This window comes from Prionailurus viverrinus, chromosome B3, assembly GCF_022837055.1.
Source record: "Prionailurus viverrinus isolate Anna chromosome B3, UM_Priviv_1.0, whole genome shotgun sequence".
Taxonomy (NCBI): Eukaryota; Metazoa; Chordata; class Mammalia; order Carnivora; family Felidae; genus Prionailurus; species Prionailurus viverrinus.
The window spans coordinates 97,479,425-97,594,487 of NC_062566.1; the positions used below are offsets into that span (position 1 = coordinate 97,479,425).

The 115,063-nt window shown below is 40.2% G+C and overlaps 3 protein-coding genes across 11 annotated transcripts; 1 reads left to right on the forward strand and 2 right to left on the reverse strand.

The window, feature by feature from the left end:
- Window positions 1-41,543: 41,543 nt before the first annotated feature.
- CDKN3 (cyclin dependent kinase inhibitor 3) lies at window positions 41,544-60,016 on the forward strand. 7 transcript variants are annotated; one of them, XM_047864245.1, is made up of 8 exons: window positions 41,544-41,700; window positions 43,869-43,951; window positions 46,628-46,683; window positions 47,200-47,244; window positions 50,170-50,392; window positions 54,596-54,627; window positions 56,901-57,001; window positions 59,423-60,016. In XM_047864245.1, exons 1-8 carry the CDS (start codon window positions 41,692-41,694, stop codon window positions 59,531-59,533), a joined length of 660 nt encoding a protein of 219 aa, XP_047720201.1. In that variant the 5' UTR covers window positions 41,544-41,691; the 3' UTR covers window positions 59,534-60,016. The 7 variants fall into 7 exon arrangements, with proteins under 7 accessions (XP_047720201.1, XP_047720204.1, XP_047720200.1 ...); XM_047864244.1 differs by having other exon boundaries at window positions 41,552-41,700; window positions 56,898-57,001; XM_047864247.1 differs by lacking the exon at window positions 59,423-60,016 and adding an exon at window positions 58,889-59,415 and having other exon boundaries at window positions 41,554-41,700.
- A 4,833-nt stretch (window positions 60,017-64,849) lies between these two features.
- CNIH1 (cornichon family AMPA receptor auxiliary protein 1) lies at window positions 64,850-78,933 on the reverse strand. Of its 2 annotated transcripts, XM_047864324.1 has the most exons (6): window positions 78,733-78,877; window positions 78,023-78,147; window positions 73,449-73,517; window positions 69,412-69,524; window positions 67,855-67,998; window positions 64,850-65,762 (listed from the first exon to the last, which is right to left on the reverse strand). In XM_047864324.1, the coding sequence occupies exons 2-6, from the start codon at window positions 78,122-78,124 to the stop codon at window positions 65,735-65,737; spliced, it is 456 nt and encodes a 151-aa protein (XP_047720280.1). In that variant the 5' UTR covers window positions 78,125-78,147; window positions 78,733-78,877; the 3' UTR covers window positions 64,850-65,734. The 2 variants fall into 2 exon arrangements, with proteins under 2 accessions (XP_047720280.1, XP_047720281.1); XM_047864325.1 differs by lacking the exon at window positions 78,023-78,147 and having other exon boundaries at window positions 78,733-78,933.
- A 14,331-nt stretch (window positions 78,934-93,264) lies between these two features.
- GMFB (glia maturation factor beta) lies at window positions 93,265-107,720 on the reverse strand. 2 transcript variants are annotated; one of them, XM_047861902.1, is made up of 7 exons: window positions 107,617-107,720; window positions 102,883-102,979; window positions 101,194-101,243; window positions 100,461-100,510; window positions 99,658-99,743; window positions 98,656-98,729; window positions 93,265-96,968 (listed from the first exon to the last, which is right to left on the reverse strand). In XM_047861902.1, the coding sequence occupies exons 1-7, from the start codon at window positions 107,617-107,619 to the stop codon at window positions 96,897-96,899; spliced, it is 432 nt and encodes a 143-aa protein (XP_047717858.1). In that variant the 5' UTR covers window positions 107,620-107,720; the 3' UTR covers window positions 93,265-96,896. The 2 variants fall into 2 exon arrangements, with proteins under 2 accessions (XP_047717858.1, XP_047717859.1); XM_047861903.1 differs by having other exon boundaries at window positions 99,658-99,740; window positions 107,617-107,717.
- Window positions 107,721-115,063: the final 7,343 nt, after the last annotated feature.

The following is a 115,063-nucleotide window of genomic DNA, read 5'->3' on the forward strand; positions in this document are numbered from 1 at the left end:
ATTAACTATATGATATATATATTTTATACAGTTGTGTTATATGTATTATATACCATATTCTCATAATAAACTTAGAGAAAAGAAATGTTATTAAGAAAATCATAAGGAAGAGAAAACACATTTACAGTACTGTACTGTAAAAAATACTGTATAAGTGGACCTGCGTAGTTCAAACCTGTGTCATTCAACTGCACTGTCAATGGAGCCATTCCCTTCATTAGAGTCATCAACTCAGTTCTTAATATTGCACCACAGCTGTCCTCCTGTTCCCTTGTCACTTGGGGTCCTTGTGTGGGCTTGACTTGTAGCCCACCTGCCTCCTTCTGTTCTCTGGGGTCTGGCCCACCCTGGTCCCTGTCTGATCCGCCCAACTCATGAGCCCCCAACTCTTCCCTGTGACATGCTCAAGCCTTGATAAACGCCGTGTCCCCCAAACTTGCCTTCCGTCATAGATCCTCACCCTGAATTCACAATCCACTGCTGCCCACGTCCTGATGGGATGATTTGTTTTCTAACCTGGGGTCAACATGAGGGGAAATGGGCCCATGCCTCAGCCAGAAGGGTTTGACTTCAAGCCTTGAACAATATATTTCCTTACTATAAAAGTTGTAAAACATTGGGATAATGTTACCGTTTACTACCCCCTCCTTTGTGCTCCCATAGCACACTGTCCGTTTCTTGTGACAGAATTTATCAGGCTATGTTATAGTTGGTTATGTCACTGCCTCCCCTGCTGAGCCACGGGCTCCTCCAGGGCAGGGACCAAACCTTATTCATCTTTGTTTCCCCAGGCCTACCATAGGTGTTCAATAAATATGGAAAGAGAGTTAACAACAGCATACATCTGTATAGGTCCTTATGTTTTGCAAAGGCCACTGAGGGAGATGGTGGAATCTGGCTCTAGAATGCTCAGCTATAATTTTTCTCTTGTTCAATGCACCTTGAGTAAGTATAGCCATCAAAATGGGAAGGAATAACAGGACCACATGCCAGTTTTAAAAAGCAGCAGTTCTAAGACTTTCAGATTTTACTGTTTGGCTTTTAAAAGAAACTTTTAATTGGGGGTAGAAACATGGTATTCCCAATGACTTATTTTGCCAAGTAGGTGCACTAAAGAATAACAATCGTTACCAACTGCTAACTCTTTTCATTTGGCAAGAGGAAGATTTTTAAGCATCCCTTCCTCAAAAAAAGGAGTGGCATAAACATAAGCCTAGAATAAATGAAAACCTTTTAAATTAATACAATTGGCTTCATGAAACTGTGGTACATTAGCCTGTCTTCTCTATCGTTCACCAAAGATGGCGGACGCGCTCCAGTGCCCCAACTCATGTTGGGCACTACATACCAGAGACTGTGGTGTTCCTGGCTGACCGAACTTGCTGCATTCAAGTTTCTTATTGTGGAAAAAATATATGTAACATAAAATTTACCACTTTAACCGCGTTTAAGTGCACAGCTGAGTGGCATTAAGTACATGCCTATTGTTGTGCAACCATCGCCGCCATCCATCTCCTAGGAACTTTTTCATCTTCCCAAGCTGAAACTGCAAACCCGTTAAATAAGAATTCCCCAGTCTGCTGCCCCTGGCAGCCATCTTTCTGCTTTGCGTCTGTATGAATCTGACCACTCTACGTACTTCCTATAGTGGAATCATATAACATTTGTCTTTTTGTCACTAGCTGATGTCACCGAGCATAATGTCTCCAAGGACTGTCCATGCTGCAGCAGTGCCAGAACTTCCTTCTTCTTTAAGGCTGAATAATATTCTGTAGTATGAACATACCACATTTTTTCTAGCCATTCATCTCTTCGACTTGTGGGCTGTTGCCATCTTTTGGTTGGAATTTTTTATTTTTATCACCTGTTAATAATCTCAAATAGGTAATATAAGCAAATTCAGAATCACCTTGCTGGTGCCGCACACGTGAGTCCTTCTCTGGGATGACCAAGCCTGCTTCTGCCTTTCCACAGTATGTGATCCACATGGGACAGTCTCATAGTACTTCACATTTAAGAACATTGTGGCGAAACTGAGTCATCACAAGGCACATATGGGCATACAGTGCTCAAAAGAACCATTGTCCTAACAGTTTGTATTCCATTTACAATGTGTGCTAATGCATTGGGTGGCCCCTGTCTTTGTATATCATTCTCTGCACCAGTTACTTGCAGTTTTACCTGCATAAAATAGCAAATAATCCAAAAAGAATATTTCTAATCCCAATCCCAACCATCTTTGAACCGTACACCCATTTGATGCAGATTTCAATGCATTGCGATGCTAATCTCACCTTCTATTTCAGAAGATACCTTCACACAATTAACTGATGCCTCATTCAAACTGGCATTTGAAAATTTTATTTTCAGCAAATCTTAGGTTAATATGAGATCTGACTTTCCTAAACTCACAAACAATGCCTTGGACTGACTAATCTTTTTCCTACAATTTCATTTGCATGTACAGAAAATCTCTGAACTAGCATCACCGAAGTTAAAAATACAAATTAAACACAGGACTGGATCTCAGGTTTGTGCTTCTGCTATGAATCAGGGATTTGGATTGAGCAAAATGACATCATCTACTCTATTTGATGGATGTTGTTATTTTGAATAGCATTTGTTTTGTAAGCATTAGGAATATATGTCCAACTTGACACATAGATACAGTACAATAATAAAAAGGATGTAAGCTAACACCAGGAATACATGAAGACAATGTTGTCCCTTTAAAAGAGGTCTGTACATTTCTCAAGTTTGAGAGGCAGGAGTCTCGGGCTCTATTCCTGGAATGCTCCCCTTCATGTAAGAAGCAGTGGGGCAGGTCAAACCAATTAAGTGTTCCTAAAAACAGAGCTCACCAAATACCATGGCTGCAGAATAACACCACCAAGAGCCAGCCAGCAGCTTAGAGTGGGGCACGGAGAGGAATGACCCCAGGGGATACCAAGTTAAAAGCTCATATTTCACTTCCCTTACTTAGCACTTTCCTTTCAAGCTGCACCCTCTATCGGAGCCCTTGAGAACAACATCTCTTCACTCCTCCCAGGGGTGAGCACGCTCTTTTCCAGCTCCTGGGCCAGATTGCAGCCAAATGATCCGTCAGGCACTCCCCGGGGATAGGCAGACATTTGCCCTGAGATCTATAATACAATTTGACCTTCTTTATGCTGAAGTAAACACACCACCTGTCACCTCCGAAACTTCAGCCTTAGAGTCAAGCACATCTGGAATCAGCCTATAAACGTAGTCCTGAGATTAATGTTGAACAAGAAGAAAGGCTAAGGTATTCTGCCACTGATTTCCACTTACTGACAATTCCCACTCAGCAGCGATGTTAGGCTTCCACATATGGACACCTGAACACTTCCCTGTCAGCAACACTGTGCTTAGAGTGTCCGAAAACAAGCTTCGGAACACCTTAAAATACATTTTAGCTTCGTTTGAATCCCCAGCAGGTGGTTTTTCATTTCTCTGCCCTCAGTGGGCAGCATCAGAAATGCCAAAGCAAGTTCCAAACGTCCAACCACACAGTGTGATGAGGTCTGCTCACACAAGACTGCCTCAGGCACATCTGGGGACTCTCCAGTTTTCACCCCTTGTCATTGTGGGGCCATAAGCTGAGATCCTAGATACTCAGAAATGCACAGGAAATGTTCAAAGCTGCCACCTTCCCCAGAAAGATTACCTTCCCAAGAAACCAAAAGGAGAAAGAGAAGCATGAAAATGTCTTATCTTGAAGCTAACTGAAGTACACCTACGTTGGATGAAAGGGTAAGTAAGGCCCCAGAAAGTCCCCATTTCACAAAAAAAGATCTCACCATGAACACCTGGAAATGAGCCTCGTGGGTCTTGACTCTTGAGATCAAGATATGGATCGTCCATAACCCTAGTTCTAACTCTAACTGACTAGAGAACGGAGGCACCCTGTTGACAGTGAGGATGACTACTTCACAGTAAACGAGATGTATCTCATTTCACAGCTCAGCACAACTCGGTAGGCTCCAGAGTTACACGTGCTGGGTTACTGAAATGGTGCCTCTTAGTCACAGCTCCTATGGTGTGTGCCAGGATTTAGCGGCACAATGTGATCGTATCACAAACATCCTGGCCCTCCTCCCTTTACCTCTGAAACCAATTTTGGTGACTGACGCTGCTTTCTTTGCAGCCTTATCAGCCTCTTCTCCCCTTCCGATTGTGGATCTGATCTCCTGCCCAGCATTCCTGTGTTTAGACTGTCTGGCTGAGGGCATTTCCCCTCGCCGCTTAACAAACAGGTTTCCGCAGCCTTCAGATTTGTTTTCTGTTTGTTTCCAACACAAGGCTGAGGGCACCGCTTTCTGGGAAGTTTCTAGTTGTTTCAGGGAGTTCCTAGTTTTTTCAGGGAGCTCAGCTTCCCGTTTTTCGAAGTGAGTTCCCTGAAGTCAATAGGTGATCGGTTGAATCATAAAAACAATTCTGCCCCCTGGAGAAACTGGTTTTCAAAGCAAAGTTTATGGCTTGCCTGTGTATTTGATAAGAGCGAACAGAAAAGAAAACAGAAGTCCTCCAAATCTTCTTCATGCCATTTTTCACGCTCTCACCCCAACTTCAATCCATCAAAAGTAATGCCACTTAGTCTTCTGTTAGATAGCTCTTACTAATGTACACTTCTCACTAACAACTATTAGAACTTCACTCTTACCTTGGTAACTGTAACTGAATATAAGATGGTAATCAACAGTCCTCTTATTCTTCCCTTGGGGCTTTGCTCTCACACATGGAATTTAAACACAAGAACACGTACTCCTGCACACCTCCCAAAGCCAGCTTGGCTTTATCATCTTCCTCCAAGACGTGGAACACTGTATCCCATAAACAGGGCTGGTAAGGGCATATCTGAGCCAACCTTTTCTTTGGCTGCCTTTCAAAAAGTTGTTTAAAACAAGATATGTTCTTGAACTGGAAAAAGGAATTACACATGATAACCTTGGAAAGCAGCTACTGGCTTTGCCCAACTAATATTATTGCACAACACCGTGACTTACCGTGGAATGGGACATACTCGTATTGAAATGTTATTCTGAGTATGACCATATAGTTGGTGTAATTAAACACTTACCAAATCAAATATGGGATAATTATGAAAAGGGTAATGAAAAACTCTATGTTCTAATGAAGTAACAAGTGATTCCAGTTATTGGTCTGCAACCTCACCAACGGAATTCTAACAGTAGCACCTGCTCTGAGAATCACCTTTCTGGTCTTAATGAATGAATTGTCCTGAGTCACTCACACCGTTCCTCCACTCCCCAGGACAATGACCACATTTGTCAGAGGGTAGCCTGTGCAATCGAAACATGTCTTTTTCCCTAGACAGAGCTAACTAGAACCATTAACCCCTGATACCATAACACCAGAGTTACTTAGCTAAACCAATCCAAATAGACCCCACCCCACTCCCCTCAACAAGCAGATGAAACATAGTTTTCTTTCACAACCTGTTAAAACAGACACATAAGCAAGCCCGCATTCAAGCCAGTGGACAAAAATAGTCTGGGCCTCAATGGAGTGGGTCCACAGATACACTGTCTAATAAAAATTAACAACATGACCCAAAGAACACATACTTCTTTTGTTTACTTTGCCGTTTGCTCCTTCAGTGAGAAGAAAGCTTGCTAAGAATTTCTGAACTGAGGTGGGGTTTTTTTGTTGTTGTTGTTGTTTTAAGTTAACTGCAAGGCTTCCAAATGCTGTTATTGCAGAATTCTTCTGCGAGTGTGGTGTCAGTGTTACCGTGGAATCTAGAAGGGATGGATTCTGTTAACTGCCCCCTCAAGTACTCCCACCATCAACCAGATGTTAAGATAATGATCAGCACATCTTGTTCTCCAAGGCATGAGCCCCACCAAAATCAGCAAGGGATTTCTCCCTGTTTCAAACATACTCAAATAGCATGGTCAGAAGGGGCTCCCTGATTTTCTGGGCCATTATAGACTCATGTTTCCTCACGGTAAGAAGTAACTGTGGTCTTAGGGCACCTGGCTGGCTCAGTCAGTTAAACATCTGACTTTGGCTCAGGTCATGATCTCACAGTTCGTGGGTTTGAGCCCCACGTCGGGCTCTGTGCTGACAGCTTGGAGCCTGGAGCCTGCTTTGGCTTCTGGGTCTCCCTCTCCCTCTGCCCTTCCCCTACTCATACTCTCTATCTCTCAAAAATAAATAATTTAAAAAATTAAAAAAAAGAAGTAACTGTGGTAAGAATCTGCAGTGAACACTGAACTCAGAGGGACCTCCTGGCATAACAGTGACCTTCTTGCCCCAAGCCCCAGGTGCTTGCAGCATCTTTTCTGATTCAGCCATCACCACGGACTCACCCTCTAACTAAAGCAAAACTCTTGATTGCCTTACACCCAAGTTCCCCACCTGCAATGTGGAACAATGGTAACCGCTCCCAACTCAGGAATAAAGAACTGCAGGCTGCCCTGTGACAGTCATTATTTCAGTGGTAAGGATTCCTCTATTACTCTCATGGTTTTAACTCATGAAACTCAGAATGCATCATATGACTTGGGATTAGTAAATTCCCCCCAACATCTTTGGGAGACACAGTACAATTGTTCCATATAACTGTTCCTTTATACAGAAAAGAAGTTACTTACTCCCTAACATACAATGAATCTATGGGGGAAAAAATTTTTAATAAAAATATCTTTAGCATTTTCTTCTGTCCTCCTTTCTTCTGTCCTCCTTCAGAGGGATACCCACTGAATTGAATGGGCAAGCAATTACTCTGGTATTAGTCCTCTCTCCTAAGTCTTCTTTAAGTTTTATCATAAGGAAAGAAATTCCCAAAGCATGATTTGTACACAGAAAGAACCAAATCTCAACTCCAAAACTGAAAATCTAATAGCCAAAAATTAAATTCATAAGTTTCATTTAAAAAAAAAAAAAAGACCTGCAAAATTGCTCTTCCCCTCCCCTCAACAAATTCAGTACCCAACGCTTCCCTATAAATAGTTGTCAATAAACACAACTGCTGCAAATGTATTCAGTAAATGTTAAGGTCAAAGGCCTTCACTGTTTATTGCCTTGTAAACTCAAAGACAAGTGAATTTATTGCTTGAATGAGTTTCAGGGTATTGGCCTTCATAAAAGTTCTGAATCCCAGGTACAAAATGCTCCATCAACTCACACCAAAGCTATTCTGCACAGAACTTAGAGACCGCCCACCTTTGGATTCATAATTCAAACACGTCTTGGAAAGTGTATTGTTTGCCATGTTGCGTAGATCCCCATGGATTAGTGCTGAACCGTGCCTGTCATTATTACAAGAACTTGCTTCAACCAAACTATAAATTGCTGCTACTTCTAAAACAATATTACATATTAGCCTGCTACTAAACTCTCCAAAATATAATAAGGAAAATGTCAAGAATGACAGAGTTTATCTTTTTTCTCTAATTTTCACACAAGAAGATCTATAATCTCCTTGATATAAACTTTGTCAAATTTAATAGAAAACATTTCATATCAGATCATGTAGATCTGTATGGACTATTTCAGATAATTAAATTTTTATACTATTTGAAAACTAATTTTTATTTATTTTTTTTTATTTTTTATTTATTTATTTTTTTTTTTTTTGAGAGAGAGAGAGAGACAGACCGTGAGCAGGGGAGGGGCAGAGAGAAAGGGAGATACAGAATCTGAAGCAGGCTCCAGGCTCTGAGCTGTCAGCACAGAGCCCAACAGGGGGCTCAAACCCACAAACCGTGAGATCATGAGCTGAGCCGAAGTTGGACACTTAACCGCCTAAGCCACCCAGGTGCCCCTACTTTTTCTTTTTTTAAGTAATCCAAACACCCAACGTGGTGCTCAAACTCATGACCTCAAGACCAAGAGTCGCACACTCTTCTGCCTGAGCCAGCCAGGCACCCCAAAACCTCATTTTTCTAATCATTCTGTCATTTGGCAAGCTTTACAAATAAGTATGTATGCCTAGTAGCAGTAGCAAAAGGAGAGATCATAAGACAGTTATTAACTGTTGTTGCTTTTAGACATCCCCATAAGATAGGTGCCTGGGTGGCTCAGTCTGTTGAGCATCCGACTCTTGCTTTCAGCTCAGGTTATGATCCCAGGGTCATGGGATCGAGCCCTGCATTGGGCTCTGGGCTGAGCACGGAGCCTACTTAAGATTCTCTTTCTTTCCCTCTGCCCCTCTCCCCCGTTCACACTCTCTCCCAAATTAAAAAAAAAAAATTATTTTAATTTGGAAAAAAAGGAATCCCCATAAGAGTTATGAGAAAATTCATATTTATTGTTTTAATATAATTGAATAATTATTTGTACATTTCACTGATCTGTGTTAATATTTTTCTTATGATATAGATATTTTAATATTAAATTTATTTCTATAAATAAATCTAGACTCTGGGCTCTAGGACCATTGGGCATTACCATCTTGAGTGAGGACCAAAGCAATGTAATATACAAAGGCTATGGTGTTAATATCAGAAATGCAATATTTATCATGAAGTTTAAAAGAAAATATCAAACTCAAATGGCAAAATAAAATTATCCTAGACTTCTGATACTTTTTCTGCCATGATGGCTATAGTCTCAGTCTCCAAAGAGCGTTGCTGAAATCATACCTCATATAAAACTGAATTAAAATAACATTAAATATCTTCCAACTGTCAAAATGTAGAGTGTTTTAAAATGTCACACACACACTAATCCCACTACAAAATTCAAGTCTGGGCTTAATGTTGGATTATGTCATTTTTTGACATTACCCAGGGAAGAGTTGTATTCTTAATCTATTTGCTCATTCATGTGAAATACTGGATTATATCACTTTTGTCCTTGATAAATTCCTTTTATCCTAACAAACATTAAACCACTCTCCAATATTCTCCAAAGCATGGTCATAATCAGGAGTTTCTTCACTGTAGAAGATCATAAGATATTAAGGTACATTCTTTTTATCAAATTGGCTGTATGAAACTTAAACATATTATGATGACTTATAAACTGTCCTATGCAAAAAAGATATGCACTCTTTAAGAAATATTGATTAAACATCTACCTTGAGAATATCTGTTACTGAGATGATTAAGACAGGAGCCCAGCTCTCAAGGAATTGAGAGACCACCAGGGTGGGGAGTCTGGTGTGTAAACACATGATTACATGGCAACAACAGATACTTAAATGACTGGAGAGTTTAGAGGTGGGAAGGCAAAGCAGGAAGTGATAACTGCCTCTACACCTTTTTTCAAAAGATTTAAGCCCCATCTCCCCATATAATGAATTGAAATTCAAATTATTTTCATGCATAAAAACTCTATTCACCTGGGACAAGACAAAAATAATATACATATCTACAAGACCTGTTTACAGTTCTAGAGTCACTATACAAGCTGAAATGGATCATCTTTTAGAAGAATATACCTCCTAGAAGGCAGCATGAAAATTCTACTCCAGTTACTCTTAAAAATGGTTTATGTGTTGGGCATTTATTCCAGAGATATGAAAAACAATGTTTACACAAAATCCATATACAAATGTTCACAGATGCTTTCTTTATTCATAACAATCCAAAACTGGAAATAGCACAGATGTCCTTCAACAAGTGAACTGTTAAACAAATTGTGGCTCATCAATACCATGGAATATGATTGGCAATAGAAAGGAAGAAACTATTGATACAAACAACTTGGATGAATCTCCAAGGAAATTCTTCTCTCCGGGGAATAACACTGAGGGGCAGGGGGAGGGACAGCAGTGATAAAAGGTTACACACTATATGATGCCATGTACATAACATTTTTGAAATGATAGAATTTTAAAAATAGGGGACCGATTAATGGTTGCCAGGAGCTAAGGAATTGGGAGGGGAGTGGTTAATAATAAAGAGCAAGACAAGAGATCCTGGTGGTGATGGAAGCATTCAGTGTCTTGATTGTGGTGGTGGATATGTCAACCTATATAAGTGAGAAAACTGTACAGGACTAAGCTGTATACACACACGTGCGTGGGAACACGTACAAAGTAAAACTTAAGAAATCTGAACAAGATCAGTGGATTGTATCAATGTCAATATTCTGACTATGACATATACTAGGGTTTTACAAAATGTTACCCCTGGGGGAAACTGGGTTAAGTGTAGGCTGGCTCTTTCTGCTATTTCTTATGACCGCATGTGAATCTACAATTATTTCAGTAATGTTCAAAAATTTTAAAAAATTTGTATTTTTTAAAATTAAAAAAAATATTTTTTTTAATGTTTTTATTTTTGAGACAGAGAGAGACAGAGCATGAGCACGGGAGGGGCAGAGAGAGAGGGAGACACAGAATCTGAAGCAGGCTCCAGGCTCCGAGCTGTCAACACAGAGCCCGATGCGGGGCTCGAACTCATGAACTGCGAGATCATGACCTGAGCCAAAGTCAGACGCTTCACCGACTGAGCCACCAAGGTGCCTCCAAAAATTTATATTTTAAATTAAGAGTTATATGTTTGCAATATATTATTAAATGGTATGGACACAATGTGGGAGACTCCACTATCATGCACAACGTTAACATAAAAGGAAGAGCACCAACTATGATCTCTCTAGACTCCTCAAAAACACACCTTACACAGAACTGAATTATTCAGGAATACAAGGATCCTACCTTATGGTACTTCTAGACTGTGTCTGAATACCACTGGTAAATCTGACCTGGATTTTTCCAATCAGCCTCTAAAGGACTATTCCTCATTGATGAATTTTGCTGCAGGGAAGTGAGGCAGGCGAATTTAATTCTCAATCCATTTTGATAGCCACTATAATAAAAGAATCCTCATTAACTAATTTACTGCCTAGTACATTCTAGCTTTCAATTTTCAAAATGAGACTAAACCTAAGATATTGCAGAACATAAAGGCTTCAGTAGAACTAAAGTGGCCTGCATCTAGAAATATGTTAATTATCTGATGCTGAAACCATGGAAAGGATTAGAGGGATTCAGGGGCAGTTTGCTAAAAACTTCCTTTTTGCCTGGTCCATGAGGGGGGCTCAGATACTAGTAAGGCACTTCTCTCTCTCCCTCCCTCTCTCTCTCTCTCTCTCTCTCTCTCTCTCTCTCTCTGTGCGTGCGTGTGTGTGTGTGTGTGTGTGTGTGTGTGTGTGTGTCTCATCCCCTCAGGCTCTTCAGGATCTAAGGCACTTTTGATAAAGATTGTCCATATGATCAAGGCATTGATTATACCTGTGTCTTTCAGCACAGGTAGGAATGTATTTCAGATAAGACAATTCCGTGTTTGAAAAGTGATCCATAGTCTTTCAAGTAAAAAATGTTTCTACAGAAACACTCTTTAGAATAAAGCCTCCTAAGAAGCAAAAAGGCCTTTAATGTATAGAGGCTCTTATTCACCCTAAGTCCATGAAAAATCATGCTGTGCTGACCATTTATTGACATAACCAAAAAGAGGTATGTTTCTCTATGAACCAAGGGAGGAAAGATAGGACAAAAAACACCGTGGATAAAAGGCTCCAATTCCAGCCTTACTGTCATGGCCTGTAAGATGAAGGGGCCTTTGTTTATAGGCAGCATGTATAAGGAAGGCAAAAGCACAATTCAGAACCAGAAGGTGCTTAGGTGACTCTGGGAGCATGACTCAATCTGACTTTATTTCCTAAACATCAAAACGGGAATCATGATTTCTCCTTTACCAAGTTTACCAAACTGTTTTGAGAATCCAAGGAGAAAGCATATACAAAGACTTTACATTTTTAAAGCACTGCACAAAGATAAGGGATCATTATTAATAGTCTAAAGAGATGTCTACAATTAGAAAGTCAACAGAATATTCCCTAACTTAAATCCTGAAGAGTGCTCCTAAATCAAAACATTACCTGAATATCTGTTGATAAGAAGAAAAAAAAATACAGAAAGAGTATTTCATTGTTGAACCAATCTCCTTTGAGAACTCATGGTTGACCTAGAATTTTACTAGGTGCATTAAGTGATAGAAAAAAAATTATCTAGGATAATCATGAAATAATTTGGTCTAATGAAAGTTAATAGTCAAAGCAAGATTTCTCAAAGGCTACCTGTTTAAGTCATTGATTAGGTTGCTCTTATCCGATTGTAGGGAAATCCCACCATTTGCTATGAGATTGCAAGGGCTGATGGTCCTGCTGTACATTTGAGACCAAAGGGAATCAAGTCTCATCACTTTAATACATACAGGCGGATCTCACATAATTAATGCCAGCACACCTGATGCCAGGAAACGTCCAACAGGGATGACACATCTATGGGCAGCCCAGGATCTCGGCCAGATTCAGAAAAGAGGCAAAGATAAAAGCACTTCTTTGGGCTCATTTGGATTCCCTGCAAATTCGCACCAAGTCTTCAGATCTGCCCATTGGCTTGGCTGAACACAGTGACTAGGCAACACTGCCTTCCAGTGGCAGCAATATGTTTTAAAAATCAAAAACCACACAGTGTATATAGTATTTTGACTACGTAGTACCTGTGTGCCCTGGGGCTCAAGGAAACACCAAAAGATTATTTTCAAAGCTTTGGTATAGGCACTAATTAAAATTCCACTATTAGTAATACTCTTTCTTAGTACTTGTTGAAAAAATTCAAAGCACCTACCTCCCTTTTGTGGATGGGAATCCCACTCAAAGCAATTATGTTGTTCAAATAACGTCACAGAAGAACTCTGAACTGACTCAAGTGTGGCAATCCTGTATCCCATCATCAAAAGTATGCTCAGTAGCCAGTGATTCCACACATAGCAAAATCAAACCAATGTTTTGCAAAGTGGTTGTTCAAAGCTGCTTGTGAACTTACAAAAATTCTAATTTTTCCCTGATTAAAACCAGTCCACCCATTCCTTTCTTACATTTAAGTTCTCCAAAACACCTAACACAGTATTAATGATATTCTTATCCTTGAGAAATAATTTTGGTGTTTCACTTTTTAAAAGCCTATGCTAACAAGGAAACACCACTCTTACTCTGTCTTAGCCCAAAAATATCTTCTCTAATTACCCTCCTTTCTGTGTCCTCCAGTCCTGCTGGCCTGTCTGAAATCTCTCAGGGAGTTGATGGGATTTATCCCCTTTATTTTTATCTATGGCCTAATTTTCACCTTCCCTGTCTGTCTCATGGCAGGGCTTCTGTCTCTTGGAATCCACAACTCTAGTGCCCACATTCTTTCTTCCTGAGCTGCTGTTACCACGTAAACATCTCCAGAATTTATGTTTCTAAGGAATCTGAGTAATTATACCAAAAGAAACCGGGACATTTCCCAAAAGGCCTGCCTGGCTGCAGATAATTAGAATAGTGATGCCAACACTGTAAAGGCCTCATATATCTGAAAGCACTTCTTGAAAGTTTTCTCCCTGATAATCCCAACATCCTTGAGAGCTGAGCAGCCTAATATCATACCAGCTGGAGCTAGCAACGAAGACAAACAGAAGTTTTACAAATGTCTCAGAACCAGGGATTAGTCAAATGCAGTAAATCATTCTGTGGCATACTATGCAACCATTAAAATAATGATTTGGATAAATGTTTACTGAGATCGAAAGATGGCAATAATATCCCATTAAGGAGACAAAAAAAAAAGGTCACCAGTTTAAATATACAACATGTTTTAGAAAGTGTGTGTGTGTGTGTGTGTGTGTGTGTGTGTGTGTGTACAGAGGCACCATAATCTAAAGCTACCCACATACACTTCCTATGAGCCCTCCTTCACATCAGATACTCCCAAATTAAAAAAAAAAAATCCAAGTAAAATCATTTCTTGGATTTTTTTAAAGGCTAGAAAGCCTAGAGACAAGGTCTCTAGTGGTGTACTGGTAAATGTTAAACAACTTGTTCTTCGGGGGGAAAGATCTGATTTTTGGCAGTTGAAATTGTCCATTTCCATGGTATAAATACTCTCAACATGATCAGTTTTGTTTTCTTTTATTTTTTTTCAACGTTTATTTTTTTATTTTTGGGACAGAGAGAGACAGAGCATGAACGGGGGAGGGGCAGAGAGAGAGGGAGACACAGAATCGGAAACAGGCTCCAGGCTCTGAGCCATCAGCCCAGAGCCTGACGCGGGGCTCGAACTCACGGACCGCGAGATCGTGACCTGGCTGAAGTCGGACGCTTAACCGACTGCGCCACCCAGGCGCCCCTATTTTCTTTTAAGAGAGAGTGTGAGTTGGGGAGGGCCTAAGGAGGCTCTGCCATGAGCATCCAACACAGGGGCTCCATCTCACCACCATAAGATCATGACCTGAGCCAAAATGAGGAGTCAGGTGCTTAACCAACTGAGCCATCTAGGCACTCCTCAACGTGATCAGTTTAAAACTACCAACTTGATGGGGCTCATGATCTCTCGGTTGTGGTATCAAGCCCCTGGTCGGGCTTAAGAACTGACAGCATGGAGACTGCTTGGGATTCTCTCTCTCTCTCTCTCTCTCTCTCTCTCTCTCTCTCTTTCTCTGCCCACCACACCCCCCCCCCCACAGTCATGTTTTCTCTCTCTCTCTCTCTCTCTCTCTCTCTCTCTCAATAAACGGGTGAACTTGAAAAAAAATAAAAATAGAAAAAAATATAAAACTACCAACTTGATGTTACTAAATGCAGTATTGGATAGAGACGCTCACAATAGGCTCAACCTCCCTCAGAAACCCATGCCAACCAGCTCCAGCACCACCGCCCAGCCCCTACCTGCAAACACTGTAATCTGTAGGCCACCCTTGCAGAGAATAAACAATAGAATGTAGGTTTTAAGTGACTTCTATTTTTCTCTTATTGATCTTTATGGTCCACTTTTTTGACAAATACCAAGTAGTGGCCTGTGTTGTTTTTTACTTATTCAAATTTAAGAAGAAATTATGTTTCTTTCATAACCTTGAAGTGGAGAAGATCTTTGTAACCATGTCATAAGACCTAGAAGCCATAAAGAAATTTGATAAATTTACATAAAAATAATAGCTTTTGCATGGCATGGCAAGAAGCTTTCATAAGCAAAGTTGAAATACAAATGACCAACTGGTAAGAAAAAATTTGCAATTTGCTTCTCAGAAACACCATCTACTCTAGTAGAAACATTTCCCAACTGACAACCTGGTAAGTAATGGTTTGGACAGTTCAAAAAGAAAAGAAGAAATGGCTCTTAGATAGCTTCCCCCCACCCACCCACCCACTCATAATAAGAAAAAGGCAATTTAAAATGTATTTAACCTACCAGACTGATAAAGTTTCAAAAATTTTGAATGCACGTTGTGAGTGAGGCTGTGGTGGACATTTAAACTGGTACAAATTCTGTAAGTACAGTAGTCTGAATCATGACCCCACAAAGATGCCCACATGCTAACCCAGAACCTGTGACTATGTCACCTTACATGGAAAAAGGGACTTTGTAGGTATGATTAAGGTTATGGATCTTGAAATGGACAGATTATCCTAAGTTATCCAGGTGGGCCCAATATAAACACAAGAATCCTTATAAAAGAGGGGCTGGAGAGTCAGAGTCAGAAAAATGATGTGATGATGAAAGCAAGGGTCAGAGAAAAGGAGATTTGAAGATACCACACTTCTGGCCTTAAACATGGAGGAGGGAAGGGGCGCCTTGGTTGCTTAGTCAGTGAAGTGACTTTGGCTCAGGATATGATCTCAACGTTCACTGGTTCCAGCCCCTCATCGAGCTCCACACTGACAATATAGAGCCTGCTATGGATTCTCTCTCTCTCCCTCTCTCTCTGCCCCTCCCCTGCTCTCTCTCTCTCTCTCAAAAATAAATGAGTAAAAACTTAAAAAAAAAAAAAAAAAGATGGAGGAGGAGGCCACGAGCCAAGGAATGCAAGCAGTCTCTAGAAGCCAGAAAGGTCAAGGAGATAGATTCTGCTATCGTGCCTCCAGAAGGAATACATCCCCCATCAGCACCATGATCTTAAGACTTCTGGCCTCCAAAACTATAAAATAATAATTTTGTGTTGTTTTAAGCCACCACATTTGTGGTAATTTGTTACAGCAGCAATAGGAAGCTAACAGAGCAATTTGGAAAATTATAAATGCATGTACTCTTTGGCCCAATGACTCCACATCTAGAAATTTAGCTAAAGATATATTCACATACACACAAAATGATGCATGTCCCACATTGTTTTTCACAACAAACATTTGGAACCCATGTACGTATCCATCAAAGAGAGGCTGATTAAATAATATAATACACTTATGCAATGTAATATTATGCAGCCATAAAAAATGAATGAGAGTTCTTTATATTGTGATATGACTAGATCTCTAGAGCTAGTAAAGGAAAAAAGATGCTTTTAGTATAATAAGTATAGTGGGTACAGTATGCTAACAATTATATAGAAAAGAGGAGGAGGGAAATATATGCCTACTTATATATATGTACATAAATATGACTGGAAGAATAAAAAAGAAATCAATAGTAGTCATTGCTCATGGGGAAGGGCACTGGATGGCTGGACATTGGAAGGGAAAGGGAAACTTCTTCCTATATACCTTTTATATTTTGTTGAAATCTGTACATGTAAAATAAATAGATTACCTATTCAAGAATTCAAATAAAAACAAAAATACTATAAATTAAACAGAAAAAATTTTATGTAGCTTAACCAGAGTCACCAACCAAGTCAGTAAAGATAAGATGCCTTTACCATCAGTGGGTCTCTGTAGAAACTTTCAATATCTTTGAGGTGGGCAATGCCATGAATTTCATGAATTCATTCTAGAACCTTGGCATTCTGTGTGATGTAAGGAGCAGGATGAGAGAATGAGGTCACAATTCAGATGGGATGTGAAGAGAAGTCTTTGGGGAGCTACAGCAAAGCTAACTTTACATTGTCTCCAAATGAGGATTTATATTTCCTTTACATCATAGGTGAGGATTCTTTAGAAGTCCTTGCAGAAACCTTGTCCAGTCTCAGAAACCCTATAAGTAGGATTACCAAATTCACAAATAAAACTATAGAACACCCAGCTAAAATTTGAATTTCAGATAAACAATGAATAATTAAAAATTAAGAATATTTTTAAGACTTTTAAATTTTTAATTATTTACTATTTACCTGAAATTCAAATTTAACTGGGTGTCCCATATTTTATTTGAAAACCCTACCTCTAAGTAACTCCCTTAGAGGCCACGTGGCAGCCATGGGCTAGCAGGTGAGGACAGATGTGCCTACACAGATGTGGATATGGCCACCATCACTCTCCCTTTCATAGACACTGAATACGCCCTTCTGACTGAAAAGAACAGAGGGCTGAACAGGTTTGTATGGTAAGGTATTGCTTTGCCATGGCAGCATCAGTGGCCAAAGACAAAGGTACAGGGCTCTAGGTTAAGGTAATTCTCTAAGGTCACTTGTGGCCCCAGAATTTCCTGAACATGATGTGTGGAATGCTCCAGAAGAAGTTTGCAATGGGGGTGGGGAGTGTCGGGCAATGCAGAGAAATGTTCTCCCAGCCCAGGTAATAAACGTATTCTTTCCCCCCAAATACCGTTAAAGATGTTTTCAAAAAAAAAAAAAAAATCTTAGGAAAAAAAAAAAAACCTTTAAGCTGACCTCCTGCCAAAGTATACATCAATTATACAGCTTCAGTCAGGCGGATGCTCGAGGAAAGGGGGATAATGTTACACCCAGCTGGGCACTTTGTAGTTAGCACAAATGTAATATAAAGCACAGCAGAGTTCGTCAAGTGTCTGTCTGGATTTTCAGTTTTCATTAGTGCTATAATTAAAACCACATTTTCAGCTCTATTACCTGTAACAAGAAAGGAATGAGAAATGAGGTTGTCAAGGTCAGGCTTTTCCAGCTATTTATACTGAGTATCTGCAGGCCACAAGTTGTTGAATTTGGTGTAAACCAGAGAGACGGCTGAATGTCGCACAAGGACCCATCCTGTGTGGCTTGAAAGGCACGCTTATGAGGTCACTTCCTTTGAATGGCCACAGGGCCACGCATGTCTACTGAGCAGCAGGACCAGGAAGATGGGCAGTCGGGCAATCCACTCTCAGCCATGGAGACTGGCCACAGAAGGGGTACTCTCCCATTAAACCAAACTGGTCACACATCTTGAAACAGCCCCGAAGGCAGTCCTCAGACACTCTTGCTGAGGACAAGAATCCTAAAAATCTAAAGGTCATCTTCTTCCTACCTTGAGTGTGAATGTGCAAAAGAGCGCTGGATGGGAATGTAAATGGTGGACCTCTATTATGGCACTCTCCCGCCCGCATACATTTCCCAGAGGCCTCGCTACGGGCAGCAAATCCCGTTGGCCTGGCTTTCAAAACACATCTAGAACCCAGCCTCTTCTCACTGCCATCTGGTCCACAGCGCCATCATCTCCCCTCTGAGTCCTGGCCAGGCCTCCCTGCGTCAGCCTCACACTCCCTGCTACAATCTGAATGTTCATGTCCCTCCAAATTCATTTGTTGGAATGCTAACCCCCAAGGTGATGGTCTTAGGAGGTGGGGCCCTCTGGAAGGTAGTTAGGTCATGAAAGCAGAGCCCTCAGGAAGGGATTAATGCCTTTATAAAAAAGACTCCAGAGAGTTCCTTCACCCCTTCTACTATGTGAAAACACAGCAAGAAGTCAGCCATCTATGAACCAGAAAGCACTCCTCACCAGACACCAAATCTGCCAGCGCCTTGATCTTGGATTTCCCAGCCTCCAAAACTCAGAAATTTCTCAGCCAACCCAGTCTATGGTATTTTGTTCTGTTAGCCCAAATGGACTAAGACAGTCCCCCACACCCAGGCACACACACACCCTATAGTCTTTTCTCAAGAGAGCAGCCAGATCATGTCACTCCTTTACACAAACCCTATGGTGGCTTCCAGCCCTCTCAGAGTAGAACCTGCAGCCCTCACAGTGGTCTTCAAGGCCCCCATCCCTCTGGCCTACTGTTACTTCTCTAATTGCACCTCCCATCACTCTCCCTCTCTCGCTTCATTCCAGGCACACTCCTTCCTCTGGGCCTTTGCACTTGCTGTCCCCTGTGCCCAGAATTCCTTCCTCCTGTGATCTATATATATAATCTATGTCTTTACTCAAAAAGCACTGTTTCTTCCAGTGAGGCATTCCTTTGCCACTCCAGTTCATAATGTAAACCACCAGCAACCCCCCCCCCCCTGCTCTGCCAACCACAGCATTCCCTATTTCCCTTCTTGCCTTTATTTTTCTCCATGGCACTTACACCATCTGATATTTTTTACTTATTTTCTTTATCAGTCTCTCTTCACTTCCCAGAATGCAAATTTCTTGAGAAAAGTGATTTTTGTCTGTGTTTATTCACCACTGTATCCTCAGTTGTTGAAAAGAGCTTAGCACATAATAGACATTCAACAAATGTTTGTTAAATGAATGAATGGATCCAGAAGTCACATAGATCAATGGAAAAGAATAGAGAGTCCAGAAATAAACTCATGCTTATATGGTCAATTAATCTACAACAAAGGAGGGGCACCTGGGTGGCTCAGTTAGTTAAGCGTGTTACTTCAGCTCAGGTCCTCATCTCACAGTTCGTGGGTTTGAGGCCTGCATCAGGCTCTGTGCAGACACTCAGAACCTGGAGCCTGCTTCATATTCTATATCTCCCTCTCTCTCCACCCTCTCTCTCTCTCTCTCAAAAATAAATAAACATTTGGGGCGCCTGGGTGCACTGACTTCAGCTCAGGTCATGATATCACGGTTAGTGAGTTCGAGTCCCACATTAGGCGCTGTGCTGACAGTGCCTGGAACCTGCTTCAAATTCTGTGTCTCCCTCTCTCTCTGCCCCTCCCCTGCTCATGCTCTGTCTCTGTCTCTCTCTCTCAAAAACAAACACTTTTTAAAAATTTAATAAACATTTAATTTTTTTTTTTAATCTACAACAAAGGAGGCAAGAATACACAATAAGGAAATGACAGTTTCTTCAAGAAATGGTGCTGGGAAAACTGGACAGCTACATGCAAAAAGAATGAAACTGAACCACTTTCTCACACCATACACAAAAATAAATTCCAAATGGTTTAAAGACCTAAATGTAATGGGAATGCAAGCTGGTGCAGCCACTCTGGAAAACAGTCTGGAGGTTCCTCAAAAAACTAAAAATAGAACTGCCCTACGACACAGCAATTGCACTACTAAGGCATTTATCCAAGGGATACAGGTATGCTGTTTTGAAGGGACACATGCACCCCCATGTTTATAGCAACACTATCAACAATAGCCAAAGTATAGAAAGAGCCCAAATGCCCATCGATGGATGAATGGATAAAGAAGATGTGGTATATATATATATATATATATATATATATATATACACACACACACACACACACACACACACACACACAATGGAGTATTACTCTGCAATCAAAAAGAATGAAATCTTGCCATTTGCAACTATGTGGATGGAACTGGAGGGTATTATGCTAAGTGAAATTAGCCAGTCAGAGAAGGGCAAAAATCATATGACTTCACTCATATGAGGACTTTAAGAGACAAAACAGATGAACATAATGGAAGAGAAACAAAAATAATATAAAAACAGGGAGGGAGACAAAACAGAAGAGACCCATAAATATGGAGAACAAACTGAGGGTTGCTGGAGGGATTGTGGGAGGGGGGATAGGCTAAATGGGTAAGGGGCACTAAGGAATCTACTCCTGAAATCATTGCTTCACTATGTGCTAACTAATTTGGATGTAAATTTTTAAAAATAAAAAATAAAACAAGAAATTTTAAAAATCATAAAAAAAAAAGATAACACATTTGTGTACCTCAAATCCAAAAAAAAAAAAGACCTAAATGTGAGATGTGAAACCATCAAACCCCTGGAAGAGAACATAGGTAGTAATTCCTCTGACATCAGCCATAGAAACATTTTTTCCTAGGGATGTCTCCTGAGGCAAGGGAAACAAAAGCACAATTAAACTATTGGGACTACATCAAGATAAAATTCCTTTGACAGTGAAGGAAACCATCAACAAAATGAGAAGGCAACCTACTGAAATGGGAGAAGATACTTGCAAATGATATATCCAACAAAGGGTTAATATCCAAACTTATACAACTGAACACCAAAAAACCCAAACAACTTAACTAAAAAATAGGCAGAGGACCTGAATAGACATTTCTCCAAAGAAGACACACAGTTGGCAAACAGACACATGAAAAGATACTCATCAGTAATCATCAGGGAAATGCAAATCAAAACCACAATGAGATATCACCTTACATCTATCAGAATGGCTGGAATCAAAAAGACAAGAAATAACAAGTGTTGATGAGGATGTGGAGAAAAAGGAACCCTCATGCATTTTTGGTGGGAATGCAAACTGGTACAGCCACTGTGGAAAACAGTATGGAGGTTCTTCAGAAACTTAAAAATAGAGGGGTGCCTGGGTGGCTCAGTTGGTTAAACGTCTGACTTCGGCTCAGGCCATGGTCTCGCGGTTCGTGAATTCAAGGCCCACAATGGGCTCTGTGCTGACAGCTCAGAGCCTGGACCCTGCTTCGGATTCTGTGTCTCCCTCTCTCTCTGCCCCCTCCACCACTCGCCCTCTGTCTCTCTCTCAAAAATAAATAAACATTAAAAAAAAATTTCTTAATAGAATTACCATATGATCCAGTAATTCCACTACTGGGCATTTACCCAAAGAAAATGAGAACACTAATTTGATAAGGTACATGCACCCCTATGTTTATTGCAGCATTATTTACAACAACCAAGATATGGAAGCAACCCAAATATCCACTGACAGATGAGTGAATTAAGATGTGGTCACAAAAAAAAAAAAAAAAAAAAAAAAAAAAAAAAAAAAGATGTGCGATATCCATCTATCACATCTTTTTATATATTTCTATTTATATATTTTTTATTTATATATACTATATTACATATCATTTTTATTTATTTTTTAATTTTTTAAATGTTTATTCATTTTTGAGAGACAGAGAGAGACAGAGAACAAGCAGGGGAGGGGCAGTGAGAGAGGGAGACACAGAAGCTGAAGCAGGCTCCAAGCTCTGAGCTGTCAGCACAAAGCCCGACTCAGGGCTTGAACCCACTAACCGGGAGATCATGACCTGAGCTGAAGTCAGACACTTAACCAACTAAGCCACTCAGGTGTCACTTATTTTTATTTATATATATATATACATATACACAATGCATATATGTATATATACATTTACGGGTATATATATAAATAAATATATTTATATATTTAAATATATAAATGTATATATATAATATATATAAAGATGTATATATTTACACACATGTACACACACGATGGAATATTATTCAGCCATAAAAAAGAATGAGATATTGCCATTTGCGACCACAGTGGATGAACCTAGAGGGTATAAAGTTAAGTAAGTCAGACAAAGACAAATACCGGATAATCTCACTTATATGTGGAACACTGGAAACAAAATAAATGAACAAAGAAAAAAAGAAACAAAACAATAGACTCTTAAATATAGAGAACAAACTAGTGGTTGCCAGACAAAAGGTGTGTGGGAGGATGGGTGAAATAGAAGAGGGGAATTAAGAGTACATTTATTGTGATTGGCATTCACTGAGTAATGTATAGAATTGTTGAACCATTAACATAACACTGTATGTTAATTCTACTTCAATTTAAAAAAAAAAGATCCAGAGGTGGCTCAAGTCAATACCAAGTAGGCTCTCTCTGGGTGAGTGATCAGTAGGTCCCAGAGGCCCACCCGGTAGAAAGTGTAGGAACCACCTGCTCATGGACCCTCTAAACCAAAGATGGGTCTCAAGCAAGTACTTGTTCTCTGGGTAAATCTCACAATGCTGAGACACATCCTTACCCATCACGACCACCCATGGTAATACCTTACCACGTAGGAGCTATATTCCCCTCACTATGTGGGAGATGGAATGTTCACAAATACTGCCCCTGCCCCCTGCATTCCAGCCCAGGCCCTGAGCAGGTTGAACCCAAGCACCAAATACCCAGTTTTGATGGTTAATCTTATAAGCCCAACTTGGCTGGACTCAAACATTATTCTGGATTTTCTATGAGGGTGTTTTGGGATGGGATTAACATTTAAACTGGTGGACTTTGAGCCAAGCAGATTTCCCTCCCTAATGTGGGTGGGCCTTATCCAATCAGTCAAAGGCCTGACTGGACCAAAGACCTACCTCCCCTGAGCAAGAGGGAACTTTTCAACAGATAGCTTTCAAACTTGAACTGCAGAATTGGCTCATGCCTGCATCTCCAGCCTTCCAACCCACCCTGCAGATTCTATTAAAAAAAAAAAAAAAAAAAAAAAAAAAAAAAAAAAACTTGTCATATATATATATATATATATATATATATATATATATGGGGTGTGTGTGTGTGTGTGTGTGTGTGTGTGTGTGTCCTATTGGTCCTGTTTCTCTGGAGAACCCTAATACACCACCTAAGCTGTTAGAGGCATTTCTCCTGGGGATCAGCCTTCCTGCAGTAAAACACTCTCTTCCAAGTGCCAGCTGCTGTGGAAGCACAAGCTGCTGTCACTGACAAGAATTCTTCCCTCCTTCCATGTACCAATGCTTACATAGCCCCTAGGGGTGCCAAAGGACACTAGCTGGTCACTTCCCTAGCCCAAAGGACGGACAGCGGAGAATCCCATAAGAAAGACTGCTGCTCTAGTGCTCTGCTAAGAACCACAGAAATCTTTATTTATGATGTCATCGTTGTGAAGAATCTTAACAGTGCAACAATATGAATTCATGTATCACATGCCAACATGACACCAGTACCTTGAACAAACACATGGCTGACACCTAAGAAGCTGAATAGAATTGGTTAAGAAAGTGAGCCCTAAAGGCTGACTGCCAGGATTTGAGTCTCTGCTCCGTCATAAACCAGCTGAGTAATATGTGTCCATTCCCTAAGCCTCACTGTTCCCGTCTTCAAAATGGGATGATAATAGTAGTGCCTATCTCACAAGGTTGTAAGAAGACCATTGTAATAAGTGAAAAAGATGTAAGTAGCACACACATCCCCATGCTTGGCACATGTTCCCTGGATGTTACTATTATTATTGCCATGGTATGATCCTAGCCCTTGAAGAGTTTTCTAGAAGCCCAACATAGCACTTGGTTGAATGGGATTAAATCAGTCACAACTGTGGGTTGCAAGTAAGGGACGGAAAATACTTGGGGAAGATCTGGAGACCAAAGAACTGTTACTGGAAATATAATGGATGGGAAGATGTTGCACAGAAACTTGGAAGCTTTGAATTGGAACAGCTCTTAGAGGTCATCCTGCCCAGCAACGCAGAACCCTCGTTGATTCACTCCCACCATACGAGGCTGAGCCCACTTCAGGGCCAGTCCGACTGAATTGGAAAGAAACTCTACAAGTTAGTCATGGACTATGAGAATAAACAATAAGCAAGTAAACAAACAAATGCACATGTGCCAGGAAGAAAACAAACAGGGTGCTTTAATGGTTCAAAAGAGGAGGGTATGAATTATTCAGAATAGACAAATCCCCAGAGACAGGAGGTAGATTAGTGAATGCCAGGCACTGTGAGGAATGGGAGTGGGGAGAGACTTCATAATGGTGGGGGTTCTTTTAAGGGTAATGGAAATGCTCTGAGGTTACATCGTGGTGATAATTAATTGTACAATCTTCTGAATATACTAAAACCTACTGAATTGTGCACTTTAAAATGGTGACTTCTATGCTATGTAAAACATTGTCATGTGAATCATAACACAACTTAAATTTTTCTAATTAAAAAAACTAGATGTGCAGAGGCCTATTTTACCTAGGGCTCACAAAGAAGAAAGCCTCTCTGAGGAATTGATATGAAGCAAGGGACTGAGAAATGGGAAGGGGCTGGCCACAGAAAGACGTGTGGACAGGCTCACTGAGCAGACGCAGGAGAAGATGCAGAGGGCACTGAGTGTGGACCAGTTAGGCATAAACTGTTTCAGATTTAGCCTGGAAGGCAGGGAGGGAGGTGAGGGAGAGACAGAATGTTGATGGTGGGGAGAGGCTCTATACAAAAGGCATTGGTGGGCACAGTAAAAAGTGGGGTTCATTGTAAATGAGATCAGAAACCACTGAAGGCTTTTATGCAGAGGGGTGCCCTGTTCCAACTGCCATTTTCGAAAGACCAGTTACATCTCCCTGCACACACAGCACCAGTTACCGAGGGGCAGGACCACCGCAAGGTATAAAACATTAAAAAGGCTCATTCTCACTGGGTAGGGCTTGCACACTTCTTACAAAACCATCATCAAAAGATGCAAACTAGAAGATAAGTTTATTCACAAGAAATAGACAATTTAGTGTCTATTCCAAAATGCACCTTATTTCCTCCCCCATAAAATATCTAGCAATAAAAGGATATTCTCTCCCTACAACCTGGCTTCTTTTTCTACTGCTGATGGCAGTGCTATTATTAAGACACGCGCGCCCTCTACAGCTATGAGCCTAGATTGCTCCTTACTGCTAAACAACTAATCCCGGAAAAAGGCATTTTTTTTACTCGTGTGACTGAAAGATTACCATCCCCCAAGCCCATGTCACCCATGGCAAGCTAGATCCTCCAACACTGTCCTGAAAACTAGAGACGAATATAAAAAAAGAAGTGAAATCGGCAATTTTCTTGGGCAATTATAACGTAAACACAGATTCATCTGTCTGCTCTTTTGGGTAATGTGTTCTCCCTCCATAGACCAAAAGGAAGGAGTGTGTGTGTGTGTGTGTGTGTGTGTGTCTAAATGATCTTCCTTTGTTCATCAAAATACTTGGTTTCAAGTCAGTGAAAACTATTTGCCATAAAACAATAGAGCAACAAGGTTAAGGGGCTGGCTTTCCCTGGCCAGGGACAGGAGGCCAGGGGAAGAACTGTAATCAAGCAGCTGAACAATGGTACGGACGTGTTCGAAAATGCAATGGACACCCAGAAGGGAGGCCCTGAGTGAAAAAGCAGAAAAATACATGCAAATATGAAAATCTGGTGTGAGATGATTAAAAAAAAAACAAAACAAAAACAAAAACAAAAAAAAAGAAGAATATCCGTATAGAGGTACCCAGTGTAGCAGCGGGAAAGGGGATAAGGAAAAGCTGTATGCCTGGGGGTTGATGCTCTTCAACCAGAGCTGAGCAGCTCGGAAAATGGGAAAGCACAATTTGTGAAGTGCTCTTGTTGCTCCCTGCATGGTCGACTCTTCGTGCCCAGTATTCTTAGGCAAGGCTATTGGGGAAGGGGAGATGTACGGGGCATCTGGGCACGGCATGTGAGTTCAGACCTGGTCTCCCTCTAAAACTTCCAGGCCACCTTAAGTACCAAGAATAGGGAAATGTCCCTGAGAGCCACAAGAGGCACAGGGGAGGGGGTAGAAAAACAGATTCCATTCTGCAACTCTGCTTTGCACTGACTAACACAGCCATTAAAAAATGAAATCTGTTCACTAGACAAAATATAGTCAAACATTCCTGCGTGCTCCATCCTTTAAACAGATTTAAATATTGGCCTGTCTTCTCGGTGTTTGTTTTGGTTCCCTCAGCCCACATTGAAGTCCACGGGCTCTTTCACTCACTCATCATCTCGCCTCCCGCTGCTTCGGCAGAGAATGAAGTAATAATTCAGCAAGCTGTTCGGGGCTTCCCATCAGCCGGACAGCACAGCGCCGTGTGTTCACAGCTCAGGCATTCGTGGCCTTGAACTCCACAGCCCGGCAAGCCACGGGAGGGACCTTGCTCACACTGACTCTCCCGCCTCGGTGAAGGCAATTTGGGAAGCCAAGAGAGAAAAAGCACTAAAAAAGCACATTAATTTCTCCTCACTGGGTCACACACACACTTTCTTATGAGGCTGGATTGTTTGCAGCCCACACTTCAAGTGCACAGTGGTGAGGGGTTCAGAAATAGCTTCGAAGAGGAAGTACAAATATATCTCAGTAAAGTTGGGGAGGGGGAAGAAAAGACGGCTATCCAATAGAGGATGGTTAATAGATTGCTTAAAAATAAATCACTGATTCTCCTTTCCAGAGAGCAACCTGCTGTGGTCTTTGGAAGTCTCCTTTTGTGTCCTTGTTTTGGCTTCTGCCTGAGCTGAAAGAGCCTGCCAGAGTCCCACTGTTTGGGTCATTACCCAGCTCATCCTTCTCCCTTGGAGCCTGGTATTAATGCATGCTATAGGATGTGCTGGTACCCAGAACTCTCCAGAGTCAAAAGGTTTCCAAGTGCTTCACAGTAACAATTTAGTCATGAATGAATTTTCAAATGTTAGAAAAACATAAGTGTTTGGAAGAAAAGGCAATCCTTCCCCCCATCTTAAAACAGAAAGAAGCGGCCTCTGAACTCTTGAAGGTACTACCCAAATCCATGAAATACTATCTTAATTATTGAACACGAGCTCTGTAGGACCCTCAGGCCTAGTGATTTTCTGGAGAAGACTTGATGTCAAAGAAAAAGCTTTCCCCCAATGTAATGTTTTGTTTTGTTTTGTTTTGTTTTGTTTTGTTTTGTTTTGTTTTAAATGGACTTTCTGTGTTAATTGCTGACTTAGTTTTGGTGCTGGAAAATCAGACGAGGCACTCCACTCTTTTCACGGGACTAAGTGTTGAACTTTCACATAATGAGCACAAAATAAGGGGACAGAGGCTGCCTGGAAATCGTTCGAAGCTGTTTCTGAACGATCACGACAGAACTGTGAGGGATGAAAGCAATAATATGGTTAACAATCCTAAAAATGTTAGGATGGGCAAAGTGAGAATGAGCAGGAGAGCCACGAGGAAAACTACATCAGATATTATATTTTGGCTGCTGATTCCTAGCAATAACACTAATAATAATAATAATAGTATTCTATTATAATATGACCAATGTACCTTTTAAACAGAAAATATTTTTACATGTAATATATAGAGAGAAACAGGGAGGAAGCATCATGGAAAACTACACACTGTGGGTAAATGGCATAAACTTGGGAGCAAGATCCAAGAGACTCCCCAGATGCAAAGGCCCTGAAAGTCATGCCTGAAACAACCATTGTTGTCATCTTAATTCACTTAGCACGCAGTCAACATGTACGGATAATTCAGCTCCAGCCACTACAGTAGGGACTGACGGAAGTTTCAGGATGCCTTAAATCGAAAGCTTCAAAGGGCAGAAACTCTGACTCCCTGGCCTGCTCACTCGCTCATACAACAGCACAGAACTATAAGAGGTATGGTTTTCATGCCATGTCTTTATTTTCTTATCACTCTCTGCTTCTCGATTTGTTTCCTTGTGGTAGTATGTATATATGTATTTCGCAGATAACGAGAACAAACATTTATTGTTTGCCGGGTGCCAGACACCATCCTAAATGCTGCACACACCCTCAAATTAGGCCCCATGAAGGAGGTGGCATGGTTGCCCCTCTCTTTGCCAGAGGGAAAGGCGCAGAGAGACTCACATTCTCTATCTCGATCCCCCATTCCAGGTGCTGGCAGAAATTACACTTCTGGCCATTTCAAGTTTAAAATCAGTTCTGGAGTTCCTCCTCCCCCTCCTTTCACCCTGAGTGGTCTCCAAGCTCCTGGGGCCCGTGCAGCATCATGACACCTGGAGAAGGCCTCTCGCCACTCATTGCCATCATCTGTCCTGCACCGGCTTCTGCTGAGATGCTCGGCCCTGTTCTGCCCTTGGCTCTGATGGATGACCCTCCAGGCCCGCATTTGCTGAGGGGGCTGAATTCCCATCTGGTCTCCAGCCACACAATACGTATATTCTCACCACGGCTGGTCTCCCTACCAAGAGACCCCTTCAGGCCCACCTGCTCTTGGCTAGCTTCCAAGTCCTTTTCAATGTGAAACTATGCCTGCTCTCCCATAGCTCATTCCGCCAGGAAACATGGCGGGCCATTGAGGCCCTGTCTGTGTTGACACATTCCGTTGCCTTATCTACACTTCTTCGGGGACATCTCACCAGTGCAGTAGGGAAGCTCCGGAGTCTGCCTTGCTTTCCCAGAGCCCACTCTGAACATAATCACAGTCCCTCTGTTCTCCTATCCCCTTACACAGCTGAGTGGCCTGCTATGCTGCCCCTCCCCCAACACATGCTCTCCAAGGAGGGGGTGGGGGACAGCAGAGTTCCTTTCCCCAGGAACACAGCAGCATCCAATACCTTCATTTCTGCCTCTATCTCCCCCTCCAGGCCATAGTTTTTCACATCTGTGGCTTGTGGGAAAAAAACTAGCTCTTTAAGTACTCTTCACAAATCCTACTTATACCCATAAAATGGTTTTTTAATTTACAGTGAAGGTCAGACACTTGTGTTCTCTACTTTCACACCAACAACCTTTCTCTAAAGTGATGGTGAATAATGTTGCATGCCCCTGGCTCTGGGCAGGGCCTCCCTATAAAAATGAGGAAGTTCAATGAAGCATAGGGGAGGAAGGTGCACACAAGTTATGACCCCAACATACCATGCCCCCATAGAACCACTGGGAGAAAAGCTTAACAAGTGATAGAGACTTTGGAAGGCATCCATGCGCTCTAAAACAAAGATCAAAACATCTCATTGAACTAGAAAGGCTACAGATTATATGATTTTATTTATATGACATCCTTGCAAAAGCAAAACTAGAAAGACAAAGAAACGATCATAACCATACAACGGAATATTATTTGGCCACAAAAAGGAAGTATTGATATGTGCTACGAACAGCATGAACAGCCAAAATGTTATGCTAATTGAAAGAAGCCAGACACAAAAGGTCATATGTTGTATGATTCCATTTATATTAAGTATCCAGAATAGATGAATCCATAGAAACATAATGTAGAGTGGTGGGTGCCAGGGGCTGGGGGTGGAAGAGAATGGGAGAGAAAACTGTAAGGAGTCTTGCTTTGGAGTAATGGAAATGTTTTGGAACTAGACAGAGGTAGTGGCTGCACTATGTTATGAATAGTAAAGTGCCAGTAAATTAAAATAGTTAATACCACTTTATGTGTATCTCACCTCAATAAATGGTTTAAAAACAAACAAACAATAAAAGATCAGTGGTCAAGGGGGAGGCCTGACTACAAAGGGGCACAGGGATATTTCACGAGGCAACCAAACTGTTCTTGCACCTTGAGCATGTGGTGGTCACACAGCTGTCTACATTTGTCAAGGCGTGCAGAGCTGTGTACTGAAAGGGTGTGCATCACTGTATGTAAATTACCTTAATTTTAAAATGGGGAAAGAGAGTTCTCCAACATCTAGAAAATAAATAAATGTGTTGACTAAAATCTGTCACAGATAATTTTGCTAGAGAATGCTCCATAGAAAGGACCATAGGAAATACTTTCTACAATTCCATGCTCATGAAACAAAAAATACACTTGGTACTAGAGGATGGAATTTATACTGGCAACTTCTCATCATCACGTCAGTCACTGTGGGAGAATTTGGTGGATACGAACCTGTTAGAAAACTTAACTAAGATTTTTTGATGAATATATAAATGTATCAGTAGTACATAATTTAGTGAAGGAAACTGCACATTTAAAAGCTCTTACCAAGGGGCACCTGGGTGGATCAGTCGGTTTAGCGTCCGACTCTTGATCTCAGCTCAGATCATGATCTCACAGTTCATGAATTCAAGCCCTGGATTGGGCTCTGTGCTGACAGTGCAGAGCCTGCTTGGGATTCTCTCTCCCCTCTCTCTCTGCCCCTACCCTGACTCTATCTCTCTTGAAATACATAAACTTCAGAAAAAAAATTTTTTTTAAAAACCTCACTGAAGCATGAAGTCAAGTAGGTTATTTGTGAAATAATGTAGCACAGAACTCCAAGGTCAATTGTAACACAACGGGTTAAACTATTCTTTTTTTTTTTTTAATTTTTTTTAATGTTTATTTATTTTTGAGACAGAGAAAGACAGAGCATGAACGGGGGAGGGTCAGAGAGAGAGGGAGAAACAGAATCTGAAGCAGGCTGCAGGCTGCAGGCTCCAGGCTCCAAGCTGTCAGCACAGAGCCTGATGTGGCGCTCGAACTCACGGACAGTGAGATCATGACCTGAGCCGAAATCGGATGCTTAACCGACTGAGCCACCCAGGTGCCCCTAAACTATTCTTGACATAGTAATTTCAAGCACATTTTATTTGCTTCTAAGGTGTTCTGGCTATCCATCCCTGTATTAACAAACCACTCCAAAACTTAATTGGCTTCAAATGTAATTTTATCATTATCACATAGTTTTGTGGGTTGAATGGGCTCAGCTGGGCAGATCCCACTTGCAGAGGGGCATCAGGTAGTTAACAGTGCAAAGTTGGCTATGGCTTCAATATGAAGGCTCAGTTGGGCTAGATGACCAATATGCCCCACTTCCATGCTGGCAGTGGATGCCAGCTATTGGCTTGAGGCTTCAAAGGAGTCTATATCTGGCCTACATGTGTCCTCTTCATGCCTCTCCACACAGCAGAGCAGCTGGGTTACCAGAGAGACTGAAAAATAGTAAGCATTCTAAAAAACTCAGATGGAAGCAGTAAGACCTCTTCTGACCCAGGCTTGGAAGTCATACAGGGTCTCTTCCACCTTACTCTATTGGTCAAAAAGCAAGTCACAGAGCCAGCCCAGATACAAGGGGAGGGAACTACACAAGGGCATGAATACTGGGAGGCATGTTCACGGGTGGCCATCTTTGGCACTGGCTTCCCAAAGAGGCACCAATATCATAGTATCAGTTATGAAGATTTTGGAATGATATTAGGTTTTCAACTATAAAATAACATTTTTGGTGTTTCTTTATTATTATTATTATTTCTTAAAGTCTATTTATTTATTTTGAGAGAGAGAGAGAGAGCGCGCACACGTGTGTGCACAAGCAGAGGAAGGGCAGAGAGTAGGAGAGACAGACTCCCAAGCGGGCTCTGCACCATCAGCACAGAGCAGGGCTCAAAACTCACAAACCGTGAGATCATGACCTGAGCCGAGATCAAGAGTTGGACGCTTAACCGACTGAGCCACCAGGCACCCCTAACATTTTGGCATTTCTTGATAAAAAGTAAAGTGAGTGTCAGTTTTAGAAAGTGCACATCTAGTTTATTCATTCAACAGATATTTATTAAGTGCCTACTATGTGCTAACCACAGTGCTAGGCCTTACGGATATGTGGATAAACTTGTCATGGAAACTGTCCCCTTGCAACTTATAGTCTAGAGACCGCATTATGGAAACAAAGAACAGAAACAAAAGAAGTTCCACAGAAACTGTTGGGGGACAAAGGAAAATGACTTGGTTCTCCATAAAGTGGAGTGAAGGAATGTCAAGAAATGCTTCAGAGAGAAGGGACTCAGGAGGAGGGACTTGACAAATTAGGATAAACTCCAAATTCCTTAGCATTTATGTGGGAGAAGGGTGGGTGGGGTGGGAGGAGTGTGAGAAGGAAGGAAGGCATTCCAAACAGAGCAAGCCAGCAAAAACAAAGGTGAGGAGGCACACCACATGCTTAGGGCACTGGAAGCAGTTCCATGTGGCTACGATGCAGAATTCAGGGGGAGTTCTAGACACAGGCATCAATCTTGCACAATCTTGCACAGATGTGTTTCATTTAGTCCACAGATCATGTGTTTTCCTTTTTCACTTTCATAATGAACTACCGCATAATGTTTTTTAATTTTTAAAATTAGTTTCCAACATTTAACAAATAGAAAGTGTAACATAAAAATCCAGCTTCTTATGGAAAAAAAAAAAATCTTTAATTTGGCTGTACTGGGCCCAAATTCCCACCAAGCAACAACAGGCTGGAGCCACAGAATGTCCCATTTAGACGGGGTCATAAACTCTCCAATTCACAACACCCCCATCTGGTCCCCACGGTTCCCTCCACTGTAGGCGTTTGAATCTGAGCCCCCCAACCAGAAAGCTAACATGCATAGTTTATGTGGGGGGTGGGGGAGCAATTAACAAACAATATTTTATGTGATGCTCAAGGTTTGAACTTCATCCTCATTTACTAGTGGAGAACTAGTAAATGGTATTCAATAGGGAAGTGACATGATCAGATTTGCCTCTTAAAATGATCCTTCTGACATCATCAAAAGATTTATGTGGAAAATGCCCTGAAGAAATATAGGAGCAGAAGGAAGCAGGCAGGTGGGAAACCCTTCCAATAGTCCAGGTGAGAACTGATAAGGTCTGATCTGTGGCAGTGGGGATCTGTGGGGTCTGGTCTGTGGGGAAGGAATAGAGAGAAGGAGGCCCAAACAAAAGATGATATTTATTGTGCAATTAAGAGGTTGGGTTTATAATTATCTATTCACTCATTATTCTCTCAACCAATATTTACTGAGTGGCTATTATGAGCCAGGTGTGGATCAAGAAAGCATTGACAGTCATTAACAAAAAAGACAAAAATTCCTGACTCGTAGAACACATATCCCAGTCCTCTCCATACATGCCAGGATAGTCCTTGCTCACATCCCTGAAAAGCGTTTGGTTTCTTCCACCAATTTCCACTACTATACAGAAATGCCAAGCAACAGCCTTTCTACTAAAGGGCTGAAGCACAAAGAACAACTGTTAATCGGGTACAGTTGAGGACAGGTGGGTTAATACTCATTCAAATAAAACCGGAAGGACATTTCAAAAAAGAATTGCCATTACTTAGTTTGGAATTCGGCCAGGCCTCCAGATTTAACAGTCTCTGAAAGAATTAGTGTTTTCTAATAACCCATCTGACACATTATGTTCTGAATGTGATATTCTGATTCAGGCACGAGGCATGAAACTACTTCTGGATAAGCAGCAGACAGACGCTGTAAAGCTCATGCAGGCTCCCCCAGGTGTTTGCTGCGGAAGCTGAAAGGGGCGAGGGATGTGGCCATATCCTTTCTGGTCAAGTTTCAGGATAAATAGATTTAAAGGACAGAACTTAACCAGGATTTGGCCACCTTGGGAAGGAACGTGGTGTTTGAACAACATCCTTCCCAGACTGAAAGCCGCTCAGACATGGATCATCATTCCAGGCATTTGGCATGCTGCTTTATACTAGCAGCCAAGTGCATAATTGCCAGGAACTGGCCAAATCCACGGAGACATCAGTCACTTCTGAATGCTGAAAAATGTTTGTAATATACCGTAATAAATGTAAGCCTGACTCATTTAATCAGATCTCAGTCCTACACTGGGGATTTCTGCACAGGAGAGAGATGTTTACTGAAACTACTTTTCTCCACTGCCATCTCCCATTCCAGGAAGAACAGAACTATTATCTGGTTGGCCTTGCCAATCTCTGTTTTATATTTTAGGTCATTAATATGGATGCTTATAACATACATGTTTCCAACTCATTCCGAATTCACTTCAGCATAAAGGGATGAAAAGAATGCTTTCTCCTTATTTTAGATTGTATTGAAAATGAACCTAAGTGTGACTGAAAGGCAGAGATTTGAGAGTCTCAGACTCTTCTCCATTTCTGACAAATTTCACAAAGTAGTTTCTCCAAAACCAATGACATGAGATGGGGGAAAAGGTTCTAGTTGCACTGGCCTGTGAGAAGCCATCTCATTCAAGGCCTTTCTGGATTCGAAGCAATTTTGGGATAGGTGAATAGCTCAGCTGGCTAACCTTTCTCCTAATGTGAAGATGGAATCTCAAGTTGGCTGTACCAGGTTCTCTTCCCCAGCTTCTTTTTATGTAAAGCCTTGATTCCTCAAGTTCAGAAATCTGATTTTTCCAAACATTGACCCAACCCCATAACTGATTTACACAAAAAAACAAATTCTCTGGGAAATTCTCTGAGCCCAGAGGTACACTTTTCAAGTAGCAATTTCATTTCATATGCTACACATGAGGAGATGGTAAATCAGGTTAGGTGACTGGGTAATCAGTTTGCCAAGGTCACACAGCTAATGACAGAACTAAGACTTGCATCCAGGTCTTTGGACTTCAGCAGCCTTGCCCTTTCTTCTAGAGCACCTTGCCTTCCTGGTGGGAACCTAGCATGCAAGTGTGATAAGAGGTTACAAAACTTCCCGAAGAGCAGAGTGCACTGACTGAGGGATCAGGGCTGGCACAGAGTAGGACAGGCTGTGTGGGAAAACCTGGCAGTGGACCGCAGAACCATATGGCTGAGGGTCAGGAGCCAGAGTCCAGTTCCAGGGCATGCCACAGGATGGGGTAAATGGCGAGAGATCATTAGGGCCCCATTCAGAACTAAAGTACAAAAAAAGGAGGAACTCTTGGGAACACAGCAGAAGCCAGATTAGGAAATCTGGGCACAAGGGCGTGCTAGGTGGGCCCACTACTCCAAGTATTAACCTCCAACTGAGTTTCAAGCACTCCACTCCAGCTCTGTGAAAGAAGTCGTCTGGGATCAGAACAGAGAGGAGCCTGTAGGTGGAGCCAAGCGGCTACCAGCTGGAGTCCCAACAGGAAGAACAGAGGCAAAGCAGGAGGCAGGTCAGTGCACCGTCAACACCAGCCTTCAGAGTTCAAAATCCTCTTCTACATATTCTATTTCATGACTGCTCTAAAAGGTACTGCTGATTCTGCTTTACCTCTGAAAGACTTCCCTAAAGATGTTTAGAGAGGATGACTAACTTACACCCAAACGCAGAAACTTTTGAAAGTAAAAGAGAGAGCTGTTAATAACTATGCCAGTGCAATAGTCATAAACCAGGACTAACCCAGGCCGACCCAGACGTGCAGTCACCCCAGCTTGAGACCAAGCACTCAGGACTCAGACATGCCTGGGCACAGCCGGCAGAGGGTGACATAATCTTGCCAGGACTGTTTACAGGAGAGGCCAGAGAACTCCTGGAAGTAACTCATCCGAACGGAAGAGAAGATCAAAGCACACAAGTTAGGCTCCATGACATCAAGACAGGGCCAGAGGGGAGGGATGATTCCCAGTTGTGCTCAGTGTTGGCCACACCCAACGTCCTGTGACCAGAGCTTTAAAAAGCCAGTGAAGTTAAAAAGAGCTGTTTCATTAAAATTTCCATAGGGCATGAAGGTGCATGGGTTAGCGAAATCCCGTGCCAGGAATTTCATCAGTGACAGAGAAGGTACAATTGGCACTACAAATGGGTGGGACGGCAGTGGATAGTCACAGCACCTTTGGTGGATGTCAGCATGGCTGCTGCTCCAGGCTTGGGCAGTGACCAGACACATTACCCCAGCGAGCGAGAGCAGGACAGCCAAAGGCTGTGCCTTGCTCTTGTATCCCAGACCATATGGAAGGCCATTCATGAGGACTCACTGAACTACCATGAGGAATACAGAGAGGCTGCAGTTTCACATAGTGGATAAAGGAAGACCCAGAGGAATATTATTTCATAAAAGATGATTCCTGGGACTTTCATTTTAGCCCCAAGCTGGTGATGCCTTGGGAACTTAATTATTATTTCTTCCATCATAGAGTGAGGTGCTCATCGATGTTATCTCAATTTGAGAACCTTCTTAATTTGGAGCCACTCAGTTCATATCAGTAGCTCCACGACCTAAAGCAGGCATAAACCCTCAAAATATATATGTTGCAATGATACATACATTTCTAAAATAATACAGAAAAGTACATGTACATAGTAATTAACATATAATACAGAAAAAAATTTCTTAAAAGTCCTAAAAATTATTAACTTTTGCTACCTCTTAAAGAACGGCATCTACTGATTCTGTTATCCAACTGATCAGTGTTAGTCTTTCAACAATTTGAAATTAGATGCTGCTTTAAAATAAAATTACTCACACAGTGGCTAAAATGAAAAAGACAGACAATACCAAATGCTGACAAAGATATTGAGCTAGAATTCTGACCCAGCATCAATGGGAGTGGGAATAGGTATAACCTCTTTGGAAAACTGTTTGGCAATAGACTAGGAATGAACAAGTGCACTTCCACTGCTAGTATATGCCCAACAACAATGTATACATATGTTTACCAAAAGACATGGACAAGAATGTTTATAGCAGCATTTTTTTAACAGTCCAACCCTGGAAACTACCCAATGTCTATCAACAGTGGATGGATAAATAAATTGTCTTTACCATCCAGATGGCCAAACGACACATGAAAAAAATGTTCAATATCGCTCATCATCAGGGAAATACAAATCAAAAGCACAATGAGATACCACCTCACACCTGTCAGAATGGCTCACATTAACAACTCAGGCAACAACAGATGTTGGCGAGGATGCAGAGAAAGAGGATCTCTTTTGCACTGCTGGTGGGAATGCAAACTGGTGCAGCCACTCTGGAAAATAGTATGGAGGTTCCTCAAAAAACTAAAACTAGAACTACCCTACAACCCAGCAATTGCACTACTAGGCATTTATCCAAGGGATACAGGTGTGCTGTTTCGAAGGGACACATAGACCCCCATGTTTATAGCAGCACTATCTGCAATAGACAAAGTATGGAAAGAGCCCAAATATCCATCGATGGATGAATGGATAGAGAAGATATTGTATATATATATATATATATATATATATATATATATATATACAATGGAGTATTACTCGGCAATCAAAAAGAATGAAATATTGCCATTTGCAACTATGTGGATGGAACTAGAGGGTATTATGCTAAGCAAAATTAGTGTCAGAGCAAGACAAGTATCTTATGACTTCACTTATACAAGGACTTTAAGACACAGAACAGATGAACACAAGGGAAGGGAAGCAAAAACAATATAAAAACAGGGAGGGGGACAAAACATCTCTTAAATATGGGAACAAACAGGGGCGCCTGGGTGGCGCAGTCGGTTAAGCGTCCGACTTCAGCCAGGTCACGATCTCGCGGTCCCTGAGTTCGAGCCCCGCGTCAGGCTCTGGGCTGATGGCTCAGAGCCTGGAGCCTGTTTCCAATTCTGTGTCTCCTTCTCTCTCTGTGCCTCCCCTATTCATGCTCTGTCTCTCTCTGTCCCAAAAATAAATAAATGTTGAAAAAAAAATTTTTTTTAAATATGGGAACAAACAGAGGGTTACTGGAGGGTTTGTGGGAGGGGGTATGGGCTAAATGGGTAAGAGGCATTAAGGAATCTGCCCCTGAAATCATTGTTGCACTATATGCTAACTAACTTGGATATAAATCGTCTCTCCTCCTCTCTGAATGCCCCTCCCGCACCTGCACTCTCTCTCAAAAATAAATAAACATTAAAAAAGAAAGAAAGAAAAGAAGAGCACCAGCAACCAAAGCACACAAAACAAGAAAGGATGCTCCAGTTTGTGTTACTTGTCTTCCCTGGACCAATAACTGTGACCAAAAGAACAGGGAACACTTATGAGTCAGTCCCATCACATGCTTAACAAGATCACATGAAATGAAAAAGGGGCAACTCTCCAAAGGGAAAAGCAATGGGGAAACAACATATGCTTACTGTCGTGTCATATGCTGTATCTGACGGTCACCACTATAAGAGAAATTCTTAAATTTGGTATGTCAAGAATAAGGAAGTATGTTCCCTCAAGTTGCATTCAACTCTAAGTTTCCAGTGTTCTTTCCCTAACACACAGGTCATATCCATTAGTATTAATATTAAAATATTTTTAAAATATGGATCTAGTTGTAGAACATACATCCAAGTGCAACTACTGATAGCAACCATGTTTCGTTTCTCTTTGAGCATCTCTCAAAATACTCATCTGTCTGTGAACATGTGTTAACACTTTTCCCACTGCTAGTTTGGATAAATATTCCACATTGTTTTGACCACATACATTTCTGTTACCAACAAATTAACTGAAGACTACAGGTGTGGCAGACTGAACTTAAGCCCCTGAGAGAAACCAGGTTACTACTATGCCAGGTTAACCAGACGGCTCAGCCAAAGGCCTTGTCAGTTTATGCAGGACCCTCCATAATAAAGGGACCACATCAAGCAGAGAATATTTCTTTAGCATAATAAGGCCAGGACTCTTACTTTGCAAGAAGTAGACTTAAAATCATGTTGTTAGAAGACATATACATTTCTTTCATAGACTATATACCAGGGGTGGGCAAACATTTTTTGTAAAGGGCCAGATAGTAAATATTTTAGGCTCTGCAGGCCATACGGCCCCTGTTGCAGCTACTCAGCTCTGTACTGCAAAAGCACCATAGACAATACTTATACAATTGAGTATGGCTCTGTTCCAATAAAACTTTACAAAAACAGGCCTGCAGGACTTGGTCCATTGGCCATCATTTGCCAACCCTGGGACTAGACAGAAACATACAAACAAAAACAAACTACATCCTAGAGGTGAGATGTGTTTGTCTAGGTAAAGACAAAGCCTGAACACAGCCCTGCTAATGGAGAGAACAAACCAGAAGTTTACTCCCAGTTTACCCCCAGCCCTTCCTACCCCCTTCCTACCATGAGACTAAAGTTCATCTTCCCCAACTCTGCAGAATCAGCAGGAGCTACAACAGATTGATTCTGTGTTCACATGCAGCTGAGGCCGAGGTGGCAGAATTTACACACTACTCGATGGAGCTGGGACTTCATTAATTCCGAGGAGGAAGGTATATTCTGAGGAACTGAAAGATGCTGAAGATTAAAGAGATCTGTGAAGACAACATTGGGAGAAGTGGAAAGAAGAGAATTAGAGAATGAGGGAGTACTGAATATCCACCAGAGAGGACTTCCCTGGAGTCCAGGTCCCAATCTTTCTTTGGACCCTTTCCTGAATCTTTTAGAAAAAAAGCCCTTAAGCCTCCCACAAGGCCCTGATTTATTTCCTACTACTCGCTGCCTCATTCACCTACTCATTCTTCTACCACTGGCCTCCTTGCTGTTCCTTGAACATACCTAACACATTCCTACCTCAGGGCTTTTGTGCCTCCTTACTTTTTATTTTTTATTTTTTTTAAACATTTATTTATTTTTGAGACAGAGAGAGACAGAGCATGAACGGGGGAGGGTCAGAGAGAGAGGGAGACACAGAATCTGAAACAGGCTCCAGGCACTGAGCTGTCAGCACAGAGCCCGACGCGGGGCTCGAACTCACGGACCGCGAGATCGTGACCTGGCTGAAGTCAGACGCTTAACCGACTGCGCCACCCAGGTGCCCCACCTCCTTATTTTTTAAACAGACTGAAAACTCTTCTTCTAAATATTCAAATGGTTCACTCTCTTTTCATTTGGATGTCTCAGATGATGTCTCCTCAAAGATGCCTTCCTTTACTTTTCTACCTAGAAAAGCATCTTTATCAGGCTCTGCTTAATTTTTCTTCACACCACATCACTACCTAAATCTCTTCCCCAATAGCATGTGAGCCCCATAAAGGCAAAGACTTGGGTTCATTCATTCCAGTTTATTCCCAGCATTCTGAATAATACCTAGGACACAGATGGTGCTCAATAAATATTTTCTGAATGAATCAATCAAGTCCAACACATCTATGATGGCTAATTTTATGTGCCAACTTGGCTGAGCTATGGCACCCAAATATTTAGTCAAACATTATTTTGGATGTTTCTGTGGAGATGTTCTTAGATGGGATTAATAATAAAATGAGTGGATACTGAGTGAAGCAGGCTGCTCTGTATAATGTGGGTGGGTCCCATCCAATCAGTTGAAGGTCTGAATAGAACAAAAGGCAAGAGAGTCTGCTTGTCCTGGTTCTAGTCCTGGTTCTAAAGCAGACTGCCTTTGAATTCCAACCACAACTCCCTCCTGAGTTCCCATCCCCTTAGACTCCCCTATCAGACTTTGTGGACTTGCCAAACCTTCACAATTGGGAGAGCCACATCCTTAAAATAATTCTCTGTTCTGTTTCTCTGTAGAACCCTAATACACACTCCTAGTCAAACTGTGCTATCTTCTTTACTAAAGAATTTCTCCTAATGGCTGTATACCCACTGGTTTTCACAACATGAGTAAGGGAGCCAAAATATCCACATATTCCGCAGATTTGCAGGTAATATTGCTACCAGTGACTTTCTCCCCATGGTCAGCTAAATAAGGACTGGAGAATGGGGGAGAAAATAATCAAACACAGCTCTTAAATATTATAGCCGATTAGGTAAAAACACTGGCACTTAAAATCATCTGGAGACTTCTCTTCCCTTCATACAAAACTATTTCATTCATATTTAGCGAACAGGAAAGTGGATCTACAACCTGTCTAGATCCTAGAATGTTAAAGAACATAAAATATCAAACATACAAGGTATGTTTATATTCTGTATTTTTAGCCCTGTGACCATAAGTATAAAGTCTACGAGGTGTGGTGTGTTTTCATAAGGTGCTCCAGGACAGCGCTCCCCCTCTGCCCTTAAAATTTTTTTAAATAAAAGAATTAAAAATTTTAAAAAATTTAAAAAATCAAGAAAAGAGACAAAATTCCCTACCCTGGTACCACTCTGGAATCCTGCCATGAGAAAGGCTTTCCAGCATCCTCAAAAGTGTTAGGGGCCGTTCAGAGGCTTTCTCCGGGCCCCGCGCTCCGCCCCCTCCCTCTAGGGTGCCCTCCCAGCCAATCAACGTTCTACAGGGCCCTCCTCCCGCGCGTCTTTCAAAAGCCCCCTAGAAACCAATGAGCAGTTAAAGGTACTCGGGGGCGGAGGAAGAAATAGGGAGAGGGTCTGATTGGTTCCTAGAAGTCGCCGCGCCCCGCCTCACAGAAGGATGTACCAATGAGCTGAGCGGAGGGGCGGCCTCCGCGCGGGGCGGTCGCTGAGGCGCGGGTGCTGCTAGACCGAGGCGGCAGCCGGTCACGACGTGGGGCGGCCAGCGATGAAGCCGGTGAGTCGGGCCGAGGCTCGGAGAAGCGAAGCCACAGGGAGAGAAGCGGTCCCCGAAGCCAGTTTGTGGGCCCAGGGACAGCCCAGGCCTGGTCCCGGGCCTGACTCGCGCTGTAACCGTCCGAGGTCGGGGAGGTGGCGCTTTCCTAAATTGGGGAGAGCGATGATTGAAAAGGAACAGGGTCGGTGGCGGACGAGGGGAAGGCGGACATTCGTTGTGAACCTGTCGTGCACAGGCTGGGAACTGTCTCCTGCAGAGTCTCCTAAGCCTCAGGAGAGCCCTGCCAGAGAGGGCTGAATCCCGTTTTATGGAGGAAACTGAGGCATGGAGAGCTTAGGTGTCTCCGTGTATCAGTTTGCCTGATGCCCAGCCCCAAGGGATGTCCGGGGCTGCCCCGCGCCCGCTGGAGAGTGGTCCTCACCGCAGACGGGGAAAACCTCACTATAAAAGATTGCCAATCCCCATTTGTGGGTGCTTCACCATCCCCCAGGGCCAACTGGCACTGCGTCCTATTCTGGGGTTCAGAATCCCTGGGCCAGGGGAAGCAGAAACGTCCAACTCTGTTAGGATTTGTAAGCCTGGCTGGGAAAGCCTGAGTGAATGGGCCACACTCTCTTTCTTTCTCTCTCTGAAAATCTGGAATCATCAAAACTGCTTTAAAGAGAAAGGAAAAACAGGTGCAAGGTGCTGTGGCCCCACCTGACTCACATCACCCACCACCAGGGTTTGCAGCCTATTGAATATTTAAAAACCTTTGAGTTGATAATAATAATACAAAGAGATCCAAAGCAACTCAAATCCGTAGCCTAAATGGCTCTGTATTGTGATCTTGTAGTAACAAACAAGACCATTATAGAATATAGCTTCAGAGCTGGAAAGGACATTAGCTGCTTACACTTGCTAATCCCCATGGTTCCATGTGGAGAGGCATCAGCTGTCCTTCACTCTTGGCCTCTTTCTCCACTTGTCCCCAGAAGGGACAGAGTGAGGGATCTGATCCCCCAGTTTGAGAGGAGCTGAACACAAGCAGCTGAACCCTTTCATCCCTTCTCTCAGCAGAGATTACTTTCTAGGGCGCTCTTGGCCACTGGGGAGCCCTGGGTTGTCCATAGCTGCCTATGACTGGGGGAATGAGTCCAATTCTGGAGTGAAGAATTGACAAGCCCACTTAACCACAGCTTTAAAGCCACGTCCTCCCTTTAGCACTCAGTAATAAAACTAACCTCTTGATTTCTATTTGCCTCTCCACTGTGTTATCTCTCAGTTGGTTCCAAGTAGGAAGTAAGAAGAAAGGTGCGTTTTTCACTGGTTGTATGAAACAGCTGTCTCTCCTTTAGAAAACAGGCCTACAGGATTGAGTTCCAACTCTTTAGATCATTGTGCAAAGTCCATCTCAGTGTGTCTAGTCCACGGGTTCACAAAGTAGCAGGTTATCCTACCTGTACACCCCCATCCACCAAACTAGTAGGCTGTTAGGGGGGTTATTGTTTGAGAAATGGAGGAGGCAAACTACCCCAGCTTCATCTTCTCTGCCCTGATGTTTCAGTTCCTGAAAACAAGCTCTTTCCCCTTTTGCCTTTACTGCCTTAACTTCTTCCCTATCTGCCTAAAAACCTCCTGCCCATCCTTTAAGACCCAGCTAATGTATGTCCTCTGAAGCTCTCTCCAGCTCCCTGAGCAGTCACTCCCTTCCCTGCCCTAAAGTTCATAGTTTATGCTTCCAGGTTAGCACTTACAACTTTCTTCTGTAATCTATGCACATATCTCTCCCTCCAACTATACTGAAGCTATTTATTTCATGGCTCTTTGCATCTCCAGAGCTTGGCAAATAAAGGTGTTCAAGAAATGTTTGTGAATGAGTGAATATATCTCCTCACTTTCTAGTTGTGGAAAACTGAGACCCAGAATAAATTGGAGTTGCTTGTCCAAGATTATATGGTAAATGGCAGAGCCAAGACCAGAATCCTGGTTTGTTACCAATCCAACTCTCTTTCCATCAGAATGCTGTAATTATCAATAGGATGGTAAAATCTATTTATTTTTGCTGACCATTCTCATAGTCCAAATTGAATAAATTGCAAATATGCATTCATTGTGTTAAGCAAGGGTCAGTTTATATGTAAATATTTTTCTTTACAGTTATTTAACATAACTGATTTCTTTTGAAGCCTAGTTCATTGCAAACAAGTGAGTTTGACTCATCAGATGAAGAGCCTATTGAAGATCAACAGACTCCAATTCAGATATCATGGTATGTTAAACTTCTGATCAATGATGAGCTAAATTATTTGATCTGTACATCACAATCCATGTAGATACATAGTCCGCATATTAAAAATATTTAGTGGGGTCCCTGGATGGCTCAGTCATTGAAGTGTCTGACTCTTGATTTCAGCTCAGGTCATGATCTCACAGTTCGTGAGATCAGGCCCTGTGTCGGGCTCTGCGCTGACAGCCCAGAGCCTGCTTGGGATTGTCTCTCTCTTTGCCCTTCCCCTGCTCACTCATATGCACATGCTCGTGCGCGCGCTCTCTCTCTCTCTCTCTCTCTCTCTCTCAAAATAAATTAAATAAATAAATAAATAATAAATAATATTTATAAATAAAATAAATAAATAATATTTATTTTATATAAATAAATAAAATAAATATTTAGTGATTTTTTTTCTGCTGGTTGTATAATTCTAATCTTTAAGGGATTTTCTAATTCTGCTTTATTTACTATCTATGATATAATAATAAATAAAATAAAAAATAAAATAAAATATATTTATAAATAAAATTAAAAAATAAATAAATAAAATAATATTTATTTCATATAAATGAACAAAATAAAAAATATTTAGTGATTTTTTTTTTCTGCTGGTTGTATAATTCTAATCTTTAAGGGATTTTCCAATTCTGCTTTATTTACTATCCATGATAGAATAAGGCTTTCCTTTTTGGGGGGCTTAGGGGGAAATTGTTCTTCTGCATTCAGAAAACCATAGTAGAAACAAGTAACTAGGGAGTGGAGATAAAATCAGAATGTCTCCCATTTGGTACCAAAACTTACTTATTCTTTTAGGACAAAAGAATAGTATACCAAACATAGGATGAGATATTTAATTGTTTGTCATTTAGTCAAATCCTAGAACTACTTACAACAGTCATGCATCTACTAACAGACCCTGCTTAAGATAAAAGCCATATTACCACAGATACTAGAGCAAAAAACAAATGTTTCTATATAGAATCAACTTAAAAATCTTGGCAGTGACTTCTGGTTACACCAGATTCTCTACAACAATCAATGCTTTTTCTCATCCCTGTAAATGTAATAATCTCTCTTTAAGAAAACACCATTCCCACTCTGAAAAACAGTATGGTTTTCCTCAAAAAATTAAAAACAGAACTACCCTATGACCCAGAAACTGCACCACTAGGTATTTATCCAAAGGATACAGGAGTACTGATTCTAAGGGGCACGTGCACCCCCATATTTATAGCAGCATTATTGACTGATAAATGGATAAAGAAAATGTGGTGTATATATACAATGGAATATTACTCGGCGATCAAAAAGAATGAAATCTTGCCATTTGCAACAACGTAGATGGACCTAGAGTATATTATGCTAAGCGAAATAAGTCAGGGAGAGACAAACATCATATGATTTTACTCCTATGTGGAATTTAAGAAACAAAAGAGATGAACATAGGGAAAGGGAAGCAAAAATAAGGTAAAAACAGAGGGAGACAAACCATATGAGACTCTTAAATACAAAGAACAACCTGAGGGTTGATAGTGGAGTGTCGGGTGGAGGGATGGGCTAAACAGGTGAGGGAGCATTAAGGAGGGCACTTGTTGGGATGAGCACTGGGTGTTATATGCAAGTAATGAATCACTAAATTCTACTCCTGAAACCATTATTACACTATATGTTAACTAACTTGGAGTTTAATTTTTTTTTAAGTTTCTAAAAAATTTTTAAAAAGAAAATACCATTCCCAACTATAGGAAGAGAAAAGAGGGTGTTTTCCCTAAAGTTCCTTTTATTCCACCATCAAATAGCAATTATCTTTCATTTCCCTCCTTACCCCCCTTTCAAACTCAAAACCTCATCTAATTTTCAGAGTCACATGGTATTTATATGATGACCTCTGTTTTCCTCTAAACTCATCTTCTGTCTTGTAGACAAGGTTAGCCTCTACCCACTTTGTCCCTGAGTACTGTAAACTGGGAATATGGATTTCTTGAAATTGTTTTATTTTAACCAAAATCTATTACAACATGGGGTGCCTGGGTGGCTCAGTCAGTTAAGCATCTGACTCTTGATTTTGGCTCAGGTCATGATCTCACAGTTCCTGAGTTCAAGCCCTGCATCTGCCCTGTCAGCACAGAGCCTGCTTGGGATTCTCCCTCTCTACCTCTCTCTCTGCTCCTCCTCTGCTTGTACTCTCTTTCCCTCTCAAAATAAATAAACTTTAAAAATATTTTTTTTAAAGAGGAAGGCTACAAAGAAATCTTAAAATAGTAATATAGAATGAATGCTGGGGATGAAATCATCAGGTCATTTTCTAGCTTATTCCCCAAGGTTACTAATACAAAGTATCTCAGATATCATACCACAGGGTAACTTAAAACCTTAATGCTTTATACTACCTGTAGGCAATCTAGGCATTATTATCTTTAAGGTAAGTTTAAGTTAACTTGCCACTTTTAAGACTTAAATTGTGACAAAGTAAATGGTAAGTCCCTGTTTTAAAACTTCCAGCCTCTTTGGGCCTTTTTGTGAACAACACATTGATGTTTGCATATGCATTTTTGTTTTATGACTATGGTCAAACTTTAAAACACCCTTGTTCAGTGCCAAGCACACATGTGTTAAACTGAATTTCCATTTACAACTTTTTAAAAAACTGAATTAAAGTTTTATTCTTTTCAGGCTACCCCTGTCACGAGTGAATTGTTCTCAGTTTCTTGGTTTGTGTGCTCTTCCAGGTAGGTTTACAGTTGGCTTCCTATTGAGATACTTCAGATAATTTTTTTGTCAGCTAACACATCATACTCTGTACTGAGCAGTAAGAGAACTTCATAGATCAGCAGCCTGGGGAAGTCACTTTTGGAAGCCCTCCTGTGGGCTGTAGCTAAAAGAACACAGATCACTCTTCAACCCTTCCAGACCCACATTCATGGTTCTATATTTCTGACTCACCTACCTTAATAAAACATAAACACTGGGGTACAGGTGAGGCTGAGGGCAACAAGCAGGTACTTGTTATAGAAAGGACACAGAGCAAAGAATCTTTGGAGGAGGAGTTCCTTCAGCTGGGATCTCTGAATCCCTGCAATTATATCACTAAGAATATAAGAAATCGAAATCCATATTCAAAATGAAATAGCAACATATAAATGATCATATGGTATGACTTCTAAAGTAGCTGTGTTTGTGTTTAAGTATATTTCTTATATATGATTAAAAACTGACTTTTTCACTTGCCTTATTACTGCTTATAGGTTGTAAATTTAAAAATGTTAGAAGAAATATCCAAAAAGATACAGGTAGGTGTAACATGAAACAACCATATTAATAGTTTTTTTCTGAATAACACTGAAAATAATCTCTTTGTCAAAAAGAACAAACATTAGTCTCTGTTTGGTATACCAAATAAATGTTTGATATTTCATAGTTTTAAACTATAGATTTATTCTAACATGAGAAGATGTATTTGCAAAGGGCACAGAGAACTAACTCATTTACTAAACATAGCATTGCTTTTCACCGATTGTTGTAGTTACACATAGAAATTGCATTTGAGTTTAAAATGTATACATTAGAGGGAGGAAGGTATGTAAACAGAAAACTGACATTTCACTGCCAAGATCTTTGAACACACTATCCTTTGCAGACTTGATTGTTGTGATAGCAGAAATTAAGCCTGAACTGGGAACCCAGAGGTAGTAGTGAAATTGTCCATCCTGGTTAGAATTGAGAGATCCAGCATCTAGGTGAGAAAGATGGAGTAGGGCCAATCTTCACAGGCCCAAAGATGTTCATACCACTGTAGCCTCAAGTCTAATAATCCCACAAATATTCTGACAATCCACCCCAATTTGGAGTTTACATATTCCATGGTACTAAAAAACTTGGATTTTCAAAATATTTTATCCTGCTTGGGCTGGAATAGCTCAAGGCTAATAGTCCTACCAATGTCCTTATAATACAACAAAATAAATATAGAGATAAATATAATATATAAATGATATATATAAATATATAAGATAAATATGTCATATATCTTGATTCTGACCAGTAAAAATTTGTTGAATCTTACATTTTTTTCCCAGTTGTTTTGGAGTATCAATTTATTAATGTACCTTCTCTAATTTATTCCTTACCTACCAAAAAGGACTGGAGGCTAGTAGATTAGTTGACTCTTGCAGTATTTGTAAAGATTCTCTGATTTAGAGGTATCTGCCATGGTAGGAACTTTTCATTTGGAGACCATTTAAGTCATAAGCAAAATATAATGAAAATCACTAGTTCAAGAACCAGTCTTGCACATTTTGGAAAGCCCTGTTCCCTTCCAATATTTTGGAATTTGGGGTTTCCAATAGCTTACCAAACCTTTTGTCTTCCATTGAGATCTTGAATGCAGTCCAATCCAATGTATAAGAGATGACAATCTGATGATAGGAGAGACCTAGACTCTCCCTGCACCAGCTCTTGTGGCTCCTCCTCAGAGTCCTTTCTAGGAAAGCTTGAAAACCACTGTATAATAGCAATTATGTGTGCGAGAGGCAGATAGAAAGCTACCTACTCTTGAAAATGGTGAAGTATGGGGCGCCTGGGTGGCTCAGTCGGTTAAGCGTCCGACTTCTGCTCAGGTCATGATCTCGCGGTATGTGAGTTCGAGAGCCGCGTCGGGCTCTGTGCTGACTGCTCAGAGCCTGGAGCCTGTTTCAGATTCTGTGTCTCCCTCTCTCTCTGACCCTCCCCCGTTCATGCTCTGTCTCTTTCTGTCTCAAAAATAAATAAACGTTAAAAAAAAAAATTAAAAAAAAAAAAAAAGAAAATGGTGAAGTATGCTAACTACAGGTTTAATCCTTTTAGAAGTACAAAAAAAATAATAGTATTACCTAAAGCAGCACTGTCCACTGGAAATATAATGGGAGCCACAAATAGAAGCCATGTATGTAACTTTACATTTTTAAGTTGCCACAGTAAAAAATTAAAAACAGATGAAATTAACTTGATAATATATTTTATTTAACCTAACATAGCCTAAATAGTACATTGTCAATGGCTTTAAGTATAAAACAAATTATTAATGAGATATGGGGGTTTGTTTTAATTTTTTTTTTTTTAACGTTTATTTTTGAGACAGAGAGAGACAGACCATGAACGGGGGAGGGTCAGAGAGAGAGGGAGACACAGAATCTGAAACAGGCTCCAGGCTCTGAGCAGTCAGCACAGAGCCCGATGCGGGGCTCGAAGTCACCGACCGCGAGATCATGACCTGAGCCAAAGTCGGACGCTTAACCGACTGAGCCACCCAGGCACCCCAGATATGGGTTTTTTGTACTTAACCTCTGAAATCAGATCTATATTTTACACTTATAATACATCTCAATTTGCACTAGCCACATTTCAGGTACAAATTTGGAGGTTCATGATGAAAGGTACTTTGTGCTTAGTTAAATGGCCCAGGATTTGGGAGGCAGGGGGAGAGAGGAGACTGAGATCATCCAGAATTAGTTATTCATTTTGAACCTAATGGTCTATAATGAATATTGCCATAAGGACATTCCAGTGTATAGAATGGCCTATAGTACAATTGCTTGGTTCATATTCATTATAGTGAAAATTAGCTAAGTTGCATAATTCTAACACAGTTAACGTTTTATTTCTGGAGACCTAGTTCACAAAATTAGATGCATGATGGGGTGGCACAGTACAAACATAAAGGAGAACATGAGCTCAGGCACCATGGGCATGCTGGAGATTTACATACAAGGCGTAGGGTCAAACAAAACAGCAGTGATGAAAGTAACAAACATGAATTTTGTGAGAAAAAATCAGAGGGAAAAATGTGCTGTCAGTTCTTCACAAGAGTTTATCTTGAAATATTAGATGTTTCAAAATTTACTTTAAAGCAGTATTGAAAAGATCTTTTTTCAAGAACAGCAATATAATTGACTCATCTTAAATTCAGTAAAAAGCATTTTGAATTATTAAGTCAGGTTTAATTTTAAGCACCTTTTGGTTCAGGCATTTCTAATTCCTATTTTGTGCTTAGTGGCTTGATTTTTACCCTACTTTGAAGACAGATTAATATTGTTTTAGATTATCAATAAGTATTTCAAATGTATAGATTATCATTTGTTAGTTTGGCTTAAGAAATTTAACACCACATTCTCTGTCTTGACTGTATTTAAATTTGTAATATTTTGTACGTGTGTATCCGTCTCTTGGTCTATTGGCAGAAGAACTAAAGAGCTATGGTATACAAGACATATTTGTTTTCTGCACCAGAGGGGAACTGTCAAAATACAGAGTCCCAAACCTTTTGGACCTCTACCATCAGTATGGAATTATCACTCATCATCATCCAATCCCAGATGGAGGGACTCCTAACATAGCCAGCTGCTGTGAAATAATGGAGGAGCTTGCAATCTGCCTTAAGAATAACCGGAAAACCTTAATACAGTACGTTTTTCTTTTCTCTGTTTGTTACATGAGAAATGTCCCAGTCAGAATGATTTTTCCAATTATTGCATCCTTACTCACTTATTACTTACCTTATAGTTTGGTGCAAGGATTAAAAGGAGATAAGGCATCAGGGCACCTGGATGGCTCAGTTGGTTAAGCACCTGACCCTTGGTTTTGGCTCAGGTCAGAACCTCACAGCCATGAGATTGATCCCTGCGTTGGGCTACATCAGGCTCCATGCTGTCAGCTCAAAGCCTGCTTGGGATTCTCTCTCTGTCTCTCTGTCTCTCTTTCTCAATCCCCCCTCTCAAAATAAATAAATAAACTTTAAGGAAAAAAAAAAGAGATAAGATATGAAATTTCTAGTACAATGTCTGCTACAGAGCAAGCACTCAGATATTTACCTGCTTTGGATTCTGTGTCTCCCTGTCTCTCTGCCCTGTTCTCACTTGTGCTCTGTCTCTCTCAAAAATAAATAAATGTTAAAAAAAATTTTTTCTGGGGCGCCTGGGTGGCTCAGTTGGTTGGGTGTCCGACATCGGCTCAGGTCATGATCTCACAGTTTGTGACTTCGAGCCCCATGTCAGGCTCTGTACTGACAGCTCGGAGCCTGGAGCCTGCTTCGGATTCTGTCTCCTTCTCTCTCTGCCCCTCGCCAACTTGTGCTCTGTCTCTCTATGTCTCTAAAAAAATAAAGAAGTGTAAAAAAAAAATTTTCTAATTAGCAAAGAAATCATTCATAAGCAATGAGCAGTCTTAAAAATATGACTGGAAAATTACATTTGATGATATGAATTTCTCACCAGAATGAAGGAGGGACTCCCATTGCTTGTCAATGGCTATGCAAAGCTGCTGGTATGGAAGTTTAAAACAAAAATAAAATGTGTTAAGGGAGAAAAAAGGAGAGAAAAAAAAAGCACGGAGAAAGGAAAAAGGGAGTGACAACCAGCAACGGACAGTAGCAATACAAAGATTGGAAGTGGTACTATGGATAATAATAGTAGATGCCCTGCCAGCAGTGAGACCCGTAACAGTAGAGGGCCGGCCATAGGCAGCAAACTAGTCCTTCTCTGTGCTCCTTGTACTTTCTGTATCCTAATAAACTGCTTAATCCTTTCTGGAACAAGATAGAGTATTAAATAGTTTGATACCTCAAAAGCCCTAAAGTCACTGCTTTGAGCTAGAAAGTATGCAGGCTATACCGAATAACCAGGGCGCCGGGCTCAGGGCAGCAAGGGAAAGGCAAGCCCAGCTACCTTCTCTCCTTCAATCTAGAGCTCCGGGGCCTCATGTCAACAGTCTCCATTTGAAGGCAAACCAGCTAGTACAAGGGTCTTTGGGGACACAAACCATATGTGGCTGAACTAAACTCTAATGTACAGAGAACTATAGCCAGGAGAGTAGGGAATAAAGAGAAACCATCCCGCGTTCTACAGTTTCCAACCTTTCTCTAGAGAAAAGCATAATCTGTAATTCTAAGCAATTACTAATTGCTTTACTAATTATAAAAGCAAAACTTTAGACTAAAGTTGTCTCTGCTAAATTTTCTAGTAAGACTAAGTTAAATAGCATTAGATGATTAGCTGTGGCTGGTGAAAAATATTTTCCAATTTTTGGACCTATTTTTTTAAAATTTTTTTTAATGTTTAATGTTTTTTTTAATGTTTTTGAGAGAGAGAGAGAGAGAGACAGAGTGCAAGTGGGGAAGGGGCAGAGAGAGAGGGAAACAGAATCTGAAGCAAGCTCTTCAGATGCAGGCTCTTCTGTGCTGAGCTGTTAGCACAGAGCCTGACATGGGGCTCGAACTCACCAACAGCGAGATCATGACCTGAGCCGAAGTTAGATGCTTAACCAACTGAACCACCCAGGCACTCCTGGGCCCATTTTTCAAATCAGTCCTGAGATTTTTTTTTTTTTTTTAAATAAATCCTTGGAAGCAGCCTCTACTGAAGAGTTTCCAGAGATCAAACTAGCTCAGATAGTGAAATTTAACAAATACTACTCGAGCAAGTTCTAGCACACCAAATGCTGTCTGCTGTTTGAACAGAATACAAACAGGATGGAAAGATGGTTGGGTAGCCCCTGCATATGTTGAATGCTTCTGGTTCCCATAAAATAAAGCATCTGATGACTGGAAATTTTCATTGTCCTAGAGCTTTCAAAGGTGTCCTATAGTGACTAATGTTTGGATAAAGACAATTTTCTATCCATTCTGCTATCTTTGAGTGCCCACATTGCTAGACAGCTCTAGAGTTTATCTCTCAGAAACTAGGTCTGGTAAATTGTTTTCCACTGTCTTGCTGCCTGCCAATACTGTCTCACTGATTCTCCCTGTGCATTCCTGTTGCTTTATAAAATCAGGGGATGCTACTTGCCTACTGTACTGTGCTATTTCTAAAAAAAAAAAAAAAAAAAAAAAAAAAAAAAAAAAAAGTACTACAAAACAGGTAGCTTAGAAAAGAAACTTATTCTCCCCCAGTTCTGAAGCTACAAGTCCAAAATCAAGGTGTCAACGGGACCATATTCCCTCTGAGACTTTGACAGAATCCTTCCTTGCCTCTTCCTAGCTTCTAGTGGTGGCCATCACTCCTTGGTGTCCTTGGGCTCACAGCCATTATCACTCCAATCTCAGCCTCTGTCGTCACATGATTCTGCACTGCTGTGTCTTCTCCGGGTACTTCCTCCTATAAGGACACCAGTCATATTGGATGACCCAGTTGGGTTAGGGCTCAATTACCTCATCTTAGCTTGATTACATCTGCAGATACCCTATTTCCAGATAAGGCCACATTCACAGTACCAGGGATTAGGACTTCAATGTAGCTTTATGGGGATACAATTCAACCCATAACATCCACTGTGCACCAAACACTGTGAATACAAAACACACACTGTGAGGCACAGTCCCCACCCTCAAGGAGCCCCTGCTAACAACACTACATGTAAGTGCAGTAAGATTCACACAAGGTATGCACAAGGCAGCAAAAATGACAGTGATGGTTTCTGTGGGGCCACAAGGGCAGTTCAGAGCTGGACTTGAAGGATAAGCAGGAATCAGAGGAGGAAAGATAAAGGTAGCAATGGGTAAAAAGCAGTATTCATCTTGCAGAAAACCACTGAAGTGTTCTACCTCTCTCCACCTGTCTATGGTAGATCCTTATATCTGGCATATTTGTGGAAAGCAAGTTCATGAATACATAGGAGTCAGTATCTGTTTGGTCCTCTATCTCACATCCTATCCCAAGACATGTATCTCCAGCTTCATCTTTAGTACACCACAGTAATTTATGTTCCTGATAAGTCAGCAGCACCAAATTAGGTTCAGTATACCCTCTAAGAAAGTCAGGAATTGTATAATACATTTTTTTTTTTTTTTTTAGCATCTTTGAAAGTAGTTAGAATGAATGGTTTTATTGCTTTGAGGTTAATCATGATTTTTTTCTGGAAAATCCAGTTATACAGACTGCTGATTCCTTCACAAGGCTAGACAATAGCAGCTAACATTCATTTACTTCTTACTCTGTGCCAAGCTCTGTTGTAAGCCCTTTACAAATGTTAGTTATGTCATTCAGTCCTAACTATGATACAGATTCTGTGGCTGTCACTATTTGATAGATGAAAAGGCTGAGACCCAGAGAGGTTAAATAACTTCCTTAGGTTCACACATGTAATAATGACAGATTGACCATTCAGCCCCAGACAGTAGGGCTCTAGAAACCATGCTTTAAATCTCTATAACATGCCACCTCTGTATTCTTTTTAGATAAATAAGGAGTTGTTGTGTCATATGGACTTGTCCCATAACCACTAAGGTTTTGTTTAGACAGAGGAAATAAACTGGCAGTTGGTAAAAATAGTCTGATTTCTATCTATTTAGTAACATGTTCCACTTCTCTGATGTGGATACTGGTGTTTAAAAAGATCAATAAAAAGGCCCTGCCTGAAAAAAAAAAAAAAAAAAAAGGCCCTGCCTGCATTGATCCTTAGACGTATTCAGAGAATACCTCCCAACAAATAAACAAGCACACTTTACTCTTTATTAATGTAAAAATATTTATTAACCTCTGTGTGCCAGGCACTGTGCTAGCAGGCACTATTAAATTTAGAAACAGAAGGCAAATTTAGAAGGAGCAAGTCTTTAGTTCTAATTGGCGGGGTGAAATGAAAATGTCTAATATTCAAATTGTGCTTCCCTTTCAGCTGTTATGGAGGACTTGGAAGATCTTGTCTTGGTAAGAAATTTCATTATTCAGTAATTTTTTTAAATCCTCAAAGTAGACAAAAATATCCTGTTTCTGGGCCATGTGCTCAGTTTGTATTAAAATGAGACAAAACACAATATAAATCTGCTAAGACCTAAAGATTTATTTAAAGGGGCGCCTGGGTGGCTCAGTCAGTTGAGCATCCGACTTCGGCTCAGGTCATGATCTCACGGTTTGTGAGTTTGAGCCCTGTGTCAGGCTCACTGCCTGTCAGCACAGAGCCTACTTAGGATCCTCTGTCCCCCTCTTTCTCAACGCCCCCCCCCAGACTCTCACATGCTCTCATAAATAAATAAATGAATTAATGAATTTCAAGGCCCTTAATTCGGTATTCTCTAGAAAGCTAGGGTGGGAATGGGAAGTCTTTTCAACATTATTTTGAAGGATTCTGCAAAACATATTGTGCAAGTCTTAGCACCTACATTCTTGCGTTTTGTTTTCTAATGCAGATGTTAGGATACTGACAGTAAATTCTAAATTATATCCATGGGTAACATAAGTATGAAAACCAAAGTTAATTACTTCATGTAATTACTGTTCACTTTTTTTTTTTAACATTTATTTATTTTTGAGACAGAGACAGAGCATGAACGGGGGAGAGTCAGAGAGAGAGAGGGAGACACAGAATCTGAAACAGGCTCCAGGCTCTGAGCTGTCAGCACAGAGCCCGACGCGGGGCTCGAACTCATAGACTGCGAGATCATGACCTGAGCTGAAGTCGGCCGCTTAACCGACTGAGCCACCCAGGCGCCCCTACTGTTCACTTTTTAATAAATGTGTTAGAAGGGGCGACTGAGGTGAAGCGTCCAACTCTTGGTTTCTGCTCAGGTCACGATATCACGGTTCATGGGTTTGCGCCCCGCATCAGGCTCTGCACTGACAGTGTCAGGCCTCCTTGGGATTCTCTCTCTGCTGCTCTCTCTGCTCCTCCCTGGCTCTCTCGCTCTCTCAAAATAAATAAATTTTTTAAAAATAAAATAAAAGTATTAGAAAACAATGAAATGCCATACTAGAGTTAACAGTTATTCCTTTTAATGTTGGAAAGTATCAAAATTAAAAGCTTTTGTGCTTCTAAGAACATTATCAAAATGAAAAGATAACCAGAGAATGGGAAAAAAATATTTGCAAACCATATATCTGATAAGTGACTTACCTAAAAAGAATTCTTACAACTCAATAATAAAAAGACAGCCCAATTTAAAGGATCGACAAAGGATCTGAATAGATATTTCTTCAAACAAAATACACAAATGATCATTAAGGACATGAAAAGATGCCTACCATCATTAGTCATCTAGGAAATGCAAATCAAAACCACAATGAGATACCACTTAATACCCATTAGGATGGCTATTACCCGAAAAGTAGAAAACATGCACTGGGATTTGGGGAAATTGGAACCTTCATATACTGCTGGAGACAGAGTAAAATGGTGCAGCTGCTTTGGAAAATAGTCTGGCAGTACTTCCTCAAACATTTAAACATACAGTCGCCCTTTACCCAGCAATTCCACGAGGTATGTGCCCAAAAGAAATGAAAACATGTCTACACAAAAACTTGGACACGAACATTTATAGCACCATTATTAATAATAGCCAAAAACTGGAACCAGCCTAAATGCCCATCAAGTGACTGTGGGTAAACAAAGTGTGTATCTGTACAATGGAATATTATTCATCCCTAAGAAGGAATGAAGCAGTTACAAGCCTCAATATGTGTGAGTCCTGAGCACATTATGCTAAGTGAAAGAAGCCCATCACAAAAGGCCGCATATGGTTGCATTTATATGAAATGTTTAGGCAAATCCACAGACAGAAAGTAGATTAGTGGTTGCTCAGGGGAGGGGTGATGGGGGACCGGGGAGGATGACAATGGAAGACAGGGTTTCTTTTTGAGGGGATGAAAATGTTCTAAAATTGTGCTGATGGGTGCACGTATCTGTGAATACACTAAAATCCACTGAATCATACCCTTTAAATGAATGAAACATATGGTCGATTAAATATAATTCAATAAAGCTGTTAAAAAGAACGAAGCCAATGTTAAACTTCAATTCAACCGCAGTCATTTAAAATCATAATTTAACTGTCAAAAAACACATACTAAAAGACCTCAGTCATTTAATTCATTTCGAACAATTACACCAAACTCCATCTTCTGCACCAGCTGAAGTCTAATTAAATATACAATGCTCTACCCGATCATTAATAATACACTATTTTCCTAACATGTTCTGTTAGTAGCCGCTTGTCTCCTACTATACCTGTCTGACACAGTTTCACCAGAGCAAGCCATAGACAGCCTGAGAGACCTAAGAGGATCTGGGGCAATACAGACTATAAAGGTAAGGAGGTTGACTGTTCTGTGTGGTTGTGGTTTAGGGGCAGTTATAGACACAGTGTCCTGTATCATCAAAAGGGCACTGAAAACCCACTGCATTCTATTATTCAGATATCACCTACTCAACATTTGTTTAAATATAACCTGGATGTCTGAAAAAGTTCAGTGTTTCAAACAAAATGATGACAAATCTGAACTTGCCAGTTTACTCTCACAGATCTACTACTCTTCAGTTTTTACCCATTTAGTTCTCAGAATGAATCCTCTCATCTGGAAAAATGAGGGGATTACCATAAACTTGGTAGTTTCTTGGCCTAAAAGATCTAGTGAAGATCCTCTCACCAGAATATTTAATAAACATAGATGAGAGGCACCCGGGTGGCTCAGTCAGTTAAGCGTCTGACTTCGGATCAGGTCCCTCATCTGATGGTTCGTGGGTTCGAGCCCCACGTTGGGCTCTGTGCTGACAGCTCACAGCCTGGAGCCTGCTTCGGATTCTGTCTCCCTCTCTCTCTGCCCCTCTCCTGCTTGTGCTCTGTCTCTCTCAAAAATAAAAAACATTTTTTAAAAAAATTTTTAAAGTAGATGAATGACTAGAATACAAAAAATGCAAAGCAATACTAATTATCCTTTGCTGTGGATAACTAAAGTGACATCTTCCACATTTACTTTCCCCTCAACAGCCACAAAATCTCTGCAGTAGCAATGCCCCAAGGATATTATTATGTATTAATGTTCCTGAAAGATTCTGCAGATTTCACTTTATTTCCAGATATGTAAAGCTAATTTGCCTTCCTTTCCCAAGTGCCCTGTGTCAGCATTAATCGACTAAACCAGAGGATCAGGCACTCTTAAAGAGGCCTAGCCTTTAGTGGCTTCCTGGCCTTGAGTCCATCTTCCCAGGAGCAGGGGTCTACCCAAGTGTCATGGATATGAATTATTATAGTAACTAACAAAGTCACCAAGCAGCATAATTCTCAGGGCTTAAAGAAGGTTGTTCAAAATAATCCATACAGGATGCACTTCACTGTACAGGTTCTAAAAACAGAGAATTCACCTTCTTATCTGTTAAACGATTCTTCAAATTCAACATGTTCTCAAGTCTCTCAAAACAAAATGTTCAAACATTTGCATATGTGTTTTACAGCTTTAATCTTGGAGAGAATTAAGCCCACATTATATAGGCTGTCCAGTTGATCACCTCAGCATTCCGTGGCCAACAGGCTTTCCCATCTCTGTGCTGATGTGCTGAGCAATGTGCAATTTCAACTTCCCAATAATGAGAAGAAATGAGATGATTGGCAGAATAAGAACATCCTCTGGGAAACTATTAAAACTCCAAATAAATTATTTAAAGTTTTTTTAATTTTGCTTATCTGTTAAGATTAGTCATTTTTTTAAAAAAAATATTGACTACTCTGAACATTGTTGCAAATGGGTTATATCACAAGCAGCAGAATCTAGGGCTTCTATAAATGAAGAAATAGATTTTCTTGAATCTACCACTGTTAACTATTACAGAAAGTACCCTCTCCTCCCTACTTAACCCCCAGAGGAAAATACATTAGCAAAAAGAATGCCTTCGTGTACTATTTTTAATTTTAATTTGGTCCTGCCAGTAAAAGGAGAAAGGATTTTACAGATTTATAAAACATTCATATGTATTACACATTGCCTTCTGATTTTGAGAGACTTTTCAAGTAAGTTTTTTCACACCATATGCAGCTTTATCAAAAGGTAAAACTTCTCCATAATGCAAACGCTTCCTTACCCAAAAGGATGTAGAATTGTTCTTAGCAATTATTTTTTGATTCCTGATGCCTACTAGGATTGTACTACTCTGCTAACTAGTTTTCTACAATGTATTTCAATATATCTTTACTTTTTTCAGCAATATAATTATCTTCATGAGTTTCGGGACAAACTAGCTGCACATCTATCATCAAGAGATTCATTATCAAGATCTGTATCTAGATAAAAAAGAATTTCAAATAACATATATATGACCATGTCTGAAATTTAAGAGCTATTTAACATACTTTGTATTGAAACAAAATTTACTAGTGTTATCAACTTGAATGTAAATGTGTACGTGCAAATATTCCTAAAGCTTTTATTGACAAATTTCAGTTGTATCTCTTATATCTTCTAGAAGATCGAAAAACTGCTATATAATTTTTGAAATGTACTGTCTCCTCTGGTATGTTTTACTTAGAAATAATGCTGAAGTGAGCATATGGAAAAATGTTTCACTGCCTATTTTTATTATTTACCACACTTTTACCTCATTTTATGATTTGTAACTACCAGGTGGAATGCAACATAGTAATAAATGTAAAAATGGGTATGAGTACAAACTAAAATCAAGTAACTTTCACGCTCTGTTCCTCCCACTTTTCCTCCCATGGCTCTTCCTCCTTCATAGACATACACGAGTGAGAAGGATCCTATGAATCTTCTGGACACCTCCCTCCCAATGCTGGATCATCCCCAACAGGTGTTTATCCAGCATTTGCTGGAACATTTTCAGATATGAGGAATTCCTTGGTTCAGACAGGTGCTCTCTTTTTAGACCACTCATTTTTTACCCTAGGGACTACACAGAATGAATTAAATCCCTCTTTCACATTTCTGTTAGAAAGCACTTATCTACAGATTAACAGTCTCCAATTCCCTCCCTCACCTCACCCTATGCTACTGAATATGTCTTTTTGTCTTTAAATGTAATGTTGAACAGTTGTTTGCACTGTAGACAAGGACATTTTCACAGACAGTGGTGGCTTTGGTATCACCTGCAATAGTCCCTTGGCTGTGACTGGCACCTCCCCACGAGACAAAGTAAATTTCACATCAAAACTTTTGGAATAATCATCTAATTGCCAAAAGTTTTCTTCTGTTTCAAACTTCTCTTGCTGCTTTAATTTCATTGGGGAACACTTCAGAACAATTACTAGTGCTGTTTGGGAACTTCAGACCAGACAGCCAGTATGTTCTAGAATATAAAATCAGTATTCTAATATTTTTATGTCTACACTGATTTCAGAACTTAAGATTTTATAAGTTTACTAAGGAAGATGGGAGAACCACACATATCCTACCACACATATCCAGTATGTGAATGTTTAAACTGTGGGGGTTTCTAATCTAAGATAATAATGTCAAAAGTTATAGGTGGAAAAAAATTTTTTTCAAGTAAGTACAGGCTGCAATAGGTTGACCTTCCTCATGATTTCAGTATTACAACCAAAAACAATTTAAAAATCACAATACTTATTAAACTTTAGGAAATCACTGAAATTGATACTAGCAAATCTTATATATTGCTTCTCCTCAATATGGATATAAAGCTTATTCATGAACACTTAAGAAAGTGGAAGAAAAAGGTTGGCATGGATTAATCAAATCCTTTAATCAAATGAATTTCCCAAGTGCATGCTTCTCTCATTTTTACTGCAAATGCCAGTTAAGCCTTCCATGTTTAAAATGCTTAACTACTTTAATACTAAGTATTAAGGGAAAACATCAGTTATTCCGTAACAGAATCATGGAATGGGGCACTACTCAAAAGAATATAATTTCACATAGTTGGAAAAGTATTTTCTCTACCTAACCTGTGGAACAGCCCTCAAACCAATGGGGCAGAGAGACAAGGTAGAGTCCTGGTCACACACAAGTCAGAGTTAGCTGCTGAAATTGAATTAACACAGAGACTCAGCCATTAACCATAAACTACACAAGGCCACATTTGAGATGGTTTTTATTTAATATACAAAAGCAAAATAAATTAAGCTCTAAGGTAGGACTACTTAAGGGCATTTTCTTTGGACAGCGGTACAGCACCGATCAGGCTTAGATTTTAACAAACCGTGAGCACAGATGGATAACTACATTCTATGTTTCTCTCAGTAGTTTTAGGGGTCTACCTAGTCATCGACCTATTATTTAAGAAATTTTTCTTCTCCAGAATATATGAACATGGTAAGCAAAGAGATTTCAATGTTTAGAAAAAGCACTGTACAATAAAATTAACTTCTTATCCATGTGACCACGTTCTCTCCATCTCCACGTCCACTATGCGCATTACTAAAATTAACGTAAGATAAAAAAACCTTCAGTCCCACAGAGCAGTCACTTTATATGGCTGACACTATTTCCCAAAAGCAGTACAGGCAGCAGAGCTGTTTACTCCTTTTAGATATTTAGCTTTAGGACTCTTAATTAATCAAAGTGAAATTGTTCTAAGAAAGCCATTCAACAGATCTAGGAATAGAGGCACATTTTTTTCTCTTGGCATCACTCTAAAGTATCAGTTCAGACTCATCTTCCGAGCTATACTGCTGGTACCAAAGACTCGCTGGCTGCTGCTCTGACCACAGATCAGTGATTGGTTTGAGCAAAAGAGTTTAAATAATTTGAGACTAACATTAGTAGTTTCCCCAAAGGATGAATATGCATACTTCGCATACTTTTAGGAACAATGCTAGACAGGTATCAATATTTTTATCTTTCCCCTTTGAATAGAGTTGTTTTAAAATATTTTTGGTGTCAAAATTTGACTTACAATTATACTGTACAACTGATTATTGAGGGATGCACATTTGTGAGTGTTGAATGATATATAAATAAGTAAACTACATGAATACTTTTAAATACATATTATTTAACCGGGGGGGGGGGGGGGGGTGTGGATACGTCACACTGCTGTGACATAGCCACACCTAAAATGAAAGCTCACACTCCTGCAGGGTGTAAGAGATACAAAGAAATCATTATTTGTACCATGGCAAGAATATTCCATGAGCACTGTTCGTAAATATATAATTGGAAGAAAAGAGAAATGTAGCAAGGAAAGTTTTTTCATACTTTTAGAGTATTTCTACATTTCTATTTCCTTTCTATGCATACAGTGGACATATTTTCAAAATATGTTGATTTGCAGAGTAGAGAAGAGCTCTATGAGAGCTATTAGCAAGAGTGGTCCTCAGGCTTAAATATATTGAACAGGCTTAAAACGACACACATACTGCAAACCGCCATGTACTTTGTTGCTTTGTGAAAGACCATTATCTGGGTATCTGAACTTGACTGCTAGGTCAGGGAGTTAATGATGTAATCCAAGAGGCTTCTCAAATTCTTTCGTAATACCTGACACATGTCAAAAGTCTGGTCATTTCCTATCACTTCCCCTTCCCATGAAAAACAACCCTCAAACTTCAAACAAATTAGCAATTTGTCCAAAGCCTGGGACCCAACTCTCCTCAACCATGGGACAAGAAGTGGGAAATGCCAGTTACAATTGTGAAAATCATCAAACGTCATTACTAAGTTTCTACACCTATACTTCCTTAGTACTAAAGGGACATACTCCATGGTATAATAGTATTACTCTAAAGAATAACTGCTAAATAGACTACATTTATTACATAAGATTTTTAATTCAGGAGAATCTGTAGTACCCACAGCAACAAAGAGTTGTCAGTATAGATATAAACCACAGCATAGCGGTATTCAACAATGGTTTTGAAAGGTGGAAAACCCTTTAAAGATAAATCAAACCACATAATAGCAAAAGTAACTGTAACAAAGCAAAAAAAAATTACCTAAGTAAACAGCGGTCACTGCACAGGGAGCAGTTTGGTAAAAGCTGGAAGGGTTACGCCGCCAGGCTAACTAGGCCGCAGCTGGACCTGCAGGAATAACAGAAGGCTAGGACTGCTGAAACAGATAAAATGGGGGGAACACACTGGAGTCTGAGCAAGGACAAGAGCCAACAGGAGACTGCCTTGTGCAGGGATCTTGTTTCTGCTTTCTCTTCATAAGTAGTTTACTTTCCTAAAACACTGGAAAAGGTAAAGACGGGTAGATATCACGAGAGCTTCCAGGCACTCAATCTTTGCACAGTCTCCATGCCTAGGAACCAACAGCCTACCCCTGAGAAGGGTAAACCTTACTGGCAGTCAAGTCACCTTTGAGGAATCAGCTAAGGACTACAAATCTAATTTTTGAAGCATGAGAAGGTGGCTTCCACAAACTGCAGCCTTAATTAAACCTTGCAGAATTGTGGAGAATAATCAGGAAAATATGATTAAAAGGTTTCTTAATACTTGAAAGTAGCACTTGCTAGGAGACAGCAAGGGCTTGTGAAAAGACTTTGACAGGAATGCCAAGGTAACAGCTCCAGGAAACCTATCTGGCCTCGACAAGGTCCCTCATGATCAAAAGTACTTGTGAACCAGAAAGAAAAATGAGGAGTGGGTGCTGACATCATTAGTTGGATTAGAAACTGCTCAAACTCAGAGCATGAATCTTTAGTACCTAGCAACAGGTCAATAAATAATTTTCTGCATGAGCTGACCAACAGTTCACCTCCCATGAGGTGTCCTTCAGACCATAAAACACAGGCCTTTAAATTTTTTTTTAATGTTTTTATTTATTTTTGAGAGAGAACAAGCGAGCAAGCAGGGGAGGGGCAGAGAGAGAGAGAGAGAGAGAGAGAGAGAGAGAGACAGAATCTGAAGGAGGCTCCAGGGTCTGAGCTGTCAGCACAGAGCCTGATGCCGGGCTCGAACCCACGAATCATGAGATCATGACCTGAGCCGAAGTCAGACGCTTAACCGCCTGAGCCACCCAGGCGCCCCAAAACACAGCTCTTTAAAGCTTGTCTCGTTATGAAATGGTTTGGTTCTCACTCTTCTGGCTTTACATTCTCTTCTTCCACATACTCACCCTGCTACGCAATCCCAAAATGTTAACGGCTACTCTCAAAGGTGGAGAAGCATTTTTTCGCTACCAGAGGATTAACCAACCAGCATCTAATTCAAGGCAGAGTACGAATTCCACAAACTCATCCATAAACTCCCTTGATTATTAAGTGGAATTTCTAGATACTGGTTTTCTTTCTTTGATCTTTTAAGAAACTTATGGAAAAAAAAAAAAAAATGGGGCGCCTGGGTGGCTCAGTCGGTTAGGCATCCGACTTCGGCCCAGGTCATGATCTCACAGTTTGTGGGTTCGAGCCCCACATCGGGCACTGTGCTGACAGCTCGGAGCCTGGAGCCTGCTTCAGATTCTGTGTCTCCCTCTCTCTCTGCTCCTCCCCTGCTTACATTCTGTCTCTCTGTCTCCCAAAAATAAATATTTAAAAAAAAAGAAACTTCTGAACCACTTACACTATCTTCAATTGCCTTAACTACCTCATTCCAAATAAAGCACAAGAATTCTTACAAAAACATGCCATAGTTTACCTGCCTTACAAGCAGCAGCAAAAATGAATTTAACAAGTCATTTTTCCTTAAAACCTGCTGTTTCAAAAAGGAAAAACAAAGTTAACACTTCAAATGCCACAATTTTTTAAATTGGTTACAAAAAATGATGATGCTGTGGCATCAATGTTTATGAATCTTGTCAAGTGACAACACAGAGTAATGTGTTTAGCCATTTAAAAACACTCCTTTCTAGGGGCACCTGAGTGGCTCAGTCAGTTGAGCATCCAACTTTCGCTCAGGTCACAATCTCTGTGGTTCTCGAGTTTGAGCCCCAGCATCAGGGTCTGTGCTGACAGCTCGGAGCCTGGAGCCTGCTTCAGATTCTGTGTCTCCCTCTCTCTCTGTCCCCTCCCCCACTCATGCTATGTCTCTGTGTCTCAAAAAATAAATAAATGTTAGAAAAAAAATTTTAAACATTCTTTTTAGATCTGGGCACAGTATTTAAAAAAAAAAAAAACGCACACACACACACAATGTAATACTCTACTAGTTTTTTTAAAAACTGACAGTAATATGTCTTTATTATGGATTAAGCAAGTGTAAGAAATAGCTATTTGTAATCTTTAAAACAATGCACTGAAAATAAGTTAATTTCAGAGTTTTATTGTATTGCACTAAAGGAACAGCAGGACGGTTATACAATGTTCTCTCTCATTCAGTTTTGAAAATCTAAAGTACTTGCAAATTCTTAAGAATACCTTTACCACCAGATTAGAACATTAAGTATAATAACCAATTTCTTAATAAGTAATGTCTTACAAATTAAAACACATTTAAAATAGCTTTAAATGCATTCTTCACAAGTAATTCAGCATATATTTTTATATCATGTTCACTTATGCTTAAGAATTAAAGCAAGTATATTACTCTGATGGAAATAATGGGAAATCTCTCACTCATGCAATATACAGGGATAATATTCAAGTTGAAGGGGAGAAAATCCCACTCTTCTTATTTTGTCAATGTGTCCATATATAATCACATACATGATAAATGAGGAAACCCATGAAGTTTCCCACAAGTCAGATATATATTTTCAGTTCATCAGAAGCACCTGATATCTACAGCTAATTTATAATTAGATGGCACTTCAATAAACCAAAATGAACCCTACAAGTTCCTATAAACAAAAGCTTCCAATGGACTAAGGATAGTCAATAATTAATGCAATCATTCAAGGGATTATGGCTGTTCCTTAAGGAGTGCAAGTTCAAACCTGTCAACACCAGAGGTATCATTTTATATTAATTTATACGTAATTCCATTTAAATTCTTTATCCAAGTATAACATATGAAAACAGTCTTTCCACAAGCAAAAAATGTGGAAACATTTAAAAAATAAGGAGTCATTTTTTAAAGTAACTGATCAGATTCCATAGGCTACTCTTGGAAACAGGATCTTGCTGGATAGAATCCCTTCATTTGGTGGCTTTTTGCATGCACTTACTGGACCAATTCTTCTGTGTGTTGTTCTAAGAGCTCACCAAAACATAGATCATGCTGAAAAGAAGAAAAAGCCTATTAATTCAAACGTTCCTAATAATAAAAACAAAAAGCACCAAAAAGTTGAGTCTGCTTTATACAGCCAACTAGTTTATGATATCACACCACCACAGAAAATGAAAAGACCAATGACCAGTTCACGAGACAATCTTAATTTGCATTTATGGACTTTTGCCTAAGGTAGGACTTGGCTCAGTGCTTGTGCTGTGGTTGTCTCCTATTTTCTTTCCAATTTTAGCAAACAGAACAGCACAGCTGAAAGCTTAATAGGGGATCAGAGCTTAGAGAAGCCATCCAAACAGTGCACTGCTCTGGAGTCGTCTAATAATAGCAGTGAGCATCTCGCAAGGGCTCACTTCATGCCAGGCCCTCCACTAGGTCTTTTATGTACATGACCTCGCTGAATCCTCCAAGCAGTCCTAGGAGTTGGGTACCATTATCATCCCCATTTTACAGATGGGAATGGTGACTTAAGGAACTTTCCCATCAGAGAAAGGCTCTAGGCAACAGCAAGAGGGTTAAAAAAGAAAAGGGCACAAGTGAGCAAAATTAAAAATAACCCTTTGATTCAGACCAACTCTACCAGAGTAAGGTGGGAAAGGCATGGTTCCAAAGCATGGGTCTCTAACTGGATATACAAAGCAAAGAGTTGAGCAAACTCGACAAACAACTTAAAAGCAGAAATGAAATGACATAGAGCCACCACATGCCCACAAGTGCACATCTCTGATTTTCTCATTTATTCAATCATTCATTTCTTTTCTTTCTTTCAACAAATATGTCTCAAGTACCACTATATGCCAGCACTGTTCCAGTTATTTGTTAAAGAAACTGAAAAAATGAAAACTAACAGGACATGAAGATGACACATGGCATTTTGCTGTTTAGAACTTATTCACTATCTGTTTCATAAATGAACGTCTGTAGATGCACTAATGGATACTCATTTTCACAGGTATAACCTCTAAAAGCATAACATATCTTTTCCATGAATTTCAGTCTAGCACTTCATTCATCATTTTCCGTAATGGAAACATATAACGTAAAGAGAAACATGAATATAAACCTACCATCTAATACTCAGCAAGTTCTCCAGTAACAAAAAGAAGAGGGAATAAGAAAGCAGCTTAATGAATACAATTCCATCTTACATGGCCAACTTTCTTCCTATTTTGGAAATCAGTTGGAACTGTTCTCTCTGGCTGAATATATATCAATAAAAGATGAGAAAAGTATAATGGTGCAGTTTAAAGAAATACAATCCCACGTGTGAGAGTGCCCCTTCCCTCATTTTAATGAGCAGCCATTTTATTCCATCTCCAGTACACCTAGGGCGGTGGTGCTCACCCAGGGCTGACTGTGCCCCGCAGAGGGCATCTGGCACTGTCTGGAGGCATTCTTGGTTTTGATGACTGCAGAAGAGCAGGCGCTACTGGCATCTACTGGGTAGAGGCCAGGGATGTTGCTAAACATCCCACAATGCACGGGCAGCCCCCACAACAAAGATTTATCCAGGCCAAAATGTCAACAGTGCCAAGGTCAAGGACTGCTGGCCTAGAGGAATGATGCAGTCCATCATGGCTATAAAGGGAGAGGAGTCGATCGCCGCACCATCACATAGGAAAGACCTGTTTCTTTCATGCTCCCATTCACATGAAGCAAGCCATAAAATAAAGGGCAGAGCATACAGTTTGTAAAGAATGATAAAAAGTAAAACACCATGGCAAGAGAGATGGTGAAGCCAAGCACAAACATTTTGGCAAACTCACACTTTTTTTTTTGCAATCTTCTCAATGCCATCACTTTGCACAGACAATGAGGATTACTGTGTCTGAAAACTTAGGAAGCAGCACCCCTGACCAAACTTTCTGACTCTGACCGCACACCAGCTGGGTGTCCCGACAAGTACCAGTTTATTCATATTCAACGTGTGTGCATTTGCTGGTGTGCACTGTGCCATTAGCAGTTACCACCATTCAAGACGCTGAGTTATTCTTCAAGTGGATTTTAAGGTGTTAAGACTGTAATGCCTACAAACTTTTTAGGCAGCAAAGTGAAATCATATATTCATTTTCTTTTTTAAACTCACCCGTATAGGTAGTAAAAAAATGCTAGAAGATAAAAAGCCAATTTGCACCAGCCTTCTTTCTGACAATATGCTAAAATGTCTGCATTCATGATGGTTGTAGGGTCATAGAGTCCTGGTCCACTCATCACTGGCCTACTCATATACCTGCAATAAACACAGTCCATTAGCCACTCCAAAAAGGATGGGAAGGAGGGTTTTTCTCCTCAAATAACATTTGTTACAATGAGAGGCAGTCCACACAGGGAAGAGTGCGTTTAGTTCTAGGGTGGAGTTCTTTCCTCTTATCATCTTAATTTTAAAACAAGAGCCCCTAGGGGCGCCTGGGTGGCTCAGTCAATTAAGTATCTGACTCTCGATTTTGGCAGAGGTAATAATCTCATGGTTCATGGGATCAAGCCCTGTGTTGGGCTCTGCACTGGAACCTGCTTAGGATTCTTTCTCTCCCTCTCTCTCTGCCCCTTTACCGCTCGTGTGCGTGCACATGTGCACATTCTCTCTCTCCCCAAATAAATAAACTTTAAAATAAATAAATAAATAAGCTCCTAAATGAGAACAGGACAGTTATTTAGGCCACATCTGGTCTGCCCTATACTTTCATAAGTACAAGAAAAAGAACAATAACTATAAAAAATTAAGGTTTTTTTTCTCTTAACTTTTTCTCTTAACGTAATTTTAGACTTACAGAAAAGAACACTTCACCAAGATATTCACATTAACCACACAGCTCTACCCTTCTCTTTTTTGTTCTAGCTCCAAATATGCATGTTTTTCTCAAAAAAAAACTATTTCAAACTCAGTCACAGATGTGGTATCACTTTACTCCTAAACACTTTTTCAGTCTATTTCCTAAAATGAAGAGCAATGAGATTTTAACGTGCCTATTAAAGAAAAAACAAAAAACCTCTAACTCTATTATGTAGCTCTGACATACCTTAAAAGTTATAAAAAAATGAATATATTTTATAAACAACCAAATTTAAAATCATAAAGTAAAAATGGAGAAATAAGTTAAACACACTGTACATTTTGATTTATATGAAATTCAAAGATGGGCAAAATTAATTCAAGTTCACAGAGATCACTACTCTCCTTGGGAGGTGCAGGGGTAACAGACAGGGATAGGGCTTCAGAGTTGCACACATAACTGTATCCAAATTAAACCTCACTTTTTGAAAAACACTTCTACAGATTAACAAAGTAAGTGCCATAAAAGGTATTTAAACAGCTATTTGTTCATCTACTTGATTTTTAAAATAAATGCCAACTGGGGCGCCTGGGTGGCTCAGTCAGTTGAGCACCTGACATCAGTTCAGGTCATGATCTCGTAGTCAGTGAGGTAGAGCCCCACGTTGGGCTCTATGCTGACAGCTCAGAGCCTGGAGCCTGCTTCTCTCTCTGCCCCTCCCCCACTCACACTCTGTCTCTTTCTCTATCCGAAATAAACTTAAAATAAATGCCAACTAATTTTCAGTTTTCATTTAGGTGACTAGCATGTAAGATAACCATAGTATAAGTAAGATATAATTAGGAAAAGTATTAGAAATATATCTATATTACCTCCAAATATGGTATGCCAAGAGGGGCATATTGAGACCCAGCGTAAGCCATTCTGCTGCACAAAGAAACATGACACAGAAGAAAGCATGGATGAGGTACTCTGGAAGTACGAGCTGGAAGAAAAATACAAGGCAGTTATCAAAATGCCTTGGCATTAAGTCAAATGCTGTTGGAAAGCAGGTGGCAACCAAGTTCCCATAATGCAAAATCACTGTTTTCTTAGAATCAGGGATGAAAGATGCTGAGTGTTGTTTCCATATTTAAATTTTTACCAAAAGCAGAATTAGAAGCAAACTGACCAGATGATATAGCTTGCGCTAAGAAAATAAATAGAACTTAAAATTTAAAATTCAAATTCTTACAGTAACAGGTTAAATTATACAAAGTTACCACCCAGACTACTCAGTTATTTGCTAATCACTTGGAATACTTCCCACCACTCAACAATGATAAAAATATAAAAATGAGGTATCTGATCGCATGCAACATGATACAAAAAAAAAAAAAAATCCACAAAAACAAAAGTTCCCTTTAGATTATTTTACACACTAATGTTTTAAAGCTTTTAACAGAAACCAGGAATGCTACATATACAATATTTAGCAAACCACACCACATTACCACAAAAGTCATTTTTCAACGGAAAGCCAAAAGCCAATAATCTCAGCACAGTCATAGGGGGAAGAACACTAATATACACAGATGCAAACAATGTGCATTCTGCAATGTAGGAGGGAAAAGACAGAGTTCTGAACCATAAAATTGGAAATTTCCCTAGTTCCTGAGCTCTGATTTTACATGGCCTTCCCGTTTCTTTTAAGCCTGCTTTCCAATGAACTACTACAGGCACAGCAGACCAGTAGAAGCTCAGAACTCAAAAACAAAATAATTTGATTGTAGAGAAAAATTAATTGAAGAGAAATACTTTTTATAAAATAACCAAGAATTCATGCTTTAGTTTTAATTGCCTTTCTCATCCTAAAGATTTCAGCCTAATGACTCTTATTTAAAGTCCCAAACATTTCATTTCAAGTTTCGGCCAAGGACTTCCTATGAGTCACAAATGCAAAGCCAGTTTCTCAGATGTTCACATCGTATCAAGGTAAAATTATATGAATCCTCAACATCAGCAGATCTTTACTGAAAGGAAACCATCGCTGTAGAAACAAATGCAATTGTACTACATATTCAAGCCTGCTTTCTACTACTCCCAAATCACTTTCTTCATTTCAAAGCTGTAAAGCAAAGTTTTTTAATGAATATTTTAAATGAAATCTCAGTAAAACCAACTAATCTATACCACTAGCCAGATATTTTCTACAAACTTAATATAATAAACTCTGTGTATGTATACAAACTTGTAAATAACACGAACCATTAAGCCACCATTTAATTAAGATCAAAATTAAACATCTGCAAGAAAACAAGAAAAGATCCACAGGAAACCTTTGAAACACAAAGACTACAACCAGGACAGACCAAGAAAAAGATACACTATATTAGGAGTTCCACTAGAGCTGTTTATAATACTCATGTAAATTACAGGATTTTTCTTTTCCTTATAATAAGTACTTCAGCTCTTTAAAGCCAAGTGATAGGTAACAATACAAATCATCCAAATTTTCATCCTACAATTCCAAACTGAGATATGGGGAGAAAATGATTTAGAAAGCATGATCTCTACTGCTCTTAACAATATACTTTAGTAAGAGGGATAATAAAGATAATCTGCAACTCTTCCAGTTCTAATATGAAACAATGCCACACTCCCTTCATCTCAAAAAAATCCAGACACTTTTATTATACATCTCTTACAAAAACCAGCCCACTCCAATCATTCTTTAATGGTGAAATTTCCTGGTAAGTGGCACAAAAATTATTCCATTTAGGAACCAATGTTTACACAAAAACTAGTATCCAGAAAAAAATTCCTCACACAAATATGGCTGAAATAATATTTAACATGCAAATCGTAACATTCTCTAGTTAAGGTTCACATTTTAACATAGAATATTTGTCTTCCCCCATACTTTGGCAGAATTGTCAAAACAAACTTTAAATAGGGAAAACTGTCAGATGCACTGCTAGCAAGCCAATTATCGGCACCCTATCCAGAATGCAACTTGTGCTGGTATAAAAACTCCCAATCTATGCCGCATCGGGGTGTCCCAAGCAAGTTATCTTTTTAAGGTGAGAATTTCCTTCCATGAAGAAGAGTCAGAAATCACACGTTCTATGTAAAAATGAAATTAGTCCCTCTTAAATTTACAATAAATTAGGGAAACACCGAAGCTTGAACTTAAAAATGTGGAGGTCTGGGTTCAAATTCTGGTTCTACCTTAGCTGTTTGATCTTGTTAGTAAAGTGCTTCAACCTGGCTAAGCCTCAGCCTATCCTCCTATTCATGAGAATAACAATACACCTACCCTTTAGGACTGTCACAAGCACTGAAAGAAAAATCCCAAGTAGAGCTGCTTAGCACAGGGCCTGGTGCCCAGGAAAGCCCTCATCTGATTTCAGCTATTCTCATCCTCATCATTTTTGGTTATTTGAAGTAATGAGAAGCCAAAGAAGATAGAATATTATTAATAAACTTTCATTAATAAACAAATTTTGGTTTCTTAATTTCTTGGTAACAATTAGTTTCAACAGTGGGTTAAGATATTTTACAGTGAACCTTGTTACTTTCCAATGAGAAAGCAGACTCATCTTCTCTTTTGTTTCCTAACAGCAGAGAAAGAGCCAGTAAGTTAACACTGTTAATTGTCCCTACATAGTCTTACTGTAGCAGTTCTTTAAAGACAAGCTAGAAATCTATTCCATCACTCATATTTATCTAGGAAACAATGATAAAGTAGCAAACTAACTTTATAGATCTTTCCCCCAAAAACTCCTTCTAGCATGCTAGTGCCTTACAGTTTTATACAACTCAAGTCTACACAAGTTTTCATCTTCATTAACTTTTAAAGATGAATTATTGTATTATTGTATTCTTGAAGACGTACCCACTGCTTTCAAATAACCTTTCAGTTTCTGACCAGTTAGGCAAAATCAAACCTACAGGCTAAAGGTAAAATCTTCCTAAATGAATAAACTAAATGAAGTCAAAAAATATGTATAAAAACCCCTAAGCACAATGGAGCTGATCCGCATTATAACTAAATCCATCAGAGCTCAGAACTTAGTGTAAGACAAGGCTGTTTTAGAAATTGAGAGTGGATATATACCAGAAATAACTATGTAGACATTTGTACATAAATTATTATCCATAAAATTCTGGCAGCATGAGTCCAGAGCCTAAGGACAGAGCTATCCACCTAAAAAGAGTGAAAAATTAATTCCAGAATAGACATAACCAAAAAAAAAAAAAAAAAAAAAAAAGTAGACATGCTCCCGAAGACTCCACTTCCGGGCTACCTCACAGTAAGTCACAACATAAGAATAACCTTACCATCTATTAAAGTCATTGTATGTTAACCAACTTTCAAACACTGAACCAAATAATGTAATATAGAAGTGCCTATGGCTATAACATTTCAGAAACGCATAAGCATTTAACAGCTTTCCCTACTTGACTGGGCCAGCAAGCAAACATTTGCATAAAGTAAGAAACTTCATGAAATCATAAACCTCAACAGGCATATAAATGAGCACACCAAACAGAACACTTTACAGATACAAATGCCCTAACCCTCCCCATGAAATGAATGTAGCATTAAAACATTAAACTAAAAAGCAGTACACACCTTTAATGCAATTTTGACTCTTTTAATCTTTTTGACCTTTTCAACTGTCTTTGGCCGACAATGTAAAAAGCAGATTGGAAGAATGTTAGTATGACAGCTGACAAGATCACCAGCAGATTAATAATAGTCAGAATAGTCAAGCAGGAAAAAGAATATTTTTGTAAATTCTGCCTACTCAAAAAAAGTACAACTATATCATGCTACTGAGAATATTGGCCATTTTTAAATTATATCAAGTTAAAAGCAAAAACAGGTTAAAAATCTAGAGAAAAATCCTTTATTATAACTTACAGGATTCAGGGTATTACACTGGTCTATGGGATTCTTGTAATCAGTCTTCAGTTCATCAAATGCTATAATCTAAAATAAAATTAAAATAGTTAGGACCTCTCACTTTATTACAATACAGCAACAAACCTGCCCCATCATCAAATGATAATTAAATTCAGTTAATAAAACAAAAGCAAAAGTAGGGTATACTACATGTACCAATTTACAGTAAATTCAGTATGTGCTAATAACCAGAATCAGATTTAAAGAACTGAAAACATGTTTATATTAGTATCATTTAAATGATCTTATACTACTATAATAAATATCTTCAATTTTCAATTTTTCAGTGCCTCTGTTCAACTTATTCTTTCTTCTTGAGATTATTTTTTCCCTCACCCACAACTATTTACCAAAACTCTTCATTATAAAAACCCTCTTCCTATGTTGGCTCCTCTCTGTAGGTTACCCTGACTCCCTTGGGCCAAAATAACTGCATGCCACTCTAATATCCACATAGCACAGGACTTTATAATGCCACCAATATGGCATTTCTCACACTGAAGTATTTATGTACAGGTCTGTGTGCCTCTCAGGGTGAAGTATTTTTCATCATTTGTGCATGCCCTGCTCTGGTCACAGAATTCAGTGGGACACCAGAGATGGGCTCACATGCTTCAGTCTGTTCCCCCATTTGTGCTCACATTTCAAAGTCCTACTTCAATTTGGAAATACAAGAAGGAGCCTCAGAATAGAGAGGAACACCAAATGATTTTCAAACTTTGTGGCCAGAATCGCCACATACTGTCGTGCAATTTCTACAAGACAAAAGGCCAGGGCCAGGTGGAAGCTCAAAGCCAGCCCGTGCTCCTGTGGTCATGGGCTCTACACCAGGCTCTGCACTGAGAGCCTGTGTCCAATCAGGAGGGAGGATTCTTCTCATTATTCTGCCCCAACCGGGAGCAGAACTTCTTTGTTCTATTGTACCTAAAGGCATCATATAAGCAAAAGCAGCCCTGTTCAAGGCCACGATAAAAGTGATCAGTGTGACCTCCTTCTGTGTCATATGCATATTCCTACCACTTGCAGGTGGTTTCATTAGGGTCACCAAACTAAAAACTGAAGGGTAACCCAGGTAAGACCAGCTTCTCATGGTGTGATGAGCCAAACAAGTATAAATGCAATAGGGGAGAAAGATCTCATCCACTTATAAAATATATGGCAAGAATGTTTCTGTCTACATCTGGAGAAATGTGGCTATAACATTTAGGGTCACTTAACACATAACTTCAAAATCAAAATGTACTGAAAAATCAATAAGGGCAACATACCACTCAAAATAAGAAGCCAAAAGCACCAAGTTTATGGGGGAGCTGCTTTAGCTGCTGTCACTGGTCATCTAGGGAACAGAGAACCTTTCCTTTGGTGCCCTTCCTCTGGTAGGTTAGGAATAGTATCCTCGTATGTGAGACAGTGTTAACTCAATATTACCAGTGATCAATGGAGTTCTGTATTTCTAGCTTTCACTATGCTAGTTTATTTCCCTGTTAAAGTTCTTCACTTCATAAAAAGATCTTTTTTTTATTTATTTTTTATTTTTTTTAATGTTTTTATTTATTTTTGAGACAGAGAGAGACAGAGCATGAGTGGGGAAGGGGCAGAGAGAGAGGGAGACACAGAATCCGAAGCAGGCTCCAGGCTCTGAGCTGTCAGCACAGAGCCTGACGCGGGGCTCGAACTCACAGACTGTAAGATCGTGACCTGAGCTGAAGTCGGACGCTTAACCAACTGAGCCACCCAGGCACCCCAAAAGATCTTTTTTTTAAATGTTCTAAAATTTTATAAAACTCAACAACCTGATCAAATAAAAAATTATAAGTAAAATACAAATAGAAGAAAAATAATTAAAATGTAAACTCCATGACAGCAAAAATTTTTTGCTGTATTCACCGCTATGTCCCTGGTCCTAGCACATACTTAAGTGTTCAGTCAATATTTATTGAATGAAAGGCGGGGGGGGGGGGGGGGGCAAGGGGTGGAGAGCCCTAGCTTAAAAAAATACAGAACTCACCAAAAGGCATTTGCCTTTGCTAATAAACCCTACCGCATATAAATGCTAAAAATATAAATGTACAATTGGAAGATACTAATTTCTGATTACTTATGGATATTAGTCAAATACCTGACATTTGTTGTGATACATCCCCAGTGCATCTTAATAATAAAGATCAAGATAAGGACTGTCATTGCAAATAAAATTACTTGCCTATAACAAAGATCCAATTTAATAGCAGAGTATAAAACTTACGTTTTAAAACTAACTCCTTTGGACATTTTGTTCAGGCGATTTCAAGGGATCTTTTAACGAGTACGTTACTGCAATGAGTGCTACAAGCTGGAGTTTTCAAAACTCTTCTGAAAAGATTCTTTTTTTTAATTTTTTTTTTAACGTTTATTTATTTTTGAAACACAGAGAGACAGAGCATGAACGGGGGAGGGTCAGAGAGAGGGAGACACAGAATCTGAAACAGGCTCCAGGCTCTGAGCTGTCAGCGCAGAGCCCGACGCGGGGCTTGAACTCACGGACCGCGAGATCATGACCTGAGCCAAAGTAGGCCGCTTAACCGACTGAGCCACCCAGGTGCCCCTGAAAAGATTCTTAACCTAGTGGTTTTCATATCTTTTGTTACTGTGTGCCTGGACAAAGACGTTCACAAAATTTCCCCCCAAGTGCAAAAACAAAACAGATATATTCCTAAAGATACCAAACTATGCAATTCAGGATACCTTCAAATTTGATGCCTGTCTTTGGAATGATTTTTGTTCAAACAAATCTATGCTCCCAACTCTACTCCCTACAGAGCATCAATCACGTGAATTAGGACCAAACAGAGAGATGTAACCATCAACTCAAAAAATAACCTCCATACAACAGTTAATGTAAACAGGCTTCTTTGAATTTCTAACTGAAATTTCCAAATGAGTCTTCTGATACTTAAAACTACCTAAGAAGGGGCGCCTGGGTGGCGCAGTCGGTTGAGCGTCCGACTTCAGCCAGGTCACGATCTTGCGGTCCGTGAGTTCAAGCCCCGCGTCGGGCTCTGGGCTGATGGCTCAGAGCCTGGAGCCTGTTTCCGATTCTGTGTCTCCCTCTCTCTCTGCCCCTCCCCCGTTCATGCTCTGTCTCTCTCTGTCCCAAAAATAAATAAACGTTGAAAAAAAAAAAAAAATTTAAAAAAAAAAAAAAAAAAAAACTACCTAAGAAGATAAACTGAAGGTTATGTAGTTAACCTTATGTAGTTAACAGAAAAATTTTAACTATATATTTTGGAATTTTCAATTTGTTCCCAAAGGATGTAGAATACTCTGAACTAAGAAATCCTTAAGGATAGGCGCTCTGTACTCTGCGGAGTACCAATGAAGTCTTAAAATTTTTCTTTTAATTCTGTAACAGGACTTAAAATTACCTAGTTCACCCGGACATATATTCACTTCAAAGCTGAAACTAAACTACCCATTTTTTTAAAAATTCAGTTCAGGTATTCCTTAAGCTAAACACAACCTGTTCAAAATGTAAACGTGGCCATCCACAGTTCTCTTCTCAGAATCCTTACCATCCATCAAGCAGGAAGTGACTTAAATCCACATATACAAATGGAAGGGAATCACACATTTCACGTCCACCAAAGGCTTACTAAAGTGGAGCTAGTTTGCATCCGAAATTATCTTTATTTATTGTTCTTCCATCAAAGAGACTAAAACGCTCTTAATTTATTGGTTCCTACCCACAAGCATTTTGAGGGAGGAATTGCTTAACAGCCTACCTAAGTAAGCATTCCCCACTATACAAGCAGTTGGGTTCTAAAATAATAATATTAACAGGGGCTCCTGGGTGGCTCAGTCAGTTCGGTTCAGGACATGATCTTGAGGTTGGTGAGTTTGAGCCCCACATCAGGCTCTGTGCTGACAGCCCAGGGCCTGGAGCCTGCTTCGGATTCTGTGTCTCCCTCTCTCTCTGCCCCTGTCCTGTTTGCTTGCTCTCTCTCTCTAAAATAAACAAACATTAAAATTTTTTTAATAAAAAAAATCATTATAAACAATCACACTCTTTAGCAAAAGAGAGTAATTTGTGATATCATTCTACTTTTGAGATTTTTTTTTTTACAAGACACTGCTATTTAAATCACGCTGCCCCTCTATGTTCCATAAGAAATCCTTGTTATAAGGCTGATGACACAGGACTTAAAATTTACATGGGATTGAACGTGTCCAATCATTCAAATGAAAACTAATATCCTAAAAGGTACTAAAAGGATATGAGGGCAGAAGCAAATATAAGATAAATGTTTTAATGAATGCTGATTTCCAGAAGGCTGCTTCTCATTTTGTGCTAGAGAAACAAGAATCCTTCCAAATCTGTTGTAGAACTGTCAGGGGAAACTTCCTTGTTCCTTACAGGAACCAGTAAAGATGTGCTTCAATCCTGCGGCATGATGCGAGTAAAAAGAAAAAAAAAAAAAAATGCCCCAGGAAAATTTAAGATTTCTGAGCATTTTCAAAATCAAATTAAAACTATCTCTACTAAATCCAGCTACCCTGAAAAGAAGGCTGTCTCTTGAGAAACTCTGGCGGTCAAAGTATGGTTTAGGGGAAAAGTTCGGAGATGCAGTCAACAAAGTAATCAATCCAATCTGCATCAAAGTTCACAAGGAAACAGAATCTGAAAAAAAAAGAAAAGTCGTTCTACTCGAAAAGTACCCCACAAGTGCTGAAACCAGCAATGGAAATTCATCTAAAGTATACTATCTCATTTGGGCCACACTCCTGCGGAAACCCGAAAAGAAAGACAATGTGACTAAATAATAGTAATTTGGCAAACTTCATTCCCGCTAAGCACGCAGCATGCCTCCGTGCGCCCTTCACATCTCCCCGGGATGCGGAGACGCGGAGCCCCGGGCCCGCGGAGGGTCCGCGCCAGCGAAGCGCTGTCCCGCAGGGCCCGGCGGGACCACGGCCGCCCCACCCATCCAGGGAGGAGTAGCTGCGCGCGCGCGGCCTGTTCGGGGACACAGCGGGTGCATCCACGGGGCCACCGCACGCCTCGGCTCCTCCCGGACCTGCAGCCCCCGGCCTGCAGACAAGGGGCGCACGGAGCCCTGGCCGCGCCGCCTGCCCCGCCTTGGCCCCAGCCCCTGGTGTGCGGACTGACCAACGGGGGCCGTCGCCGCCCGAACAGCCGCCGACCCCGGGCGTGAAGAAGCTGCGCCGCCTCTTCGCCCTCCTTCCCCCGGACCCCGCTACTCACGTGCCAGATGGCGAAGAAGATAAGCGCGGCGGTGAGCAGCAGCGCCAGCATGTAGCAGAAGGCCGCGAACGTGAACGCCATGGCCGGGAAGGAGGAGCAGGGAGCGGCGCCGGTGCCAGCGGAGAAAGGCGGCGCAGGGCCCTCTGGGTAAAACCATTCACTTCCCCCGGCCGCAGCCACGACCGCCGCCGCCACCGCCTCTGCCGCTGCCGCCGTGCCCGCCCTCCCTGCGCGCCTGCGCACCAGCCGAGGTGCGCTGGCGCCCTCTGATGGCCGAAGTCTACGACGCGCTTACATTGTCCGCGCAACTGATTGATTTATTTTTTTTTTTCCCTCGTTTATTCTTTGAACAAATACTTATTGAATGAGTGTCTACTATGTTCCAGGCACTGTGTTTCCCCTTTGAGATGCAAAGGGGGGAAACATACTTGCACCGAAAGAACTTAGTATAGTGCCGGAAAGGAACACTTAAATCATTACAGTATTTATGACCCTGTTAAGGGAAGTCTGCGCTTGTGATGAAAGGTCAGAGAAGGGCATCCATCCCGCTCTGCAGCGTTTAGGGCAGGATTCCTGGAGTAGCTGTTTCTTAAGCTGAGGCTTATGTGATGAGTAGAAGTTGTCCAGGCAAAGAGAAGATAGACCAGTACTCCAAAAAGAGGATTGAGCATGAGCAAAGGTACAGAGATGAAAGAAAGAAAAAAGCTCAGTGTCTTAGGTGAAACCACCAGCAGTTCTTAAATTAGTCGAACCTAGTACAAAACAGTGTTAGAAACTTAGAAAGGGGGTCCGGGAGGGTTCAGATCATAGAATGACTTCCTTATAAGCTTGGTTTTGTTCTTACACTGGTTGTGACCCACAAAATTGATTCACCACCCTGCTACCTGATCGGTGCTGATTGAAGTGGAAATCATCGAAGGCTTTTAAGCAAGAGAAGGACATATTTAGATTAGCATTAAAGATCATTCACACTAGCAAATTGTATAGACTGGTTTAGAAGCAGAGTTATCCAGTGCTGTCCAACAAAACTTACTGCAACAGTGGAAATGTTCTTTTTCTGTGCTGTTTGACACAGTAGCCACTAGCCACATGTGGCTGTTAGGCATTTCCAATGTGCCAGTATGATTATGGGATTAAACTTTAAATTTTACTTATTTTAATTAATTAAAATGTAAATAGCCACACGTAGCTAGCAGCTACTGTTTTAGTGCAGGTCTATACCACCAAGATTATGTGGCACCTTTGTGCAAATCACAAGGTCCACCCTAGGGCACAGGAATGCAAGCAGATTTTGTGGTATACAAACTCCCCAACTATGCACCATGATCCTGATTGGAGGAGTGTGAGACAGCAAAGGTCCAGGAAGAAGCTACAAGGCACTGACTAAAGCAGTGAAGGCGGGGAGAGAAAGGAAAGAACAGATTTGGTTGTATGGAGAGATAAGCTCAGCAGGACTTGATTGACTGGAAGCAGTGGTGAGGGAAAGGAAGGCCCCAGTGAAGATGTTCAGTACTACAAGCCACAGAAACTTAGCAAAAAAATAAGCACTGGGCAATATTCATCCAGAGAATTCACAATCTAATGAGAGGCAGATGCAGTTTCCTGGTGTCAAGGAAAAGTTTTCGGGGAATTATTGAAGCCAGACCATGAGATCCAACCTGGTTTGCATAAATGAATCCCATCTACACTTTGGGAAGTGATGTTTCATCACAATACACCTCCAAGTCCTCCTACCTTTCGGCAACAAGTTATTCTCCAGTTTCACTTGAAATGTATCTTTCCCTTGCCTGGTAACTATGTCTGGCACCTTACTACACAAAATGGAACTGCTCTCCAAGAACCCATCCCTGGTTCTAGAAGGGGCGTCCCACATTTCACCTGAGGAGGTGGAGAGAATTGGCAAGAGAAATCTTGTCTGCCCCTATCCCTATAACTGCTGTTACAGAAACCCCAAATCCCTCCACTTCATCCAAGGGTAGCATTTTGGCTATTGCAATGAAAGTTTATTGAGCACCCATTCTATGTCATACCAATTTGCTCAGGAGCTGGGGGAGTATGAAGCCCTTTCACATTTTACCAGAGCACACAGGTCAACTGTAGACCTGCATTGTCTAGTACAGGAGCCATTTAGTCGTGTGTGGCTATTTAAATTTAAATTGGATAAAATTAAATAAACTAAAATTCATTTCATCAGCTATATTAGCCATTTTCAAGTGCTCAATAGCCTCATGTGATTGTTGGCTACTGTACTGGACAATGTAGATATGGAATATTTCCATCACTGCAGAAAGTTCCGTTAGCAATGCTTTAGACATTATTACACAGCTGTAATCAGTTAGAGAATGCATCCATTTTAATGAGGGCAAAGAGCTAATTAGATCAACCAACCATAGACGAGGCAGTTGGTGAGGAAAATAATGGGTTTACTTGACGTTTTGGAAAACCATTACAGGCAGTGAGTAATCTATACCATCCTCATTCAATCAATTGTCAGTATTCTTTGGAAGCTGCATTAACCCTTTTACCTCAAGGGAGTAATATTGCAGTACACACTGAATTAAGTTCCTGTGTCTGCTTGTATACATGGATGGAGCTGGATGCTACTGAAAAGAAATATCAATCTTATGTGCCCCCACCTCTCTCCTGCACCCCCCTTTCTCCCACTCAAACTTCCTTTGTTCAACTTGGCTTTCCATCAGTTTACTCCCACTCCCACTGCCCATGTCCCCAACCCAAACAGCTAAGCACAGGTCAGCCACCAGAGAACTAGAAAACAAAACCCAGAAATACAAAGCATGTAGTCTAAGAATGGGACCAAAACAGTTCAAATACACACCTGAAAGAACTTTCTAGCCACCTAGACTAAAGAAACCCGTAGTGGGAAGGAGGAAGGGGAGGTGCTGAGCAGTTAGGAGAATGTGAGCTCAAGATATCCGCAAGCATCCACAGGAAGAGGCTCAGCCCCTGAGCTCAGCTTTCTTCTTCACTGATGTCTGTTGAAAACTGCCAAGTGGCAGCAAGTCATATTCATACCATCCATCATCCAAGTGGTAGTAACGTTTGCCACTCTGCTCAGCACCCCATCCAGCCCATGCCAGGGAGACGGTCCTCTTTCTCAGGACAAGGAGGCTCATAAACCACACACCCCCTCTCTGGGGAGCAGTAAGTAGGATACTTAAAGACATGGTGGTTTCGTAAAAGGGAAAGTTCCTGGACTATCGTGAATTTGCATTCAACCAACGTGAGCTCTCCCATGCATGTGGAGTAACAGGTGAACATATCATCCTAGTTACATTTATCACATGGTACCCATGATGCTTTGGGAGGACCTGGGTCCTTGACTTGATTAACGAGGAAAGGATCCTGAGCACAGAAAATCATAGGCCAGCAGTTCCCAATCTGTCAGAAGAGGTTTGCATACTTGAAGGAAAAGCAATTCAACCTGGTGGCTGTGGATAGCACATGGATCTGGACATTGACATGGAACTTGGAAAGAATAGCTATGGTGCTGGGAAGAATGGGAGGTGTAGCAGAAAGTATTGGTGCTCAAAAGCCATGTTCACTTCTTTCCTGATGGCAGAGCTCAGGGTTTGTCAGGGGCTCATAGCCTCCATGCCATGTGCTCAGAGGAGGAGCCCTCCCCAGTCCAAGGTTTTGGGGAAAGACAGCTCCTGTCCCTCCAGAGTGATGTCTGACTCCCAGTTGCCCTCCATATGGAGCAGAGCTGATAACTCTTGGTGTTATTTTCTGTTCATTATACACATTTCTAAAACTGAGTTGCAGCTGTGTGCAAATAGAGAGCATGGGCTCCAGCAGGATGTGGCTTCTCAGTATCAGGTGGCTGTGTCATCCACCTTACCCTTTGCTCTGTTACACAACCATTATGAGAAAAATCAGTGTACAGAAATGACTCACTCAGCAATTTCATGTGTGCAAAGTATGTTCTTTATTGTTATTGTTCTTTTCTTATGTGTCTTTTTTTTCACAAAATCACACAAAGGTACAATCTAAAGATGGTGAAAAACAAAGATTTTAGGTGTATAAGGACTTTCAATACATGCATACATCCATGTAATAACCACCCCCAAACAAGATACAGAACCTTGCCACCACCCCACATAATTCCCTCATGACCTGCCGCCAGGCAACACTGTTCTGCTTTCCAGTACCATAGATTCATTTTATCTGTTCTTGAATTTTATTAAATGGAATCCTATGCATTCTTTGTGTCTGCTTTTTTTGGCTCAGGATAATGTTTTTGGGCTTTTCTCTTTGAGATTCTTCCACATTGCTGCATGCATTAGTAACTCATTCATTTTTTAAAACTTTATTAAAGTATGATTTACAAAAAATAAAATGTACCCATTTTAAGTGCACAATGAACTTAGACAAAATGATACACTCAGATAACCACCTATAATCAGTATGTTCAACATTTACAGCACCCCCCCAAAAGATCCACTGTACCCCTTCCCAACCCCCAGCCCAAGGCCATCACCAAACCAGCTGTCATTACAGAGTAGATTTATCTTTTCCATGGGATCATTGGAGTTATACAGTATGTATTCTTATGTCTGGATTTTTTCAGCATGTCTCAGAGATTCACCCATGTTGTTGCTGTTGTTGTTGTATTAGTTCATTCCTTTTTATTGCTCTGTAATATTCCATCACATGAATGCATCATAATCTGTTTCCCATTCTCCTATTGATGGATGTCTGGGTTATTTCCAGTCTGGGGCTATTATGGATAAATCTGCCATATATATATTCTTATGCAAGTCTTTTTTTGTGAATATATATTTTCATTTCTTTTAGGTAATTATTTAAGAGTGAAGTTTCTGGGTCATAGAGAGGGTACCATGTTCTTTTGTCGTTGTTGTTGTTCTTTATTGTTTTTAAATCATTTTACTCCGACTCCATTTCCCCTTCCTTTTAGAATCTGACTCTTGATTTCCGCTCAGGTCATGATCCCAAAGTCGTGGGATAGAGCCCCATGTCAGGCTCCGTGCTGAGCGTGGAGCCTGCTTGGGCTTCTCTCTCCCTCTCCCTCTGCCCCACTCTCTAAAATGAAGAAGAAGAAGAAGATGAAGAAGACAAAGAAGAAGACAAAGAAGAAGACGAAGAAGAGAAAGGGAAAGGGGAAAGGGAAGGAGGAGGAGGAGGAGGAGGAGGAGGAGGAGGAAGGGAAGGAGAAGAAGAAGGGTTGTCAAGGTTGGAAACTCTGGTCCCTCCAGGCACCCTAGGATCACCCTCTTTACTATGTTACCACCTCCCCAGAGCCCACAGAGCAGGGCACAGGGGTCCATTGCCTGCAAGACCCATAGACCTCTGATCCCTTTCCAATTTAGGAGCCTAACCACTATCTTTTCATTTCCTCCCAGACCCCACAAGCCTTCATTCATCACCCTACCCCTCTGGGACACCCAGCTGAGTCTCCTCAATGCAGTTAGAACTTTCACAAAAGTCAAGGAGAACTGTTGACTTCAAATGATTTCTTCTTTCTGTCCTGCCTGCAAAAATCCTCAAGCAAGGAAGCCTAAAAGGCCTAGCCACCTTCACAGTGTGGGGGAAAAAGGGAATACAAAAGAAAAACACCAACAATTATTTCAAGAAATTATTGAGCCACCTTTTGAGCACCAGGGGGTGCCTTACATTCTCTATGATAGCTTTGCATGTTTGATTACCTGAGACTATAATCTGAACGTCCTCTGTACTTCGTCCTCCCCCTTATTGGAGATTCTGCCAATTTGATCTGTGAGTTATTCAGGCTCACTGGGGTTACAAGAAACAGAGTCGTGCTCGCTCAAGTTGCATGGGTTTATGGAAGTTTATTCTAAGAATGGACCGTGAAGTAGAGGAGCTAGGTACTGAGGAGGCAGCCTCCTGGGCAATGCTGTGTCTCACCAGGACGATATCCCCAAGCAGACCACACAGATTCTTTGTCTCGCTGGGAGTTTAAACGTGACACTCAGCCACAGAGGGCAAGGCCACTTCCCCACTAAAGGGAAAGCAGTAAACAGAACCCAGGAGTACGTGGGATCTCAAAGTAAGGCAAAACCATAAATAACACAAGTTATGAGTAGACCAAAACCATGTCTAAGCAGAAGTAAAGTAACCTCTCCCTCCCACAGGCACTGCTTCTTTTCCTAAACAAGAATGGGGAAAGTATTCAAACTCTATAATAGTCAACAGTCCAAATGTTCACTGCTTGGTTGGTACTTGTTTCTACTGTTACCGATACTACCTCCTAGGCCAACCTCATTCGTCGTGAAACATCACAGAACCTGACGCTGGGAGTCTAGGAATGCCACTGGCTTGGAAAACATGGTGGGGGGGGAGCCACCCTTTGCAGATATGACATAGTAAACCTTGGTGCCTGGAGGTGCTATTCAGCTAGCACTGAGCGCCAGTCCCAAAGGCTTCTTCTACATGTGGTAACTGAGCCAGATAATGAGTGCCGGGGTATGTTTTTTTCATTTGTTAATCTTTGAATTTTATACTCTTTCATGGTTAATCTTTTAATTGTACACTTTAAAAATCTTTATGCATTTTTGCATTTTATAATTTTTTTAAGTAAAAAGTTCATGATTATTTTAATGTTTATTTTTGAGAGAGCAAGTGGGGGAGGGGCAAAGAGAGAAAAGGAAAGAGGATCTGATGTGGGGCTCAAACTCACAAACTGAAATCATGACCTGAGCTGAAGTCTGACACTCAACTGACTGAACCACCCAGGGGCCCCAAAAGTTCAAATTTTTTTAATTTTTTAATGTTTTATTCATATCTGAGAAAGAGAGAGAGAGAGAGAGAGAGAGAGAGAAAGCACAAGCGGCAGAGAGGCAGAAAGAGAGAGAGGGAAACAATATGAAGCAGGCTCCAGGCTCTGAGCTGTCAACACAGAACCCAGTGCCAGGCTCAAACTCACGAGTAGTGAGATCATGACCTGAGCTGAAGCCGGTTGCTTAACCGACTGAGCCACCCAAGCACCCCAAAATTTCATAATTTTTAAAAAACCTATTTCCAGCCAGTTCTATTGGAGTAGCTCCATTCTGTTTCTCACAGAAGGTCGCAGGCTAGTAGAACAGTAATGAAGTTCCACTTATGACCTCCAACATTACACGGAGTCTCACCTTCGGAAGCCTGAGGCACATGCCAGCCCTGCAGCGTCCCACCCTACAATGTCCTGGGCTGTTTGGACTAGTGTGGGCAGGGCTGAAGGAAACTAACGAGGGAAGGGGCAGGACACTGGGGCTTGGTGGCCAGGAGCCACTACCACCCCCAGGCCTAATGGGTTGTAAAGGGAACTTAATCTGAATTTGTAATGTGAGAGTGGCTATGAGGCAGGAAGGGGCAAACATGGGCCATGGGTTTGGGAAATTCAGATTGGTTTTGAGCAAGCCAAAGCTGTGAAATGGAGAAGAGATTAGCAGAGTCAATGGCCAGGTGGTTCAACCACAGGACCAATGGGACTAGAAAGGGAGGTACTTTATTACCCTAATGGCAGAAGATCAACAAACTTCCGCATTTGAAGTGAAAACCAGAAAACTTGGTCTGTGTAGCTGAAGCTAGGTGCTTCCATTTCCCCAGGCCATATTCCAATTTCAGTGAAGCTCAGTTGTACAGTCATCCCTAGGTCAAGCTCTTCACTACCATGAGTAACCTCACAATTAATCTCACGACCAGAGATGGATTAAACTGAATACCCGGAAATTTCAACAAGGAATGTGTGCTACCAATATGAGAAAGACTATACCACCTAACTGAGAAATATAAAAGATGTAGCTAAAAGATTTTCCTTAACTGAAGTTTTAAAAGATGTCATTTTTTCCCAAATTAATTTATATTACCACGATTGTAATCAACATCCCAAGATTTGGAACTAAATTATTTTAAAGGTTACTTAAAGAATACATGAAAATACCAAATAAATATTTGAAAACAAAGAAAGGTGTATATATATATATATATATATATATATATATATATACACACACACAAATAAATAAATATACATACATATATATATATATATAATATCTTATAAACCTGCAGTAATTAAGTATGATTGAGATACAAAAATCATCAAACATTATCAGTACATTAGAATAATTGCTCCAGAAGAAGACCAAACTCCATGTAAGAACTGAACACTTTCTTTAATGTTTATTTATTTTTGAGAGAGAGAGAGAGACAGAGAGAGACAGAGAGAATGTGCAGGGAAGGGGCAGAGAAGAGAGGGAGACACAGAATTCGAAGCAGGCTCCAGGTTCTGAGCTGTCAGCAGAGAGCTCGACTCGGGGCCTGAAATCACAAACCGTGAGATCATGACCTGAGCCAAAGTCAGATGCTTAATTGACTGAGCCACCCAGGTGCCCCAAGGATTGAACACTTTCTAAAGGAAGCATCCCAAATTATCAGGAAAAAATATTTTTAGCTGTGTTAAGCTTTGTTGAGGTATGTTTAATAATTTAAATTCTTTTTTATATCATATAATTAGGTCAATTCATGGCTAACCATAAAATGGTAAGAAAACACATAAGGTTGTCAAATCTTTGGCCATGGGTGTAGTTTTTAAACCAAAAAACAGTGAGCTATGGGGCATTGGATGGCTCAGTTGGTTAAGCATCCAGCTCTTGATTTCAGCTCAGGTCGTGATCTCATGGTTCATGGTATATAGTCCCATGTTGGGCTCTGTGCTGTTAGCTTGGGATTCTCTTTCTCCCTCTCCGTATGCCCCCACTTACACATGGGCACTCTCTCTCTCTCGAAATAAATAAATAAACTTAAAAAAAAAAACTTAAAAAAAATAACCCTCAAAAATAATCCAAAGCATGGAAAAATTCTTTTGAACAAAAATACCTTTAGCAGTAATTTTGGAAACATCCAAAATATCTAACAAGAGAACTGTTGAGTACACTATGATATATGCACTCAAAAAAATATTATGAAACTAACTACATTTATTAATATTTTTTTAAATGAAGAATATATATATTATTTACAAAAATTGGATAATACCATATACAATTATCTCCTATACATAGGAATGGATTGAAAGGAAACTAACGTATATTAAAATGTTTTTTTCTAGTTTTATTGAGATATTATTGACATATAACATGTAAGATTAAGGTGTACAGTCTGATGATTTGACCCTTGAAAAACACGGAAGTTAGGGACACTGACCTACCGCATAGTTGAAAATACATGAATAACTTTTGAGTCCCCAAAAACTTAACTACTGATAGCCTACTGTTGACTAGACACCTTACCAATAACACCAACAGTTGATTAACACATATTGTATATGTATTATACACTGTATTCTTACAATAAAGTAAACAAGAGAAAAGAAAATATTGGAAAATCATAAGAGAAAATACATTTGTAACACTGTACTGTATAAAAAAAACCCCACATATAAATGGACCCATACAGTTTAAACTCGTGTTATTCAAAGATCAACTGCAGTATTTTTTTCACATGTGTTTATAAAATATTTAACTGTAGTGATGCTGTTAGCTGCCTATTCCAAGATAAAAGACCTTTGTTGAAATATAAAGTGTTTATAAAATATTTTAAGGACTCTGAAGAAATTTTGTTTTCCTTGCTTAACTGTTAGATCTTACTAATAAAATTTGTATAGCTTTTAAACATATAACTGAAAAATTTAAACCAACAGGTGGGGTGGAAGAGAAAGTTGAGGTAAATCTCCCAGAATAAGAACAAAAAATATAAAGAGATGAATAATAAAAAAGATAAGAAAATTAGAGAGTCAGAGCAAGTAGTCCACCATCCAAACCAGTAAGAGTGCTAGGAGGGAGCAAAAATACGGAGGCTACCAAATAAATAATGGGAAAAAATTGTTCTTTGAATTGAAGAATGTGAATCTCCAGATTCAAATCCACCAAATATCTACCACAATGAATGAAACCAAATCCACACCGAATCCCATCATGGAGACATTGCACAATATCATAACTAGGGAGAAGATCCCAAAGGAGAAACATAACTTACAACACAATTGGAGTCAGACTGGCATCAGACTTCTTAACAGCATGTTGCAACTAGAAGGTGGAGGAGCAATGCCCTTAAAATTCTGAGGGAAGATAATTTCCACCCTAGAATTTCAACCCGGGAAAGGGGATAGATAATTCGAGAAGGATTTGATAAAGGGCTAAAACTACAGAGTGAGAAGAGATACCACAGTCTTAAAAACTCTGTGTTCCCATCCCGAAGTCCATGGAAGGAAGGAAGTTAGTGGTTACCAGGATTCAGAAAGAGAAGACTGTCTTGAGTAGATAAGTGACTTTCAATGGAGGGCCATAGCCTGCCGAGGCCCTAATGTTGTGATTGAGGGAATAAATACCTGTCTTCCCTTTCCATCCTCCCTAGAGATTGGTTGACCTCCAGCAGAAACCTGAGGGCAAGGGAGCCAGCTGATGTAGTTCCTAAAGGTTGGCCTCCTGGGGACAGAGACCAGAGTGAAGGGTGGAGACTGACAGGTTCTGGAGAGACAATCAGAGAATATCTGTCACAGCAGCTGAACCACCAACCAATTGTGATGACGGAGTAAAAACATTTTCTGAAATATGAAAACTCTCCTCCCATGTACCATGAGCTTCAGCAAAGTGAGTTAACAAGGTAGGGAATACATGAGACCCAACCAAATGGTTCCAGCTAAGAAGCTTCAGAACAAAATGCTCATGCCTATAGAGCATCCAATACAGATTTTAGAGGAAGGATGGAAGGTGGGGAAGGAGGTCTCTAAGAAGGGGGGGGGGGGGGGACTGATAGATTTTTTTTTTCCACTGAGAGTTATTTAACTACAAGTTACTTAAATGTATGTAATTTCGACTCTCCTTTCATACTTGAAATCTTTTGGAACTGACAGATTTTATTTGTTGAAGCATTTGGAAGAATTGCTAGGCATTTGACTAATCTGTTGGAGGTGTTCAGGAAAAAAACAATAACTACATTGAAAACTAAGAAAATGGGGGGGGGGTCATTATTAATCCAAGTAAAACAGAAGTTATAGAAAGAGTAATCATGAAGAAACCCTAAAAAGCCATCCAAAGATGCAAAAGATGACTTCTAGGAAAGAATCAGCATTTGAATGCTTGCCCTATTCTTGGAACTCATGGCCAATCAGTGTTAAATAGAGAAGCAGTGACATCCAAAAGAACCACAACCTTCTTTTACCAACAACATGTGCATCCACAAAAAGGAAAGCAATCCAGGAGGCTAGTCTTCTCACCAGGAGCAGGCACAGAAGCTAACGTCTTCTCCCTCCCCTCTCCCACACCAGGGGGATAAGTGCCAGTGGCAGAACAAGAGAACAGGACTTGAGGGCAAGTATTTCCTCCTACCTTCCCCAAAGCCACAAATTCAGCGTGTGCTGAAGGAGAGAAGAGGTTTGATTCAAGTACAAGATTGGATTTTTAAAATGAATCTGAACTGAATCTTAGCAATAGAAAGAGGGACTTATAACAACCAGCCTGAAATATGATGGAAATAAATCACCAAGGAAGCTTTTTAACCAGAGGAAAAAAGAGGCTTGATGGGGAACAGAGGTAGCAATTTTTGAAAAACACCTCCCAATTTTTTTTTTACACGAGTACATTTGAGATTCCCTATTCAGACCAGTTACATAAATTAGAAAACTATCAGATGGTGGTAAGTGCTAGGCAGAGAATTAGAGCAGATGTAAAAAAAAGAAAAGAAAAAAAGGAAAAAAAAAACCAGATGTGATATGATGGTGACTGTGTTGCTACCTTAGGATGAATGATCAGGGAAAGTCTCTGTGAGAGGCAACATTTAAGCTCAGTTCAGAATAAAGAAGCCAGTCAAAGGAATATGGAGGAGGTGAGTGCAGAGAAGGGAGAGTGGGCAATCTTCCCAGGAAGAAGCTACAGCTAGTGAGAATGCCTGAGCATGGTGTGTTTGACAAATAAAAATAGGCCCAGTATGGCTCGGGTGTAGTGGGCTAGGAGAATAGGACAAAATGAGACCAGAGAACCATGCAGGGGCCAGATGTGAGAGCTGACACTGATGACAGAGGAAGCAAACTGTACCCTCCCTGATGGCAGCAAGGCAAAGAGGCATGTTTCTTGTGGGCTGAGGAAGGAGCCGAACAAGGGACACAACTCAAGATGTCTATCTGGAGAACCAAGGCACCTATGCCACAGTTGACTACCAGAAGCTAAGACCTGGGAGGGACAGTGGTAAAGCCACTAGCCATAGAAGACATGACCCATGTCAAGGGACTTCTAGCCAAAGTCCTCAATGGGAATTGGCAAAGAGCCCACAGAAGCATTCAATGGAGAAATAGAATTGGTATTTGACATTGGCTGCACCCCAGAAGGCCCCAACTCTGATTACATTTGTACCAGGTTAATGAGTCTTTTTTTGCTCCCTTAAGTTGCACCCCTCCACTAACCCCAGAGGGCCCAGAGACAACTAGGGAGTGGGGGAGCAAAGCAGGACAACGAGGAACAGACCACACCCCATCCCCACAGTGGGTTCTCAGCCTGAAGTGGACTTGATGAAAGTAGAGGCTAGGAAAGAGAGATGAGGGAGGGAGATTTTTTTTGGTTGTTATTATTTTGGTTCTTTTTTAAAGTTTATTTATTTTGAAAGAGAGAGAGAGCAGGAGAGGACAAGCAGGGGTTGGGTAGAGAGGACAGACAGAACCCAAGCAGGCTCCTTGCCATCAGCGCCATCAGCACAGAGCCTGATGCAGGGCTGGAACTCACCAACTGCAAGATCGTGATCTGGGCTGAGATCAAGAGTCGGACGTTTAACCAACTGCACCACCCAGGTGCCCCGATGGAGGGAGCTTTAAAGGAAGTAAGACATTGACATTTTTGACATTAGACTAGACTGGAATTTTTATTACCTGAAAAAAATGAGTTACAGGGTGCCTGGGTGACTCAGTCTGTTAAACGTTGGACTCTTGATCTCTGCTCAGATCATGATCTCATGATTCATGAAATTAAGACCCATGTGGGGCTCTGCACTGACAGCGTGGAGCCTACTTAAGATTCTCTCTCCCTCTTTCTTATTCTCTCAAAATAAATAAACTTAAAAAAAAAAAAAGAATATAATTCCATAATTATTTAGGGTTCCCAGAAAAACTGTGGGGCCAGAGGATTCCTCCTACAGAGAAACCGATAACCAAAACCATCACAATGGATTTCTTGGAGCAGATGTTTTCTTCCTTTTGTTTGTATTTTTTTTAATGTTTATTTTTGAGAGATAGCGAGAGACAGACAGAGAGACCACAAGTGGGGGAGGGGCATAGAGAGAGGGTGATACAGAATCTGAAGTAGGCTCCAGGCTCTGAACTGTCAGCACAGAGTCTGACGTGGGGCTTGAACTCATGAGCTGTGAGATCATGACCTGAGCTGAATCGAACGCCCAACCAACTGAGCTACCCAGGCACCCTGTTTGTTTGTATTTTCTAATTTTTCTCTAATGGTATTGGTTTTTTTTATTTTTTTGACAGAGAAAGCATGTGCATGCACGTGGGGGGGGGGGGGCAGAAGGAGAGAGAGAGAGAGAGAGAGAGGGAGGGAGAGAATCTTAAGCAGGCTCCACACTCAGCAGAGCCTGATGTAGGGCCTGGTCTCACCATGGTGAGATCACAACCTGAGCTGAAATCAAGAGTCAAACACTTAACTGACTGAGACACCCAGGCGCCCTTCTCTAATGATACTGGTTTAATAAAAGTTTTGTGTTTTATTTTCCTAAAGAAGTTACTATATTTAGTTTGACAAATAGACTTCACAGTTCAAATGACATTTGAGATCATTATTGAAGATTGTTATTTTTGACAGGCAGCAGCAGCATGTGGAGGGTGCTGGTAGGGGATGTGGCCCAGAGCATGTACCCAAGAAAGAAGGGTGTTCCATTAGGCTGGAGTGTAAATGTAGGGAATCGTGGTAGGTGAAACCAGAGGTTGTGCTAGAATTAGGTACCTTTGCATGCAAGTAAACAAAATAAGTAATGGAGGGTTTCTGATAGGGGTAGAACCCAGAAAATCCTGACCAACCAACCAACCCTCAGAAAGAGGGGGCTCTGGGGGCACCCAGGTGGCTAGGGTGGTTAAGCATCCGACTTCGGCTCAGGTCACGATCTCATGGCTTGTGGGTTTGAGCCCCACATCGGGCTCTGTGCTGACAGCTCAGAGCCTGGAGCCTGTTTCAGATTCTGTGTCTCCCTCTCTCTGCCCCTCCCCTGCTCACACTCTTTCTCTCAAAAATAAACAAAAAAAAGAAAGAAAAGAAAGAACGCCCTCTGCCACTACAATCATTTTAGCATCAGACCAAGTTTTAGAAATTTTTATAATCTTGTTACATTCTCCTTCACCCATCTTTTTTTGCCAAGTGATTCCTGTTTATTTTGCCTTTCAGTTTTTCCAGAGAAAGTAAACTGGATCTGTGTGGCTCATGCAAAGACCACAACTGAGCCAGGCAGGTAAAAGTAACTCTAAAAGGCAGAGGAGGTGAGAAAAAAAAAGAAAAGCCAGAAGCCTTTTCATGTTAACATTTTATTTAAACCAGTACAAGCACCATGCTTAACAGAAGACTGTCCAAAATAAACATGCAATATGAACTAGCAGAGACTGAAATCACAGCTTAAGAAGTTGTGCCAGTTGTTGATTTTGTTAAATGATGACAGGGAACTGTTAAAGTTCACAAGACTAAACCATTAATGTTTCAAGCCTCCTGAATGAGATTATATTGGACCATCTAGGTCAGTGGGAACTGCCCTGGCAAGTTAGTGATCTCAAACAATATTCAAGTAATATACGTGTATGAACTATATTCCAAAAAGCAAGAAAACACAGTTTCTATCACAACCTTAACATAGTTGTTTTGAATATTAACAGGAACATGGTCACGGATTTGAAATGTCAAATGGCATAACAAGAAACAAATTTCTCAAGAATATTCAACTTGGGACCATTGATGTTAAGTGGCCTATAAGATTTACATTCTTCCAGAAATACAAAATGAGATTTGTCCAGAAATGTTTGAGACACTTCTTCACATAAGTTGTAAAGGCTCAAATTCTGTAGATTCCAGTATTATCAGTCTATTGAACAAACAGGGAAAGCAACCGTACTAAGAATATTTGAATTGATAGAATACAAGTTACTCTCTACTTCCACCAAATATCAGCATTTAAACTCTTATGAAAATATCTATTCATCACTAGTCCACATTATGGATTAATGACATTGCTCAGGTTTTAAAGGAGTCCAAACATTTTTTTAAGTATACCTTCCTTACTATCTATATACGTGGGGAATAAAGACAGCCAAATTTAATTTGGCAATAAACTCCTCTAACTGGAAATTTTTAAAGTGTCGGACCAAGATACAGTTTATGGCTACATGTGACTCCTGAAAATAGGAGATAAAAGGGGACAGAAAAGTGCTGACAGACATTTTGCTACAAAGATTATTTAGTAATGATAATAAAAAATTTAGCAACACCCTCTTAAACAAGAGTATGTTTAACTGCACTAGGCATTTGGTAAACTTTTTAGAAACAGACAATTTGAACATTTATTTTAGAAGTCAATTAAACAAAAACAGTCTAACAACCTTTCTCCTAACATGATTGCTTCGATACCAGAATGAAGTGAATACTACTCAAAATGACATTTTGGAATTTCAGCATAGTAACCTGAGAACAGTTTTCTTCATCTGTCAGTTATGCTGCCACAAAAACCATACTAAACACATGCTAGAATTACTAGTTGGCTCTATCGTTACATTGGATGCTATGCAGAACTTATTATGCAAGGCCAACAATTTCAAAACTAATGCTGACTTAGAAGACCATGAAGGAGGTTCCCAGGAAAAAAAGCTGATGCCAACAGGGAAAGATTAAGATATGAATGAGAATAGCTGCACCAGAAAGCTATGGAATGTAAAAACTGCAATTGTCAAATCTGGAGTTACTTTTTGAGAGAAGGCAGAAAAAGAGAGCAAACAGAAATATACTTGAAAAGAACAATGCAAAAGTTTGATTAGATGGAAAGGAAATTTATATAAAAGTCTGAGAACACTCTGGAGCATACAATTTAGAAGTCTCCCTAGAGGACAGAGGGAGTAAAAACACATTCTACTGCTTCCCCAGTCTTATTTACTGTCTTGTAAAATACATGTTATAGACAAGGAATCAAACAAGGTCAAAAAAGCATGATTTATCATAGCTCTTTGCCCCTGTTAGAGAACAGGGGAACTCAGTTCTGTTTATGGAGGTCAGTGAGGACTTTCAGTTTAAAAAAAACAAAAACAGGCAAGACAAAAAAGGAACCTCATTAAAAAATACATTCTTGCAGCACTAGTTTCTCTTATTGCTGCAAACCAGGTGAAACGAAATCTCATTTCCTTCATTTAAAAACATTAAAAACACTCTCCATTCACTTGGGTTATATCTGCATTTCTACAGAATTAGAAGCATTATTCTCCAATATCAAAATAGCTGTTTAAAGAATTCATAAACTTCCTGGGTAAAGTTCTCTCTCTTTCTCTTTCTCTCTCTCTCTCTCTCTTGCTCTCTCCAGAAATTGGAATAGAGAATCTTTCCCATTCGATAACCAAAACAAATGCCCACTCTAGCACTTCCTCATCTCCAACTAACTTCCTATTGCTTCCTGTTTTTTAGATTAGTGAAGCCAAACAGCACTGGCAACAGAAGATTCAATATTGTGGAAATTCCAACTATCTTCACCTCTTTATTAAAGTTGGCACAGAAATCTCAAAAAGAAAATGTAAAGAATGGATGAATGGAAAATACGCCAACATAAAAAAATGCCTTTCTAGTTTTGAAATGACTAAGACATTCTTAATATAAGAATCTGCTCACCAAATTTTATTAGTCTTTAGAGTCTCAACACTGTTTGTCAAATTAAGTTCAACACTTACTTACATGTTGTTAAAGTACACTACATATTAGAATCCTTGCTTCATGCCAAAGATGCCAACAAGACTGACATACAGTTTAGAATATCTTCTGACATTTAGGATAGAAGATGCAATTTCTATTGATGTGTTAATGTTATTAACTCTGGCCAAGGTTTTAAGATAAATAATTTTTCCTATGGCACGAAACTAATCATAAATATACCCAAAGTTACAACTCTCAACTGCCATATATTCACCAATGCAAGCAGATAGTTGGAATTTTAAAAATATGAAGTTGATTTTATTACAAATTTCAGATAAACACATTTAGAAAATTGTTTTACTTGGACCCTTTACAAAAGTATTAATTTCACCAAATCTGGAATACTGGCAGTGTAAAAGTCTTAAACTAACTTTAAAGCTAACAAATCAAAGGCACAGTATTAACACTTAAAGTAACTAGTGTTCACAGGACAACACTGAGAGGTGCTTTATAATTAAAGTGTTATCAACCTAGATCCAAAGCTATCTAGCTATGACACAACCAGGAATGAAGCCCTTGATTAGTTCCCAACCTATCAATTTCCAAGACTAAGATGCTATTTTCTATTAAGAAGAAAACCTAATAGTCATAACTATTATAACATCTAACTCCCAGACCTTAAGAATGAACGGCTGATGAACAAAGTTTCTGGACTTGATTAAAAAGATACAGGAAACCAGAGAAGGCATGAACTGATGAAAAATGTACTTGTAATGTAGATTATACTACAGTAAACTACTTTTCATGGCTCAAAATTGGGTCATTCAAGTCTTTTACCCCAAATTAATTTCAAAGATTTGACAAGTGATAATACGCTATTTTCATATATAAACTGCTAATATCCAGTATTTGTCAAAAGGAGGCAACTGTTGTCTATCACAATCTAATACCCACTTTCCAATAGTGTCTGTAAATAGTAACAAATTCTGAACCATAAGTTATAGAAATTAGTCACAAGAGTGCAAAAAGTCCCTGGAGAGAAGTAGTCCACCTAACAATTACAAATATAAGGAAACACTTTACAAAGTTTCATTACTATGAAGATGATTTCCCCTTTGTTCAAACTTTGAACAAACGAAGAATTTTTCTTTACTGCAGGAAACAAACTGTAAGTAACAGTGCATTTTTAGGCATAAGTATTTATGTCTGGTTCCAGTATGGTCAGGTTAATACATAAATACTTTAGAAACACAGAAGTTCACATTAGTGGAAAAATCCAAGTTTCTCACGTAACCATTCTTCAGTTAGGTCTTCGGTGTTTCTTATTTCAAATACCTTAAGAAAAAAACCTTACGTCATACTTTAACACTCTCAAAAATATATATATGAGTGATGAATATCAAATTCTCCTTCCTTTCATTCATGTTGGTCATGACTTATCTATGTAAATTAGATATACTTTTACTTTTTTTATTTTTTATTTTTTAAAGTAATCTACACTCAACATGGGGCTCGAACTTAACACCCGTGAGATCAAGAGTCACACGCTCTACCAACTGAGCCAGCCAGGTGCCCCAACCTTTACTTTTTTAAAATGCTGAGTACTAAGTTACCAAAGTTTAGCAATCAAGATGGCATAAAACCAAAACTCTCTTAAAAGCACAAATCTACAAATATTCTAAAAGAACAGTTCTGTACATCTTACCCACTAGAAGAGATACCCCAAGTATACACAACTAAAATCAATCAATTAGTTAGGAACCGGAAGAACATACACTGGTCTTCCATAGTTGGAGGAAATACAAGCTGTAGAATGTTTTGATAAGGACGGACTACAGGCCCACAGCCACAAATCTCTGTACACACACAGGCTGGGGAAGTATAATGGCTATAAAGAAACAATGTAATAGAGCAGAAAGGATGGGATTGAGGCCAGATGTGGGTTTGAATCCTAGCTCTGTCATTTACTATTATGCAACCTTGGGCCAGTCTTTCATCTTCTGAAACTCAATTTTCCCACCTACAGAACAGGAATATCACCATCAACCTCACAGTGTCGTGGTGAGGATTCAATGTGATTATTTGTAAAAGTCACTTATAAATTGTAATGCCTTAATTCCAGCACTTTATGGTGTGTGTGAGATTAGAACAGAAATGAGGCTGTCCTTCTTAATCACCCACCCCTTAGATCAACTCCAGGGTGTTCCTATGGTACAAATGAGAAAAAGTAGGGTCTATAAGTTGGGGCTGTCAATGACAATCACATGGGCTAAAGGTAAAAGCAGGGGGGAATGAAAGACATCTCCTGGATTGATGATTAAACACCTAAGGAGAAAACACTGATGCTGTTCTTAAAATAAAACCTGAAAGGCAATGTTATTTAATATTATTTCGGTGATGTAATGGTCCATTTCAAAACCTTAAAAGTACACACTTTTACAACTCAAACTAATACGTGGAAGTTAAATAAAGTTTGAGAACAGGTATCTCTCTTACCATTAAACTTCAAAAAATGCCATAAAACAATGGGGACAGTGGAGGCATAAGGACAGTGTCTCATATAAAACAGAATGTTCTAGTTTAATAAAGCTAGTAAGTATTCTTAACAATTTAACTTTAGACTTGGGAACAAGATAGTTAACTGCATAATGTGGAATTTGTTTCATTTAGGCTATGGTAAAGGGCTATGAGAAACTTCAATACTTACTTTTATCTACTAGAAACTACATTACGGAAGATAAAAAAGCTCTCAATAGATTGAATAGTTGCAGTGGCTTTTCTAAAGCTGCCTATATTTTGAATGTGATTTCTTCTAGTTAACTTGTAATTTCCATTCAAAAAACACACTTTGATTAATGACTTGTATCATTCTTTTTTTCAAACAATAAAACTCTCTAAGTTCACTGCTCTGTTCTAAATAACTTTCACCTGCAAAAAAAATACTTAACTCTTCAGATTACTTTAGCTATTGCTCTTAAGGGAAAAATACTATCTCAATAAGCAAGTAAAATACAAATACCACCTTGGTTAGTTCAGCTGTTTGGACTAACTTATTCTTACTCCCAGCATACATCATCTGTTGTTCAGGCTTACATCCTGGAAAAGAGATTAGTATAGACATGAGACTTAGAAATTTAAAAAGTGATGAGTTTTCACTTTTTACTTTCAAAAAAATGACACATTTAGGATATTCTTATGCTATTGAGTTTACAAAAAACTTCAGTCTCAGTGTGTATGGGTGTATTTCGAGAGTCTTACATTGCATATTGCCTGCACAAAGCCATAGCTAAATGACAAACAAGGCTGCAGGTCAACAAAAATAAATGAGGCTACATCTCTGTAGATCTTTTACAACCTCATAAATACTTAAGAACTTTTCAGCACTATTTTAATTTTGACATTAAATATCAAGGTCAATTTTATGGATGCCTAACATATATAGGTTTGGGGATGGTGATGGATCAGTGTGGGGAGATGCACCCTGGACAAAAGTTACTATTTTAAGTGCTAAGTAAAGGATACCAATAGTAAAGTTTAGGGTTCAGAGTTGTGGGCATAATGGTGACAGTACTGGGAATTCTGGTTATAATGGATATACCCTGAATAACAATAAGCCACTTTAATATCTAATGTAAGCTACTCTGAAACTATTCTCAAGATTATAGGCGTTATCATCAGTAACTACTATTTTACACATAAACACAAATATATATCATGATTATACATGAAGTTCATGTGCTCACACACAAAACTAAAACAGAAAATGTATGCTGGTATTTTAAAATGTCACTACGTTTCATATTCCTTAAATGTATGTATGATTTGACTGAAGAATTACACTTCTAGAAATGTATCCTAAGAAAACAACTTCTTTCTAAGGATGAATTCATGTGCACATGCACACATACCTCTATTTAGGTTAAGTCAACACTTTACATCTTTAAAACAAGCATAAAATTTGTCTTATATAAAAATGGTTTAATTAGATCAGGACGAAATATACTATATAAAGGAATTCACTCACCAACAGGACTGGAGAAAATAAAGCACAGAGGATATGAAACTCTTCCATCATCATGTTGGTATTTATAACTATACACAATGAAGGTTTTTCTCAAGTTAAAGAAACTAAAATTATTGCTCTATTGGAGACAAGTATCTACCGACAAAGTTCTGAAAGAAATATACACCTGGGGAGCTAGTGAGTGGTAAATTTCTCTCTTATCCATTTGGGTCATACCTTTATTATCATTATCTTTCCATAAAAGTATACACGAGCCCCAAAGTTAAGTTATTAAATCATATTATCTCTCAAAAATATATTAAAAGTGTAGATTTAGTATGGAGGTTTTCTTTCTAAATTTTTATTGTAACCACATAATCGAAGGAATTTTTAAAAAAGGAAATAATTCATCCCACTAGTACATCAGCTTCCCATTTTTCTTAGTCCAATATGTGCATACATTTTTTTTTTTTTTAGAGGGACACAGAGAGAGAGAAAGAGAGAGAGAGAGAGGAAACATAAGTGGGGGAGGGGTAGAGAAAGTGGGGGACAGAGGATCCAAAGTGGGTTCTGGGCTGACAGCAGACAGCCTGATGCAGGGCTCAAACTCACAAACCCTGCTATCACGACCTGACCTGAAGTCGGACACTTAACTGACTGAGCCACCTAGGTGCCCCCATGCATACATATTTTGATTGTAATCATGGTGTAGGAGAAAATTTTGTAAAATATAGGTCTTTTAAAAATTGAACAAACCAACTTCGTAAATAAAATTCTGACCACTAAAGGAAACAAATCTTTTTAAAGCACCAAGAAAAGGATATCGAGGTTGTCGTTCAGGCAGTTCATCTTTAAGTTCATCTGGTGAAATGCCCTGGCACCATAAAGAAAAAAACTTTTTAAACATTTTCTTACCCATAATACCTTAAGTATATACCAAGTACCCATCTATTAACAGATATAACTTATACCAAGTACCCATTCTATTAACAGATATAACTTCATAACCACATCCCACAACATAAAATTTTAGGTTACTACGTTGTATATAAGCTGAGATTCCTAAACCCTCAAGCCAATGAAAGCCCACACCAGCCCACTCAGTTTAGTTCCACTTATTATCTAAATAGCCATGTTCATGTTCCAGCTGTCAAGAAATTCTGAATAAGATAATAGGCCACTCCTCAAAGGAGCATCTGATTTGGAGAGAGAAAAAAGTTAATTTTTTTTTCAGTCTAAATTTGACAAACTAAACACTTAGGTTATAGCATTTTAGATTTTAATTACTGGCCGAACAAGTTAGAAGTTATAAAGTTAACTGAGTTTTTACTGGATGTGTAGCCCTATCTTCGACCACTTACTACATTGGTTTCATTAATGTTTTAAAGAATGTGATTAAATTAGCAAGACAATGTGCTACATAATAATTAGCACATGCTTTTCATGCATAATGAGCATGTATTTAGACTCATTTTAAAAGGACACTAACTAACACCGCATCTTTCAGGCAACAGTAATTGCTTAACTATAAAACTGTACTTAGCTGATTAAACAAACCTCAAGCTCTTCATCCAGTACCACCAGGCGTTTATCCTTATCAATCTTCACTAAAATAAAAATACAGTATAAGTAAACTGTGATTCTAATGTGACCTTGATCTACCCAACCCACAGAGTCTCAGTCCTTTTTCTGGCATCTAAAATTAAAACATTAAGAAACACAAACATAAAACTCATTTGCAGTTTAGTTTATGGTCTAATTAGCTAGCTGTGCTTTTCAAGCAGTCAGCATTTAAAGGCTTTTACCCACAATTCTCATCACCTAATTTGCTTATTTATAATTTTACATCAACTCCTTACATTTCCTGTGTATCTGAAGAATTTTGTAACTCAAATGCAACTTCCTTGATAATAAAAAAAGGTCTGAAAGGGTGACTATAAAGGAGCGTGGTCTATGTAGCACGGTCAGAACTGCAAAGGAAAAGCGGACCAGGGGTTAGGATAGAACCACCACTAGATTTCCAGCTTCTCCAGAGTCCAGATGTCATAGCACAGTATGATTATTCTGACAGGAAGAATTACCAAACAGCAGTGATATCTATATGCAAATATATGTAACATAACCTTAAGCCAAATTGAAAAATGTTTGGATAATCTATGCCTTTATACTTTTCCATTACTCTGAAATGTTGGCCAGTTTTCGTTTGTAATAACTTCATAGTAAATTCTGTAAGATACAGTAAGATCTGAAATAGCTTTATCTTTTGCAGCAAAATGGCACTGACATGAATGTTCACTTTTAAGAACTGTATGCCTACGTTGTAGTATTTATTTGTAAATAGAACCAACATTCGTGACAAGTTGTCACTGCCTTGTTAATTCACATCTGCTGGATGCCTCTCTATTAAGCATAGTTATAGAGTTCTACACTGTTACCCCCCTGCCCTTCCTTCATCCTCCTAAATCATCACCCACATCCTAAATATTACTTAAGAATACAAAAGAAATCTGCATAACATCAGCTACAGCTCACAGCAGAAGAGGCTATATGCAAATCATTCTTTCCATTGTCAGAAGTTGGTAACACTTAAAAGTACTCTCCATGAAACTGGGGTTCAAGTCTAGAATTGAAATAAGGCCCCAAATCACTTTGAAGACAATGCTGAACATTTTACCATTTTAGGTGCAGGCAAAGGTTTCTGGCTGAGATAGAATGACCAGGAAATTTTTAGTCTCCTGAGAAGTTAAAGGATGGAGCTGGATGGGTCACTACCATGACCAGGTGACTAAGATCATCTTCTCCAGAGCTGTGTAGGCAGCTGAGGAGGGAGGCAGGACACTCCACCTCTGTTCTATGATAACAAATATTACTTATTTTCTAAAGTGATCTAAAAGCAAGGGGGAGGATTAAAACTGGAGGAGGCGGGGCGCCTGGGTGGCTCAGTCGGTTAAGCGGCCGACTTCGGCTCAGGTCATGATCTCGCAGTCCGTGAGTTCGAGCCCTGCGTCGGGCTCTGTGCTGACAGCTCAGAGCCTGGGGCCTGTTTCAGATTCTGTGTCTCCCTCTCTCTGACCCTCCCCTATTCATGCTCTGTCTCTCTCTGTCTCAAAAATAAATAAACGTTAAAAATAAATAAAATAAAACAGGAGGAGGCATATTATTTCCTAAAGTCTCAGTTTATTCAATGTAGCTATAAGATAAAAATCAACAAAGACCATGTAACTGAGGCAATCACTTTTAGCTTACTTATGATGGCAGCATTGTTCGTTTCTTTGCGAAAACGAAACTTTCTCAGCTTTTCCACTAAATCTTCAGCAACATCACAAACCACCAAAGACTCACTCTAGAAAAGAAAAAAAAAAAATGTATAAAATGCCATGACTTCAATACATGTACATGTGAAAGTTATAAAACTTAATACCTTTAAAAACATACTGACATCTACATATGTCACAATTAAGTGAACTAACATGAAACACCTGAACACTTAGAGCTTTTAAATCTACCAACCTTTATCTACATTAATCATACACATTTGCTCATCTAATGTGTAGGCTATGCCTTAACTTTCTCTTTGGCTAATAAATATCTCAAAGAACTAGATATAATAATGTGCAATTTCATCAGAACCAGAGAAGGGAAGAATACAGGAAAAGTCAAGGATCACTGCTGTTAGAAAATACATTTTTGCACTATGCAGGAAGAACAAGAAAAATCATCTTTATTGTACTTAGAATTAATAAGACCTTGGTTCATTTTTGTGTCTCGCAACTGTGAAAAAATACAAATAAACAAAAGTAAGAAAAGTAAGTCACAAGAGTAAATACCAATACCATTTTATATCTTAACTAAATTACTGTGGGGATTAAAAAAAGAAGTTATTAAGAATTATGAAAGCAGGGCACCTGACTGGCTCAGTCTGCAGAGCATGCAGCTCATCTCAGGGTCTTGGGTCTGAACCTCACATTGGGTGTAGGGAATTATGAATTTTTAAAAAAAAGAATTATGAAAGCAAAACTAGACGAAACAAATATAAACTATACTAAAAGAACCTTTTACAATTATGAAAAAATGTTAGAGATTCTTCTCCAGAAATCTGGCAAGGAAATGACCTAAAACACTCTTCTTTTAGTAATGCAAATGTATTACTGATTGAAAACACGAGGACAGAAATCTTTTTTTTCCCTTTCTTAATGTGTAAAACTTTGAACACATAGAAAAGGAGAGAGAATAGTATAGTGGAACCTTAGGCACTATAGCAGTTTCAAACATTATCAACACATAGTTGATCTTATTGCATCAAAACCCTCCATCTGCCCCCTATGGAAGTCACACAGCAAAGGCCCAAAGTCATTTCAACTGTATATATTTTAGTACGTATCATTAAAATGATAGTATGTGCCATTAAGAATACAAGGATAATAACAACATCTCACTTTAAAAAACCTAACCATAATTCCAGTCTCAAATAATCAAATAGAATTCAAATTCCCCACATTGTTTTTCCTCCCGCAACAGGTCTGATTGAGTCAGGTACCAAAAGAAGGTCCACATTCTTTGATCTTTTCAAACATGTTTCCCTCTCCTTCAAGAAAATTAGAACATTTCAGAAACCAATGCTAAATACATGTCTCATTATAACCCAAAAAGTTGAAGGCTTCCAATTTTAAGTTAAAATACAAATTTAATAAAAGCCTACTTTTTTGACCCCAGGTTGGGTAAATGAGGGCATAAGTTAAATCAGAAATAGCTATTATTTTAAATTGTCCTTTAATTCAGAACACTGGTAATATGTAAGGTATGACAGACCACAGGATATGCTATTTACAATTAGAAAAGACATCCCATCAATAGGTATTGTCCAATAAATAAGGTCCTATCCAATAAATAAGGAGTCAAGTGCATGCATCCTATTAGTTCTCCTTAGAAAAAGAGATGTTAAGTCATAAGGAGCTTCCTGAAGGTCGTATTCAACCATAGTCTATTTTCAAGAAAAATATAGAAGTCAAAAAGTTAGAATTTCCGTTCTCTCTTCAACCAAGGGTAGAACCCATTAGCGAAACTAATAAATATTTTAGATTCTTGTTTAGGCAAAGACCACAACTTATCACAAAAGTCTTACCTTCCAGCTCTGACACTCAGAGCTGCTTGTGCAATCCTGACATTCTGAGGATCAGAAACCAAATGAAAATCATGCTGTGGTTTGATTTACAGAGCTTGTTTTGGCATTTTCACCCCTCCCAATACCATAATAAGGCCAAAAATTCCTTCCTACAAGAAAAGGGACGCAGGCTCAGTCAATTCTAATTGCTTACAGTTAGCAGAAGCATTTAAGAGTAAGTATAACACCCTGCAAACAACTCTATGTGGGTAAATAGCAATATACAGTTAAGCGGAGTGTTGAGCTCGATTGTTCACTTATTGGTTTCTCCAAGTAAGAAACATTTAGTGAGTGTAAGCACCACGGTAAGTGCTAGGAATACAATCATATAAAATAAATAAATAAATAATATGGGCTTGCCCTCAGGGAGCTTCTATTACAGTCTAGTAGAAGACAGACCTACATCAAAAGGATCAGGTAAGGGGCGCCTGGGTGGCTCAGTCGGTTAAGGGTCTGACTTCAGCTCAGGTCATGATCTCGCGGTCCGTGAGTTCGAGCCCCGCATCAGGCTCTGTGCTGACAGCTCAGAGCCTGGAGCTTGTTTCCAATTCTGTGTCTCCCTCTCTCTCTGACCCTCCCCCGTTCATGCTCTGTCTCTCTCTGTCTCAAAAATAAATAAACGTTAAAAAAAAATTAAAAAAAAAAATCAGGTAAGAAAATGTGTATTTGTTTGTACCTGTAGTAAGAACTAGACAAGAGAGACACAAGCTGCTATGAGAACTTAGGACCAGAGAAGAACACTATGGTCACAAAATATTTGCCTGAAAAAGGTATCTGAAGGACCAAAACTGCCTATGCAGAAACCCTTTGATTAAAGTGATCATGGTACATGTAAGACAGTGAAAGGCCAGTATGACTGTAGGACAGAGAATGAGCAGGAACATGGTATAAGAAGAGGTTGGTAGGGACTAGACCACATAGAGCCTCGTGGGTCATATTTTGGTCTTTATCCTATGAGCAAAGGGAAGTCACTAAGGAGTTTTAAGCAGAGAGGTGATGGGAAACATGATCAGATTTGCATGCAGGAAACAGAGTGCCAAGATGAATAGAGCAAGACTAGTTACTTGGCAAGACTAGTCCAAGTGAGAGATGAAAAGTAGCTTAGATTGATGAGGAACAAGAGAAGTAGGGAAATATTGCTAAGAACAGTTAACACATTATTAAACACTGTGAGAGAAACATGGTGCTATGCCCTTTACATGCACTTCCCCTCATGCTCAAAATAATTCCTTAGGATGAGTTTGTTTTATTATTCCCATTTTGCACCAAACTAAGGTTTGGAGAGGTTAAGTTCTTTCCCCAAAGTTAACACAACTAGTGAAGCCTGATCTCTTAGACACTCTCTTAACCACTACAAAGGAGCTAATGCCAGACTGGATATTGGAGGGGTGACTTAGGATAAAGAGTTACCGAGATAACTCCAAACTTCTCACTTGTGTAACAGACTAAATTATACCTTTCACTGAGTTGAGGAACACTGAGGAAAAACCAGGTTTGCAACGAAAGAGAATGAGTTCTACTCTGGACAAACTGAGGTGGCTTTGAAGCACCCAAGTGGGGAAAAGCTTCCTAGAAGGTAACTAAATAGTGGGAAATAGAGATCTGGACTGGATCTCAGAAGCAAATGTGATACAAATTCACAAGTCTTCTGCTTATAGGTAGGAGGTAATTGAAACTATGAATGTAAGAAAAGATGGATAAAGAAAAAAAAAAAAAACCAGAATGGAAAACCCAGCATTAGACTGGAGCCTAGAACACCTCCATGTGATGTCCAGGGAAGAACAGTCTGCATGGGACACATATGGACCAACAGTAAACGTAAGAGAAAAACAAGAAGTCAAGGGGAAAGTCTGGGGAAAGCGAAAGCTTCAAAAAGGGGAGAGTAAACTGTCCAGAATGCAGATGAAAGGTCAGTTAAGATGAGAATTGAAGAGTCCCTTGGATTTGGTGACCATGACAAGATCTATTCGAAGGAGATGGGTTGAGAAATGAGTGACAGGTCAGAGATAGGGCAGTGGGGAGCTGTGTTTTGTTTCTAATTAAAGAAACGAGCATATTTGAGCATATTTAAACACCCGATAGGAAAGATCCACAAAAATCCTTGTTAGGCAATTGATTTAATTCTCCACTTTATTTTCAAGCATGGGGTTCAACCCATTCGAGGACAGAAGCTAAAGCCCCCAGAACAAACAAAACTAAAGCATTTGACAGGCACTTTAAGGCTAAAGCATCAAAGCCTTGGGTCAAAGGTTTCCAGCTGCCCTGACTCAAGGAAAGCAAGGATACGGAGAAATCCCGAGCGGCAGGCCAAGGAAGGAGGAGACAGAAGCTAAGGCGAGGCCGAGAGAATGGAATCTGAATTTCCAAATCCTCCCTGAAAAGGCCGCCAGCCGGAAGGTGCTCAGCGCCGGTCTGCCCCTCAGGCCTGGCCGGGGCCCTGGCAAGAAAACGGCGTTTAGGGGAGCCCTTCGCTGAGCCAGACCCCAGCCCCCTCCGACCCTGCAGTTCAGGAGCTGGCACTCTCCATCCAGAAGGACCCAGGCGAGGGTGACCCAACCCTACTACTGGCCGCACCCCAGTCCCAGGATCCGCTGGGCGGGTCGACCCCAGGCCCGGCCGGAGGATGCTGCCTTCAGGCCGGGTGGAAGCGGCTGCGGGCAGAGGCCAAGTCTCTGGCTGTGGGCACGCGCCAGCAGCCGGGGCGGAAGCGGCCGCCGACCCACCCCAGGCGCTGCCCGCAGAGCCTGGCTCCGGCAAACAGGAGAGCCAGGCTGGCTGGCCCGGCCCTCCGGCCCCCGCCCTCCCCGGCGGCAACTCACCATTTTCCTTCCGGCCGTCAGCAGCCTCTCGCCTTCCCTGGGGCCCCTTTAAGAATGGCACGACAACCTCCTCCCTTCCTGCCCCGGCGCCTGGCAGAGTCTCCCCCACCCATCAACGCGCCCAGGGCGGGCCGGCACGTGACGGCGGACGGCGGGAGGCGCGGCTCAAAATTAGCCGGAACGCGAGCGCCCGCCTGTTCCAGCTCCTGCTCCTGGGAAGGGAGGTTCTGTCTCACTGGGAGTGGGCCACTGTGCTAAAAGGCATTCTTCACATTCAAGCCCGTTCCTTGCTCCCCTTTAACTTTCCTCAAACTCTGAGAGCAATTTCTTGGTGACGTGATTACAATCATTTCAATGGCAAATATGTGTGTTGACCAAATTTGAACTCCCTCAAATCTAGGCATGCCTGCATTTCCTTCCATCCTCTCCAGAACCCCTCCCCAAACCCCTCTCCCCAATCTAGGATTGGTGAATACATTCCTTTTCTCAATCGTGTTTATTTATTGAAATATAATTGAATAATGATTGTTGTCGACATGGTGTTATGAACCACTGCCTAAGACATTTTAAGAAGTTTCTGTAGGAGTTGAACTGATTGGAGCAAGCTTATTTTTCAATGTGGTGAGAAAAGTGGTTTCGAAGAAGTAAAGTTTGAACTCTAGAATTCATACAGGTGCCTTCAATATAAGCTTCCTGGGGCAGGATATCATGGTGTTTACAGCATAGTGCTAGCATGGTTCCTGGTCCATAATAAGTGCTCAAATATTTGCTGAATGAGTGAAAGAACCAAAGAAAAAGAAAACAACACAATGGTCCCACCACCATCCTTCTTCATTAGTACTAAGCTAAATTATTAGAATGTTTAAAGTTTGGGGGGGGGGGTGCCTGGGTGGCTCAGTCAGTTAAGCATCCAACTTTAGCTCAGGTTATGATCTCATGACTGGTGAGTTCAAGCCCTGCAGCAGGCTCTGTGCTGACAGTTCAGGGCCTGGAGACTGCTTCAGATTCTGTGTCTCCCTCTCTCTCTGTCCTTCCCCGCTCACGCTCTGTCTCTCTCTCAAAAGTAAATAAACATTTAAATAAAAAATTAATTAAAAAAAAGAATTTTTAAAGTTTGTATTTAACATTTAAAGTTAACAAATTGTTAGAACATGCCCCCCACTGCCATCCTTCTTGGTTAGTACTAAACTGAATTATTAGAATTTTTAAAGTTTGTATTTAATGTTTAAATTTAACAAATTGTTAGCATGTTAGTAAATAACATTAAAACAAGGTTCAAAAAACTGATTTGATACAATACCTATATTTTCTCATCAATTAGAAAAGATAAAAGTATTAATTATTAGAAATTCCACAATTCAACTACATCCTCACAGTGGTCTGCCCCCATAATACTTTTTACAATGAAGAGAGGACTGGTAAGCTTGACACATAGTACCATCCAACAAACGATGGGAGAGAAAATGATGTTACTGGTCCATGAGCAATTATATTTAACTTTAAATAGATTCTTCCTCCACCTCCACCTTTTTCCCATCTCCTCTATTTCTATCTATAGGAGGAATTAGAGGAAAAGGTGAGAAAATTAACATTAAGCTACATGACATCACACCCAATAAATAGTGTATCTATTTCCCTTTCATTCTATTCTTTTAACATTTCCCAAGCTAGTCTTTTATTATACCCAAGAGAGGTTGAACTGGGTGTACTGACAAGAAAAGGACACTGTTGAAAATGATTTATTTTATTTTATGGGAGATATAAAATTAATATAGACTACAGAAACTTCAAACTCAGTCTATAGAACATAATTTAACAACAACAACAACAACATGGTATCTATGTTAAAGGGGGTTTAGAAATGCCATTCTGGCTTGGGTCATTCACAGAGGTGGGGAGATATGTGTGTGTGAAGTTCCAGAATGTTTTTCCAGAACTTTTCTGCCTGGCTAACCCCTCTAAAAAGGTCAAGAACCTATCAACGCTAAGCTGTGTTGCGATCACTAGAACGTGTTTTGTCCCAGGGAAGCATTTGACTATTGACCAGGGTCAACAGTAAAGGAGAATTCCAATTAAAATTGAGGGAAGATCAGAACTAAAATAATATTTTCTGGCCTGAATTTTTTCTAAGTCCGTTATTCTCGGTAACAGCACCTTTGCTAAAGTATGTTTATATTACTTATATATTCCCACCCATTTACTCCATCAATAAATAGTTACTGAGGGCACATTATGTAATCAGCTCTGTCCTGGGCACCAAGATTCAAAACAGACTAAAAATCCCTACCATCATGGAACTAACATTCTAATGGGAGGAGGACATATCAGGCAATAAGAATAATAAATTTGTAAACACTATTGTATGTTAGAAGGTGATTAGTGTTGGGGTAGGGGAGAAATAGGAAGAGAGATTGGGAATACAGGGGATGAGGGATTTGTGATTTTAACTAGGGTAGTAGTCCTAGTCCTCACTAGGAAGGTCATGTCTGAACACAGATTTGAAGCTGTGGAGATTAGCCATGTGAATATCTGGGGGAACATTCCACACAGAGGGAATAACATTGCAAAGGCCCCGGAGGCAGAAGCTTGCATGTTGTTGCCGGGAACAAAAAAGCAATCAAATGACTGGAGTGGATGAGCTGGGTTGAATTGTAGATGAGGTCATAGATAAAATTGGAGGCCTGGGTCCAACAGCCTTGTAAATAATCATAGGGACTTTGGCATTTACGGAGTCAAGATACAGTGTTATTAGAGAGAGATTGAGGAGGGGAATGATGTAGTCTCTTATGCATTTTAGCAGGATCATTCTGACTTCTGTGTCCTTTTAAGAAGATCCTTCTGTTGTTGGTTAGACTATAGAGATAAAGGGATTTCCAGAGGCAGCCAAGAGAGAGTAACCAAGCTGCAGTCTCTTCTTTCTCACTGATTACAACTAAAAGCTCTGGACAGAACATAAAAACAACTACCTGAGGCCTTTAAAGAGTAAATAATAACAAAATAGCCAGTGGATTGAAGAAGGAAAGTGTTGATGGCCTCCTCTTCATCCTGTTTGTGAAGGGTCTGTGATGGCTCTAGGGTTATGGGGATAGCCAAACACATAAAACTTAACACTGGACAGATGAGACTGATGGCAGTTTTTTAGTCACATGTACTCACAGGCTGGGGGAGGGGGACAGCAAATGTCATGCAGGGCTACAGGGAGCTGCCCTTGGGAGCACAGTGAAGAGGCTGTGTGAGGCAGGCTTTGTAGTCTCAAGAGGGTGTGGTGCCCAGGCTGGCAGGGAACTGGAACCTACCACTCAAGGATGAGCAGGCACTGTGTCTGGTCCCCATGATGAGGGTTGTCTGGTTAGGGAACCTTATCTGTGCGAGCAGAGTAGGGAGAACAACTTGCAGTTGGGTCATTCCCAATATCCCTGAATGTCACGGCAGCACATGATAGGAGACCTTAATTTTAGGCCTTACACACCACAAGAAGGCAGATCCTGAAGAATGACCAGTATGGTGCCAGTGAGTTTTCTAGTTGGTTTTTTTCTCCTTTATTGCCTGAGCAGGATGGATCAGGGAAGAGTGTGTAACAGGAAAATGTGGAAGGAATTACCCCATCCCACCCCAACCCTTTTTTCCTCTCCTCGCCCAGCCCTGAGGACAACACCAATGTGTTAGCACTGTCTCAGCAGGGCAGGGGCACAGGCACCTCAACCCTGAGAGAAAATCGATGCAAAGAATTTGAAAAGGGGCCCTTGTTGTGCACAGAGTGATGGAGGTATCCCAGTGACTTTTTTTTTCCTACCTTTTTCTTGTCATTTTGCCTGAAGGACAAGCTCAGTCACACACAACTGCAGGACAGTATACAGTGAAAATACTCTGGAGATCCGCATCTTTCAGGCTAGAAGAACAGGCAGAGGGGGCCTCTGGGAGCCCAAAGGTGTAGGCGAAGCCCTAAAGAGGACAGATTGAAACTGACACAGGGCACATACCCAAGCTCCACACGTGCAGAACACACCCACAGAAGCATACCAAAGCCTAGGAGAACTGAACTACAACATAAACCATTGCCAAGACTCAAATTAACCCCAGAGTGGCTCGTGTGAGGGACAGTCCCAAACAGCATAATAAAGACTTTGAAAATTGAGCTGCCATTCTGTATCTTGATTGTGGTAGTGTCCTATGACCTCTATACATTTGTTAAAACTCATAGAACTATACACGGAACATAATGCATTTTATTGTACATAAATGAAAATTTAAGTTTTAAAAAAGTAAAACAAAACAAAAGAATAGACCATGGGAGATAAAGAAGCAAGAAAACCATTGAGGAGACTACTGCGGTAATCCAGGGAAGACATGGTCTGGATCCACCTACAGCCAGTGATTTGGTGAGAAGTGCCCAGAATCAAAAAAATTTTCTGTATCAGGGTTTCTCAGCTTTAGCAATACTGACATTTGGAGTTAAATAATTCTTTGTTGTGGGTGCACTGTGCTATGCATTGTGGGGTGTTCAGCAGCATCCTTGGCCTCTACCCACTGGAGGCCAGTAGCACCTCCCCCGTTGTGAACCAAAAGTGCCCAGATGTTGTCAAATGTTGCTAGGGCACAGGGGTGGGAAATCACCCCCAGTTGAGAACTGTTCTAGGTGAATGTCCTAAGCTTTGGGCCACAGACCATGTACCATATAAATCAACAGTGGCAGCTCAGTTGGGGTGGGCTTCAGGTAGCCTTCTGCCACATAGTATGTATAGATGGCAGAAGCCCAACAGCTAAGACCACGAGAGGTTTTTACTAGAGATGCTTAGGAAGTTCAATGAGCAAGAAAGAGTTAAGTTCTGCCAAGGTACTACAAGATTTTTCACAATTCCTGTCGTCTATGGGACCAGACCTAAATTGCACATTCATTCAGTTCTGTTGTGCAGTGCCTGTCTCAAAGTTATGATGCTTATTATGTTCCTCCTACTGGTGTCCTCAAAATAGAGATAAATTTGCTCTTCCAAGAAATAATGTGGGCTAGAGAAAGGCCATATAAAATGAAAGGGTTAGTAGCTCCAAGAAAAATATATAATGCAGATAATAATTTTTAAAACCACATTCATATTTTCCTGCATTTCTCTTCTGAGACCTTCTCCTTGGTCAGTCAGAAGCATGTATAAACTTCAAAGGATAAATAGAACTGTGATGTTGGGAACGCAAAAGAGAGCAAGTAGCTTTCAACTGCCAAAATGGGATTTTTGAGTCCCCAGAAACACAGTAAACTAGAAAAAGCAGACGCTACAGAGAAAGGTTTTATCAAATTTTAGAGCTCTATTAACATCTCAAAGTCCTGGCCATGGCAAAATTAAAAGTGGCATTTAGTATATGCCATGTGGTAGAGGAAACTGAGGTCATGACAGAAGGCATGTATCTGCCAAGTGGGAAGGAGGGGAAAGAAGTCTTTCCCTTCCAATGTGGTGGAGTGTGACAAGAAGGAGGGGCCTAAGTGCAGCCTTCCGTCAAATCCAACCTGTTCTGGCTTCCCCTCCAGACTGCAGTCTCAGATTGGGAAAGGGGTGGGGCCTGGAAGGGGCTGTAGCATCCAAATAGGTATGGTATTGGAGAACCTGAAGGGACTGGAATTGGTAGTCCACTTTCCCTTTAAGAAAGAAGGAGAGGATTTGCATTTGGCTCTACACCATCTTGAACAGCAGCAATAGTGTTCAACAGCAGAGGTGACTACCCTGAACAAAGACTGCATTTTCCAACCTCCCTTCCAGTTAAAGGTAGACACCAGGCTGAGTTGTGGCCAATGGAACGAGGGATGTATCCTTAGAGTTTCCTTAAATTGAAGTGTTTTCTCATTCTCCCTCTCTTTCCTCCTTCCTTTTTTAAAAAAAATTTTTAATGTTTATTTATTTTTGAGAGAGAGACAAAGCACGAACAGGGCAGGGGCAGAGAGAGAGGGAGACACAGAATTTGAAGCAGGCTCCAGGCTCCGAGCTGTCAGCACAGAGCCTGATGCAGGGCTCGAACCCATGAACCATGAGATCATGACCTGAGCTGAAGCCGGATGCTCAACTGACTAAGCCACCCAGGTGCCCCTGCTCCTTCCTGCTAACAAGAATATGGAAACGGTGGCTAAAGCTACAACAAGCATCTTAAACAAGAGGTGATCTTAGGGATGGGGCTACACACGGTGGAACAAAATAGAAGCCTGAGTCCCTTGCACTCTCACCGATACTCTTGTACTGTGGACACCATAACAGTCCTGGATTAATCTACCTCTAGACTTTCACTTAAAAAAGAAATACTTTTCTATCTCCAGTGAGATACTGGTATGTGGTTTTTTTGTTTGTTTGTTTGTTTTCACTTACAGTTGGGATAATTTCTAATAATCCACCTTACTGCAAGTCCTCATGACTATCCTAGTCAGTTAACAATACTTCTTGCCTGGACTTTTAAAAGAATCTGTTTATGGATAGCCCCCTATTCATTCACATCCATCCTAACCTCCTTCCAATAGCTTTTCTACACAGGAGCCTAAGGGACTGATTGGAAATGCAAACAGAATGTCACTCCCTGTATTAGTCTGCCTGACTGCCATAATAGAATACCACGGACCAAGTGGCTAAAACAAAAGAAATTAATTTTCTCACAGTTCTTGAGGCTAAAAGCCCAAGATCAAGGTGCCAGCAGACTTTCTGGAGAGAACTCTCTTGGTTTGCAGGCAGGACTGCCTTCTCACTGTGTCCCACATGGCCTTTCCTCTGTATACACCTGCACAGAGAGAGAGAGTAATCTCTGGTGTCTCTTCCTTTTTCTTTTTCTTTTTCTTTTTTTTTTTTTTTTTCACAAGAACACTACTCCTATTGAATTAGCTTCCTACCCTTATGACTTCACTTAACCTTCACTTAATCTTACTTCCTTAAAGGCCCTATCTCCAAATACAGTCACACTACGGACTAGAACTTCAGCATATGAATTTTAGGGGGACACAATTCAGTCCATAACATGCTCCTTTTTCAATCATATCAGTGGCTTCTCATTGCTCTAAAGGTACAGCTGTGCAGTTAAAATAGCAATACTCATGTGGTCTGGGCCCTACTTATCGCCACTTTTTATCTCATAGCATGTTTCTCCTCCCTCTCCATGCTTTAGTCACATTGGCTTTTCATTTTCTCAGGTGTGCTAGGATCTCTGCTTCCTCAGAGCCTTTGCACATGCTGTAGCTTCTGCCCTAAATGTTTTCTCCCTTCCTGTCCCTTTGCCTGGTACATCTCTATCCATTAGGTCTCAGCTCAATTATCTGTTTTTCGTGGAAGACTTTCCCAATCTTCCTTGTATTTCACCATTCCCCTGTTATATTCCCTCATAGCTCCATGTACCTCTTTTTAATGGCATTTATTATAATTTTGCCTTTATATTTTGTTCAAGATTCTTTGGTTAATGCTTGTCTTTTCCATTAGATGATAAATTC

Bases quoted from the DNA above. Each gene is read 5' to 3' on its own strand.
- CDKN3 (XM_047864244.1), top strand. The intron at 46,684-47,199 runs GTAGGTTTACAG...TACTGCTTATAG, and splicing joins TGGTTTGTGTGCTCTTCCAG to GTTGTAAATTTAAAAATGTT. The intron at 54,628-56,897 runs GTAAGAAATTTC...ATGTTCTGTTAG, and splicing joins ACTTGGAAGATCTTGTCTTG to TAGCCGCTTGTCTCCTACTA.
- CNIH1 (XM_047864324.1), bottom strand. From the start codon at position 78,124: ATGCAGATTGGATTGATTACTTTGTTGACTGCATCTCCGAACTTTTCC. The intron at 73,518-78,022 runs GTAGCTGGATTT...ATTTTATTTTAG, and splicing joins GAGACAGCCTTCTTTTCAGG to ATTATAGCATTTGATGAACT. The intron at 65,763-67,854 runs GTGAGTTTAAAA...TCTTCTTTTCAG, and splicing joins TTTTTTTACTACCTATACGG to CATGATCTATGTTTTGGTGA.
- GMFB (XM_047861902.1), bottom strand. The intron at 99,744-100,460 runs ATATCCTTTTCT...TAACTTGAGAAA, and splicing joins CTGCCTGAACGACAACCTCG to AACCTTCATTGTGTATAGTT. The intron at 98,730-99,657 runs GTGAGTGAATTC...TCTCTTTTCCAG, and splicing joins TATTTTCTCCAGTCCTGTTG to GATGTAAGCCTGAACAACAG.